The sequence below is a fragment of the Natrix helvetica genome, assembly GCF_964273705.1.
Source record: "Natrix helvetica genome assembly, chromosome: Z".
NCBI lineage: Eukaryota > Metazoa > Chordata > Lepidosauria > Squamata > Natricidae > Natrix > Natrix helvetica.
This window is the reverse complement of record NC_138554.1, coordinates 120077545-120221723: the sequence shown is the minus strand read 5'-3', so window position 1 is coordinate 120221723 and position 144179 is coordinate 120077545. Positions and strand designations below refer to the sequence as shown.

General features: G+C 39.5%; 1 protein-coding gene across 4 annotated transcripts; it reads left to right on the top strand.

The window, feature by feature from the left end:
• The first annotated feature begins 35952 nt into the window (after positions 1 to 35952).
• On the top strand, positions 35953 to 132008 carry MPP7 (MAGUK p55 scaffold protein 7). Of its 4 annotated transcripts, none has more exons than XM_081971491.1 (17): positions 35953 to 36234; positions 62353 to 62478; positions 70178 to 70290; positions 79546 to 79623; positions 83267 to 83347; positions 90847 to 90978; positions 92264 to 92345; positions 98573 to 98658; positions 99367 to 99441; positions 99969 to 100165; positions 101046 to 101110; positions 116309 to 116479; positions 125484 to 125564; positions 126138 to 126231; positions 126896 to 127004; positions 127482 to 127625; positions 128847 to 132008. In XM_081971491.1, the coding sequence occupies exons 2-17, from the start codon at positions 62442 to 62444 to the stop codon at positions 129024 to 129026; spliced, it is 1725 nt and encodes a 574-aa protein (XP_081827617.1). In that variant the 5' UTR covers positions 35953 to 36234; positions 62353 to 62441; the 3' UTR covers positions 129027 to 132008. The 4 variants fall into 4 exon arrangements, with proteins under 4 accessions (XP_081827617.1, XP_081827614.1, XP_081827616.1 ...); XM_081971488.1 differs by having other exon boundaries at positions 70178 to 70296; XM_081971490.1 differs by lacking the exon at positions 35953 to 36234 and adding an exon at positions 46777 to 46797 and having other exon boundaries at positions 70178 to 70296.
• The last annotated feature ends 12171 nt before the right edge of the window (positions 132009 to 144179 follow it).

Here is a 144179-nt window from a genome sequence, read left to right as displayed (position 1 = left end):
CTCAAGACCACACATCCCAAACCCTCTGCACCCCCATTTTTGCAAAGGGGGCGGGGTTTCAGGAAATTTCCAAAAATGCTATATTCAGTGTATAAGACGCACCCAGATTTCCACCTTCTTTTTTGAGGGAAAAAGGTGTGTCTTATACTCTGAAAAATATGGTATTTATGATACGGTCTAGAACAGTGATGGCGAACCTATGGCACGCGTGCCACAGGTGGCACGCGGAGCCATTTGTCAGGGCACGCGAGGTGCTGCCCTGTAAGCTGAGTTTACCTTTTTAAAAGCCATTTTTTGCCCTCCCCAGGCTCCAGAGGCTTTATAGGAGCCTGGGGAGGGCGAAAAGAGCCTCCCCCGCCTCCCCAGAGGCGCTCCGGAGGCTTCAGGGAACGTCCGGAGGCTTCCCTGAAGCCTTCGGAGCGTTTAAAAGGTTTGCTCAGAGGGTGGTTTTAAGCGTTCCGAAGGCTTCAGGGAATATCCGGAGGCTTCCCTGACAGCTTCAGGGACCGTCTGGAGGCTTCCCTAACGCCTTCGGAGCGCTTAAAACTACCCTCCGAGCAACCCGGAGTTGCTCGGAGGGTGGTTTTAAGCATTCCAAAGGCTTCAGGGAAGCCTCCGGACGGTCCCTGAAGCCTCCGGAGCGCCTCCGGGGAGGTGGGGGAGGCTCTTTTCGCCCTCCCCAGGCTCCTATAAAGCCTCTGGACCCTGGGGAGAGCAAAAAAAGCATGTAAAATGGGGGGGTCATGCGTTGTGCGCGCATGCGCACTGGGGGGTTGCGCATTGCATTATGGGTGCAGCACGCCTGCACATGACCCCCCTGCACTCCCCCCCCTTGTGGCACGCGAGCCAAAAAGGTTCCCCATCGCTGGTCTAGAAGTTCTGATGGCTGCCCTTGGTAGTCATATAATTGCATTTTGGAAGGCTGACAAAGGATCCACATTTACAATCATTTTTAGTGACCCACAATAAGGTGAATACAAAAAAAAATTTTTGCTGGAAACCTGCATTTATTTCCAGTTTTTGGCCAAAAAACCCCCCCCAACAATACCCATTAGATTAAACAGGTACACTGAATGCTTGTCATGTCCACTTAACAGATGTGACATTGGTTTAACAACTAGGATTTGTTTAACTACCATTGCAGAAAGATTGTACAATTCGATAGTGCCCTGCTTAATGACTACCATGATTTTCAACCATAATTCCGGATTCAATTATAGTCTTAAATTGAGAATTACCACTAAAAAGAGAAATATAGCTTTCAATGAAGAAGAAAATTTGAAATATATTTTAAATTGAAATATAATGGTTTCTAGTATTCTAATATCAAAGGCTTAATATTATATTTACCGTATTTTTCAGAGTATAAGACGCACCAAGATTTTGAAGAGGCAAATTTAAAAACAAAGTTTTTGCACGCTGCAGACCTTCCCAAAATGGTCTGTTTTTTTGCAAAAACGGGCCCGTTTTTTGTCAAAAAAAGGGCATTGCATAGTCTTTAAGAGGCTTGAAGAGTGCTCCTGGGGCTGGGGGGAGGGCAAAAATGAGCAAAAAACCAGCCCGTTTTTTGTCAAAACAAAAGGGCATGCATAGCCTTTAGGAGGCTTATAGAGTGTTCCTGGGGGCTGGGGGGCAAAACGAGCAAAAATGGCCCATTTTTCACTCATTTTTGCCCTCCCCATCCCCCAGGAGCACTCTATAAGCCTCCTAAAGGCTATGCACAGCCATTTTTGTAAAGAGGCAGGGTTTCAGGAGTCCAGAAATGTTGTGTTCAGTATATAAGATGAACTCAGATTTTCACTCTCTTTTTTGAGGGAAAAAGGTACATCTTATACTCCGAAAAATATGGTACTTTAGTTACAGCAGTTAAGAGTTTTTTATTTGTCAATGCCTATCATTAAATAAAATTCTTATATTGTTCCAGATAAGCTTTTTAAATGTTTTCTGGAGCTAATGAAATTAGTAGTTACTTGTTATTATCCAATTTGGAAGTATAATGATTAAAATTGATAACCAATGGATCTTTTCAATGCATATAGTAACTTAAATTCAAATCTATATATGTTGTAATGTATACATTAGTATGTGATCTATTAATTTCAGTAGACAACATTTAAATATTTAGTTCATTGGTTCACTACAATTTGAAAATTTAAAACACTAACTGCCTGAATCACATTCTTGTTAGTCAAAGGATAGCAAATCATTATATAAAATGAAAACATAATTCACGTGAGTTTTTAAACAATCTCTATAACTAGTCATATCTTCCAAGGCCAGAGTATTTTATCAAATACAATTAAGTAATTATATCTCAACATCCCAGAGAAATTGTTGAATACTGGGGAAATCAGGAAATTCAGGCAGCTCAAATGAGTATAAAGATATATTGCAAGCTTACGTTCTCTACAAAAATCTGACCTAGTCAAGGGAAATTTGTGAAAGTTAAGAATAGAAAGGAATTCAAGGTGGGCTGGATTTAGATCTCTTGTGGGCATGTAGGGACTCACGACAGACGATGCATTTGACTCCTCCTTCAGGCTCAGCCCGGTCATCTCTTACAGAACTAGTTTCAGCCACTTTTTAAAAAGCTTTTTCCAATTCAAAAAGAGATAGAAATATGGTCATCCAACATATTAAAGCTTTTATTTAAACATTCAGAAGGATCTTGGAACCTTCATCCTCCAGCAGAATACAGATAAAGTTCAGTGCTACAATCACACTTCGTACTCCTGAAGTTAAATATATGTTGAAGAGTCTTGCACTGAATTCTGGACCAATTGCAGCTTCTAGATCAGAGGTGGTATTCAGCAGATTCTGACCAGTTCTGGAGAACCGGTAGCGGAAATTTTGAGTAGTTTGGAGAAAAGGTAAATACCACCTCTGACTGCCCCCCCCCCCACACACATCTATTCTCTGCCTCCCGAGTACCAGCTGATCGGGAGGAAATGGGGATTTTGCAGCATCCTTCCCCTGCCATGTCCACTAAGCCAAGCCCAACAAGCCACACCATCCCTACCAAGTTACGTCCACAGAATCAGTTGTAAAAATGTGTGAATCTCACCACTGTTCTAGATAGTCTTAAAGGATAGCCCCACATAGTACATACTGCAATAATCCAAAAAAAAGCATCTGGTTAATATAATGATTGCAAACTGAAAACGATTCATCTGAAAAACAAAAAAAGGAGTTACCTTTTTGCCTGCATCAGCAGAAATATAGTTTCTATAACATTAAAATTCTTTTAGGAGAGATCTATGGAGACCATAGGATTTTGGACTTATCAGGATCATCGACCATAAAGATTCTGAATTACCAGGATCTAAAGTTTGCTGACACTTCTGCATTGGTTTAGACAAAACAAAGCAAGACACAAATCAGGTTGGTAGTCATAGTACAGTATCAAAATATACACTTCAAAGCCTTTGCTTCCAATTGCTGCGGTTAAGAGAGCATAGAAATTAAGCATCCTTCACATGGAAAGGACCTAACAGACTGACACTAGTATTATGCTATGTCTTGAAATAACTATTCCAATCATACTGTCTTTCAGCTACATTTATCCGGTTAATCCACAAAGACATTTCTCCTTGAGGTCTACTAAAAAGGGCCATATAATTCTATTCTTGCCGTTAATACATCTTAAGATGACCACGGAGTCCTCTGACAAAATATAGCTAGAAATCTAGCCTTTTGTCCTTACTTAGTCAACATGGCTGTATAATCTGCCAATTCAGTTTCTCAGTGTGTAGCTATTGGCTTTTGTGATCCTGGACTAATTTATCTTATGATTTGCTTTGCTCTCAGTCATCCTGAGCCCCGACAAACAGAAATAAATTTTGTACAAAGTACTTGCAGTCTTAAATTAATCATCAGTTAATATCATTCACCTTCAACTGCCCAGCAGGTACATGTTTAATTAATTATGACCATGCTTTTCATCACCCGTAGTAATCAATATGAGGCGAAATTCTCCATAAAAGTACAATATCACAGAGGGTTGAACAATAATGGTGATGGAACCTTAAGTTCTATTCTCAGGACTAGTTCTTTCTCATGATTTTCTTATCTGCTTAGACCAGGGGTGTCAAACTCAATTTCAGTGAGGGCCAGATCAGGGTTGTGTTTGATTTTGCAGTGCCCAAATGGGCGTGGTTGGGGTGGGCATGGCCAGCTCAACATCCTGCAGCCCTCTGCCAGTGAAAATGGAGCCTGGGAGAGCTGCGCATGATCCTCCTGGGCTCCATTTTCACTGGCAGAGGGCTGCAGGATGCTGACCCAGCGGAAAACGGAGCCTAGGAGGCAGTGGTGAAATCTAATTTTTTTTACTAGCGGTTCTGTGGAGGTGACTTGTATGTAACTGGGGGAATCAAAAGACAGAAACTCACTTTAACAATGTCCTGACTCCTGCTGGAGCAGGGTTGGACTAGATGACCTCCAGGTCCCTTCTAGCCCTGCATTATTCTCTGAAGCTGCGTCTAGTGCCAGGTTTGTAGTCCTTCCTTCCTCTCCTTTTTCCTTCCCTCCCTCCCGTTCTTTCTTTTTCTTTCTCTCTCTCTGTGTTTCTGTCTGTCTTCCTTTCTCTCTCTCTCTCTCTCTCTCTCTCTCTCTCTCTCTCTCTCTCTCTCTCTCGCTTTCTTTCCTTCTTTCTTTCTCAGCATCCTCAACCCCCATTCATGGCCTAGCAGGCTTCAGAAAAGCCTGGTGGGAGCAAAAACGTAGCCCCCACCCCACGTTTTGGGCTGTGCAACATGTGATCATCGGAACTTTTTTTTTACTTTTTAAAGTATTTTTTACTACCGGTTCTGCAAACCAGTAGCATTTTTTACTACCGGTTCAGACGAACTGGCCCAAACCGGTAGCATTTCACCCTTGCTGGGAGGGCCATACATGGTCCTTGCAAGCTCAGTTTTCACTGGCAGGGGCATTGCTGCTTGTCTTCACTGTTTCCAGGTGGCCGGTCCAGCCAGGTCTAAGCACCCCATGGGTCGGATCCAGCCCACGGGTCTTGAGTTTGATACCCCTGGTTTAGACAAACAGCTTAGCTAGTCATTTTATTTTTACACTATTTCATTTAACAAACAAATTCTCTGCAAGATTTCTCCCCGGGAAAAAGATCTACCATATTTTTCGGAGTATAAGACGCACCTTTTTCCCCTCCAAAAAAAAAAAAAAAGTCTGAAAATCTAGATGCATCTTATACACTGAATACAGCATTTTTTGCCTCCCAAAACCCCGCCCCCTTCACCAAAATGGCCATTCATAGCTTTTAGGAGGCTTTCAGAGAGCTCCAGGGGGCTGGGGAGGGCAGAAATGAGTGGAAAATGGCCTATTTTCTCCCCCCAGCACCCGGCAGCACTCTATAAGCTTCCTAAAGGTTATTCATGCCCCCCCCCTTTTTTTTTTACAAAAAACGGGCCCGTTTTTGCAAAAAAACGGTCCATTTTTTGCTCATTTCTGCCCCACCCCCCAAGAGCACTCTACAAGCTTCCTAAGGGCTATTCATGCCCTCTTTTTTTTTTTTTTTTGAAAAAAATGGGCCTGTTTTTGTGAAAGACGGGCCGTTTTGGGGAGGTTTGCAGAGTGCAAAAACTTTTTTAAAAAATGTTCCTCTTCAAAACCTTGATGCGTCTTATACTCCAGTGCATCTTATACTCCGAAAAATACGGTACTTGGCACCATTTATGGTCATTGCATGGTTGTGGCAGCTAGAGAGACCACAAACTGTCACTTTCAGCGATCTGAAAGTGATCTGATTTCAGTGATAAGGCCACATGGACCAAGAATAACTAATTGCAGATAATGTTAGACTAAAGATCTGAAAGGCTCTATTTCACTCTTTTTAGCAAGGCTGGCTGATTTTATGATCCTTAACTGAGGACAGCAGAAGTTCATTTTAACAGTACATGGTTTCACTACAAGAGCCCAGCATCTCCAGGTGTTTCTCATCAAAGATCATGGAACCAGAAATCCCAGCCCAGCTTGCTGCCTTTGCAAGTCTTAAGGACTTTAGAGACCTCTAAAAATTATTACCAAACTGTAATTTTTAATGTGACAGAAAAGGCAAAAATACACATTACATGGATAGAGAATAGAATCATAAATCATAAATTTGGCAGAGACAGACCATCGAGCTCAACCTGCTATTATGTGCAGGGATCCAAGTTAAATTAAAACTAAGTTAAAGACTTACCCCAGACAGCTGCCTAGCTTCCATCTGAACGTATGCAATTTAAGGAGCCCACATACCATACTTTTCGGTACCTTTTTCCCTCAAAAAAGAGGCTGAAAATCTGGGTGCGTCTTATACACTGAATGCAGCATTTTTTTGCCTCCTGAAACCCCGTCCCTTTTGCCAAAATGGCCGTGCATAGCCTGTAGAAGGCTTCCAGAGAGTTCCTGGGGGCTGCGGAGGGCAGAAATGAGTGAAAAACAGACCATTTTTGCTCAGTTTTGTCCCCCCTCCCCAGCCCCTTGGAGTATTCTATAACCCTCCTAAAGGCTAGGCATGAAATTTTTTTGACAGAAAATGTACCAGTTTTTGCAAAAAATTGGGCATTTTTTGCTCATTTGGGGGGGGGCACCCCCACGAGCATTTTACAAGCCTCCTAATGGCTATTCATGCCTTTAAAAAAAACGGGCCCATTTTCACGAAAAATGGGCTGTTTTGGGGAGGTCTCCAGAGTGCAAAAACTTTTTTTTTTAATTGCCTCTTCAAAACCTTGGTGCCCCTTATACTCCGAAAAATGCGGTACCTAATAATGGTTCCAACCAGTGGTGGGTTCTCGCCGGTATGCCCTGGTATGGGCCTACTGGTGGCTGCTGGGAGAAGCAGCCACCATACTGGAATGGTGTTTTTAAGGGCTCACCTGCCCATCTACATTCCTTTCCTGTATTTAAGCCACCCGGGCCATTTGTGCAGCGTACAGGCCATTTGTGCAGTGTACAGGCGCAGTGTACAGCGCCTGTGTGATCTCCACCAAGCAGCTGGGGTGTCGCAGGGCGGTGGATGTGCATGCATGCGCAGTGCGCATGCCGAGGTGAATGCCCGGGCCCCATGGCAGCATGCCAGTTGTGACGAGATGCGGAACCCACCACTGGTTCCAGCCCTGAAGTGTTCTTACTGCAAGGAAGCTTTTTTCTAATATTCTGTCAGAATCTATCCTTTTAAATAACACAGAAGATAGTTTTCTCTTTCTTCTGTATTTATATTTCTTCAGGAAGTGAAGAATGTTGCCAGGAACGTCCTCTGTATTCTCTTATGTAAGTCAAAATATTGTTCGCTTCCCTAGTTTCTCTTCAGAAGACAATTTGTGATGCTCCCATCAGCCTGCTGGCATTTTCTGGACATGTTCCAATTTGAATCCATCTTCAAGTGCACTGCCCCAAACTGGTCACAATACCTGAGGTAGAGCCTAAAAAATGTGGAATAAAGAGTCAGCATGGTTGTCATCCATAAGGAAGAATGTTAGAACTTGAACCCAGCTCCTTCATAAGTTTACTTTGCTGACAGTAAAGGGCAAAGTGTGCATCATAACATCCCTTCCCCACTTCTCAGTACAAGGACTATCCTCAGAAAGGAACAAATTGGGGTGAGTATCTAAACCAGCGGTCACCAACTGGTGGTCCATGAGAAAATGTTGGTGGTCTGCAGAAAAATTATTTGCATTTTTTATATTGCACTAAATCAGAGATCCTCAAACTACAGCCCCTGGGCCGAATAAATTTGTGTTGCTGCAGAGAATCTTCCCGTTTAGTGTCTTTTTGTGTGGGTCAGAGGGGGAGAGAAATTCCGACTCGGTGTCTACTCCAGCCTCCTGGTGTGAGGCTTTGGGCAAAGGCTGGAGGGCAGCATTGCTGGTGGCGAAGAGCCAGAGGGCCTTATTCCAGTGGGACTGCATTCATGGCCTGGAATTGGCTGACCATCTCAGCCCGCTGAGCCTCCAGGCGCTGGTACGCGGACTTGCACTCCCACAGGTCTTCTCTCTGCTTGGAAAGCCTATGCTCATAGTTCTCAGTGAGGTGCTTCTGCTGAGCCTCCTTCTTGGTCAGATCCAATTTGAACTGAGCCAGCTGTTTTGGCAACTCTTTCTCATGGTGGCTGCTTAGCTCCACAACAGCTTCCTATTGGGGCCCTAAAGAGCCCTGGCAGGGAGGTGAGGAGTGGCTGCCAGGGGAGGAGTGAGTAAAGGACGAGGCACCCCTCGAGGTGAGTGATGTTGAATTGGCCACGCCTACCCACTCACATGACCACTTAGCCACGCCCACCCAGTCATTAGGCAGATCATATTAGTGGTCTGCGGAATTTAAAATTATGAATTTAGTGATCCCTGAGATCCGAAAGGTTGGTGACCCCTGATCTAAACCATTAAAGGGTTACTCCAGAAAAGCAATTTACTGAGAAAATTTTGATTATTTTTTACAAAGGGGAAAGAGAAAAAGCTTTAAGCATAGGTGGTTGTTATATCCTGGAAAGGATAAACAATTCTGGGGTTAAAGAAGCACTCCATGCAGGGCCAGGATTTAGATGAAAAGAGGCCTTAGGCTATTCCACTTATGGGGCCCTTTCACCTCCCATTTTTAAGTTTGTAAATTACATGAGAGATAATAAAATACATCATTACTGTGATATATATCAATATATTAAATGAAACATGTTGTAATTGGTACTAACCTTTATAAAAAATGTGGCACGGATAATAAATAAAAATAAAAGGCCCCTCTTGATCTTGAGGCCCTAGACTGAAGCCTAGTTAGCCTATAGGAAAATCCGGCCCTGACTCCATGTTACTTTAACTAACGGATGGTAGCCTAAGGATGACAGACGTTCATTTAGGAGACGGAGAAAATGAAGACGAGGGATGTTCTGAACCATATTTCAGGAAACAACAAATTTCCTGCCTCTCTTCTTATGGCTGTTTTTTTTTTTAATTATCATCTTTCAGATGTATTTCCCTCCCGCTCACCCCAACAATCCTGCTAATAAGACTGATGGGTGTAGCAGTTCAAGGCACGTGGTGAATACCACGCTGGCAAGGTATAACTATTCTCATCCACTCTTCACCCTCCACCAAAAATACTTGCTTTCATTGAAATCTTGTGAGTTTTTGAAATTAACAATACAAATACAACCAAGAGAGCTAAGGAGAACTACATTCCCACTGATTTCAATAGTATTACTATTGGCATTTACAGAGGTAAATTGACAAAACATTTTTCAATGACTAGTAATTCTCATTTCAGATAATAATTATGCATTCTTGGGAATAATGAATTAGAGTCAGGGGCATACTAAATTTTCTAAAAAGTTGTTTGGGTAATGTGAATTAGGAATAACACACCTACATTTGCCTTCATTCATGAGAAACAACACATCTTAAACTTTGTGAGATATTCTTACAATGAACAGGAAAAATTATCCAGTAAAACTGTCAAAGGATAACTTTACCAACTTCAGCTTCTTTTGCCAGAATCAATCCTAATTAAACTCATTTGCATAATGGATTTTGTCAAAGGGGCTCATGTAAATACAACCAGGTTCCTAATCTTTTAAGTTGTGCTATCTGTTGAACTTTGGGGATGGAATTTAAAACTGGCTTAGGTACCTCAAGTTACACATAGATGTCCAGCATATCTCTCACCACTAGTCTGTAGCAAACATTCTCTGAAATCATGGAATGATAAGCAAGATATGGAGCTCATTTGATTGGTTAAAACATAACAATAAGCTATTATTTTTATTTTCGTTCTTTTGTGAGAATCAATCCAGAATGGCATTTTCAACAAAGTTTTCTTTCAGTCAAATATGACTTATGAGGGCATGTCTAGGTCATTTTCTTGGCAACAATACAGAAAGAGTTGGCTTTGCTGTCGTCATGATTTAACATATCTAGTGAGTCTGAATATAAATACAAGTTGTAAAGGAAAAGATATTAAAGCATTTCGCATTTGTTAAGACAGAAGATCTTTCATCATCAAAAAAGTTATAGGAAAGTTACTCTTAGCCTTGTTATGTCTATTAACACCTTCAGAATAAATCTCCAGCACTTCGCTGAACTCAAGATAACAGTCCTTGCAGGTCCAATATGTCCTGCAAAAAGGAAAGCATGGTAAGTCAATGTTTTTATAACTTCACAATTATAAGATATGTGCATTTCAGCCAGCGGGGAATTCAGGGAGTTGAAATCCACACATCTTAAAGTTCCCAGGTTTGAAAAACATTATGTTAAGTTACTCACCGTAAAACCTAAGGGTTTTGACTTAGGGAGAAAATCAATAGACAGGCTCTAATTCATCCCAAGGTCTAGGGAGAACAAATAGAGTTTGGGTCATTTCCTAAATATTATAGCAGTGAGAACTAGATCTTGGGAGGAATATTGTTATTGGGGGCGGGGGATTAGACACTGCATCGGAATTAAGGTCCTGTAAAGTGACACTTGTTTATTCGTCAGACCTGGAGTGCACCTGCTTTGTCTGAACATACCAGATGGGCAGAGTTTGTGGGGGACAATTAGATTCACATATCAGGCTATGGAAAAATGAATCAACGGTTGGTCATAAATGGAAATTAGCTGTTTCCCCCACCCCCAGCCTTGGAAGCTTCCTGTGCTTTCAGTATTGTGAGTGGGAGCTTACAATGGAGCATTTCATTGCTCTTCTGAGGGTGAACTTCATAAAACAAGCAACGTTCTTTTGAGCCACTACTAAAAGCTCTTCCATTGGGGCAGTCTCTGCTCAACATTTGAAGACGTCACAGCCCTGTCTTTCAATTTGGGTTCCTTGAGACTCTGTTGATTTAATCACAGTGGGAAATGATAAAAATCTAACTTCAGCAACTTTCTCAGAAATGGGAGAGTTGCTACATGTTCATACGTGGCCACAAAGTGCAGTGCTTAACAGCTGCCGGTTGCTGCAAAGCAGCTCCAGCAGCAATTCTTTACATGGCTTTTTATAGTGTTGTTATTTTATAGCCATACAGCTATAGTTGGTGTGATAGGATGCCATAATAGTCACTGCTCTATAAAGAAAAGTTATGGTGGAGGGGGGGAGAAATTGACATAATTCACAGTGGGCTTTATTGAGTACAACTGTATGACTCTATCAAACTCACAATAAATTGTATTCTGTCAGTACTGTCTTAAATTATAACTTGTTCAGTGATGCAAGAACTCATGAAAGCAAGATAAAATAGATAAATCTGAAGTCAGAATGATTCACATTTACCTGTAAACATAGAGAAATAACGTGTCAATATGAAGCTTATTTGTTCCATTCAGACAGGAAATAAATATCAGCTTATCACAATAACATGTGAAAGGATTTGACCCGCTGTTAGGAAACTCATTAACCTTGAGGAAATAAAGCCATGGAGTGAGGGAGGAGGGAATTGGGTGGGTACCCTCTTTGTTCTTGGCAATTCAAGGGGAGCCATTGTCTGTTTAAATAGGAAAGCTGCTTTAGTGTTTGAAGGAACATTGAGGTAAAAAAAATATATGAGTGCAGGGTACTCCGCCTCAATCGTCAGAACGTGTTGAATTCCAAGCTGTTTCCCAAAGAATCCACTCTTCAGATATGTTGCTTTAGATGTGACTGTGAAACAGATACACATTAAATCAAATTGAACTGTTCCCCCTGTCCATTTTGCAACACACAATATGCATAGAAAGCCTGATGTGGCCTTTAAGGCACTGTTTCTCAACTTATGAATGTTTCAGATGGCGGACTCCAACTCCCAGCATTCCCCAGCCACTTGAAGTCTACCCATCTTCAAGAAGTTGAGAAACACTGCCTTAAGCTTATGAAATTATACCCGTGTATCAGTGGTGGGATTCAAAATTTTTTTACTACCAGTTCTGTGGGCGTGGCTTGGTGGGTGTGGTGTGGCTTGGTGGGTGTGCTTGGTGGGCGTGGCAGGGGAAGGTTCTGCAAAATCCCCATTCCCTCCCGATCAGCTGGGACTTGGGAGGCAGAGAATAGATGGGGTGGGGGGCAGTCAGAGGTGGTATTTACCAGTTCTCTGAACTACTAAAAAATTCTGCTATCGGTTCTCCAGAACTGGTCAGAACTTGAATGCCACCTCTGCCATGTATATTAATTATCATTTACTGAATAAAAACAATTGCCAAATTATATGTAAGTCAAACAAACCAGACTATGGTTTGGCATGATATGCAAGTGTTTTTAAATCTTATTTATTTATAATTTACCCTCATAAAGCTGCCCAATCCAGCATGAACTCTGGATGGCATATAAATTAAAAAATTACAATCCCTAAAACGAACAAAAGTAAACACAATGATAAATCTAATTACAACAGGGAAACTTGCCTACTTTAGCCAAAACAAACACCACCTATCAGATAGGTACGCCCTGACCTATCCCAGAGCTTGGGCAAAGGCCAAGTTTTTCAGGACAGTTTGGCAAAGACAAAATGATCTGAATTTCCGAAGATAAACTATTGCAAAAAACAGATGCCTTGACAAAAAAGGTATTCTTCTTAAGTCCAATCAGATGAATTTGGTGACAGAGGGGACCCAATGTGCATCTACTATGTCAGCTCTTACACAATGGGCACAAATGATGGAAGAGAGGCAGTCTTCATATAGCCAGCCCTTTCACTATGATGGGCTTTATATATGAGAACCTTGAAATATATTCAGAAATGCAGTGGTGATAGATGGAGTGTTCAATGTACAAATTGAAGTGTGCCTATAACTGCTTATGCTGTTGCCTTCAGAATCAGTTGTAGCTTTCAAGTAATCTTCAAAATAAGCTCCATGTAGAATCCTATAATTCACAATGAGAGTAATTCAAGGCATGAGTTACTATGATAAGTGATGGTTGGTCCATGAATGGGTTCAACTGGTGCACCAGATGAAACTGGATGAAGGCCTTCCTAGTCATAGATGCCGTTTGCTCTTGGAGCAGGAGCTGTGAACATCCCAAAATGACGTATCAATTCTAAACAGTGGAATGTCATGCAATTCCACTCAAAACCAAAGATGGAATAAAGATGGAACTCCACAAAAACGATACACCCACAGCCAGGACTTGTCGAGACTGAGTTTCAGCTTGTTCTCTCTACTATCACCATCACCAATACAGATGCAACAACCTCAAAGCACTGGGACATGGCCTCCACATTATCACTTGATCACCATGAATTGAGATATGTAGCTGATGATATTTGACTCCACAGAAATGGACATCTTCATTGAGAAGTTTCGTATAGCTGTTAAATGGGGAAAGCAAAATTGTTGAGTCCTGAGGCACCCTTCTGGACCGTACCTCTTGTCACCTATCAACACTGACTAGAACCAGACAGGGGCAAAGAAGGGGAGCCACTACATGCCTTGTCTTCCACCCTGTAAACCAGGGGTGAAATTCAGCAGATTCTGACAGATTTTGGAGAACTGGTAGTGGACATTTTGACTAGTTCGGAGAACAGGCAAGTACCGCCTTGCTGGCTGGCAGAGATGGCACAGAGTGGGGTGGATTTTGCAGTATCCTTCCCCTGCCGTGCCCACAGAACCGATAGTAAAAAAAAATTGAATTTCATCACTGCTGTAAACACTCCAAGCTCAGTACTATTAAAAGCAGCTGAGACATCAAGAATCTGCATCACTGCATCACCCCTGCCTGGCTTTCAAAAGGTTATCAATAAGTGTAATCAAATCCATTTCCATATATACCCTTTTCTGAAACTCAGTTGAAACTGGTCCAAGTCACCCATTTCCTCCTGGGCCCTCTGGAGCTACAGCCCAACCCACAAGCCAAAGAGTAGCCAGAACGTGATCTGACCAGGATAAAGATACCTTAAGATCATGATGCAACTGTCCTGAGATTTAAAAAAAACTAGGTTAAGCATCTCTGTGTGTTGGGTCCTTGATAACTTATGGTCAGATTTGTGGATTAGTGGCCAGGAGTCTGCACCACATTATGGGAAGTTACAACCTACCCCTCTCCTAGAAAAATGAACTATTTTAGGAAATATTAAAAGTACAGAATATTTCCCCTAATAGGGAGGCAGAAACTCAGTCCCGCCACCTTTGTCAATGGGCCATTAAGGCCTGGGACAGTCTATTCTACATAACAAAGATCTATCTCCTTCAGGCAGAGCCATAGTAGGAATTGCCCAAAGCTCTTTCATTTCATCATCACACAGCAAGAGTCAACCAAACCTGGGACAGAGACAACCTACAGTGTTTCCCCTGCATGGCCCCATGGGAGTCTGACAACCAATCAGAACACAAGCTCAAATTCAAAGGCCCAGAGAGGGCATAAGACCCAGGCACTCTCAGCATATCTTCCCTTTTTGCCCAGGATCTCAAACAATATGTTCCTGTCCACTGTTAAACCCATCTTTCCAAACAGTCTCCATGTTTCCAATGTCTTTCTTCCCACTTGAAACTGAACCCAGGAGGATATTTCTTCCAACATGAAGCAAGTTACATTTTCCCAGAACTATCACTCTTGGAGACTCTACCATCAACTTAGCAATGGAGCCAAGCAGCTCAGGCAAGAACGTGGCTGGAAGTGGGTTCCTATTGGTTCCGACCGGTTCAGCCGAGTACGTAGTAACTCGGCCGGACACGCGGCTGAACCGGTTTTATCCTCGGGGCCGCCATCTTGATTTTCTGTTTTGCACATGTGCAGAACAATCTTCATTGAAAAAATGTATTTTTTTTTCGTTTTCTAATTATGCACGGAAGTGCAGAGCTTTTTAGGTGCAAATGAGTGTGTTTGCTCTGTAGAGCAAGAGCGCCAAACCAGTAGTAATGCCTGCAGGAAGCCACCCCTGGGCTGGGCAGCTCCTAAAACCCCACCTTTATAGGGTCTCTGCCAAACTGTCCATTTAACTGCTATAGGGAGATTTTTCTGTGGTCCCATCCTTTTTTCTTTCAGGATGATGAACACAGCACATCTGCCATTATACCAACAGCCTTTTCATTTTACATAAGATGCCAGCTTTGAATACCCTTAAGTGCATTAAACCCCACTCTGAATAAGTTCATCAAACTTTTTTTTGGGGGGGGGGAGGAAATGACACTGCTTGGTGGTTTCAGAAACAGGTGAAAGTTCTGAAAGATCTCACTGTCTGATAAAAGCACCTATAAGTCACAACACTGTTTCTCAGCTGCGTGCTGCTATTGAGAAAAAGGAAAGCAAATGCAGAAGATTTGAACTCATGGCCTTTCTGAAATTAGACCACCACCATCCAGTGGCAAGCCGAAACACAAAAGCAGGAATGGGTTGGCAAACGGCATAGCAAAAACTACGCTGGTAGAGATTTCTGCCAGTTTATTTTTGTTCTTCTAACAAAATAGAAGGACAACACTTTAGAACTGTAGGGAAAGGATGAAATCCAGCAAGAATCCTGGTGAGAGGCAACGATGCATTTTCTTCGGTATTGTCTCAATGTGCTTTATGGAACCAGCCATCATAGTCCATAAGTCTTATTTTCTGATTTAGCATGAGGGGACGTAACCGTTTTTAATTGTTTAGTAAACAGATAAACTAATGGGTTGTAAGCTCGTGGAAGTTTTTTATCTGTTTTAAAATAACTATTGGTTCTAAAATTACTGTATTTTTTGGAGTATAAGACGCACTGGTGTATAAGACGAACCAAGATTTTCAAGAGACACATTTTTTAAAAAAGTTTTCGCACACTGCAAACTTCCAAAAACGGGACCATTTTTCGCAAAAACAGGGCCATTTTTCACAAAAGCTGGGCTATTTTTCATCAAAAGAAGGGCATGCATAGCCTTTAGGAGACGTGCAGAGTGCTCCTGGGGAGCATTCCAGAAGCCTCCTAAAGGCTATGCACATCCATTTTTGCAAAGGGGGCGGGGTTTCAGGAGGCAATTTTTTTTGCTATATTCAGTGTATAAGGCGCACCCAGATTTTCACCCACTTTTTGGGGGGGGAAAGGTGTGTCGTATACTCTGAAAAATACTGCATGTTCTTTTGATTGGACACTCAAGTGAATGCCAGAATTCTTGCTATGGTGTATTGTAAATAAGTTAAAGATCAAGATACATGTTCATAAATTCTGTATTGTACTGCCTAGCATATGATGAGAGATGTACAGTAGTATGGGATGAGATTAGTATATAAATGTTATTATCATATAACATTTTCAAATATATTTTGAAAGATATATACCGATACTCCTCAATTTACAGCCATTTGATTAGTGACCATTTGGGGTTATAACAGCACTGAAAAAAGGGACTGATGACTATTTTTCACATGACTGTTAAAGCATCATGTGATCACGTAATCAAAATTCGGATACTTGGCATGTATTTATGCCAAATCCCAGGGTCATATGATCACCTTTTATAACCTTCTGACAAGCAAAGTCAATGGGGAAGCCAGATTAACAATCACGTTACTAACTTAACAACTGCAGCGATTCACTTAACAATTGTGGCAAGAAAGGTCACAAAACAGGGCAAAACTCTTAACAACTTTACAACAACAGCTTAGCAACAAAAATGTTGGACTCAGTTGTGGCCATAAATCAAGGACTACCTATTCTTTCATTTAAATTCATATGAAGTTAAATGTTAGAGTCAAAGGGTCCGTGTTTATTCAGGCTATCACTCACAGATTTCTATGCAATTATTCTCTACAGGACATGTGTAATAGGAAGGAAGATGAAGGTGGAGTAGAACAGATATGTTGACAGGCTGAGGAAGTGTGGAACATCTGTAGCCATATTAAAATAGTAGTAGTTGTCAGTGAGTGTAGGATATTCTCCAAGCGGGAATAGCAGGTGCTTTTCTTAAAGCATAATTTGAAAAGCATTTTTGGAACTTATTTCAGAATATTGTTCAAGAATCAAACTTGATCAAGAAATATTGTAAAATTGTTCAATATATTAGCCTACATTAGTTACTCCCAAAGTGGACAGAAATCGGGGTTCTAAGAACTGACTTACCAAATGTAAATTCTAAAGGTCTTTAAGTTGAAGGGGAACCCTTTAGATCCTAAAAAAAACAATGACATAGAATGTTGTTATATGACTAATAGTGTCTGTAGGCTTTTACTGATTCTATCAGGATGGCAAAAGCAGCATTCATATATAAAGCTTTTGTATGGATTTTATTTAGCACACGGGTGTAATGCAAATGTATTATGCAAATTGTGGTGTGTTATTTATTTTAGTTGCTTGTTTCAATATGGCTGTTTGGTTAGATCATCATTAAATAAACTATAGCTTTGTGAGATTTATGAACTGGCAATTGGCCAGAAAAATATACCTGTTTCTGGGAAGAGATGCTGTTGATATCTAAGCCTGAAAAAATATTTATTTAAGTATAAGTTTATAATTATTTCCCCATTATTCCAAGAGCCATTACTGAATGAAGGTATTCAATTATCTTTTTTTTTCATTGAAGAAGATCTTAGGCAAGTAGTGAGGCTTTAAATAGCTGTTACCAATCAGAGAACAAAATGGTGTGGTCACTGCTTTTTCCCAGATACTTTAAAGCAGGGGTGTCAAACTCATGTCATTACGGCGGAATCATGTGATGTATCATGACTCCCCCCCCCTTCGCTGAATCAGGAGTGGCCAGCATGTGATGCCTCCTGCCCATGGGCGGTGAATTTGACAGCCCTGCTTTAAAGGAAATAATATGGCTGCCAGTGGCATCTGGCTTTAACCAAGGTGGGAGCCTGTTACTAGCAATAATTAAATAATTGCAGTCTCCACTGAGTTACCATTTTCTGTCTCTCTCCTGCTCTTTACTTCTGATTACAGACCTTTCCCCTCCCTGTTTCAGAATACAGCTGTGCAATCACTGCATCCCTACCCCCCAAAAACCCCTCACCAATGCCAGGTCTTCTCATTTCCTAAATTAGTTCAGGTTTCAGCATCAGTTCCTAGGTAAACCAGTATTTGATACGTCCTGTCTGCCATAACCATCCCCTGGCTGCCATCCCTCTTTCTGGCTCATGTGAGAGAGCGAGTGACATTGTCTCGGTCACCATATGCTGTTTGTGTGCTAACACTGTCTCCTCTATTCTGTTTACTATGCAGTGCCTGTAACCTTAGTATAACATTGAACAGGATCACAGGATAACAGAGAATGAACTTTTCACCTGAAATAGGACTGACTCCCAATATATAAACTTAAATAATTCAGAAAATGAACTACACTGGATGCTCCTATTTCTGAGGCACTGTTGTGTCAGAGGGTTTTTCTTTCCCATCTAAAAGAAACTGCTGCTTGGTTGCCATGTTTTAATGAAAGAAACAGATTGTTTCCTGTGTGATCAACTCTTAGTGTCTCAACCAAAAGAGAAACAATCAGAATTGAACACTTACAATCATATTTTTTTCATACTCCGTAACTGTGAACCAGGAATTATAAAATACAACTGCTCCATTTGGATAACCTGCTCCAAAAAGTTGCAACTTTTTTTAAATCATAATTTTATTAGAACTTTTTTTAAACATTTAAAAAAAATAACAAAGAGAAATAGAAAAATAATTAGCAGAAAAGGAAAGAGGAAAAACAGTAGACAAAGAAAAGAAAAATATTTAAAGAAGTGACTTCAGATCTTCCTTAAAGCAATTACATAGATATTGTATACAGTTATAAACAGGAGATGCGGGATCAGCCATAAAGAACTCAGATGTCTATACAATAATGCTTGAAGTTTGAGAAACAAAAGAGGGTGAACTTGATTGAAGCCAGCATGGCTTGTCCAAACCAGAACATGCCAGACAAACCTTATTGCTTTCTTTGACAAAGTGATTAAATTAGTGGATAAGGGAAATGCTGTGGACATATTTTTCTTAGACTTCAGTAAGGCATTTGAAAAGTAGGCCACAGCCTACTTCTTGGTAATAGAGAACAATGTGGGATAGACATTACAACCACCAGATTGATTCACAATTGTCTGACCAACTACACTTAACAAGTAGTTCTCAATGGAATTACATCTACGTGGAGGGAAACATGCAGTGGGGTACCTCAAAGTTTTGTCTTAGGCCCAGTACTCTTTAACATCTTCATAAACAAATTATACGAGAGGATAAAGAGTGGAACCCAAGTTGGCATCAGGGATCATTGTTCAAATCTCTTGAGATACTAGATATACTGCAGAGAAGAACAGCAAAGGTGATAAGGATCTGGTGGCTAAACCATATGTTGAATGATTGAAGGAACTAGGTGTGTCTACTCTAACGAAGGCAAGGCCTAGGGATACTATGATAGCAGTCTTCCAGTACTTGAGGGGCTATCACAGAGAAGAAGGAATCAACTTATTCTCCAAATACCTGAGGGTAGGATAAGAAGTAACAGGTGAAAGATTATTAAAGAGACATTCAACCTACAACTTCCCGACAGTAAGAATAATTAATCAATGGAACAGCTTCCCTCTAGAAGTTTTGGGTACTCTATCACAGGAGGTTTTCAAGAAGAGACTGGACAACTATTTCCCCAGAATGCCATAGGATCTCCTGCCATTGGCACATGGTTGGACTAGAAGACATCCAAGGTAACTTCTAATCCTATTATTCTATGCTCTGTGTCAGGGGTGGGCTTCAAATATTTCAGCAATGGGTTCTCTGCTTGGTTGCTGGGTGGGTGTGGCTATGGTGGGTGTGGCCTAATCGGCCTCCTGCACCATGTTGAGGGGGTCTGTTTTCACCTTCCCCAGGCTTCGGAGGCTTTCCTCGAGCCTCTGGGAAGGTGAAAATTGCCTCTCCAGGGCTCCGGAGGCCTTCTGGGAGGCCCATTTTCCCCCTCCCCAAGCCTCTGTGCAGGTCCTGCACGTACGTATCTTGCATCCAAAACTGGGCCAGCCAGGGTTGGGATTTGGAGGTTCTCCGAACCGGTCATGACATTAGCTACGGGTTCTCCTGAACCTGGGCGAACCCATAGCAGCCCACACCTGACAGAGATACTTCTACTCGTTGTTGGAAATATGAAAAGAATGAAGGGACATTTTACCATGCATGGTGGACTTATGAAAAAGGGGGAAAAGAATACAAGTAGATATGGTGATGCAGAGAATTTTAAAAATTAACATTCATATGAAACCAGATTTTTTTTCTACTAATATATAGATATATATTGAATATATATTGAACTCGATTGGAGAAGATGTGGCCCACCAACTGCTGTAGGAGCTGGCAGCAGACTCGGATGAGGAGGAAGTTGGGGAGGAACTTGGGCCACTGCTGGAGTCTGGGGAAGGCTCTGATGGATGCTCTGTGTCGGATGCAGAGATAGAGCCAGGGTCGTCTAACATTTCCCAGCCACCGGAGAGGCCTTTGGAGACTAATATGAGTGAGGAGGAAGAACAGCTGGGACCTGTTCCAGATGTACTTATGCGCAGAGCAGTTAGAATATGTGAGTAACGGAGGACAAGAAGTTGACTCTGGAAAGCACACATGGACACTTAATGGCCCCTCTCTGGCTGGAGAATAAATAGAAGGAAAGGGGAATTGTTGTCTTAGGAGACAACAGTTCCTATTTTTGAAGAATTTGCTCATTGTGTTTTGTGCCACAAAGACTGTTTGCCGGAACTTAATTTGTAGCCTTTCAGCTAGGAGTTCAAGGCCTTGCAATTATCACAAGGAACTGATAAGGTCTGTACTGCAGTTAACTCCTTGAAGGCAGTGACGTGCGGTGAGGTTTATGGCTGGTGAGACTGGTGACGTCATCAGCGCGAGCCGTGGTCCCCTTCATGTTGACTCAGGAAGGCGGGGAATGGGACCACATGTGCAGGAGGGAGGCTGAGGCTAGAGGAGCCTCCTGCACACGTGGTCCCATTCCCGGACCACATGTGCAGAAGGCTCCTCAGCGCCTTTTCCCTTTTCCCTTTTTTTTATTTTCATGATGAGAGCGGTGAGGCCTTGAAGGACTCTTGCCTGGACTTTTCGGTGGGTGAATGCAATTAATTCACAAGAGGTCAATAAAGAGGGGGGTTTCGGGACAAGGAATCTGTATCTTGCTTTTGGTAAAACTGGGTCAGAACAGAAGATGCACAGAAGACTGGTTTTATATATGGTATTTGCAATTAAGGAACTACATGCAAAAGAAAGAAAAATATAGAACCACTCACAATGGAGGATTGGATTGCAAATATTATAGAATTAGCAGAAATGACAAAATTGGCCAGTTTGATCAGGGCAAAACAGTAAGACTAGAAACCCTTTATGGACTTTTTGATGAATACAAATACAAATGACTCAATGATTTCTGAATTTGCTGATTGAAAAGAATTAAATATGGGAAGAGATGAACTCTGTGATATAAATGTATGAGAGAGGAATAATAATAAAACACAGAGCGGGGGGGCTGCTGGGGGTTCACAGGGATTCAGGAGAACCTCTACCTAAGATTCTGTACAGTTCGGAGAACCCACAAATTCCACTCCTGGCTAATCCCACCCACCCCTCCCCTTCCAGGAGTCCCCATGTGGACCATTTTGGATGCAGGTAAGTGCAGAGTGCACACGGAGGCTCAGAGAGAGCAAAAAATGGGCCTACCGGAAGTTCAGGAAGGCCAGAAATGGGCCTGTTTCTGGCCTCCAGAGGACCTTTGGAGCCTGGGGAGGTTATTTTTGCTCTCCCAGAGGCTAAGGAGAGCCTCCAGAGGCCAGGGAGGGCAACCCCCCCCCCCCGTGGTACAAGAGGCCAACTAGGCCATGGCTATGCCCACCCAGCAACCGGGCAGAGAACCCCTTGCTAAAATCTTGAAGCCCACCCCTGGCCATATGATTAAGTCAGACATCTCAGTATGAAATGCTAATGTAGAAGCAAGATCATCTGGTAGTTAATAAGGCTGTGGGCTTTTTAGCCAAGAGATGGCTTCACTGGTTGAATCAGAGGTGGGTTGCTCCTGGTTCGACCCGGATCGGGCGAAGCGGTAGTGGCGACGTAGGGAGGCTCCACCCACCCAGCTGCTTCTGCACATGCACAGAAGCATCGCATGCGCAAGCACGAGTGAACAGGTAGCGCCGGGATTTGCAACCCACCTCTGAGTGGAATGAACTATGCTGGGAAAAATAAAAGTTACGTGTAGAACACAGGGAGAGAGCAAACAATTTTGAAATCACTTGGAGGGAGGAGTTAAAAGCAGAATAAATGCAAGACTATAAAGCTACAATAATTATGGAACATGAATGCATTACATAGTTGAAAGACCAACTGAATGTGCCTTTAACCTCAGGATATGAATATACAAAGCCAGGTGTGACACTTTGAAGGCTCCAGGGGGAATATCTAGGCAGAAGCAGGTGTGCAGATGAAAGACTTTGTTTTCCTACTCAAGGGCAGAAAGAGAATCGAGCAGTGAACAGGAAAATGCTCAGAGTTAAATTTAGGATCAAGAGTCTGACTAAGGAATTAACATTATCTACCAAGATTGGAAACCGTGGTTGTTTATGCAGATTTTTTTTTTAAAAAAATGCTGTAACTTTAGAACATTTTATTATTATATTTAGAGCCAGCCTAGTGTAGTAGTTAAGCCATCAGGCTATAAAGTAGGAGACTGTGAGTTCTCATCTCATAGGGTTATTGTTGATAATAGGAGGAAAAAGGATCATTGGATATGTTTGCTTGATTATTTGTACAAAATAATAAAAGCAGGATACACATAACTTTTTTTAAAAAAAAAAACCCTTCCATTTATTCTTTTTTAAATTATGTGTTCCAAAAATTCTTTGTCCCCTGCTTTTTTAATATACTTTTATCAAAAGTTTTTTTTTCTTAAAATAGAAATAGAAATAAAAACAATGGAGAAAGGGTTTCTGGGTATGTAGAATTCTTGCAGCTGTCAACATGTACAGTAACTAAATTCTAATCCCATCCCTGTTTTTGATCTAATAGTACTAGAAAAAAACTTTCTAGTTTGCATTGTAAAACCATTTTTAAACTTTTTTGAATTAAACCATGAATTTGTATCAAACACTTCTTTGCCTTATCACGTGATAGAAAGTAACTTCCTTACCCTTGTCTTTCCAACCAACATTTGAAACACCCTTATACATCTATCATAGTTTATTTGGCGTTAAATACCAGCAGTACATCATTTTGTAGACATTCTCTTTAAGTTTATAATTCAATATGAAGGTCAGTCTTTAATCCACATGTTTTCTCATCCTCTGACATTATAACCAACATTTCTTGCCCAGTGAATCATACAACGTTTAATATATCTGCTTTCTAGGTTTAATAGTTACATTTATAAGCCATAACTATCAGATGTTCAACATTAGCAGAGAATATCATTTCCCATTCATTGGTAGCAGCTACAAAACAACACTTTTCTTATTCGAAGCAAAAAAAAACAACCTGTAGATAAATAAACCAGTGATATATATGACTTTCTAGCTTCACCTTGAACAAAAGATATTATTATTTTACTATAAACTCACCAATTACGGCTCAGTGTCACTTCCTTCTAAAAAGTGGTGATACCCAAAGAGGTATTTTTAGGGGAAAAAACATTTTCTTTGTATTTATTCCAAACTCTATCAATTATTCTTTTACATTTCTGAATTGCAAATAAATGTCTTTTAGATTTTTAAAAGGTGTATGCAATCTAATAGATTTTGTATATCCTTTTGAAATATATTGTCAGCCTTCCTATTTAAGCCAGATCAAGAGAAGGAGACTTACAATGCTTTATTATAAGACATAACATAACAGAAACCTGAAAGTCTGTTTCTCCCTGTCCTCTTTTATGCTATCAAAACTAACGCAATTTTTTTTTGCTCTTGTTTGCTTTCCCATAAACTATGGGATTGCAACATAGCCCTGATGCTCCATTCAAATGACACTTAGTTCAGGGGTGTCAAACTTGCGTCGTTACGGCAGCGTCATGTAACTTATCGCGCCTTTTTTCCCCCTTCACTAAACCGGGCGTGAGGGTGGTCAGCGCATGATGCATCTGGCTTGTGGGCTGTGAGTTTGACATCCCTGCTGTAGTTCTTTCCAAACATCAATAGACATTAAAAGAGAAAACCAAAAGTCTAAAACTCTACTTAGGGAGCACTAATAGTCATAAAATAGAACAATAAAATGAAATAGAAGAAAATAGAACAAGTGACTAGCTTCAAATACTCAGGAGTAGTCATGCTTTCCACTGGATCAAGGAAAGCTAGTGTGAATATCTTCCTGCTACTGGGTAAAATATCTGCCAAAGCCATCCTTAGATTTTTCTGATCCAAGGGAAGATATTATGTTTCAGCCGCACTTAAATTATTTCAGGCTAAGCCACTAGGCCAATTCCTTTATGGGACTTCAGCTGCCCCCCTCCCCATCCCTACTTCATTTTTCACCTCCCTGAAGATGGTATCATACAAATTCATAAAAGTCGTTTTCCAGATATTCGCTGTGTCTCAAACACACATCTACTGTATGACTGGATATTGGGGGCAAGTATAATAAAAGCTGACTCAAGAGTGTGTGTGACTTCTATGAACCTTTGGCTGAAGCTTAACTTCTATCCTCAAAGCTTAGCACCATTAATTCTTCAGGGCAATTTTCAATCCACCTGGATCAAAGCTGTTACATCTCATCTTTTAAATCAAGGGTATCCTCAATACTCTGTTTTTAATATGGAATATGATCAGGTGATACTAAACCTGAAACAAAGAATAAAAGATATAGAGATGTAAGCAAATGTCTGAAAGGCTCCGCCTGTCTCTTCATTAGTACATGAGAGATATATTGTCATTGCTGCCAGTAGCTTACACAACTAGAAACATCCAGCTATTGGAAAGCTTTGTCTCTTGCCCGATCCCATGCTCTCCCTTGCCCATCCATTATTGGATGGTAATTATAAATAGATGCCATTGGCTAAAAGGTTTTGCCAGAGCGGTGGTGGTGCAGTGGTTAGAAGGCAGTACTGCAGGCTACTTGTGCTGATCACCGGCTGCCAGCAGTTCGGCAGTTCGATTCTCACCGGCTCAAGGTGGACTCAGCCTTCCATCCTTCCAAGGTTGGTAAAATGAGGACCCAGATTGTGGGGGCAATATGCTGACTCTGTAAACCACTTAGAGAGAGGGCAGTGAAGGGGTATTTAAAGCTAAGTGCTATTGCTATGATTCTGTTCTTCTTTGTGCTCTTTTTATGAAGGAATCCGAACCAGATTCATACTACCTCTAATTAGTACATATCCTAATGTTTCTGATCACCATGTTTTGGCCTATGTCCAGATGCTATTCGTAGATGAAGTACCTCTCGTTGCAGAACACCTATCCACGATGGGCCAATACCCCACAAGGCATTTGTTGTAATTACAATTTAGTTAAATTTTAGATACCGTGTTACTTTGCTGACACTAATAGTTTTAGATAGTATTACTTTTTTGTAATTTTGTATATGATCATATTTAATATAATTTTACTGCTTATAATTTAATTAATATAGGCTACATCTTGAACCTCATTTATCGATCTTAGGTTATTTTACCAATGTATGTTAACTCTGTCCTAAACTTTATTTTGCTTATCAGCTGTACTGGCGTATGGCTGCATTTCATTCAACTGAATTGAATTGCTCTTGTGTGCTTCAAGCTGTGGATTATAATATGTCAGAGCTTCTTCAAGTCCCCGCTTTAATGGTTCTGTTATACTAAGGTGATCGCTAAATTTCTTAACAAACATCGAGTGTTGATGATGATCAGAGGATCATTCTTGATTTAAAAGACAGAATGTGCTCCTTTTTATGATGAGCATAATCTTTGAGCAATTAATGTTATCATTGCATTGCATGGAGCCAGCCAGTGCTTCATGAAACTACAGTAGTGACTCTGAGGAATATAGATTCACTTATATAATAACTCCTGGAATATATTTATTTATAATTTAAACGGGTAAGACTGTCCCATTTATAGCAATTCTGGATGTGTCTTAACTAGAGCTCCAAAATGCAGAGATACTACAGGTACGTAGCATTCCTGTGATTGCAAACTGCACAACACACAAATAGGTGTGCACTTATTTAATGGAAGTTTTTCTAGGCAAAGCAAGAATACAAGGTAAAAGCCAATTGGAATCAGGCTTATCCAGATATGCTAGTTTATAAAAGCAATTACTGAACACACACCCTGAAAACAAAAACCAGTGAGTCAATAATCTTGTTTTATTAATTTCACTCTGACTGTGATTGGATCCCGATCTACCCTGTGACTTTTTCCAGAATTCCCCCCCCTCCCCATTTTAATAACTTCTTCCTGTACATTTTAGAGGAATCATTGATATTCCATAAATTCTAAGGCAAACACATTACCTTTTGCAAGCCAAAACTCCTTGAAAATTTAATAATTGGTTTACAGCAGGGAGGCTTATAATGAGAAAAATTGCTCACAGTATTGTTCACTAAAAGAGGCACAGTTTTACACTAATTAGTTCTAATGAGAAAAAAGAATATGAAGTACTTTCATTTACAATGTACCAAAAGCATTGTTTTCCTCTACGCAATCTAGAACAGTATTTTTCAACCATGGCAACTTTTTGTGAATTTCAGCAGCAGAATTCCCTAGCTAGTTTGCACTTCAGCGGCATTATCTTGTCCATCTTCAAATAGCTTTGCTAGTATTTCATCGTCTTGCAGCTTAGTTATTAATAACATTTTCAATCTTGACGAGTTTAAGATGTGCAGACTTCAAAAACCACAATTCCCCAGTTAGCCGTATTTTAACTGCACTATCTTGACAGCTTTTAAACAGTTCTGCTAGTATTTCATAGTCCTGCAGTTTAGTTATTTCATTTCCCTTTCCAGAATGTCTGGCCCTAACTCAGTATCATCAATTTTGCATATATATTTTTATTTTAATATACTTATATAAATCTTGAGTAAATTTCCTTTGTATCTTTTGTCTTTTCTTGTACCCATCTTTGCATAAAAGGTTCCCCTGATTTCTGATTTTTTTAAAAAAAATCTCTTGTCATCTTCAATTTTTGTAGGCTATTGACCTACAAAGAAACCTCATTAATTCAGCTGTTTGCAAAATGAAAAGAGACAATTCTCTCAGGTTATGGCTTGACTCACAAACTTAATTAAGACATGATTTAGTTTCTTTGGATTTGATTCAGTTTCTTTCGTGAACTTCTCCCTTTTAGTTGTAAGCCAGCATATAACATTTCACAAACTGTGTGAACACAGCTAGTTGTGATTAATAGACAATCATATTTGAGCAAAATATAGCTTTTCGAAATAGGGAAATATGGGACTAGAAATTAGAATTAATAGTAATACCTGAAGCTGCTTACTTGTTTCACAAAATGATTCTTGGCACACATTTTTTTCACTTTTAAACCTTAAATGCAAAATTATTCCCTGCTACAAGTTCATGCTTCTCAAAAGCAGATTTTCCATCCTTGCAATGTTAATATATGTGCGGTACATCTCCCAGAATTCCCTGGCCAGCATGCCCAGGGTCCATAGCTCTTAGAACCACGGCTGAGAAACAGGGCTCAAAAGGAACAGCTTTTTTTCTATGTACTTGTTGTATTATTTGAGGTGCGCATGTAGTATCATGTCTAATTCATGGATATTATGCTGTAATTTAACATGAAGCAACATAATCACTGAGCGTTGGTCGTTTAAATATTTTGCAAAGCAAATGAGCTTGCCCCATTCATATCTTAGCATAGCAGTCCCTGATTGCTGGTGTAGAAATGAAAGCCTTTTCTAATGTTAAGTGAAAAGCCAGTTTCTAGTTTTTTAAAATTTTTTTTCAATACTTAAAACATAAATTTCACTTTTCATGAGTGAAACGCATGAGGGATTCGTAGTGTGCCAAAAATAAATAAGGAAAAATATCCCTCCTAGATGGTCAGTTCTTGTGATGGGAAATGGGTATCAAATGATATGAGGCTAGATTAGTGGCTACTAATTATTATAATATCAAAAAAAATAACACTACAGGGTGGGAGTAGAAAGAGCAAACGTGGTGATTGTAAGTGAACACATGGAATTCTGCTGTAAAATAAAACATGGATTTTGGTGCACATGAAAAAAGAGCAGAATTTTGTCATTCTGACTTTTTTTTTTTTTAGTTTTGCCCTTGCTGACAGTTCTATGCAGTATCATTCCTAGTTGTTGTTAAATGGGGTGCAAGCAGGGGTGGGCTTCAAAAATTGCAGCAACGGGTTTGCTGCCCCGTTGCTGGTTGGTGGGCGTGGTCTAGTCGGCCTACTGCACCACAGCCAGGGGGAGGGCATTTTTCACCCTCCCCAGACTCTAGAGGCTTTCTTCAAGATTCCAGGAGGGCAAACATTGCTTCTCCCGGGCTCCAGTGGTTCTCCAGAGGCGGGAAACAGGCCCGTTTCAGGAACCCCTAGTAGGCCCATTTTCCTCCCTCCCTGAGCCTCCGCATGGGCCCTGCACTTACCTGGCCTGATGAACAGGCCGCAAGGAGATTCCTGGGAAAGGAGGGGCAGGGTGGGCATGGCCAGCCAGGGGTGACATTTGGGGGTTTGCTGAACTGGGCAGAATCCTAGCTAGAGGATCGCCCGAACCTCAGCAGCCCACCCCTGGAATGATTTTAATTCACCTAAACATAATTATGTTTTTGGCTTTTGCTACAGGGTGAAGCAAAATTTGTGGAGGCAGCCATGTCTCTGAGACCTGGCCTTTCATTCATTGATTGGGATATTGGCCTTCAGGATAAACACTGTACAGGTAGTCCTCGACTTACAACAGTTCATTTTATTGACTGTACAAAGTTAACAACTGCACTGAAAAAAAAGACATAATAGTTTCTCACACTTCTGACCATTGCAGCATCCCCAAGGTCCCATGATCAAAATTTGGGTGATTGGCAACTGACTCAGATTTATGATGGTTGCAATTTCTGGAGTCATGTAATCAACTTTTGCTACCTTCTTACAAGCAAAGCCAGATTCGCTTAACAACTGTGTTACTAGCTTAATAACTGCAATGATTCACTTAACAACTCTGGCAAGAAAGTTTGTAAAATGGGGCAAAATTCATTTAACAAATGTTTCTCCTTTTTTTTTCACTAATTCACTTTTTTCCATAGTTTTTTTTATTAAAATCTTTTAAAAAGAAGGTACAAACTGGCACAAACTAATAGACAGCAGAAAGGAAGAAAAAGTATTAAGTTTCCAATATTCTTCACAGCCGTTATGAGTGAAATATATTTTGACCTTTCTCTCTAAAGCAGTGGGTCTCAACCTTCCTAATGCCGCAACCCTTTAATACAGTTTTTATGTTGTGGTGACCCCCAACCATAACATTATTTTATATTTTCTGTATTTTTCGAAAATATGTGTCTTCTGATGGTCTTAGGTGACCCCTGTGAAAGGGTCGTTTGACCCCCAAAGGGGTCGCGACCCACAGGTTGAGAACCGCTGCTGTAAAGTTCCATCATATTACTCTCCTTTCTATGATCTATCCCATGTAATCATCAAAATCATAAGTTAGAAGACCTGAAGGGACCAGGTTGGGACAGATTGTCATGGAAAAAATATGTAGTCATTAACAATCAACATCCCCTCGATAGGATATAATTTCTAAAGCAGGTGCAAAGTTGATGATCCTTTTGATCTCACAATAATAGTAATAGCTATTAGAAGTATGGAAGTGGAAAACAGGATGCACAACTTAGACACAACCACACATCATGTTGGTAAATGCATGAGTGAGAACAGAATTAGGTCTTGGTGGGAAGAATTTTTAGTTTGTTTCCAGATCTTTGGTGCAAATTGATTATGCTAGTAATCTGCTTTTTTTTAATACATGAAGTGAATTTTGGAATGAAAATGATCAATTGCAGAATAGCAAGTTCTACTCAAAGAAAGGAAACCTGCACATAACTAGGGTCCAAGTGCTTCATATTTCCTTAGCACTGACCTCACATCTGGAGTCTGAACTGCAGCTGTATTGAGTGTCTGGTTAAGCATTTTCTTTTTCAAGGGTTTTGCTTTTGCTTGTGACCTTAGAAAACCTTCTTCTCAGCAACCTTTCAAATGTAAACTGATCCAAGCTGCAAACAGAAAGCCCAAAGAATGCACTTAAATAGCGTGAGTGTCACCTGAGAGTTGACTGTTTAATTATGCAAGAATCTCAGTTATGCTCTGGCAAATCATCAGAGTTGGAAGGTTATGGGGTCTAGAACATTATCTCCATTGAAAAAAGATATTCCAGAGCCAAGTATACACTTGCAAACAAAGGTTCCAGGCTTCATTCTAAAATCAGGATTTTCTTACTGACAAAGAAAAAAAGAAACCCAAATATTTATTTACAGCACTGACTGCAGATTTAGGGTCACACATTCTTAAGCTCTACTGCCTTCAGTAAAATTTAAACATGCAAAGACTGTAAAATGATACTGGAATAAGTTAACCAATCACCTGCTGACAAGCTTAATCTCTCCTCTCCAAAAGGCCTTCCCTCAAGGGCTAGTGTCCTGCAAAATGCACATGATATAAGGTGCTTAGGCATGTGTATATGTATTGGATCACTAAATATAGATGGTTGGTTTGGTTTGACTTAATGTGTTTTGCAAATCTATCCACTGTGATTTGCAAGCCATGGTTTATGGCTTAGTTTGTGGGAGTTTAATCAATAAATCACGCTTAAATAAATCACATTTAACACAATCTGTGAACTTAGGCATAGTTCTATTCTATTCTCCGGTAATATATTATAAACACAGGACGATGTTTGGACTATTTTTCATTAGAATGCCAACATAGCAAAGAGAATAACAATTTTCAGTTTCCATGCTTCTTAGCAGCTTATTGAAGACGGTCCAGAATTTCATTCAGAAACTCATCTGAGTCGTAAGGTAAGATCTGTGTTTTCCCCTAACTTCCTCACTAACACAGGTCAACCACAACTTCCTGATTGCAGGAATGGATGGCATTTTCCTCTTCTCACTCCCAGTCCACTTTTTCCCAGCTTTGCTTCAAAGCTGCCATTTTTCCATTCAGCTGTCTTCAGAGTAGATGGTCTCCAATGCTCAGCTCTGATTGGCTCCAGCACATCCAGTGGGGCTAGTCAACACCTGGGCATCCATTTTGTGCTGGGCTGGTATGTTTCCTACAGTTAAAATAAACTTGCAGGTTTCAAGGATGCACTATTGAGTGAATAACCTGTTCTCAGACTTAGAAGGCCATACGTCATTCACTTATTATTTCCCTGTGCTCATGCTTTCTGTTTCTGCTCAGGTGGGGTGAAGTAGCTTGCTCTCCTACGCCACACTCACAGTACCACAAAGCTTCCCTTTATCTTCTCAAACATTTTTAGATCACAAAAACTTCCTGCTTTGTTTCTGTGAGGTTTTTCCTTGCTAGAAAGTTTTCATGAACTCACAGAAGCACCAAAGAACAACCTGTTCCCTAATGCTTTGATTATTGTATCAGCTAGGATGATATATTAGGAAAAAGGGAGGGAGTCTGTGTTGGTGTCAAAGGAAATAAATGTTGGAAAGGGCGGTGACTGCATCCATGTGTGCAAATAACTGGGAAAGCAAAGTAAACAACAGGGACTAGTCAGAAAAGAACAATCCCTAAAATGGAAAAGATGTGCACTAGTAGAGCAGTCCACGCACAAGCCAGTCAATTAGGTTTGCTTTCCTGAATGAATAAGACAGACCAAAAAGCAGGGGGAAAAGCCAATACTACATAGTATTGTGGTGCTTGGACTCAGCATAACCCCACTGCAATCTGCACTGGAAATTCAAATTTCTGAAGCAGATTTAAGATGCAGCAGGGGAGACCAGCAGCTGAGGCTGCAGTGCAGAATTGTCCTTAAAGCACTGTGTCCTCCTGAATCATCTGTTGGTCCCTTGTCCTTGGGGGCTAGCCAATATTACTTCTGAGCTTGGTGTCTTCTATGTTAAGATTGCCAAACCTGGATTCCCCAAAGTGTATGTGGGTTTCAAATGCTGCTGAATGGTAGCCTTCAAATTAAATGTAGACAAAATAATCTAGTTATCTGTAATTAATGGAACACTTTTTATCACTTTTGTCCTGGTGTTGTTCTCTTTCAGTATGTGATGTGATTCATGACCCAAATGCAATCTTCAGCCTGACAGGGTTTACGCAGCCCTCACCATGCATACATTAAATGCAGAATGCTTGAGCATCAAAGTCCATCAATTCCTAAGATCATTATTTGTATCTCTCCATTGTTCTTCTTAGATAATAAGCCATTAAGTTTGCATGCTCAATTTATTGAGGGCATGTGATAGGCTGATAATATGACATGTAATCACAACATTTAGGAAGTTTGTTATTTATTTATTAAATTTATATGGCTTCTCATTTCATTTGCATAATTAGGCAAGTAACACTTAAAAAAATAAGTTAATAAAAAACCAGCCAAATTTAAAAACCACCAAAATAATATAATATAGCAGCTGAAAAACTCAGTTAGCACAACCAAGATCAAGACATGTTCACATATACTATCATAGCGCCGGGCTTGTCACTACGTTTATTTGGTTTGCCAGCTGTGCCTACATTTTGAGTTATACGGCAGAATGAACTGTCTCTTATCAGCAATGATTTACTGCGCATGTCATTACATCACATACCTTCTTTCCTTTTCTTCCTTTGTCTGTATGCCAAGGCAGACAGAGGCTCTGCCAAGATGTAATCAATTAGCTTAGTAAGTTTGTATTTTTACTTTCTTTACAATTAAAATGTTTTTTCTTAGATTATGCCTTGGGTTTATTTTTCTTTATTTCAAAAGTATACTTCAAGGTTTGCCAAGATCCATACATTATTTTCCAGGGCGGAATTCACACCCTGACAGGGCTTGATGGCAAATCCCAGGTTTTTAATATGTTGTAAAAGGATAGGTCAGGAAACAATCTAATTTCTGGGGGAGTAATGTCATAAAGGGCAGGTCCCAGGGCAGAAAGCTCTCTTCCTAGATCCATGATGGCGAACCTATGGCATGTGTGCCAGAGGTGGCATGCAGTGCCCTTTCTGTGGGCATGCGCCATCACCAGCTGCTCTTCTGGGTTCCATTGCATGCATGTTCACTGACCAGCTGCTCTCTTCCAGGTTCTGGCACTCGCATGCACACTCTAGTTTTGGCACTCAGGGCCGAAAAGGTTATCCATCACTGTCCTAGACCCTGCCAGATAGCACTCTCTTACAGAAGGGACCTAGAGCATGCCTTTCCTGTCAGATCTGACAGGATAGATAGACATTATTGGGGAAAGACAGTCCCATAGGTAGCCAGGTCCCAAGCCATGATGACTTTAAAGGTATCCACCAGCACCATTAATTGTACCTGGAAATATACCGAAGCCTATTCAGCTTCAGCAGTCGCATGTGCTAAGCAATTGATACTCATACCTGCCTGTGCCACCGCGTTTTGTACCGGCCGAAGTCTTCAAATGTAGGGCACATTACAGGAATACAAACAGTGCCATATTGTGGCCTGAATTCACTAATGTGGTATAATGGATATGGTGTTGGGCTAGAATTGAAGTTTCTCAGCCATGAAATCTCACTCTTCTCATAGGGTTATTATGGTGGGGAATGATGCCAAATGCCACCTTGAGTCTTAGTCATAAAAGTAATTCAATACAACATACAGTAATTGAATTACAGGTGTACCCCTTCTCTAAATGCCCTTGATGCTATAATAGTACATGATGTTATTACAGACTGGATTTATCCACATAAAGGATCAATATTTATTATTTCATCTTATTGATTTTGCTTGGAACCACACGTTATTGACTCTCTTATGTATTGTAAGATGGCTTACAAATAGGCTGAAGTGAAATCAATTTCAACATGTACATGTGCTTAAGACCATTAATGGACTCTTTTATTGTAATTCGTTTAAAATATTCTGACATAGTAAATTCAAAGGCATGACATTTAAGATTTCTTATGCACCAGAAGATTTCTACTGCATTGTATGAGTGCATTGTTTTGCCAGCTACTTACTTATCGGAATATTAATAAATAATACACTTGGGTGGGCAAAAGTGTGGCATCTGAGGGGTGGTGGGATTCAATTTTTTTAATACTTGTTCTGTGGACGTGGCTTTGGAGGCATGGCATGGCTTGGTGGGCATGGCAGTGGAAGGATACTGTAAAATCTCCATTCTCACCCTACTCCAGGGGAAGGTTACTGCAAGATCCCCATTCCCTCCCGATCAGCTGGGACTCGGGAGGCAGAGAATAGATGGTATTTACCAGTTCTCCGAACTACTCAATATTTCTGCTACCGGTTCTCCAGAACTGGTCAGAACCTGTGAATGCCACTTCTGATATCAGTAATATATTTCACATTAACTAAGGGTATCAGCAGCTCATTAGCTGTTTCCATCCTCCTTAGTCTCTGTAGTAGTTTTAGCAATGCTTATAACCAGCTGAAGAATCACAATCCAGCTCCTCAGGCAACTCTCTGATCATTTCCCAAATTTCAGTTTGAATTACACAACTTGAAAAAGTTGAATGGAATTTATCCAACCCAAAACCTTTTATTCTCGCAGATTCTCATGTAGCCACGCTGAATGACTAAAGAAAATGCTACACATTCACTTGTTGGAAGAAATGTCCTTCTGGGTTCAGTTCCAAGTGGGGGGGAAAGAGACACTGGAAAGATGGAGGCCTCTCAGAAAGATGGTTTTAATGATGGACAGGACCACATAGTTTGAGGTCCTGGGGAAAAAAGTGATCACATGGTTCAAGATTTTGGGTGCAGAAGAAAAAGTGCAGAGATGCTGAAAGTCCCTGGTTTTATGCCCTCTCTGGCTTTGAACTCGAGCTTGTATTCTGATTGGTTGTCAGACTCCCATGGGGCCATGCAGGGAAAACTTTGTAGGCTGTATTTTGAGTCCAAGTTTGGTTGAGCATTGCTTCTTCCAAGGTGCCATGTGGTGGGATCTGTAGAGGGTTAATCCTACCTTTGTTGTGTAGAAAAGATTGGCCCAGGCCTTTAATGGCCCATTGACAAAGGTGGGGGCGGTTGAGTTTCTGCTTCTCTTTTTAAGGGAAATCTTCTGTCATTTTGACATGTAGTTTTTGTTGTAGTCAATCCAATCCTTTCCCCATGAAAAAAAAAGTTGTTTAATTTGAAAGTTTTCCTTAATCCAGCTGTGTTGCTTCTTGGCTGCCCTCTGGGGAGAATCCAAATTTAGGTAGTGCACATCTGCTCCCTCATTAACTCTAGATCTGTCTAGTTTCAAGAGAATATGTTTCATACTGAATTTATTTTACCAATTGTGAGAGACTATTGGATTTGTGAAGATAGTTCAGCTTCAGGCTTCTCAGGGTTATTTATGAGGTTGATGCCCCACTTTAAAGAGAAATTCAACAAAGTTGAACAAATTTCCTCTTCCTTCTTTTTTGCCACAGCCATTGTTTTCATAGTATTTCATAGTAAAGTTAATTTAATCAATTGGAAGGTCCCGTTTGCCCATTGCACTGAAATTTAGGATGAGAAGCAGTTCAAAAAAATCTTATTAATGTAACGATATACCACAACCTCAACAGCATTCCTGTTATTCTTATTCCTGTTAACTTGTACATGAGTGAAAAATCAAGTAAATAAAAAAAAATAAAAAATAAACATTTAGAACTAGATGCAGGCTATCGATTGTTCTAACTTAACACGTGCGTCTCTTTATGCTATTGCGTCTACAAGTAAGTAAAAGAAGGAAATGTCCCAATTTTTTTTAAAAAAAAACCATTCCACACTCAGATTATTGAGTAACCCAACGTCTCCACAACTCCACGCGCAACTGTCCAACAGGCGCTACCGCGCGTGGTAAAACGCCCTTTCGAGCCGTCAATGAGCCCCAGATTGACATCCGCCTCCTCCAATCAAGCAGATTTCCAGCTGGCGGGGGGCGGGGCGAAGTTCGATTCCCCACTCCCGGCGGGCGAGGGCCAATCAGGGCAGCGGCGACAAAAAAACGGGGGCGAGTAATACGCCGCTCCCGCTCTCCTCGGCTCCAGAGCTCCGCCCCGGTTGAATTGGGAGGACGCAAATGGACCTCGCGCGGTAGGCGATCGCAGCCTTGTCGCTACGTGCGGCGCCCGGGGCAGGTGGAAGGAGGGACTGCGGGGCCGCTGCGCCTTCCCCCCACGCGCTGGGTCGGTGCTCGGCCGGTGGCTGCGGTAAAAGCGCCGGAGGGAGACAGAAGGTTGGGCAGGATTCGCCCTGCCCGGCTGCAGCTTCCAGAAGTGCGGACCATCGGAGGTCTCGAGGGTCGTTCTTGTGCTGAGACAGCGGCTGGCGGTGGACCAGAGCAGCAGGTGAGGTCGGAGCCGACCGAGAAACGACTGTGCCGCACTGGGCTTTACAGGACACGTCGGAGTTCAGTGGTGACCCGGCTACAGCAAAAGGCGGACTGGGGTTCCCACGACCCACCGAGCCTCTCCCAGTCCTGACCCGCATTTTTGGAGAAACCGAAGCGGGCGGCTTAGTTTGACTCGATGTGTGTGCTCTTGCTAACTTCCTGGTTGGTTTGGCGCGCCATGGTGGTGGCTAAGTTAGCCACGGGTAAACGTGTAGCCTGGTGTCAAATGGGTCGTGCGAATGAGGCGTGGGTAGACGGCGAAGGGTTTAAAGGTGTGAGAAAATGTCTGGTTTCTTCAGCTAGTGGCATCGTTACATAAAGGAAGAAGTCTGAAATAAAGGAGGCAGGAATGGGAGTTGTGAGTAGGGTGTCTCTCCTCTTCTTACACCAATTTGCTCTTTGGGGCGATTCTGGCAAGCCTTGAATAAATGATGCAAGATATGTTTTCACCTCTAAAATACACCTTTAGGAACAGGAGATCTAGTAAATAGATCCTGTTTTAAATTAATACCAGTCTGTTCATAGGACATTTTATTCAATGTTAGAAGTATAGAATTGGGCTGAAATTCTTATTATCCAGATTCTTATTATGTTGCTTTCTATAGTGTAATTTTTATACTTTTTAGCATGCTTTTATATTTAAGGATGAAAATACAAGATAATAAAATTTAATAGTCAGCCATAGTATAATACTTCGCCTAATTTCCAACTAGAGTTGGTTTGAAAACATGCTAAAACGAAGGGTGATTTTCTAATTTATGGCTCAGTTATTGTGCAAATCAAGCCATGTGATATTTGTGATTCTTTTGTGTAGCCAAATCCAGGCTGATCAATTTACCATGTATCCCATGTCTTAGTTCATTTATGGCTTAGCATCTCCATACTACCACAGCAGCTAGATTACTGTGACTTGTTCAGGACCACATAATTCTAAGAAATCATGCATTTATGGGAAATAGCTGTTTATTCCTGCAATACCTAAGCAGCCACAAGATACGTGGATTAGTATTATTCTATATGGTTCTTTCCTGGGCAGCCTGTGTGATGTGTTTATATGGATGTACTCCCACAATTATTTATTAAGTTTATAGTGGTTTAACATGATCACATTAGTTTAATTATTGGTTGTACATGGTCCAGAGATACGTTCAGTGAGATGAGTGGCCCTATACGTATGCCAAGTAAAACAAATGAGGGCAAGGGTGGAATTAACAACTTTCATGATGGTGATCACAGTAATGGTATTTTTCCACCTGAAAAATATCTCTAACGCTGATACAGACAGTAATTATATCTTTATTTTGTAAGCATAGCAGTGCTTTGCACTACTAAAACCAAACACATTTTAGGCATAAGGTTATATAACTCCTGACAGACCAGATACATGTTTTCATAGGTGCCTGCATGATGGAAAAGATATTGTTTCCAAGAGCATAGGACATTTTCAGATTTAATATTGATATTGCACCCTGTATTTCTCAAACAACCATGTTTATAATGTTCCGTTACAGGGTCAAATTCTGTTTTCATTGTTTGTATTTAATCTGCAGCATAGAAAGCAGATGAAGCAAAATAGTCACAAATCTGTACGTGGCAAAAGGCTCCTCTCTCACCTAGAGAGGTTCTAAGGGTGCCTGCTATGATGCGTAACCTTAAGAATAAGACTATATCCCTTTTTCCTGCATTATTTTAATGAGAACAGTTTTATGCATATTTAATTAGATAAAGGCAGAGAATGTTTAGTACTTAAGGTACACTTTAGCACTAAAGTTATTAATTTTTCAAATGTCTACTGTCCATAACTGTCCTATTTTAATTTTAGTATTTTGTTTAATACAATGCAGTATCTTTCTTTCAAAAATAAATTAACTTTAGCTTGCTGAATGTAATGTTGTGTTTATAGGTATGAAGCATCCAAATCTACATTTTTATATAGCTGAATATAATTTTAATAATCCATCACATCACTTAGTAGTGAAAGGTTTTTCTTGTTAAATCAATCAGGCAGTACTGGAAAACATACAGCACAGTACAGTAGCTGTATATTTTAAAAGTTAAGAAGAACAGGAGGAAAAACCTGTTTTAAGATCTGACAAAACATTACACATTTTGAATCATAAAACTAAAAATAACAGCAGAGAAACTGCTCTTGTTTCACTTGCATTCGAAAAGGGGCAAGGAAAAGAGTAAGTTTAAGAAAAAAACTCCTCTTAAGACAGACTGGAAATTTATAACGAGAATTTAAAGTAGATTTCATTATTATTAAGTTTATTTAGCAAGGGATACAAATGTTGTCTGAGATTACCTTGTTCTTAATGTATTTAAGGCAGAATTGTGCATCCGAATTCTCAAGAGCCAGATTATTGCTTCAACACATATACATTTTGTGGCTGGATGACATCAATATTGGACTTTCTGAAAGGGAAGCCCTGCTATCTTTTGATTTTCCATTAAGACAGACTTGTTGCTTTGTTTTGCCGTGAGGATCTTTACACTTTTTGGTATTGATTGGATCGTTCAGGTAACAGCTCTGTACACAGGTATTTCTCAAGTTGTTATCCCTTGTTTAGCAACCATTCAAAACGAGGTAGACTTGTGACTGGTTTGTGACATTGTAGCTATTGCGGGGTCCCCATGATCATATATGACCTTGTTCTGGGCGCTCTGGCACCCAGTTATGATTACGAAGATACCGTAAACTACAATCTTGGGATTGCCATTTGCAACCTTTCTTGCCTGCTTCACACAAGGAGATATTTTCCCCTAAGTTGCTCCTGCTGCTTTTTTCTTTCATAACTTGTGACATTTCAAAGAGTTCCACTGTATTGTACAAGACCCTATGCCTGTTTCTGGCCCTCACTGACCTACTTACACTTCTCAACACCCACCAATCATCTTTTTCCTTCATTGGCCTACCTGCACTGCCAGTACCTGCCGGGGGCATCCTACCCTGCTCCTTATTTAGGACTCCAACCTCTTTCCACTTAATGACCTGAACCATCCTGGGGTTACGATAGCAACAGATGGCCTGAATTGCTGTTGCTAAGTAGTGTGGTCATGTGACATCATGCTTTATGACCACATCACTTAACGATGGCAATTACAATCCCAATTTTTGTGCGTTCCATGGGATATATTTGGGCTTCTTCGATTTGGACTTAGATAGGATTACTCGGCAGGTTTAGTACTGCATCTGTTATCTGGCAAGAGTAGAGAATCTATCGATGTGATCTGTGGTGATCTCTGCCCTTCCATGGATTCTGTTCTTGTCTTTTAAAACTCTGCTATATCTAGTTCAGTTTAAACAAGGGGGAGGGTCAGTGACTGACTTGCTCCCTGTTGCATGTGACATATTATTTCTTCGAGGAATTTTTTTGTGTATTGCCTAAAGCCTTATGATTGTGACAGCATGTACGCATTGTAAAATAAGTTGTGACATTAAAAGCAGGCCAGAGAATTGTCTGTCAAAGAAATTGCACATTCACTCTTTTCTTCCCTATGACCTATTATATATTTCCCATTGTGCTTTCCATTCAATGCCGTTGCAGTGTTTTTCCTGCCAAGGAGCTACAAGAAATGTGGGAACAGGCTATGGTGGTAACTTTATTTATGGTGATTGTAACAAGATGGAAAGTCTGATTAGCTACTTCGTGTATTGAAATACAAACAGGTGGTCCTTGCTTAACAACCACACATCCACCGGCCATTGAAACTTAATAATGGCACTGAAGGAGTGATATTTAAGACTGGTCCTTGTACTTAGGATAGTCGTCTGGTTGCCATTCGCGAACTTCTTTGCTGGCTTCCTACAAAAAACATCAATGGGGAAGCTGGCAGGAGTCACAGAGGGTAATCATGCGATTCCAAGAAGGATTCTCTTAACGGCAGCTAGAATGCTAGAATTTCCCTCACTAAAGCGACGTGGTCATGTGAATTCACACTTTACAATTGTGTCACTTAGTTATGAAAATTCTGGTCACAATTACTGCTGTTAAGTGAGGACTAACTGTATGGAGCTCCCGTTACTTGTCCCAGCTTCTGCCAACCTAGCAGTTCGAAAGCATGTAAAAATACAAGTAGAAAAATAGGAACCACCTTTGGTGGGAAGGTAACATCTCTCCATGTGCCTTTGGCATTTAGTCATGACCACTGAAACGTCTTTGGACAGCGCTGGCTCTTCGGCTTTGAAATGGAGATGAGCACTGCCCCCTAGAGTCGGAAACGACTAGCATATATGTGCAAGGGGAACCTTTACCTTTTAACTGCATGGAGAAGTAGTATTTCGTATTTTTAACCCCTTCCTCACAGTTAGTTTGTTTGATCCTAATCCTCTCTCCCTACCTAAGCAATTTGAACTCTGATTGCCTTCCTTTCATTTCAAGGCCCAAGCCATTCTATTTCCCCACGTAACCACTGCCATCCCCACTTCTTTTTTCCTCTGTTGAAATAATCACTGGCATTGAGCATGGGTAACAGGGATGAAGTTATGGAAAATTGCTACAGATGAAATCAAAAATCTGTGATCTTATATATGTATCCCTGGAAATAAAGTCCATGGGGCAAAAATGTAGACCTTTATTCTCCTCAGATACAAAATAGTATTTGTTGTTTACGTTTTGACATAACTCATGTTACAGGGAGGGTGAAAAAGATTGCTACCTTAACTCAGTTTTTTTAAAAATGACACAATAGATGAACTTGTAGATGTATTATTGATAGTCTTTCATTGAACAGGGCAGAAGAACCAGTTTTCTTAGGCACTGGCCTCTGCCAGCCCAATTATCTAAGATCTTTTAATTAGAAATGGGTGCGTGAGATTAAATTTTATTTTTATGCGCAACCAACAGGTGTGTTGCTATTCATCTCTAGGTTTTCCTGAATATTCTTTGTAGGCAGATTTAATTCACATCTTTTTAAAACATAGTTGACATCTCTTATTCATGTGTAATATTGAATAGCTTTGTGTCAGGTCAAATCTAGTGATTCACATTATTACAAAGGTATTGTGTTAGGTATAAAGTAAAATTCTCTATCCAGTTGCATTGTTCATTTTAATAATTAATGGATATTGTCTCTGGCAATTTGTGCACTGTATTTCGACCTTTGTTTGCCACATTTGTTAAGCAAATCATTGCAATTCACCAGAGTCAAGAAGTGAATCTGACCTCCCTCATTGATTTTGTTTGTTGAGAATTGGCTGGGAAGGTAGCAGTGATGATTCCGTGACCCTGGGTTCTGGCAAGTGGCAAAAATCATGTGACTACGGGGATACTGTGAGAACTGGCCGTAAGTAACTTTTTTCAGTGTCATACCTTCAAATGGTCACTAAACAAATGGTGGTAACTCAAAAGACTACCGTGTTTCTTTTAACCCCTGAAATAAGCCCTAGGCCTTATTTTCAGGGAGGTCTTATTGTTTTTGAGGTTCAGGAGGCGGCGAGCGTGGTCACATCATAGTTGCTGCTGTGTTGTGCTGCTACAGCAACGAGGCGCATCGCTGGGCCTGCAGTTCTTTTTGCGGTGGCCATTAGCATGACAGAAGGGGCACGGTGACTAGGGTTGCGGGAGCAGCCATTAGGTAAGCGTGTTTAGGGTGAGTGGGGCATGTACCCCCTCCCTTCCCCCCCCTCCGGCCTCACCTCCTCACCTTGTGTTGTTTGCACGGCAAGCAAACAGAGGAAATGGCGGGGATCGGCTGCGCATGCATTTAAATATTTTTGGAGAGGGCTTATTTTTAGGGAAGGGCTTATTTTAGTATATGTGCTCAAAAGTCTGGTCTTATTATCTGGGGAGATCTTATTTTGGGGGAAACAGGCTATCTGTATCTTTTGTTTTATCCACTATTGCTGTTTCTGGCTGTGAAAAGATAGAGATTTCGTTGTAGAATGGTTTATGGTGATTTTTTCTTACCTTCAGTACTTGAAAAAAACTGTAAAGCTGTGAAGAGGATGCCCAGGTAATTGGTAAGAGTAGAGGCAGTCAGCTATCTATTGTTAAGTGGGATTTTGTTTGGTTAAGTGGTTATTGATGAGCTTTTCATGGACACTGAAAAGAGGATGAGCCGAGAATACAGCACTATTTCACTTATTTATGAACTGAGATAATTTTCAAGGAGAAGACTGCTATTACTTTGTAACTTACATAACTGTGTTTTGATGCACCACCCAAATCACGCAAAGTAACCCTTGATCTATGAATGAATGAAACAGTTTCCAACATACTCTAGAAATTGAATCAATGACTGATTTTAAATAAATGAAAGCAACATTTAAGGAGCAGGAGTATAGGTGCATAAATTCCTCTGGTAAAACAGCAAGATAACATATTGATCTATGGTCAACTTGTCTTCCCTAAAGCTGACTTATTTTTATCGGTAGTTAGAAATGGTAGTATTTCATTTTTATTTTATTAATTATTTGTAACTAATCCAGAAGCTTTTGGAACAAAATGCATGTATATATTATACCGGAATGCTGGGAGACTGATCTAACAATATTTGGAAAGGTCGTAAAAAGTGGAACCGTAATAGAATAATTCCTGTTTTTAGGAATTTGTAATTTGTAATTAATATATGTGAATAAAGAGATTGTAAGGGGAGCCCACCAGTTTCTCTTACTTTTTAATACTTCAGAAGGTATAAAGTTAGTACCAAAAAGTTTCCTTATATTTAATGGTTTAATTTAACAATTCCCAGATAGGAGACGGATAGCCAAGGAAGAATACTATTTCAAGGATGCATGTTGATGGGGAAGAACCTATATCAGTGATGGCAAATCTTCTTGTTGCATGCTGAAAGTATCCCCCTGCACCCATTATGCAATGCACGTGCAATTCCCCCTGCGTGCCCCACCCTGCACATGCGTGCGTGATCCCCCATGTGCGCTCTGCCCTCATGCATGTTTGTGTGACCCGTGCTCCACCCGTACATGCACATGTGATCCTGCACTCCCCACACATGCATGTGCAGTCCCGTGCATGCATATCGCACATGCAGGTACAATCCCCCCACATGTGCACATGACCCTCCCACGTGCACCCCGCCCCTGCGCATGCATGACAGAGACCTGAAAACCAGCTGGCCGGTGGGAGGCACACCCACATGGATGATGGTGCTGAGCTGAGGTGACAGATCGCATGCCCGCAGAGAGGACTCTGCGTGCCACCTGTGGCATATGTGCTATAGCAGCGATGGCGAACCTTTTTGGGCTCCCGTGCCAAAAGCGGGGGGGAGCAAGGGGGTCGTACACAGGCGTGCCATACCCATAATGCTATGTGCGCGACCCCCCCGTTGCGCATGCGCTCAAACACGCCCTGCGCATGCGCGTGACACCTCCCTTTTGGCACACGATAGGCCCGTTTTTTACCCTCCCCAGGCTCGAGAACCTTTCAAGGAACTTGAGGAGGGTGAAAACAGCCTCCCCCACCCTCCCGAGGCTCTTTGCTGTCTCTCGGACTGCACTGGTGGAGAAGCATTTGCAATCGGTGTCTGCCCCGCCCACCTCCCCCATGGCAGCTTCTACTTCTTCTGGCTGCTCCAGCATCCCAGCCAGAAGCAGCACTGTGACAACCACTGGGGGTGAGGGGGCGGCGGTGGCAAGCATGGGCAAGGGTTTCCCTCCCTCCCCACATGAGCGGGCTGCTTGCATGGCTCTAGCCCGCGACTCTAATGAAGATCTGCAGTCCGGAGCGCTGCTACTTCCAGCCGGGATATATTCTGCCAGACCCTTGGCAGCGTCTTTATGCGGGTAGCTCGCTTCCCTGCCAGCAGCTCATCCAGTGTCCCGGCTGGAAGCAGCAGCGCAACAGTTGCTGTTACCAGGGGCGAAGGGGTGGCGGTGGAGAGAACGGGCGACCACCGCCCCTTCATCCTCTCCCCAACAGCGGCTGTTGCGCTTCTGCTTCCAGCCGGGATGCTAGCGGAGGAGCTGCTGGCGGAGAGGTGAGCGACCCGCATAAAGACACCACTGAGGGTCTGGCAGAATATATACCGGCTGGAAGAAGCAGCGCAACAGCAAAGGAGTAGCGATGGCAAGAACGGACGGTCCCAGGCGTCCCTCCCTCCCCTACCCCCCACCTGAGCAGACTTCTTCAGAGCTCCAGCCTGCAGCTCTGATTAGGATCCGCGGTCTGGAGCGCTGCCGCTTCCAGCCGGGATATATTCTGCCAGACCCTCGGCGGCGTCTTTATGCGGGTAGCTCGCCTCCCCACCAGCAGCTCCTCCGCCAGCATCCCGGCTGGAAGCGGAAGCGCAACAGCCGCTGTTGGGGAAGAGACAAAGGGGCGGCTGTCGCCCATTCTCGCCACCGCCACCCATTCGCCTCTTGTAACGGCGACTGTTGCGCTGCTGCTTCCAGCCGGTGGCTGCCCGGTTGCTTCTATGCAAGAAGCCCACTCACGCGGGGGCGGGAGGGAAGCCCTGACCACAGCTCTACTAAGAAGCGATGGCCAGGAACCCCTCTCTGTGTCTTTTGGCACACACGGCCATTGCTCTTCCTGTTGCTGGTTTTTGGTGTGCATGCATGCCAGGAACCAGATCACCAAATGGCCGACACGCATGTGGACCCTGGAAACAAAAAGATCATTTTCCTAGCGTGCGCATGCGCACTGGGCGGCTCCACTTCTGCTTTCTGGCACGCCAATGCGTGTCAAGACCAGCTGGCTGCTGCGCCCGAACCCGGAAGAGGAACTGGTGATGGCTCCACGTGCCAGGAGAAATGGCTCTGCGTGCCACTTCTGGCACGCGTGCCATAGGTTCGCCATCACGGTGCTATAGGTTCGCCATCATTGACCTATATTGTATAGTTTGGCTTGCTGTAAATCTCCTCCATAACTTGAACAGAAACTCAATTTCTGGCTAAACCATCCTATTAGTGGAACAGCTTGCAATTACTATATTTTTGAAAAAAAATAACTGACTTGATATACCATTTTTCGTCACTCTTGTACTTCAACTGCTATTGCATTTGTTATGCTGATTAACCCATTAAAATATAAAAACAAAACATATTAATTTTATATTGCCAAAACCAGAGGTTAACTTTAGATAACAGTCATCATTTTAAAGAAGAGTTAAGATTTAGTCTCACGTTCTTAAAGTCCTTCAGGTAGGGTTTTTAGAAAATCTTCTTGTTATAGATCTTATTCCTGAATGGTGGTATTAGCTGTTTAAAGCCTTAACCAGTTACCCATATTTAAGAGTACATAACAGTTTTTGCTCTCTCTTCTGTCTCCTTTGGAATGCATAGCATCTTTGGGCAACAGTTTTTGAACCAAGGTACCTCAAATGGGAAAACCTGCAAAATGGATCCAAAATCTGATATCCATGGCCGCTGTGGGATTGAAATTAATCAAATTTGTGGAAACTTCAGTGCTTCTATGTTGCTATGCGGTGGTTCAATAGACAGTCCTGCCCTAGCCTTCTGGAGGCCAGATTGATTGGCTCCTCCTTTGGCTAGTGGAGATCATTAGACTGGCCCTAGTTTAGCCCTCCAGAAGCCCAGTAGATTGGCCCACTATCAACTGCTATAGGCTCTGTCAGTTATGGTCAAGCTGGTAGGAATCAGAAGTTGCTGCTATTCGCACTGCTTTTTTTGCCCTTGGCCATTCAGCTTTACTGTTTAGTTAAGGAAATATCTCTGAAACAATAACCCAATGAGCCACAGGTTGTCCATAAAAAAATAAGAGCTGACAAGAATTGGTTTGATAAAAAAACAAATAAATAAACCCGCATAACCCAAGAGGATATGACTCACAGTCACCAAAAATCTGGGTAAAGAACCAGGGGTAGTATTGACTTACCTTCCCTACTGGTTCAGAAATGTGAGCGCATACATACTCGCTTCACTCATGCGTCATGTCCGTGCATGTGCTCTGCCTTCCGCACATGCGCTTTGCCTTAAAAAGGGGCCTAAATGGGATGCTGTAGAGCCAGGTGAGTGGGCGGGGCCATACACAGTTTCCGCTACCTGTTTGGGCAAAGCAGTCAGAACTGGCAGAATACCACCACTGTAAAGAACTATCTTCCGGGCCCTTGGAAGTACCTGCAGCATAAGGCCATCTGGATTTTGGGTGGACCTCATTCTAGACAGTAGATGCTGCTATAGAGAAGGCTTGTTTAATTGAACTCTGGAATCCACAAATCCTGTTAGATGGAGTTGGTCAGGCAAATATTGTGGGAGATAGACAAATCCTTAAGTAAGCATTATCTATGCCATGCCGGGCTTCATAGGTAATAATCAGCACTTTGAATCATTTTTGGGAGCAAACTAGTAACCAGCGCAGCTAAGCATTGCAGTTTGTGAAGCAGAGAAGATGTTACATGGGCACAGCAGTGCTGCACTATTGTATCCTGGACCATTTGAAGTTTCCCAGTGGTCTTCAAGGGCAGTTCCTTATATAATTTGTTTCTGAAGTCAACTTGTGAAGTGACCATCTGTTCCCATTGGCGACTGGTGGCCTACTACCATGCAATCACCATTTGCAATCTTCTCTGCTAATTTATCCAGTGAATGGGGAAACAAGTAGGTAAGGCTGCAAGTGGAGGGCAAGTTGCATTTGAATTCTTGTCAAGGTATTGAGGATTTAATAGCTGCCAGCTGATGAAAGGTTGTAAGCTGTAATCAGCAAAGCTGATGCAATGAGGCTGATTCATTGCAGTTATGGTATAACCCTTTTAAGACTCTGATGGTGGGGGTCCACACAAGTCATTTACTGTTTTAAGAGGAGTCTATATATAGGTGGTCATTATAGAGGAGTCTCTCTCTCAGCGTGTATTCAGTTCTTTCCTTATGTCTGTAGTGAAAGGTAAGGGATTTTATCTCCTGCATGTATTTGCCTGTATATATTTGTAGATAAACCACTGTTAATTGTCTTAAGCCTCTTTGTGCTATGTTTTTGCTCCTGGGTTTATGACAAGTTTGCTCCCCAAATGCATTGAGGGATTTCTCTTCCCTTCTGTGAAGGGAGGGGAAATCCTTCTAGCAAATATACTAGTGAAGGCTAGCATTCTGAGCCTTTCAGAGTGCTGGCATCTATTAACATTTTCCCCTCTGGAGTGGAGGAGAAAAGGCTAGTGAAGCCAGCATTCTTAGCCTTCCAGAATGATGACATTTGTTAGTGTTTTCACTGGATTTGAAATGAGGTCCTCCAACGCAGAAGGATATCCGGAAATCCCTCAGCACACTGGAGGAACAAACCTCAAATTCAGTGAAAAATAACTAGAGAACATCATTGTTCTTACAATCGTTCTCCTTGATGGATAATCCCCAGACCCTTGCTTAATAATCTGTGTGGTCATTTACAATTACAACTGGGAGAATTGGGGTTACAGTCGTTGAGCAAAGTGATCACATTTTATCTTGTTTGACTACTGCTTCACTCAGTAATCAAGATTCTGAACCCAGTTGTGGTCCTTAGCAAAGGACTACCTGTAATTTAATATCCCCACAAAAGTTGAGCTGAAAGATCAAGCTCTACCCCCCAACCAATATTGATTGGAATCAGACTCTGAGAAAGGAAGGGGACCACCATTGAATGATGGAGCCAGCCCCTAACCCCACAGAGCTTGTTCAGAAGCATACCATACCGGTGTATCAAAAGCTGCTAAGAGATCAAGGAGTACAAGGATGGATGTATCACCTACCCTGCCTTAGGTCATATACAAGTGTGGCGAAAGATATCACAAGAATACACCCTGGCATGAAATTTGTCTGAAAAGGCTTTAGATCAGTGATGGCTAACATGTTTTGGATTGGGTGGCAAAAGTGTGTGTGTGTGTGTGTGTGTGTGTGTGTGTGAGAGAGAGAGAGAGAGAGAGAGAGAGAGAGAGAGAGAGAATGCATGCGTGTGCCCATACACATAATTCATTCCCCCTGTGCTCCCAGCGCATTCACACATAACCCCTCTGCTGCCCCCCCGTGCATGTGCACACGCCCCCCCCTGCCCTCCTGAAGTCTGGGGAGGGTAAAAACAGCCTCCCCCAGCCTCCTGCAAGTCTTCTGGAAGCCAGAAACAGCTGTTTCCAAACTTCCAGTAGACCTGGTAGTCCATTTTTCATCGTTTCCAGGCTTTGGAGGCTTTCCTGAAGACTGGGGAGGGTGCAAACGGTCTCCCACGGCCCTTTGGAGGCCCTTCGAAGCCCAAAAAGCAGCTCGTCGGCGTGCACATATGCTCTTCAGCTGACCTAGGGCAACGGCTCGCGTGTCCTCAGAGTTGGCTCCATGTGCCACAGGTTCACCCTCACAGCTCTAGATAATTGGTTTTCTCCATGATTCTTATCAAGTGCACATCAATCACCTATCAACAATCTGCCACAGAAAGGAAAGGTTGGACATAATCTGGTTATAGTTATTGAAACTATTGGGTCTAAGGATGGCCTCTTGAGTAGGGATACATCACCATGATGTTCAAGGTAGGAGACACCACTCTCTCTATTAAGATTGTACTGAACTGTGGGTCACTTCTGAGGTCATTTTTATGGGAGGGATTTGGATCCTGTAGACAAATGGATGAACTACCAAAACACTGTCTACAGGTAGTCCACAGTTCATTTAGTGACTGTTCAAAGTTACAATGGTGCTGAAAAAAGTGGCTTATCATTTTTCACATGACCGCTATACATGATTGAAATTCAGGTGCTTGGCATCTGATTCATATTTATGATGATTGTAATGTCTTGAGGTCATGTGATCCCCTTTGGCGAACTTCTGACAAGCAAAGTCAATGGGGAAGCCAGATTCACTTAAACATGTGACTAACTAGACACCTGCACTGATTTGCTTAGCCATCATGGCAAGAAAGGTCATAAAATGAAGCAGAATTGATTTAACAAATTATTCCCTTTGCAACAGAACTTTTGGGCTCAGTTATGGTTGTAACTCAGTTATGTAAGACTACCTGTAAAGTTTCATTAAGAGAATTTTGCAAGTGTGAAAATACATCCCCCTACTTTCCCTTTTACAGCACAGCCCAAGAATCTATGAAGGGTCCCTTCTGAACTATTTGTTCTGCTTGCATTCTTGGTGCAAGTTAAGTTGCATTTTAGCTGATCCTTCTCTTGGCTGTGTTTCTTTGACCTCTCTTCTCAAGATCATTCCCACATACCATTATAGCAATCCAGAAACCTCAGTCTGTGTTCTACAGTCATAGTTCAAGTTGGAATGGGTGTGAATGATTTCATCTGGCTAATCCTTACACTGGTCCTGGGATTAGATCATCCTGAGCAGAGCTTCAGATGTAATAAAAGTATGAAGAAATATTGACATGTTGCTTTCATTAGTATTCCTCAGATGGTGAAGGTGTCTGTCCTGTCTGTTCAGGGCTGTATAGGAAATGCCATCTGTCCTGGTATTTCATCTCCCAGTAAACCAGGGAGTACCTCAAGATGGGTGCACACGTACAATTTGCGAAGTCCTTGTCCTTGATTCCAAGCCATGCCTAGAAACTTGGCCAAGTCACCTACTAGAGCCTCAGAAAAAATTCCAAGCTCTTCTTTGGAAGTTGGGGGCAGGCTAATCAAACAGGCCTGCTTTCCCTGTAGGGAGGGGCAACACCGGTGAATCAAAAGGCAATCAGAAAATGATCTGCCCATAACAACGGATTGTCCTCAATATTCTCCACTGCTAGAAGACTTCTCAACTGCCCTCAGACTAAAACCATATCCAAGGTGCAGCCACTGGTATGCATTGGGCCATCGGCTACTTGAAAGAAGGCCATGGTTGCCATGGATGCCACAATCTCTTTGGCTGCCCTGGACTCAACAATACCAGACAGACTGAAATCCTGAAGCACCAATCTCCTTGGGGACTCTATTGCCAACCCATACTAGGGGCTCAGTAAAATTGAAGGGAAGTTAAACATGGAATGAATACGTATCACAATTATTGATAGTGAACATTTCATAGATCATTTGAATGAATGAATGACCCTATGACATAGATAGAAAGACAGAATTCTCTGTATCTTACGCTGTAGGACCGTGATGGCGAACCTATGGTATGCGTGCTGGAAGTGGCACACAGAGCCATCTCTCTGGGCATGCGAATCATTGCCCATTCTCATCCGGATTCCGGCATGCCAGCCAGCTGGTTTTCACATGCATGGGAGCGCAGGAAACCAGAAGAGCAGCGGTGCACGTGCCAGGAAGATTATCTTCCAGTTTCTCGCACACGCATGCGTACTGGGCAGCTGCACTTTTGGTTTCCAGCAGGTGCTCCCATTTCGGCACTCGGTACCGAAAAGGTTCTCCAACACTGCTGTAGGAGATTTTCAAGCCTTTTGATTTAATTGCAATGTATGGCTGCCCACTCATTGTCAGTGACTCTGGACAGCTTACAAAAAGAAAAACCCACTACAAACAATAAACAATAATCCCCCCCCCCAATCACCTGCTGGTGAATATAGACCCCCTCCCTTTTTGTTGTTGCCATAATTGTGTAATTGTTTTATTGTTTGATAATCTGTAAAAGAATTTCTGAATTGAATTGCAAATGTACAGTATTCTAGTATTGAAGTAAAAAATAAAACTAGAATTCAACTGCAGTACAATCGTAATGTTAGTCATTATTTATAAAAACAACAGTACTGCAGTCAGAGTTGTTAGCTTCTGCAGCAACCATTATGTGCATGTGTGTATGCATTGGACCAAAACTTATTTATATAACTTATAATGTACATTATAAATAGGATGTAATCATATATTTGTAATAAGGTAATAAATTTAATATATCAAAAAATAGGGTTGAGAAATATTTCTTCAGTACATTGGGAAATGCACTTAGGAAATTGTGCAATTTATGAACTATGGGCTCCCTCTCCTGGTAAAAATTAATATTCTTTCTGTAACCTTGTTTGTAACATGGAAAGAACTTTGGATTTGAATTAAGGGCTACATTAATTATGTTGACCTTGTTTCCCTAGTAATTCTAAATTTCTAGCAGTGAGTAGCTTTATAATTTCTATGTGTAACAATTCATTAATAGCTGTAGACATGTGAGCGAAACCTTAAGACGAACTATTTTGAAGATTCTTGAAAATTGAGTTGACTTTTTGAAATAATGCTTTTTAGCATTTGGATTTTGAAAATGCATGTTGGAATACCCTTGATCTTATTTTTAGCACAGGCTGACAACAGTCCTACACACGACAAACTTGCATTTGTTGAAGGGAGGCACCTCTCCAAATTGCATTTGGTTATTAATTTGAATTTCCTTCCATAAACAAGCATCAGTGCTGTCTAAAGCAGGTTAAAAATATTAATAGGAGTTTGTAGGGCAGGATGAGGTGGTTGGGCTACTAACCACTCTATTATACGATTTCCAGGGCTCGGGGTTTTCGTTCCTCCAGTCCTCTTTAACATATGCATGAGAGACCCCAATCCGACCACTCTGCTAATACAGAGTTAAGTACCACTCAGATGACACCTACCTAGATATTTGCAGCTTGGGTAAAATGATATAATGGTGGCTTCACTTGGAATAGGGTAAACTGTTCTCATGGCCTCCCCACTCTATAGAACCAGAGGTCGCTAGTAAAATGTGCCTGGCAATAATTAAATTCAATGAGAAGGGATACAGGAGTGGACATTATCTGTGGAGCTCCCCTCTTTAGGACTGTTCAGTACTGCATATTAGATAAACACTTTCACTATCTTTTTTTAAGTATTTAAAATTGAAGTTGTATTCCTTTTTGTAAATATGATATGGTATACGCATTCATGTTAGAGGAACACCATCTGTCCAGAATTTAGAAAAGTGGTAGAAAAGGAGAAAAATAGATGGAGTGGGTAATTTAAGTTAATAATTTTAAGTTAATTGCATGAACATGTAAGAAACCCATTTGAATAAACAATCAGCAGGAGAACCAATCAGCTGCTCAGAATTTAAATATCGGTCCGAACGAACAACCAATCAAACGAACAACTGACCACACTGGCACACAAGACGTACATAAGCTAAAGAGGAATAGGGCAAGAAAATCCTGCTGATAATGTTATCTAATCTGGTAATGAAATGTTCAGAAACTAAATTGAAACAAACTTGGAGAGCTAAAAAGCATTCTCCATAGTGAGAGGAGGATTATCCAGGATGGATTGACCTTGTCCTCTCATTGATTGGGCTGAGTCAGATAAACTCTTTGGGCCACGCCCTGGTCACCAAGTACCACCCAGTTATCGACTCAGCCCCTCAACGGGTGGCTGTGATCATCCCAAGGCCCTGGAAATTTTTTTAAAAAAGGATTGAACTCATTGTTAACTGGATTGCATTCGCTGCCTCCCTGCCTCAGTGAGTAACTGGCTTTTGGCTGATTCCCTAGCTAGGAAGAGAGAGAGAGCATGTGCAGCAAGCCCTTCAGGGCAACGCGCAGCCCAGGTCATAAAGAGAGACCTAGGGCACTAATCGAGATTGTGTGCAAGGGGATGCTCCCCTGGAAGCCCCGGGAAGGCAGTGACGTCGGAGAGGCTCAGCCGGCACCGGAGCGCTCCCCCCCACCCAGCATTTTTAAACGCAGCAGAGCGCCCATGCCTGCCTGCGAGTGCCGGAGAGAGATAGCAGCCCGCAGTAGCTCGCAAAGCTCAGAAGAGAGTGGAGAAAGTGAGAGAGAGCTCTCCAACGGCTGCAGAGCCGCGCGGCAGCCCCAAAGCATAAGCCGCTTCCACATGTTCCCAAGGAGAGGAAGTTTTTGAATTTGGAGCCAGTGGCCATTTTGGAACCATGTGATCCAAGATGGCGGCGCCCAGCAGCACAGAGGATAGCGGCAAGACTCTAGACTCCAGCCCAGCAGCCAGCAGCCCCACCGGAGGAGCAGAGGAGCAGCTAAACAGGTCAGAGACTGCTACAGAGGTTGCCAAGGGAAGAGGAGGAGGCAAGGCAAAGGCAAATCGAAAGCACGTCTCCTCCAAGGGGGCCAAAGAGGCAGGCTGCAGCTCCAAGCCACCAAAGCCTGGCTCCAAATACGAAAGGCGGAGACACCGAGCCTTGGAGCGCATTTGCCACAAGGCCAGCAGTAAGAGGGCTACCCCTGGCCAGGAACCTGGGGAAGGATTTCCAGGGATTCTTTCTCCTGGCAGGACTGCAGATGGGGAACCCCCCCACAGGTGAGGATTCCCTTTGATACTTCGGGCCTCGGGGGGCTGAACAAGGGTGGCAATCACCCCCATGCCCCACAGCAGCGGGACCCTCACCACAGCACATCCTGTCCACACCTGCTGGCACAGGGGCAGGAATACCACCCACATCAGGAATGCCCAAATTCCAGGATATGATGATGTGGGCCTTCCAGCGGTGCATGGCAGCAACCTTTCAGCAGCCACAGATGCAGACCCAGGCAGCCCCCGTGCCTAGAGTCTCGGAAGGGCTAGAGACTCAGGAGGAAGATTTTCCAGAATCACCTGCCTCCTCCCAGGGGGACAGCGATTCGGATTCCAAAGAGGGCAAAATCAGAGAGGATAGATTCTCTGAGGACGAAGGCATGCCTCCTCCCAAACCTAACTTCTCCGGATTGTTCCAGCCCTCTTTGTACAAATCCCTTCTGTTCAAGGCCAAGACATCTGCCAAGCTTGGCAACAGGCCAACAGAAGCCCCGGTACAACCCCAGGGGTTTTACAGCGAAAAACATTTTTGAGGAGCAGGCCATCAAGGCAGACATGGTGCCCACACCCAAGTCTTTCCTAGACATGATCAAGCGGCAATGGGCCTCTCCCATGGCAGGCCCCATGCCCACTTCCACGGACAAGAACTTTTTCAACGTGGACAGGGACATAGTTTCGCAACCCACCATCGACGTGCCTGTCACGGCCCTGCATATGCCTACTAACATGCCAGGGGAACCAGAGGATGCCCTGAATGCGGAAGACAAAAAAGCTGACCTCACCTTACAGAGGACGCATCAAGCAGCGGTCTGGGCAGTGAGAGCAGCCACCACCGCCTCCTTCTTCAACCAGTCTTCTCTGCTGTGGCTGCAAGACCATTTTGGATGGCAGGACCCACCAACAAGCTGGTGGCCGCCACCCAATTCTCCTCAGATGCTACCTTAGCTGTAGCCAAGTTTGCCTCTAGGCCGATCGCCTCATCTGTGGCATCTCGCAGGCTGCTTTGGCTGAAGCAGTGGCAAACAGAAGTACGCCACAAATGATGCCTGGCATCGGCCTTCTTCACGGGAGAATCCCTCTTTGGAGCGGCCCTGGACCCATTCCTGGTAGAGAACAAGGACAAGCGGAAGGTGCTCCCCACCGTTCACAAGAAGTCCAACTTCAGGGCGGCGTCATACCCTAGATGCCCAACTCCTGGGGGCAGGATTTCGGGTCCTCCTTCCGGGGTCAGGATTCCTTCAGGGGGTCGGAGTTTGGGTACTCGGGCCCCAGGCAGTACCAGGGTGGTTTCATCCAGGCAGAGATACCCAGATAGACAGCAGAGGTGCAGGCAGCAGAAGAGGCCCTTTCAAGAGGGTGGAGGCGGTGGCGGCGGGTGCTCCTTCCGCAAGAACTAGAACTAGACCTAGCTCACCTCCCATTGGGGGGCACTTGGTGTACTTCGCTGACCCTGGATCTTAACCTCCTCCGACAAGTGGGTCCAGAACACCATTCGGTATGGTCTCTCACTCGAGTTCTTCTCCAACCATCCGAGTTCCTTTCGGAGCTGCCCTGTCTCAAGCAACCCGACCCGGTATTACTCTATTCTCTTTTTAATTCCTAAGGCCTTGGGCGGCTGGAGAGCGATCCTTGACTTGAAGCGCCTGAACCGTTTCATCCGCCATCGGAGGTTTAAGATGCATTCACTGCATTCCATCCTGGAAGGGATTAGGCTGGGAAATTTTCTCACCTCCATAGATCTCACAGAGGCCTACCTGCATAAACCCATAGCCCTGGAACACCGTAAACATCTCAGGTTCTGCTACCTAGGGCACCACTTCCAGTAATGAGTCCTGCCTTTCGGGTTGTAATCCGCCCCTCGAGTTTTCATGAAGGTAATGGCGGCATTGGCAGCTCACCTGAGGCAGGTTCCTGTGCGAATTCAATGTTATTTAGATGACCTGCTGTTGCAGTCGTTCTCCTTCAAGGGTGCGCTACGGGATCTAGGCACTACTATGGCAGTCCTGAGAGACCACGGGTTTTCGGTAAACCTGGCCAAAAGCCACCTTCACCCCTCCACTAGTCTGGTCCACCTAGGAGCCCTGATAGATACAGAGGCAGGCACAGTTTCTCTGTTATCAGAAAGACAGCTATCTTTTAGTCAGCTAGCCGCTCAGGTAGCCAGGGGGCATAGGGTATCCTTAGCTACACTGTCTAAGCTGCTTGGCACCATGGTGTCTGCCATTGGCATTGTCCCTTGGGCTCAATTCCACATCAGAGGCCTCCAATGGTTACTTTTGCCTTTCCAGCGAAGGCGCATGAGCTGCTCCCAGACCAAGGTTCTGCTGCCCACAGAAGTATCCCGCTCTCTGACTTGGTCGATGTCCCCGGCAATCTCCAAGGGTGAGATCTTCAGAACACCAGACAGGGTGACGGTAATAACAGACGCAAGCCTGTTCGAATGGGGCACCCATCTGCGGGCTCAGATGGCGCAAGGACAATGGAACCAGGCAGAACTGACTCACAACATAAACTGGTTGGAGCTCAGGGCGGTCCACCGGGCCCTCCTTCAATTTTGTCACCTTGTCAGGGGCAGCCACATCTTAGTCCTCATAGACAACATCTCCACCAAGGCTCATATAAACAGACAGGGGGGACCAGATCGAAGGACCTCTTGATCGAGGCCAAACGACTGGGGCAGTGGGCCGAAAGGAATCTTCTGTCATTGACTGTGGAACATATAGCGGGTGTGGACAACATCAGAGCCGATTGGCTCAGCCGGACTGAAGTGGACAATTCAGAGTGGAGGCTGCAGCCGGCGATATTTGAGGAAGTGGCAAGGCACTTCAGATGCCCGGAGGTCAACCTGTTCGCCACCCCTCTCAATGCCCAGCTCCCGAGGATTTATTCCAAGTATCAGACACAGGGGCGGAGGGGGTGGATGCTCTCCGATGCCCATGGCCTCGGGGGGCCCTCTATGCCTATCCACCATTGCCCCTGATTCCTAAGGTCATACAGAAAATCCTGTGGGAGGGGGCGGAGGTGGTGGTGATTGCCCTACACTGGCCCCAGAGGCCTTGGTTTGCCGATCTCCAATCTCTCTCGGTGGACAGGCCCTGGAGGATCCCCCAGGAGAGGATCTCCCTCAGCCAGGGATCGTTGGAGCACCCGGACCCTCAGTGGCTTCAGTTGACCACTTGGCGCTTGAGCGGAGCATCCTGAGGGAAGGCCACTTCTCCCCCAGGGTGATACAGACTATTCCACAGACCGCATTTACGGTGCTACATGGCATGCATTTTCAACATGGTGCAGCTCCAGGGGCCACGATCGGGTTCGAGCCACGATCCCTCAGGTTCTGGACTTCCTTCAGGTGGGCCTGGACAGAGGGTTAGCTCCCAACACGATTAGGAGACAGATCTCTGCCATCTCATCGGTACTTCTGTGCGGTAGGTCTCAGATCTTGACTCACCACCCCATGGTCAGGCGATTCCTCAAGAGGATATCCAATCTTAAGCCACCTACGGTACACAGGTACCCCTCCTGGGACTTGCATAAGGTGTTGGACGCTCTGACAAGCCCTCCTTTCGAACCCTTTCGAACTGTGTCTCTTAAGTTTTTGACTCTTAAAGTGGCCTTTCTGGTGCCCATCACCTCAGCCAGGCGGATATCCAAACTAAAGGCTCTGTCGGCCAGGGAGGATCTCTGCGTGTTCCACCAGGACAGGGTGGTACTAAGGTTGGACCCCTCCTTCATCCCTAAGGTGTGCTCCTGCTTCCATCGCTCACAGGAATTGATATTGCCCAATTTCTGCCCGGACCCCTTTCACCCGTTAGAGAGAAAGTGGCACAACCTAGACGTAAGGAGGGCTCTGAGGATTTACCTCAGAAGAATCCGGTTGAACAGGAAGTCTGAAGCCCTGTTTGTCTCTTTCCAGCCAGGATCCCTGGGGAACAAGGTGACATCCACCACCATAGGCAGGTGGTTACGAACCTGTATTGTTACCGCCTATCAAGCACAGGATCTGCAAATACCAAGCTCTATTACAACGCATTCCACACAAAGCGCTGCTACCTCAACTGCCTGGGCCACCCAGGCTTCATTGACTGAGATCTGTAGGGCAGCTACGTGGTCTTCCCCCTCACCATTCGTGAGGAACTACAAACTAGACTCTTTGCCTCTGCAGAGGCTTCATTCAGGCATAGGATGTTGCAGGCTGTGCACAGGGCGGAGGTGACGCCTCACCAGGCATAAGGTTTGTGCAAGCTCTTAACATGGGTAACTCTCCCTAGGAACGTGTAAGCTTCAATACGTCCCATCCTGGATACTCCTCCCCTCACTATGGAGAAAGGGCGTTGGTACTTACCTGATACGCCTCTTCTCATAGTGGGGGAGGAGTATCCAGCCCTTCCCTGATAGGGTTATGTAACATGAGCGTTATGTTTGATGGTTGAGCCGTTCTGTTGAAGAAATAAAGGTTGAAACTAAGATAAAGTCTGGAGTGGATGACACAGCGAGTCGGATAAGGTTCTTCGCCGATAACTGGGTGGTACCTGGTGACCATGGCGTGGCCCAAAGAGCTTATCTGACTCAGCCCAATCAATGAGAGGACAAGGTCAACCCATCCTGGATACTCCTCCCCCACTATGAGAAGAGGCGTATCAGGTAAGTACCAACGCCCTTTTTCTATTATTTCAAAAGTAATTTAAGTTTTTGCTATTGATAGAAGTAGCTGTAATGTTCCTTTGTTTGATGAAAAAGAAAGTTTAAAAAGTTCATTTTAATCTGGTGGTGATAGTGGTGGTAAGGGAAACATTTAAATGCTCTCAGCTGTAATGTTTTCACTGAGGTAAAATTTGTGCTATTTTTTTACTTCATCCATTTATATATTCATCCAACTTACAAGGTAGTCAGTGGTGGGTTTCAAAAATTTTTAGAACCTCTTCTCTAGGTGTGGCCTGCTTTGTGGGAGTGGCTTGCCGGCCATGTGACCGGGTGGGAGTGGCTTGCCAGCCATGTGACCGGGTGGGAGAGGCTTGGCAGTCCTGTGACTGGGTGGGCATGGCTAACTTGTAAAATGTGGTGAAACTCACTTAACAACACTCTTGCTTAGCAACCAAAATATTGGCTCAGAAACTCTGCCATTTGAAGCACACAAGTCTTAAAGCTGTCAAGTTACAAGACCCTTGCACCCCTAACCCTTTTAAAAAAAAAACCCAGGGGTGTTCAAACTTGACAGCTTTAAGACTTTAAGGTTTAGATAGGACTCTTAGAGGAGGGCGGGGCAATTGGTGAGCCAGCCAATCAGTGAGTGGCGAGCGGGGCAAGCATGGTGCAGACGGGCAGGGGGAGGGAGCTGGAACCGGTTCTAAACGGCACGGTAGATTTGTGGAACCTCTTCTATAAAAAAGGTTAGAACTAGCAGGAACCCAACCCTGAAGATAGTAGATATATGCTTAATTATGGAATAAAGCCATGGTATACTCTGTGACATTTTATTGAAGCAAAGTTGAACTTTGAAGAAGCAGGAAGAATAATAATGCCTTTTTAACATTAGTGTTGGACAATATACCTGAGAATACTATGGACAGACACGAAAATAAACCAATGAATCAAACAAGTCAACCCAGAAATCTCACTCAAATTATCCTGCTAAGGACACATGCGAAGACCTGGCTATCAGGAGAAGGCTTGATACTTGGAAACATGGAAGGCAAGAGGAGAAAAAAGTGGACGGACAATAGCAAGGAATTCACCATTGGAAGACCTGAAAGACCAAGTTAAGAATAGATTGTCTTTCAGAAAATCTATATATCATTAGAAGTTAGAATAACTTAATGATAACATAATCCAAAAATTAAAAATGGAATATCCTGAATAAAGTTGACTGAGGAAAGAAATAATGGCACTTTTCAAGTCTTCTAGAAGGCAGCAACCTATTATCCCAGAGGGAATGACGGAGTAATGATCCAAATTCAAGGAAGCAGATTACAGGTTGAATATTAGAGAAAAAAATATTAGAGAAAAAAAACCAGAGAAAGTCCTTGACCTATGAGCTCACAACTGAGCCCAAAATTTTCATTGCTAAATGAGACAGTTGATAAGTGAGTTTAGCGCCTTTTTATGATCTTTCTTGCCACAGTTGTTTAGTGGATCAATGCAGTTGTTAAGTTAGCAACACGGTTATAAAGTGAATCTGGCTTCCCCATTGATTTTATTCATTGGAAGGTCACAAAAGGTGATCACATGAACCTGGCACCTTCATAAGTATGAGCCACTTGCCAAGGATTAAATTTGATCATGTGACCATGGATGTAAGTGAAAAACAGTCACAAGTCACTTTTTTCAGTGCCGTTGTAACTGAATAGGGGCTCGGTGGCTAAGATTCCTAGCACTGCGTAACAGAGTGAGCTCCCGTTACTTGCCCCAGCTTCTGCCAACCTAGCAGTTCGAAAGCATGTAAAAATGCAAGTAGAAAAATAGAGACCATCTTTGGTGGGAAGGTAACAGCGTCTGTGTGCATTTGGCGTTTAGTCATGCCGGCCACATGACCCCTGAGGCGTCTTTGGACGTCTGGCTCTTCGACTTTGAAACAGATGAGCATCACCCCCTAGAGTCAGAAACGACTAGCACAAATGTGCGAGGGGAACCTTTACCCTGTAACTAAATATTCACACACAAAAAATAGTAAGTCAAAGACTCCTGTATGCAGCATTTAGAGCTGATCAACTGTTGTATCATATATTAAATGTGGCAATCAACTGTTTCTTTGGATATATTCAGATAGTATCCGAATCATCTGAATGCTTTGATTTGGATTCTTTCATTGAGCAGCAGGTAGCAGATATTGAGCAGCAGGTAGCAGCAAAAAGCACTTTCCAACTATGGCTTTATAAGAAGATGTTGCACAAGCCCACTTAACCACTAGATGGCATAGGTACTACAGGAGCCTGAGAGGTTACTAAGGGCCTGGTGGAAATTCAACATTCTGTTGAACTACACATTTTTCACTGTTTCCACATGGTAGCTGCCAGAAGAATCTGATACAGTGTGATATAGAAACAAGATATAACTGGAATAATGAGATTTCTTTCTGGGGTTTTTTTAAGCCCTTTAAATGTCTGGTTTTAACAGTCCTATTGGGCACTGTAAATGCTTCAGGTGCAGTTGATATTCCTTTTACATTCCTGGCTTTTGGCTGTGTTTTTATGGAAAAACATATTGAACTTCAGTTGAAGAATATTTGATAATCCCTCTTAGAACATACTATAACAGCTGGTATTTCTGTGTTGTAGCAAATCCATTCTGTGGAGTAGTTAACAAAACCATAAGTATTCTGCTACAAAATAAAGTATTTTAAACCAGTTCTGCCAAAGGAAATTTCAGTTAAAAATGTAACTTGTTATGTGTTTTTTTTTTGGGGGGGGGGATATTTATTTAATTTTAAGCTTTTTACTGGTAATGATTTCAGAAGGTCATTTACTGTACTGCATATACACTGCTAAATACCAGACAACTTTTTAAAATAATAGATTCTGAAAGCAACTATTACAGATTTTAACCAGAATAAAAATAGTAAATAGTATCTATTCTTCATACTAGTTGTTTTCTAAATTCATACGACTTTCATTTTTAAATAAATTTTATTAACTTTGGGGAGTACGCAACGACAGCTAACAAGCTAATAAACAATCCAGTGAGAAATAATGAAAAGTTGATTGATTTCAATTAGCATTCTGATTCCTTAATAACTCTATATCTTTGGATCCAAGTTTAAAATTTTATTTTTTTGGCTTTGCTATGTGCATGTTACATTTATACCAGGAAAAGTGAATTGATGCTTTGCAACGCTTGTACGCTCTGTCCTTGGCCTGATTTCAGGTAACTTTTAAAAACTTAATCTGTAGAGATATTTATACAAGGTTGCATAAATTGAGTTGTGCGTAACAGCTATAACTCAGTGCAGAATTATGCACACACAAGCAAATATGCATAACAGCCATAATTCAGTGCAGAATTAAGTACACATAAGAAAACATACTTAATAATCCATAACACGGGGCATCTGCCCCTTGAATGTTCTGTATTGCTATTTTTTTAAAAAACTCAAGTTGAAAACGTTTTAACTTCTGTCGTATAAACGGTTGCAAGGTTGCATATGAAATAAGTCCTAACTATTTTAGAAGCTGTTAGAAAAGAGTATTCAGATGCTGTAACTAATTATTTAGGAAAACCCAAAATTACATATTTGCACTTGTTTGGAAAGAGTATACAAGTAAGGTGCATCATTCACAATGCATTAATGCTAATAATTTAAGTAATACAATATGAATGTGGCTAAAATCTCCCAGCTGAGAACATATAATGCTAGAGTTAGCCTGGGGATATATATATTCTTAGTTTTTGTTGACATGCCAAAAAAAGTTCATACTTTTGGCTTCATTCTTAACTCTGTGATTAGTCTACTTAGAAGATTTCAATCAGTATAAACTATATTTTGGAAATACATTAATATTTTAGTCTGATGGTAGTAGTTGTAGTAATTACTTCTGACTTGGCCCATAAATATGTTTCTTGCTGCTTTCCAATGTCCATGCTATATATAATCTACATAACTGAGAATGGAACAAAGTGATTGAACCTTTTTTTTTTCTAAGAGCCCTTTTACAAAGTGGAAAAACTAATTACAGTACCTGAATTCTAGGGACTTCTTCTTAAATGACTTCCCAAAAATCAAGCTGATTTTGAAAATGTACAGATCATAATAGGTGGTTGTTTATGGTGATATTGGAATATCATCTTGTTAAATCAAGATTTCTTTGCATGTCCCTAAACACACCGCATCCATATATACACATGATTAAATGAAACATTGTTAAGAATAATGTATACTCTATTTTAGGGTCCTATAATGACATCTTGTAATGGTTTAAAGAAATGTATTTAAAATTGCTACCCTTTAGTCACTTGCAGTTTTTAGTAATATTATTTTTCCATATTTGTATTTATTCAGGGCACTTTGAAATTGCCTAAGCGTTACTGAGGAAGGTGTCTGCCAACAATTGAAGCGAAGTTACTGCCTTCTACCCGAAATTCTTAACGATGCCAGCTTTATCAACTGGGTCTAGTGGAGATGCAGGTAAGGTTGTTGGTGTTCTGTACATAATTAGCTTTTATTAATTAGTTTAGTAATGTATAACTTACTAGTTATTAATTCCTGTGTAGCTAGCTACCTGTATATCCAAAATCTCGTGGTAAACATAAATATGGGTAAGGATAAACATCCATACCTAGATACATTCAAATGTATATCCCCTATAGAAATAACATCCCATACGTGGATCTCTTTCACTTCATTGCTTTATATATAAGAAACCAATCCTTGTAAATGAAACAAGCTTAGTGTGACTTTTTTCTACCAGTGAGATCAACCAATTTAAAATTAACTAAAAATTTAAGGAAAATTGGCTGGTTATAACATTATATAAACCTACGTCATGCTGTATTTGAACTTGACTAAATCAAGTAAATTGTTTTTAAACCCTGTATTTTTAGAGAGTGTAAAAAAAAAAAAAGATCTCGCCCAACATTTTTGAGTGGTTTCATGAACATGTTCATTAAGCATGCATGGTGTATTTGAATTTTGAACTATTTGGAGCTCAAACCTTTTTCAGAATAGTGAAATCAATGCTCAGAGCAGCTGTTTTTACATTCAAATTGGGGCATTTCAAATTTGAAGGACTCTGAATTCAAAATTTGTTGGCTTCCTTATTGTAAGTTTCCTTATTGTTCTGCTAGGAACAATATAGAGATGGGTTGTTATCACCTTCTTCCTTAACGGATGCTTGTTTTGTAATTAAAGCAACTTAATAGTAGAGCTCAACATTTTAAAAACACTTATGAATTTTAGAAAAGAAATTATAGCCTCTAAACCAGTGTTTCTCAAACTTGGCGACTTTAAGTCCTGTGGACTTCAACTCCCAGAATTCCCCAGCCAGCTATGCTGGCTGGGGGATTCTGGGAGTTGAAGTCCACAGGACTTAAAGTCGCCAAGTTTGAGAAACACTGCTCTAAACAAAAGCAGTATGGGGTCAGTTGACACCAGAATCTTCTGACTTCTTTCCAAATGTTTCATATTTAGATTGTACAGCATTCTGAAAAATAGGAATCTTAAAACTTTGTGAAATAAATAATATTACTTGAATTTTAGTTAATCTATGTGAAAATAGCAAATTTACAAGTTAATAGGTTTTGTCCTTTTCATTAAAAATGTGCTGGGCTTAGTGATATGTTCTTTGAGTTCGTTACCACAAGTTACAATAACATTGAAGTTATTGTAGCCTGGTGTGGTTCAACAATCTGATAAGGTAATTAACAAATAAAAGGAGATAATCACTTGTCATTGTATTGATTTAGAATCTCCTAGACATGATTGTAATACATAAAAGGGATGGAACAAAATGACCATATTTTTTTATCGTTTAGGTCTGTTTTATAGCTTCCCCAGACTTGTACTAATAATGAAGCTATGAAGGATATGACAAAAATGATGATATTAAATTTCTCTAGACTAATAGTAAAATTTTCCATTCTGATGTCAAGAATGTTGAGCATCTGGACTCTTGAGTAGTTTACCACGTGAACACTTTTCCCAATTTTTTTTGGCCATTTATTCTTTTCCTAAGAACTTTCAAACTTAGGTAGAAAATTGTAGTAACAGAAACTAGTTTCTAAAATTGGAAAATGTATCTTGTGTTGATCATTTTCCAGTATTTGTGAAAACTATTTTATTATACATCTCAAAATATGCAAAGGTGTCCATGTATTCAGTGAAAATATCATTCAAGAAATCAGTTGTTTAAATGTAATGTAGGTAATGTTTACCATTCCATGTGGTACTATTGTTTTGCTCTCTGAGCCCTCATCCTGTCCCCAACAAGTTCCTGTATTAAACTGTTTCCAAAAGCTACATGTTTTGTTGAGGCAAACTTCTTCAGGCTTATAAAAGCAGTATTATAGTGAATATTGAGTACAGATTACAGACGTTTTCAATAGCAGAAGAACTATGTAAGTTCTTTTGCTGTTATAGTTCTATCAGCGGACTGGATTTTGTGGCTAAAATTGCTGAATCAGTTCAAAGATCCTATAATTCACTTTTTAAATAAACAGTAATACTAGATGCTTATGTTTATTTCATGATTAAATATATATATATATATAAAGATGCAGGCTGTTACCATTCCATTCTAAGTGTAATAGACAAAGCATTTTCCTTGTCCCCTCAAATTTCCTTTAGCCTTACTAACCTCTAATACAGAAGTTAGGTTTGAGATATCCTAAATGTTAAGTACTCCAAATATGAATCATTCAGCATGAATTCAAATGGGAAACATAAATTATTGTTAATAACCAATCAAATATTTGTTTGGTTCCAGATGTAATTAATAAAAAAGCAGTTTTTCTGTAACAAATAAAATTAGAAAATACTTCTAACTAAATACAGTACTATCAAACTTCAAAAGTTCCATTGCTGGAACTCCTTAAGAAAGCTGTCAAACTGTGTCTCAATTGTATAATTATAAGCAACAATGAAATGTGGTTTTGTTAAATAGTTTATATATTGAAGACTTGATAAAATATATAATCAAGAGTAGGCTTAATATTACTTAAAGCAGGATTCAAATAATTCAAAATAATATCCATCATACATATTGGGTGCTAATCCAAAAAATCATTTTGTTTATTTTTAGTTCAACTTAATAAAAGGTAATATATCTATATAAAAGCAGCTGCCTCACTAAGAATGTATAGACTGGATAAGATCTGATTTATAGCCTGATGACTGAGGGTATTTCATGTAGTTGATTGTTTAGATTTCTAAAAACAAAAATGGACATTTAAAAATTTAAATATGCTTTCCAGCTTTGGGTAGCTACATTTTGGTGTAATACATAAACCAGCTCCTGAACCATAAATGAATTAAAAATTGAGGAAAATCCTAAGAGTACTGTGAATAGGAGTCTCATTTTTCTAAGTCAACCAAATGGTGAGAAATGTGTTAAAGGACTTGGGATTAACAGTTCAATAGCAGGGAGAATGTCATGCCCCCATCAGAGCCTGAATCTGTAGAGGAAGACGAGCCAGAGCCAGAGCAGATGGAGATCAAAGGGCGGCTTCATTGGCTTCGGAGGAATGTGAGGAGGTGCAGGCCAAAGCAGTCCAGGGCCCCTCAGGATGGGGATAGCTTGTTAGCAGAGAGAAACGGGGCAGCAGTGGACATGAGGAGCGACAGAGTTTAGGCAATGAGCAAGGACTGCCCCCTCCTGATCCCCAAGCACAGAGAGTGGAGAGAAATCAGGAACAACATAGGCCAACCCAATGACTCGGGAGGAGAGCGCCCTGCCCCTCTTCACAAGGCACATCTGGGGACTGAGATTTAAGGAGACACTGTGGGGAGGGGCATTTGTCAGGAACAAATGCTGAATTGGTACGGTTTGGTGTGCCGGTACAGACATTTGGAGTTTGCAGGACTGCTTTCTTCCTCCTGATTTCATGGACTCAGTACTTTGTTCCCACCTTGTGGGTTCATTGTTTGTTGGTTCGTGGACTCATTTCCCTGTTCCTTTGTTTTGCTGGACTGGGTGCAGTCAGAGTTGCCATGTGTTCGCGCACACGTGCTTTGCTCTGGGACTTGTCAAGAACATGGGAGCGTTTGAGGGTGAAATTTGGAGCATTAAAGGGGAGTTTGAACTCTCAGCTGGCTGTGTGGCTTTCATAAGTTGTCACCACAGAGAGTAATTATAAAGATTGAACAGAATGATGTAGAATTTGATATGATGGAAAAAGCTGGAGAAAGAAAAAATGAGTTTGAAAAATGGCCCAGATCTTATCGGGGCTGTGGATTAAAAAATATTACCCCTGTGGGAGAGGCAGTTAAATGGCAGCTCAAAATGTGCTCACCTCCACTCTAAGATAAATTCCCTGCTACGTGAGCAAGAGCTGAACTTATAATGCCACTTCATGCTTCCTGTTGCACACAGATTCATATACTCTTAGAGGCTATCAGAGCAATATATGCATATATGCTACTTCATTACACAGCAGTAATTACAGATACTTTCTACCACCATTGCTGATAGAAAGATTGAAAGAAATTCCAGAAGCCAGTTCTTACATGTCTTCCCTACACGAATAACCCTATTCCTTGATTTTCACAGGACCTTCCTTCCCTGTAGCTGCTACGATGCATACATTGAAGTGTAGCATATCTAGTTGGTCCACCAGCCATGTATCCCCAATTTTACTTATTAAAAAGGTGTGTGTGTGCGTGTGTGTACGTACGTTACATACATACATACATACATACATACATACATACATACATACATACATACTGTATTTTCCGGAGTATAGACGCACCAAGATTTTGAAGAGGCAAATTTTTTAAAAAAGTCTTTGCACTCTGTACTTCCCCAAAACGGTCTATTTTTTTTTTTTTTTCAAAAAAAGGGGCATGAATCGCCTTTAGGAGAAGGTTCAGAAATGATCTTCCAGGCTGTGCAGAAGTCTGCATAAGAAATCTGCATAATAAAGAGGAAGGATTCAAGGACCATGGACATACCTGGTCTACAAAAGAAAAGGCTTTGGGGATGTGATAGTAGTCAACAATTACGTAAAAAGTAGTTATATGAAGCATAAGAGCATATATGTATTAAAACAGAGAGCGGGCAAGAACAAATGGATATAAAAGAAAGGAAGCTTCCAGGTGGTAAAAGCTGTTGAACAGTGGAACCGTCTGTCCACAACAACAGTAGACTCCCCTGCAGGAGGTCTTCAAATGGGGGTTGAATGGCAGTCATTCATGGCTTAGTCGACTTGTCCATTGAACATAGGGTGAACTAGATGACCTATGATAATTCTTCCAACTCTAATATTCTGTGATTCTTTGAATAATCATAATTACTTGCTTAATCCATTTTGATAGTTCAGGGCAGAAATCTTCAAACTGGAGTGAACATTTGAAACCAGATTTAATAATACAAAATATGCCATACGTTTGTCTTCTTTGTAACAACCCATTCTCAAACATTTTGGTGGGTTTTTATTACCAATGTTCTGAAAAAGATTCTGTGATGTTACTAACATGATCTGTTCACCAGGAAAAGAACAATACTAGAGAGGAAGTCTACACCAAAAACTTAAATTACTTTAACAGGTTCTACTACTCCTTAGAGAACTTTAAAACTCTAAACCTATAAACGACACCAGGAATTTCTAACTTTACCAAACTAGAAATTCACAACAGTTAAATTAATTTCAAGCAAATACAAATTTACAGAACACAGCAGTGTTTCCCTTTTTCCTTTCCTGTGGAGAGCCTCTTATTTCCTCACTGAAGACATCAGTAATGATGGGCAAGTTTACTACATTATATGTGCAGTGCTAACCGCAGGACATTGGATGTGCTCTAAAACGTACTGTTTATTCATTCTACCTCTGAACAATGGCAGTATGTTTGCAAAGCTTTGAAAAAGAATCTGTTTTCTGATCCTAACAGCATGCCATATGCCCTCTTGATACTTACCTTTTCTAATCTTTTATTGTTTTCTTTCAAAGGACTGAGAAGGATTTGATCTTGAACAAATGACTGTCATGACAAATATGGCCTGATACAAGCAACAGTTAACAAAATAGTTTCTGCCATCCCATCTCGCAGGATGCTTATTATTATTTCTGATTTTCTTTCTTTCTTTCATGCTTTTAATGGGTAGTGTAATTAGGCTGCAGCTACCATTCATTTTTATTTTCTAACATTTGGGTCCCTGCTTCTGAAGTTTTGGTACTTGCTGATTATAAGCTTCCCTTTTTAAAAATAGAATGACCTTTTTAAAAATAAAATGTCAAGTAGGTAAGGAAGGAAGGTCATAAGTAAGTTGGCGCCACTTTAGATTTAATACCTATCTGAAAATCCTTTTAAGCTGATGAGGTAGGAAGAATTCTTTGTCTGCAGGGATTATTTACTGTTGTAAAAAAGCAATCCAATACTATATTTCCTTTTGCTGAGTTCTTGCTGTGTTAGAAACTGTTGCAGGAAGTGCAAGCCGCAGCAGATACTTCAGACAAATGTGATTCCTTCTCACTTTGAAATATTTAAGTAGCATCCATGTGCAAGATATAGGTTTAGCCATCTAGTGCTTCCCAGTACTTTTCAATTGCCATGCTGAGTAAGCCTTACAAAAACTATAATATGAAACAGATGGAAGGCACCTCGTTGCCTATCGCTCTTACATAAACTTTGCACTTAGTGCTTTGCTTCTGTAAGTGACTTGGCTGACCTGAAGTCTGAACCTATAATCTTTTAGTGCTAACGCTGTTGGAAGAGGTTCATGGTATAGATTCAGTGTTTTTTATATTTAGGAAAAGCTACAGTGATGTGGGCATTCTATTTTTATGCTTAAAAGTTACTATAAAGAAGATTAGCTTAAAAAAAAATCAAAGTTTGAAATATGAGCATTGCCTCACAAAAGACCATAGAAAATTATGTCTGGAAGGATTTTTCCCTAGCATTTTTTAATTAAATAACAACAGGAAGACAGGAAAACAGCACATTGCTTCCAAAAAATTCTGCATTTAATTTTAGAACCATCATCCAGTGCCTCAGAAAATTGTGCGATGGTGTTGACTCAAGAGTTTAAACTATAGTCTTCAAAGAGAAATGATCCCATTTATAGATCATTCACTATAACGTAATAGGCAGTATAATTTAATAAAATCAATGTAATGTAATACAATATAATTTAATAGGCAATCATTTTGGAAAAGTATTTCTTTGGTGATTACTTTGGAAAGCTATTACTATCGTGGATAGTGCTTAGTCTGATCATAAAAACTCATACTTGTTTAATAGACAAAATATTTTAGTATATTCAGGATTGCCACAATGAAAGAAAAATAATTGTTGATCATCTATATTGGATTAACCAAAAAGGAATCAATGCATGCCATCTTTGATTATGACAGGGAAGTATTATATCTTTTAGCCATAAAAATCCCCCACTGGGTAAACATGCTATAAATAGGCCAAATCTTGGCGGGAAGGTTCTGCAAATCACATTATGTTTTTTGGACAGCTTTTTGAAGGATAATATTATGCTACCTGGTATTGAACCTATATGCTACTGCATGTCTCAAGAAACTGTCATGGGACGTGACCTAAACAAACTGGGGCAGCCACTGTTTTAATCTCTGTGAAGGAGTTTGGAGAAATGCTCTGCAGGTGCACTCTTTTTAACAATAGCAACAATAAAAAATTAAACATACAAGGGTTTTTTCCAGAAGCTTATTTATCCACGCATCTGTTATACCCAAGATGATTTTAAAAAGCAATGTATCAGAAGTATTTAACAGAAACCGCAAACTCTTTTTAAGGAACCACCCAATCCATTTTCTATACTTACAAGGATGTTTTTTCTGTTCGTGAGTCATTTCACTCCAACATCAAGGGAACTGGAATAACGATTAAGCTAAGGAATGCATGTGTTTCTGGGTTTTGTCCCTTTCCAAAAAGTTATGAATTATTGATTCAGTGTTAAATAAATATATTACCCATAAATACTTTAGCCACTCTTAATAAAGTGAAAGAATACCACACCACTACTGCAGCTTCTTTTTTAATCCTAATCTCACACCCACACACACTAACATTTTCTTCATTGCTTTATTAGATATATCCATATTTTCTATTGTCCCAGTATAAAATGGTATAAAGCAGAAACTTAACAGTGTGCTAAATGAAATTAATTTTCATTTTCACTTTATGTTCTATTTACTCTTTATAGGTCTGTATGAGCTGCTGGCTTCATTGCCAGCCCAGCTGCAGCCACATGTGGACAACCAAGAAGACATGACCTTCCTCTGGGATATGTTTGGTGAAAAAAGCCTTCATTCTCTGGTAAAGGTAAACCACACTAAATGCTTATTCTTTCTGAGAAACATGTATGGAAAAACGTTTTGAGCAACCTCTAATACACCAAGAATCAGTTACTCTGTGGAAACAAAACAGCCTTGTTTCGCTTCTGTGCTTCTGTGAGGGATGGAAGTTGTTTAAGGCTTCTACCAAAAATATTGCAATGATTTCATTTAATAGTGATGTTTTGGCAGAATGCATTAATGTAACAAACATATGATGTTTGCCCTTGTTTAGAACGAGGCAGCATGAATTAGTAGCAGGAAATCTGAAACTCCTTCCTGGTCAACATTCATGGCCTAGAGTTTAGCTTACATAAACAAATGTTCACAGCAGAAATTAGATGGCATATATTTTTGAGGTAAAGTATGGCAACTATTCAGTAGCCACATTAATTTAAAATAATTTCCTTTAACAAAATCAACTGAAATTATCGTTGGTTCTTTAATTGGCTTGTATCCATCAAAGATTGTGTTTTGTATATAAATATAGTAAACTTGTATGACTAAAATAAGCTTAGTGAAGCAATTGAAGTAATTAATGGATATGTAACATCAAAATTGGTAGCTGTTCATGTATATTGTAATTTATAATTTACAAAATTATTTGCAGTTTTGATTTCATAATTATCAGGAAGCTTTTAGTTTAGAAATTAGACTTTTAAAGAAGTGTGTAAAACAATTCTGCTACTTGGACTTTATACTAAATTTGGGGTCCCTATCTTTTTGCAGAAATCTGCATTTATATAGCAGAAAACAGAGGGAGAAAATATTCATGTAGACTGTGATAATTCTTTATATGGTCATTTATATATTTATAAATTATTTGTATGTTGCTTAGTCGTGGAATCTAATGAATTTACAGTTGTAAAAATACAGTAACAAATAACATCTCACAAAGCTGCTAGTTGGTTTAACTGAAATTTTTATGATGGTGTTCATGGCTTCCTGAATATTGACTTAGGGTGAGGGATGTCAAATAGTTCTACCGCAAGGAGATTACTGCTAAGAACACCATCCTCTAGGTCTCCTAATTTTTCAGATGCGAGGATCCCATAGAGCTCTCTGCTGGCTAGCATGTATTGGCTGGCAATGATCCTGGAAGTAACAAGGCAATATTTATGACTGCATTTCTGCCAGAAGACAATTAAAAAAAATGAATCAGTAAATTTAGGATGTTCTGAGTTGATAAATCTTTTCTTAGTTTGCAATAAAGGAGTGCTTTGGGATATATTACTGCATCAGAAAGATGCCTAAGCATCTTTAACTCCATTTGGCCAGATGGTTTACTCGTTATATGGTAACTGCAATCATTAAAACACTTAAAATGTCTCTTAAAGGTTAACGTACTCAGTAGAAGGCTAATCTGGAAGAACCACTTCTTATTTTTTTTAAAAAGGGAAAAAATTTAATTGTTGGAGATTTATTCAGAATAGAATATTTCAGATGATACAGTCATGTAATGTAATGGCTCTTTCAGACAAGTTATTTCACCCCAATTTTGTTCTGGCAGATTCACTGATATTAAGATACTTTTATTTAAATTATATATCAATGATTTAGAAAGAGCCAATGTGGTGCAGTAGTTAAAGTGTTTGACTGAGAGTGTGGGGAAACCCAGGCTCAAATCCATAGTCAATGATGGAAGTTTTCTGGTTAATTTTAGACTTGGTAACTTTTTCTTGGTTCATCATAACCTTGGAGGGTTGCTTTGTGGGAAAAAAGAGGAAAAGTTATCTCCATGTACATCATTTTTTGCTTCAAGGTATAAGTCCAGATGCAAATCTAATAAAAGGAAAGATAACAAAGGTGGCTCTTGCAGTTTTTAGGGTTGTAAAGTATTAGACATCTTGCCCAATCAACACAGAAGAATATTTATAGCTCAGAGTTGAAATGAGGGACCCTTGGTGCTTTCTGAGCTTGCAGATGTTTCAATACCCGAACTAGGTAGCATCATTAGTTGCTGGTAAGGAGTGGGCCCTCTGACAAGTTAGCCACCAAGAAACTGCTAAAGAAGCCAACGGTAAACAGCCCAACCAAAGAGTCTCTAAGACCACGCCCGCCAATAGCGACAGGGCAAGACTCTATAATGTAGAGTGAGAGCAAACCCCACTCCTTGCCATCGATGGTGATGTTACCTTGTTTGAGTAATGAAAGAGCTGCAAGAAAACAAGCAAGCTCAGAGAATATCAATGTGCCCTCATCTTTCCCAATTGTTTATATAAAGTCCAAAAGACCTTATCTCCCCTTTTGTATTTATTGATGAAATTTCTATGGGGAATGTTTCAGACACTTGAAGAGCATTTTTTTAATATATTTGCAGTGTCCCATTTTTTCCAGAGTTAAGTGAACTAATTTAAATATTACTAATTTACTTTTATAACATGATATGAAATATAGAATAAAAATTTGTTTAATATATACAGTATTTAATTTATGGGACTTTTTTTGTAAAGCTAAATTTAAAAATTGCTGTGTTGTACAAATTTGTTTTATCTAATGAATAAGATGAATAAAAAAAAAAAACTTCATCCAAAATACAGACAATGTCTGACACGGAAGAATGTTTTTTTATTTGTTTCTTTGTTCTATTTTTCCTTAAAGAACAAACGGCATGATTTGCGCTGTTAACATCAGGCCCTGCCTTGAACCAATTCCTGATACTGTAAGATGCTCCTGTTCCCTAATACTAATACCCAATTCCCCTTCTCTACATGCCATAGCTTTCTGAGGTGAGGCAGTTAACAAAAAATAGAGATAATATTCTATTCGTGGAACATTAACCCACGTCTCATATTATGGGCTTTTGTCCTAGTTACTGTTTACGTAGTTATTTAATTTGTAATCTTTGAAAAAAATAATAAAAGACATGGCCTTAGTTCACCAAGAACTATTGTTATTCAAGAAGAAGATAATTCTCTGCCAAACAAACATATTACGTAAGGGTCCACTGTGGCCATTTAAATTATTCAGAAGTCTCATAGGAAAGTAGCTCCTGTGTTGTTTCATAGCAAGTGGAATTTCAGGGGTGTTGTCTGTGATCAGAGAGGTAGAAAACATCTTGATCATCATTGAATTTGTCTGGTACACTTTAAAATAGCCTAAATTATTGATAAATTGTCTAATGACAATTTTTTTTCTCAATTTAAACAGGTACCCAGGATTATTTATTTTCACAGTTTGTATGGTAATCTAGTACAGTTCTTTTATAAAGTCCATCTGCAGGATGTGTTTAGAATTTTTCCTCCCACTTCCTGAAGTTGTTCCTCTGAATCCCAAAGATTTTTTTTGTTACTGCCCTAGCTAATATGCTGTGATAGATCTTTCCCACATGAATGTCTCTTAATTGCAATGTAGAGGCCCCTAAGGCTCAAAGTAGACATTAATTTAAATAGTACCCTTTTCTATTTAGCATGCTTGTTCCAAAATATAAAAACAATCATTCCTCAGAGAATGTCATGGTAAGTTCAGTATTCCAGTATTCAGTGCCAATTGACAGTCATAAATATCTTCTTTAGAACTGTTGAAAACACAAGGAGTATATTTGTGGCAGAACACGTTTTGAGCACTCATATTTTCTTCTTAACATGTTTATCAAGTAAATTTCAATTCCTGTATTTTGATTTATTTAATGCTATTATTTTGTGTAAAGGTGATTTTTATCTCATTCTGTTCTGCTATCATATTTTATTATTTACATGTAGAATGCACTACATTATCTTTAGCTCTCAGTCTTTCCATCTGAGGAAGAGTTGTAAAGCAAATATTTGTCAGGCTTTTGTTCTCTTAGTTTGTAGTTAGCATTCTTGTTAAGAAATGTCTGAACTGAAATATTAAAATATCTTTACGATTTTGCTTAATATATTTGCTGTGCAGATGACATGATGCCCTAAAATTATCTTCAAACTTTCATTTTGTTTGCCAATTGTGACATGGGGTGTTTATTTTTATTAGGCATATAATCCCCATTCATCCTAACAAGAACCTAAGGAATTGTAAACTATAATATCTGTGTTGCATTTCTAACGGTTCTAGGGTTCTTCTGAAAGGCATTGTAACATTTGTAATGTGAGTTGCATATCTCTCTTTTTTAAAAAAATAATCTGTTTTTTAAGGTCTGCTAAACTTTGCCTTGCATTGTCTATTATGAAAATATCTATACATTAATTGTCAAGGCCAAAAATATCACAACCTAGGAAAAATAGTTCTAGGTGCCCATCATGTTAACAGTATATGAATTATTTGTTACTTGTGAAGGTTAGTAACAATGATGTCATTTCTTTTTTAACTTCACAATTTTTGCTGTAACACTGATGATACTAGATCACATTAGATCTTCTTTTTGAGTTGCTAACAAAATTATGTTCTAAAATGAATAATCTCTGGCTCTGAATTCTATGCAACCGTTAGCAATTAAACTGAATTTTGAAGGTGATGTGAGTCATCATAAAACAGTTTTTAACTTTCAGAGACTTTATAGATTTAGATCTCTCTTGATAATGTTCCAGTGTTTTTCAACTTTGTTTAAAGTTTTTAGATTTAAACCAGTATATCACTTGATTATATCTTTTAACATGTTCTATTCTGCACCTGCAACCATTCATAATCCAATTTCTCCAAGGAATCAGATAAGGCCAGGATGGTGAACCTATGGCACAGATGGCACACAGAGCCCTTTCTGCAGGCACACGAGCCATTGCCCCAGCCCAGCAGTACTGGGTATATGCGTGTGCCTCCCACTGGCCAGCTGATTTTCAAATCTGCACATGCATGGGGGGTGGAGCGCATGTGTGTGTGTGTGTGTGGTAACCCCCATAGCCCGTTTTTGCTGCAGGGAGGCCTAGGTCCAAAATGGGGTGCAAGGGGATGGTGCAGCACCCCCCCCCCCCGGCCTAATTTCCTCCCAGGAAGCTGCAGGGAGGCCTAGTAGGCCCAAATCAGGGCAGGAGATCATGTGCACGTGCATGGGGGGGAGAGAGCGCACATTGCATTATGGGTGCTTATGGCACGCAATGACAAAAAGATTAGTCATCACTGAGATAAGGCATTCATAGTTTGATAATCTTAATCCCAATGATATTTCCCATTTGTAATTTCATTGTTTGTTACATTTGCTTCCTAAAGTACTTGAAGTATCACAATGTGAAGATGTCTAATTTGTTCTATCTGCTTTTTAAATTATTATTATTGTCCAGATTTTCTTAATTTTAGTCATTGCAATGTGAGCAAATAATATTCTGCATTTAATTTTAGTCCAGTGACTCCTGTTAGGTACATTTTGGAATTTTAAAAAAAGAAAGAAATCTGGCGTAATTCAATTTCTCATTGTTCATATCATGATTTTTATTGTTGTGGAAACTTCAGTTTTCTTGACATTTAAATGCAATCCAGCCTTTTTACTTTCTTCCTTGACTTCTAGGATAAATTATTTTATACATTCTTCATTTTCTGCCCGTAGAAGGGTGCTCTTTGCATATCTTAAAATATCAATTTTTTTGCTACCAAATGTGATCACAATCTATGATTCTTTTACATTAAATTTACCTCAAAATTGTCCTAAAGTTGCTTTTCAAAAGGCAATTGGACTTTGTTTTTTTCGTTGAAGAAATGTTGCTTCTCATCCAAGAAACTTCTTCAATTCTGACTGGATGATAGAGAAATCAAAGATTTATATTCCTTGTAATCTTCATCTGGTCATTAGTACTCTGAAGGTCGGTCCTTCGCTTTCTGAGAGTTTATCTGCATCTTCAGGGTCCCCTGAATCAGAATGCAAATGGGTGTGGAACCTTCTTGGAAGAACTTGGAGAATTACATCCTAAGAATCATTTTCTAAATACCTCTGGAGATTTTCTCCGTTCTAGCCATATAAATAATGAATTTCTGAAAATTTTTCACAACTTGCCCTCTACTTCTACCATGGGGAACATTGGAGAAGGTTGGAGCAGCAATCCAACACACCTTTATACAACCAGCTATTGAACACAATGCAAAATATGAAGAGGGATAAGAAATTTCATTTTTGTATGAAATACAAGTGATAATTTTTCCTGCAAGATCTGTACAGCCCGTGGACATGAAATTGTTGTTGTTGTTGTTGTTGTTGTTGTTGTTCCTCTTTGTTTTTAGCAAAGAGAGAGAGGAACAGGTGCCTCAAAATTGCTTCTGTGTATTAATTAAATAGAGGTAGGTACCAATGCAGCTTTGTTACACACCTTTTCCAGGTTTGAGGCAGTTTGCATTCATTATGATAATGGGTTGCATATGCAGTAATTAGTAAACAAGCCTATAAATATGTATTTTGAAAGATGTATTTTAACATATTTAAAGAAAGAGAGCATGGCATTCCTATATAGCTGTTCAAGGACTTCAGGTTTTAGTATGTGGTCTGAATTTATAAAACAGGATTGTTGCTAGAGGCTCATGTTTCCATGTCAAAAAAGACAAGATGAGAGTTTCTCTTCCAACTTTTGACATAGTTCAAGTTATTTAAAAAAAACCTTGAGATTAAAGTACTCAACAAAAACTCATCCAATTTTGAGAATAGTTTTTTCAGCAGCTGAGCAGGGAGCTTGGCTGTAAAAGCATAGAGAAATTTATCTTGGAGGAAGGGTAATTTGTTTGGCTTTAATCTTAATTTCCTCTATCCACCATGGGGACCTCTTCCTATAAGCAGAGTCATCAAAACACTTTCTTCTTATTGACCAAAAAAGTTCATTTGAATGAAGTCTCTGAAATCTCAAATAATAGCTGCTTTATTTTGTTATATGAGGAACAAAGAAGTCAGTTTCTTTTAGAAAGAACAACATTTGGTTTTTAATCAGACTGTCCAAGGGGCGAGGGGTTTATAATAGTATTTAGATTATACACTTGCAAAAATAAAATAGTTTGAATAACTTAACTATTAATTCAGAGGATGTCTAGATTTTTCAGTTATATTTAAAGACTGAAAATTGAAAGGGAATGCAAAATAAGATTGCAGGTCAGATGAAGCAAATACATTGAATTAGAAGGGAATTCCAACATTAATTTTAATGAATTGAACAGAGTACCATTTTGCATATAAAACTATAGTCCTAATATTAATGTTTTATAGTTTAAAACAAAATATATGATATAATAATTTTTACAATTATAACCTTATAAATACAGCTAATCAAAATTTTCAAAAGAGCTTTATATTCTGAATTCCTGATATAGTTAAATCAGGATTAACACAGTGGTTAAAATCAATGAGAACTTTAACTACTGTTAAGCTTGGGTTTTTTTTTTAGTAACAATTTCTTAAGGGTTCCCCAATCTTCATGGACTTGTTGACACATTTGCAATTTTATAATTCGTTCTGTGAATTATACACAGAAAATGAGTTATTGTATAATATGTTGCTATTTTATAGTAACTCCTAAACCACCATTTTCTATGGAGTTTATAAAAGCAGGCATGGAGCGTATGATCAGTTTCTTTTTTAGAATAAAGGAAGCGCTTTTTGAAATAACTTGCAAATTTGGTTTTTGGGTATGGAAATATAATAAATAATAAATTCACAAATTTTATTGCCTTAATATAAATGTCCCAGGATAAATCAAAATCCATCTTTTTCAGATGGCTTCAAAATTGGTGTGGGCAAATCATGCAGAATTAATCATATCTGTGATAGGTAAATAGAAATTATATTTAATAGCAGTATGTTTTGGGAAGTGGGGAAAAACATGAAGGTGCGTTCTTGCAGGTTTTCCAAACATGTTATTAAGTCCATTTTTGGCAGAGAAAATGTTAAATTATATTGACTTGGTGCAGTCCAACAGAAAAGTTATTTAAATAAGCAATTTGCTTATTGAAATGTTAGCAATCTATCACTTTCTTCTCTTGGTTATTTTTTTAAAAATGTTGCAAAAATATTCTAGCATGGAAGAAACATTTTATGCAAAATGCAGTGCTTGCAAATCATTGTGACAGAATGTCTAGATTTTATAATCAGACTGTAAACAGTCATTACTTGATTGTTTTGAAATATGAGGAAATACTAATGTTAGTTTGTTTAAATGCAGGAATATCTTGTATGTTTAAATGACTTGATATTTTATATGTTTTAAAAGACTTGAAGAAATGACCTGTTTACATCTTCTTACAAATGTATTTTATTCCATAGCTTGTCAAAAAATGTGTAATTGTATGTACATGGGATAAAAACAGATGGTTGTGACATGGCTATTAAAATCTAAGAAACATGATATCTAAGTATATTTTGCTGAATAAATATTAGGAAAACAGCGTAGCTCATTGCTTGTTTATATTGGTAACTTCAGAAGTATTGGTGGTAAAGTATAGCATGTTATGTGTTTTTGTTTTCAGAAGAATTATAATATTTAAATCATAAGTAAGGTGTAAGAAAATATATGAGGACAGATAAAGAACTATGAAGTAAAAAACAAGGGAAAGAAAAGTGAATGTAGGTTGACCGTATATTGGTGTATAATGGTTATCCCCCCCCCCCCCCGACTTCATAATTTAATCACTTCACCAAAAGGTGATGATGAATTATATCTACATGTTCATTACTAAATGCTTCCGTAAAATGGGTAGGTTTTTTTTTTGTGCAGTTGTTTAATTAGTCAGTGTACCGTGTTTCCCTGAAAATAAGATCCTGTCTTATTATTTTTTTGCCACTAAAAAGGCACAAAGTCTTATTTTGGGTGGGGGATGTTGTCCACTGACTCATCTCACTTGCCTGTGTTGCCCCCAACCTCCTTTTCGCTGTCAGAGGCCTTCAGGAACTTCTTCAGCTTCGGATAGTTGCAGCCAGGCCTCACGCACCTTGGCCCATTTCTTCTGCAGCCAGCAAGTCTTTCCTGAAGGCCTTTAGGAATGCCTCTCTAGCTGATAACAGAGTTCTGGATCGATCCATAGCGATGTTATCCGCTACAGAGTCCTTCAGGAAAGCCTTGCCAGCGGCAGCAAAAGAAATGGGCTGAGGTGTGCGAGGTCTGGCTGCAACTATCCAAATGTAAGTAGTAGGCAGCTCCACTCCCCCAACCCCACCCTAGCTTAATTTTTATCCATGCATCCTGGAGCGGGCAGGGTCTTAATTAGTGCTTATTTTGGGGGTATAGTTTATATTGGGCGCACATGTAAAAATCAAGCTAGGACTTATTTTCTGAGTAGGTCATAATTTCGGGGAAACATGGTATATCTCCAAAATATATTTCTACTGCTAATTAAACTTTTTTATTCCATTATTTCCTAGATTCATGAGAAATTGCATCACTACGAAAAACAGAGCCCTGTGCCCATGTTACATGGTGCATCAGCTTTGGCAGATGATGTAAGTGTGTACAAAACGTCTATTGACATCACAGATTTTAAAACTGAAAGCAGTGGATAGAATAAACATATGAAGTAGATCATCAGAGAGGAATAGAGAACACTTTCCAAAGAACTGTGATCATAAGATTTATCATCTTGTTTTGAATTGTATTAAGTTTTTAATTCTAGAAACATATTGTTTAGAATGGTTCTCATCCTGTCTTGATAACTAAGATAAATTGTAGGCAGCTACATTTTATCATCTATCTTGAAAGAAAATTTGTTATCATTTAATGTGCTAAGTGAAGAATGTTGTTTTCAAAAAATACATATAGATGAAGTAGCTAATAAGCTGAGACAATAAGAGAAATTACTAATAATAATTAAAGAAATGAGATGTCTTTACTAATTGCTTTCATAATTAAAAATGAAATTATGACAAATGGCATTTAATTTATTGCTACTATAACTATATAATTGATCAAAAATTACAATTAAGAAGATTAAAACTATACAAAGTAAAAAAAAAGAATTAGAACACAAAATGGTGCCGAAAAAAAATAGAAAAATACAAACATAGTAAAAAAAAAGAAAAGAAATATATAAATATTTCCCCTTCATCAATTTTAGTAATTTTATCTCCTTTTCTTAAAGTGCAACAAATGATCTCTTTTTTCCATATCCCATCCTTATCTTAAAATCTCATTCTTCAGTCCATATCAGCTAAAGTCCATTAAGGCTTAGCAAAGATAACAACATATCAATTTTAACCTTCACCATATAAACCAACTTTATATTCCTTCCTTTTGCTTTCAACAATCTTGATCTTTGATCCTCCCAAATAATGTCCTAGAAATTGATTTCTTTTCAATTTTTGGTCCCTTCTCACAAAATTTTTAAAAGCTTTACGTGTCTGTGAGTCCAATATAATAATCCAATATAAGAATGTTATCCAGGTCACTCTCTTGGTTTGTTATTAGTATATCCATTGTAACTACTAAAACATCAATGATTTTGTTTGTATATCCTTGTAGCATCTTTTCCCATATCATTCTTATAGCCTGTTATTTTTAAATCCACTTTCAGATCAATTTCAGTCTTATCCAGTAAAAATTGTTCCTCTTCAATAATGTATTTTAAACAGAATATAATTATAATGGCAGACACCCATAAAATTAACTTCTTGGTCCATTGTTGAAAAATATCTTTCAATATGCCTATTGTAAAATATTTTGCTTTATGCTGAATTAGCAACTCAAATTTAACTGTTCTTCTATTTTAATTATAATCTTTATTTCCTTCTGGTTCTCTGTTGTGTCCAATCTTCAAAGCTCCATTCTATAATTTTAAAAAAATCAAAATAAAAGCTTTTTTCATTAGAAAGATTCTGATAATTCAAAAATCTTTTTTTCAAATCCATCTGGACCCTTAGTCCATTTATAATTTTCCAAAATCAAAGATCTAATCACTCTTTTGCTGTTGATCCAAAATATTTTTTTTTAGTTCTTGTATTTAACTTCTTTCACGAAGGATTGAAAGAAACCCACTTAGTATTGTAAACTTTATCAATCCTACGGTTCCTAACAGTTGCAAATCAGTTGACAATAAATTTTTGAAAATTATCTGAAAATTAAGTATCGGTAGTCCTTGACTAAACAGGATTGGCTGTTTAATGACTGTTTCAACCTAACAATGACTCAGAAAGAGTACTTTACAGTCCATAAAGCATTTCCAGCTATTATAAAATACCAGGCCTCTCCCCAGCTCACATGATTGTGATCTATGTGCTTGGCAACCTGTTCATGCAACCAGTTGCCAAGTGCCTTATTAACAGAATAACAGAGTTAGAAGGGACCTTATAGCAGTGTTGAAATTTATTTATTTATTTATTACTGGTTCTGTGGGTGTGGCTTGGTGGGTATGGCAGGGGAAGAATACTCCCCCTCCCCTCCCAACTCTAGGGGAAAGATATTGCAAAATCTCCATTCCCACTCCACTCTGGGACCAGCCAGAGGTGGTATTTGCCGGTTCTCTGAACTACTCACAATTTCCGCTATCGGTTCTCCAGAACCTGCTGAATTTCACCCCTGCCTATAGGTCATCTAGTCCACCCCCCCCCCCACCCAACTGTCAAGCAGGAGACCCTGCACCATTTCTGACGAATGGCAGTCCAATCTCTTCTTGAAAGGCTCAAGTGATGAAGCCCCCCACAACTTCCGAAGGGAAGCTGTTCTCTTGGTTGATTGTTCTCACTGTCAGAAAAGTTATCCTTATTTGAATCTCTTCTTGGTCAGTTTCCATCCATTATTCCTTGTCTGGCCTTTAGGTGCTTTGGAAAATAGTTTGATCCTCTCCTCTCTACGGCAGCCCCTCAAATGTGTCTCCACTTCAACTTCCAGAACTGGCTGGGGTATTCTGGGAGTTGAAGTCCGCCAGGCTTAAAGTTGCCAGGGTTGGAGACCCCTGGTCTGGGGCACTTGTGGGCGACCTCCTTATCTGGAGAGGAATTATAAAGAGCCAGTCTACTTTCTAATTCTTCATTCCAATCTGTTTATTAACTCTACTTTTAGCAGGGTTGTCTTCAGTTTACTATTTCTTCCCTAGTGTTACCTAGAATTTTTATTAATAAAAATCTACCCTATATTTTCTGATTGTGTGCATAGTTGTATAAATTATGACAAAACACGGGGTGCTGGGAGAAAAATTAAACTGATTTAAAGGAAAAATACATATAATGATGCATACCTAATGATAATTTTTGATACAGTGCTGTATTTTTATTGTAGTCCAATACTTTCATGTATTTTTATTTAAACATGTCTAAATAGATGGGGGTGGGGAAGGTGTTAAAAAGTTTTGTAAAATAATCATAGTTGTTGGACTGGATGATTCCCGAATACTAGCTCCTATGATCATGAATTTGCAAATATTAGTTCTTTTATATAGCATTTGCATTGTTATGTAACAAGAGTTCAGTCATTACTCTATGAAGTTAGAGCTTCTTGCTGTATTATCTAGAACACTGCTTTGGATTATACTCTGACATAGTTGAGTTCATTTTCAAAGACCGTTCAGTCTTTAGAATGCCTGAATATCTGGTGATTTGACTCTTAGCTACATTTCGGTGATTCACTTGTCATACACAAAACAATACATTTGCTTCTTGTATGCAAACATAATAAAATCTGGAGTAGTAACACAACAGAAACACCATGATTCTGCATTCCAGCTCTAAACAGAAAAACTACTGTAGGTTTTTTGGAAGCAGTGTATATTTTATCTCTTCACTCACAAGCTAGCTTTTACAGACAGCTATAAGTTTGATCCAGCCATTTTTACAAGGAGTGCTTTGTTTGCATGCAAAGGACCATTCACTTAAATGAGTGTTCTGGGATTTGCTCTTATTGCTATAAATCAGAATGTGATCTGGGTGCTGGTGCCAGAAATGGTCAACTTAAGTCAAATTCAGTTGAAAGACTTGCCCAGAATATAGTGCAAAGGACAAAAAATGAAGAGCAGTGATTGATTATCTGTTTTCCTTCATGCTAAAGCTACTTGAAAGTAATAAATTTGAACAAAACTGATGTTGGGTTGTCATCAACACATTGAATAAAACAATGCATTGGCTAATGTTCTTTGGGTCGTTTTAATTTCCTTCACAGCTGGCTGAAGAGCTGCAGAATAAACCACTAAACAACGAGATCAGAGAACTCTTGCAGCTGCTATCCAAGCCCAATCTCAAGGTAAGAGTGTGTGGTTTGTACCTGTTAACCTGCAGAATTGCTCACTTCTCAGTTTTGAAAGTATGGTGACATTTCTATGAACATTCTTATGTCCATATGTATGTGCAGAATTGCTAGAATAAAATGTTGAAGGCGTTAGAGAAAAAGATCTATAATACAGCACATTGTTTGATTGTAGTTTAATGATATATTTTATATCTTATACCATGCAGACTAAGAAGCAATAAAGTATTAAAACATAAATATAAATATTTATAGCTAAAAATTCATTTCATTGCTACCATCCAAAATCCTTATGCGAAAGACTGTTTTTACTGCTATTAAGCCAAATCTTGCTACGTTCTTAGAGTAATACCAACTTTTGACAGGATCTCAGAAGTTATTTAGTTCAAGCGGTTGTTCAATGTAGGATCTGCTAAAACAGTTTGGACAAATGTCCCACCATTTCTGCAGATCTTACTATGGTGCAAAACATAGCCAAATAATTTACCAATACCAAAACAACTGGAGAGAATTCAGTCAGTTTAGTCAATCCTGTAAGTCATTCAACTGCAGCAAGGAACCTGAAAATCAAGCTAACATAAGTATGTATATATGTAAATCAGTGGTGGGTTTCAAATTTTCTTACTGGTTCTGTGGGTGTGGCTTGTTTTGTAGGTGTGGCTTGGCAGTTATGTGATGGGTGGGAGGGGCTTGGTGGTCATGTAACCGGGTGGGAGTGGCCAATTTAGCTGTCCATTTTGCCATTTTGCATTCCATTAAACAATACACAGCAGCCCCCTTTTCTACTCTTCAATACTGCATGAAGTTCTCTAGCTTTTTTTTACTAGGGAGGAGAGGTTGGCAATGCCTGGGGATTTCTGGGAGTTTCTCCTCTGTGTTAGAGGCATCAAAATAACCAAGATGATATAAGGTCTCCTGCTGGAGCAGGGGGTTGAACTAGATGACCTCTGAGATCCCTTTCAGCCCTGGATTGCTGTGCTGCTTCAAAGCATCATCTGAAGCTGCGTCTAGTGCCAGGTTTGTGGTCCTTCCTTCCTCTCCTTTTTCTCTCCCTCCCTCCATATCTTATTTACTTAACCTCCTGTCCTTCTCTCTTTCTTTCTTTCTTTCTTTCTTTCTTTCTTTCTTTCTTTCTTTCTTTCTTTCTTTCTTCCTCTCTTTCTCCCTTCCCTTCCCTCTTTCTCCTTTCTTTTCTTCCCTTTCTTTTTCCCTTCCCTCTTTCTATCTTTCTTTCTCCATTCCCTCCCTTTCTTTCTCCCCTCCCTCCCTCCCTTTCTTTCTTTCTTTCTTTCTTTTTCCCTCCCTTTTTCCTTCCTCCCTTTCTCCCTTCCTGTAAAGAACCCCAGAAGGTCTTTGTTAGGAGGAAGAAAAGCCAGATGTTTTGAAACTGAGAACATGCCCATTGATCATCTGGCATTCTTAGAGCTCCACTATTGATTAGCCTGAGCAAGGATAGCTAGCAGCACTTTCAATAAGCTCTCAAGTTAAGCTCAGTGCACTTTTGGATCCGCAAACGGTGAAGGTTTCTTTCTTTATTTCTCCCTTGAAGGCCCCCCCCTTCAGCCTATTTTTGCTGCAGGGAGGCTTGCTAGGCACCCCCACACCCCATTTTGGGCCTAGCAGGCCTCCCTGAAGCCCTCTGGGAGCAAAAATAGGACTCGTGGGGACTTATGGAATGGGGAAGGTAAGGTTGTGAGCTCAGTGTGGATGGTCGGGGGGACGACAACAAACTCCCGAGAGGGGGGGCTAGCGCAAGAGGAGGCAGGAGGAGGCAGCTCAGTTGGACAGGCACCACATGGGAACTGGGAAGGCAACTTAGGCAGGCAAGCCGCCCGGGAGATGATGAGTGACTGGATGGGGTGGTGGAGCGAGTGATGGGGGATCAGTTCGGGGGCATGGCCAGCCTGCTATCCCTACCGGTTTGGCAACCCAGGCCCAATTTCCACTACCGGTTCGCCCGAACCCATGCGAACCGGTAGGAACCAACCTCTGATGTAAATGAGTTACACACATAAATGCTCTCAGTGAATCTGCATTTCTTCCTTCATCTTGGTTTGTAAATGTGAAAATTACCATTGCAGTTATTGCAGTTCACATTCAAATACTGGGTTCTTACATTGCATAAGCCATAATGTCATTTGTTTTGGCATAACAGTTTGTGTAGTAAAAGTAATAAAAAGTAAACAGTACATGAACCTTGCCAATTGTAATATATTATATTGGTTTTCATTTGAACAGGAGCTAAGTTCAGTTTGTAATAAACTTAATTTTCTCTGCATTCAACTATGCTATGACTCTCACAGGTATACAGATTTATCTGGGCTTACTGTAGAAACTAGGGAGGGTGGGGGTCCAACTAGTAGGAGACCTCTAGGAATTACCAGTATTGTTGGCTGAACTTGGAAATGACAAAGTTATATTTCCATATTTAATATTGCTGCCAAGAAAATGATCTGAATATGTCCATCATGTGGTCCTGAATCAAGTTCATTTCGAAAAAGAATTCACCTTTCCAACTTTTTCAAATTTATCTGGTAAGTTCTTCCATGCTAAACCCCATCATGTGGTGGTTATTGTGCCTGGTTTAGAGTGACCTAGTTTGGGGGATTCTTAGCTAATTGGCTTTTGCAGTTTCTGCTGAAGTAGAAGTTTCTGCTTCCAAAATATGTGGATTAAAATAAAAGTTGTGAAAAACGGTAGAAACCGTATGCTTCCTAAATGCAATTTGGTGATGTACATAGGCCAAAAGCATAGCGTTCAGATGAATCTTTTGAGGCATTACAATGATAATGGGATTGGTATGTATCCAAAGGAAAATTGGCATATGTGTGACTAACATAGAAGACGCATCATGCTTTCCTGCATCAGTGTTAATAGCAACTGAAGCATTGCTGCCTCGTGCGATTAGCAGTACACTGAATTAATTTTATGTTTTAGGAAAGAGAAAGAGTTCTATATGTCAGGCTGAAATGTTCCAATTTGGTTCCACTTGGTGTATGTTTTTGGGGAGTATTTCAAGAAAAGCAGAGACTTCTTATATCACAATTGTTAGATAGTTGGCAGTCAGATTGCTCTAAATAAATTTGAAAATCAGTGCAAATATACTAAGCAACAAATCTTAAATTTTGAGAATGACAAAAAGCTAAAAAAAATGAATCAAGCAATCTTGAAGTTGCTCAGTAAAGAAAACCAGTTGAATTCTTTAAAGTGATATAAAGTAAGAAAAAGAAAAGTGGAGTTATTTTTAGGGAGCAATGGAAGGATTTTCTTTTTACTTTTATGCTATCTTGTTCTTTTCCTTGCTTCAGCAATGTAATTTGATATCCATACAAGTTTGTTATCTTCCTGGTTATAGTTGCTTACCCATTTCCAGTAACTGGTTTAATGAAATAAATTTAAACATAATATGGGTATATGCTTAACTGCTATCATGCTAAAACATATTATAAATCTTTATGTTTAAAAGTTTCTAAATTAATACTGTACAGGTAATCCTCAATTGCGCCCAAAATTTTTGTTGCTAAGTAGGAAACTCGTTAAGTAATTTTGCCCCACTTTTTGACTTTTCTTGCCACATTTGTTAACTGAATCCCTGCAGTTGTTAAATTAGTAACAGGGTTATTAAGTTAACCTTAACAGAATAATAGAGTTGGATGGGATCTTGCAGTTCATCTAGTACAAACCCCCACCCAAGCAGGAGACCCTACACCATTCTGACAGATGGCAGTTCAGTCTGTTCTTGCTTGTCATAAGGTCGCAAAAGGGGATCACGTGACCAGGGACACTCTCGACCGTCATAAATGTGAGTCAGTTGTCAAGCATCTGTATGTAAATCACATGACCATGGGGATGTTGCAATGGTCATAAGTGTGAAAAATGGTCATAAGTCCCTTTTTTCAGTGCTGTTGTAACTTCAAACAGCCGCTAAGTGAACTGTTGTAAGTCAAGGGCTATCTGTAGTCACCTGTAGTCATGTTTGTATGTCCATATGTACTAAGACCAAAAAAAATGCTCTTCCTTTCTTTCTTTCTATCTAGCCATCTGTCATACTACAATACAAAGTTTATTTTGTTTTATTCCCAGCAATTATTCTTCCTGTTATCCTGTAATGTTCTTTTGTTTTACTCTCTACCCAATTCTATTTTATTTACTATTCTATAGTCTGTCCAATTACTACAGTGCTGTGTTCTAAATAAAAAAAATACTCTTAACATAGTTTTCTACAATATTTAATTATTTAAATTATCCAAATCGGTTTTTCCTTTGGTCTAATTCTCCTAATCCTTTCCGCCCACACTGTCCCATAGTTGTGTGACTTCAATACAGGTAGTCCTCAACTTACGACCACAATGGAGCCCAAAATCTATATTGTCAAGTGAGACATTTGCTAAGTGAATTATGCCCTATTTTACAATCATTCTTACCTCAGTTGTTAAGTGAATCACTTCAGTTGCTGGTTGTTCGGTGAATCTGGTTTCCCCATTGACTTTGCTGGTCAGAAGGTCGTAAAAGGTGATCACAAGACCTTGGGACACAGTAACGGTCATAAATATGAACCAGTTGCCAAGCATCTAAATTTTGATCCCATGATCTTGGGGATGCTGCAAAGGTTGTAACTGTAAAAAAAACAGTCATGAGTCACTTTTTCCAGTGCCGTTGTAACTTTGAATGGTTACTAGATGAACTGTTGTAAGTTGAGAACTGCCTATAGTCTGGATATTGAATGAAAACTGGTTCCTGAAATCAGTTATAACATCACCGATCTGATAGTGGCCATAACCCATTTGCCTGTTAGTCAGGAGTGTTGTCTGTTAGGGGCAGGGCCAACTATCCAAATTTCCTGTTACTGTCTCTCACACACACAAAACTGTGTTTTCTGATTCCGGCTGCCTTTTTGCTATTTATTTCTGTTGCCTTTTACTTCCCTGGCCTTCAGCTCTCTTTCCTTCTGTTTTGTGGACTTATTGTCAACTTCAAACTGAACTTGGCAGAAGCCATTTTGTTGTTTCTCAGTTGCCACACACTGAGGGGGCTGGGGGTCGCGAAGCAGGCTGGAATGCATTGTTAGATACAACACAGAACTGTCTCGTGGGAACCAAGGTCATCTCCACAGGTGTTGGATGAAGATGGAGAGCAGTGCCTAAGGAGCCCACCAATTAACCTAATCGGACAGTGTGACGTGTGATACCTGGGGAGGGGTTCATTTACTATTTTAACTATACTGAAACTGCGGGGAATATTTAGAGCAGAGGTGGTATTCAGCAGGTTCTGACCATTTCTGGAGAACTGGTAGAGGAAATTTTGAGTAGTTCGGAGAACCTGCAAATACCACCTCTGACTGGCCCCACCCGCATCTATTCTCTGCCTCCCAAGTCCCAGCTGATCAGGAGCGAATGGGGATTTTGCAGTAATCTTCCCCTGGAGTGGGGTAGGAATGAGGATTTTACAATATCCTTTCCCTGCCACGCCCATCAAACCATGCTACACCCACCAAGCCACACCCACAGAACCGGTAGTAAAAAAAAATTGAATCCCACCACTGATTTAGAGTTGGTTTTACATGTAATCGTTCCAGTATAATGTGCCAGTAAGTTTTTTGAGAAAGATCTCAGTCTCAGAATTCTGATTTGATTGGGGTTCGTTAGGGGGAACCTTGACACGTGTCTTTTCTATGGGTGTTCTTCGCATAGTTCTTGTTCATTTGCTGAACAATGGTTTCAACCGCTGCTCTTCCTTCTCACCGCATCCCTCCTGGAATCTTGCTGACCTCTTGCAATTGGGGACCAAAGAAAGGGAGTGGGGAGGGAGGGAGCACAGTGGCTTGCCATTGGCCCACTTTTCTCTTTTTTATACTATGTACCCATTAGGTAGCTTATAAAGGGCATCTGTTTCAAATTTGCTTCTGCTTTTCAGAATTTGTTTTCAGTTTTTCTCCTCTACCATTTGAAAGCTTTTTTTAGAACTTATAAAAATTGATTAACTAGATATTGCTACAGCAGTATCATCTTTCACACTTACTCTACTGTTGGAGAATTTTAAAGACTCCCTAATTTAATTGTTTTTATTCGAAAGACTTACTGATGACCTTGTGTAGGCTCAGAAATCAGCAGGATGAGGCATAGTTAGAACTTGGAAGGAAGACTTTCAGGGATTAACAGGACTGTAAGACAGACTGGAAAACTGAAAAAAATGTGGCAGCCACCTTTGTATCATGTTTATGAATCATCAGGAGATTTTTCTGTTTTAAGCAAATGGATCTGATTAAATAATTTTAAAAATCCTTCTGAAAGTATGGGTTGAATTAGCAAGGGAGGAAAAAGAGGTGCCATAGAAAAGAAAATGAGTACTGTAACCAGATGGGCATGAAGTAGCTGCTTCTTTGAGTGGATATTTAAAAATATGTAGACAGTCCAGTGTCTCCTGATATTAACAATCTCAAAGAAGAGGAAACGAGTTTAAAGAATGAAAAAAGTGTTTAACTTTGAATGTACTATATTTTATTAGTAAGAGCTGCAGACTAATTCCCTGATGCAGAAGAGTAGATGTTCAGTGTTTAGAACTTTCAATGCAGGAAATTAATCTTTTTTTTAACATGTAAAAATAAAAGTTACCATAGTAAGAAAAAAAATCATTGTAATATTATTCAAAATAGCACTATTTCAGCAGCAGTCATTGTTTTAAAAGGATACACATGTCACATCGTATGGATGGATATTTTTGAGCTGCTAGTATGTCTCTTGTTTGCAAAAGAAAGAGGATGGTTAGAAAGACTATGTATTCATATCTTGGTTAGTTAATTGTAATATTTTTGGAATGATGATGGTGATTGCATTTTTCATGAGTTCTGAATCAGTTTAAGAATAGATTTTTAACATATTTTCTTATACATTGAAATGAAAATTGGTACCATTGCCTTTGTGCAAAGAATATTGTACATCAATTATGCATGGTATGGAATTTTCAATGTTCTATTTTGATCAGTTATACACATCCAATATCAATATTTATATTAGATTATATATGAATCATACTAGCTTTAACATTCTAAGTGTGATGCATGGTTATAGTAATGGAATACACCTAAAAATTCTTCTGTTCATATGAATAATAGCTTTTAGATGGTGAATCTGGAAAAATAATAATCCTGTGAAGACAAGATCTCTAAAATACGCATAACCATTAAACATTTTCTTTCTTTTCATGAACAAAAAGAGTCCAGTTTTCTGCTTCTCTTCACTGATTTCTTAGAAGTTTGTGTTTGTATTGCAGTTTTGTTAAATTGAACAAATACATCCTTTCAACAATACAGAATGCAGCTCCTTTGATTTTATTCTGGAACAAAGTACTGTTCCTAAGCTTTGAGGGACACATGGTGCCAAATCACTCCTGATGAGATGCAAACTGTATTTAGGTCTGCAACTGAAATGGTAAATTACCAATGCAGATATTGATATGCTTTTTAGTTGACAGTTGTTTTTAACCCAATTTTTTTGCAGGCTTTGCTCTCTGTGCACGATATTGTTGCTGAGAAAAGCTATGATCCTGTATTGCCTCCCATGCCTGACGATATTGATAATGAAGAAGATTCTGTGAAAATCATCAGGCTCGTAAAAAATAGAGAACCTCTGGTACGTTTTAGCACTTAAATAATAATCAGCAGCAGCAATAGCAGCAGCATTTGGCTAATATTCTAAAAATGAGTTGATGGCATTACATAGTTTTGTACTAACCAACAGCTGGACTCCATCCAAACTTATATTATTTTCATTCCTTGCCATACAATTCAGTTTGAACAGTTAGTCACATTTAAGCCGTGCTGATTCTATGCAGCTAGCTAAAGAAAAAAAGAATGGAATCAGGATTCAGAATCTGATTGTATTCTGCATTTTTAGTTTTAACTAGCCAATAAACCGGCGTTGCCCAAGTATTTATTTATAGGGGGAAAATGTCCGGACCAAACGTAATTTCTAATGTTGGATTTTACCCTTTCCCAGAGGGATCCCCCTTGTGGAGTACTGTGAAGCCATTATCATGGCAACCCCACTGCCCTGTATAGTAGAAGCCATTTTATAGTAGTACAGTAGAAGCCATTTTAAGGCACAACAGGCTGTATCTTGACAGAACACACAACCTGAGGGGTTTATGGGTCTCTTACTCCCACAATATTTTTCTCCAGAGCGAAATCATCTTGTGTACTAAGTTTGGTTGAGATTGCTCGAGGCATTCCAGAGTTATGCTGGAACACACACACACACACAGACACACATTTTTTTATATATATAAAAAAGAGTCAAGAAGACCAAAGAGGCCATACTGTATGTGTTATGTTGTTTTTATATTTGTATGATCTTCTTCATGAGTTGACTTTATGTTCTGTTGTTTCTTCTGCTTCCTTCATCATCTATATTTTGAATCATTTGATGAGTTTTCAATTCTGGCCTTGATTGCATTAGTTCAGATGGCTTCATCTTGAAGAGCCAAAATAAAGCCTTCAGTTTATTTTTAAATTCCAGTTATCAATCATTGCCAGATTTTATCTTTTATGTACCTCCCCCCCGCCCCCCGGCCATGATTGAACAGTTAATTCAAATACATTTTATAATCAATCCACAAAAGCTAAATTGGTTCTTTAGCTTTTGAAGTTCTCAAAAATCAAAATATCAATCAGAAGTTGATTGTTTGTGCATCAGCATTTCCTTCTATTTCTGTTCTGTTAGAAAATTATCATTTTCTTCTAAATAATCTTAGATGTTGTTCACTATAATGCCAAATTAAAGATAAAAATCAAATGGGAAAACTAATAATAAGAGCAACAATAATTTTAAAAAATTCAAGTTACCAAAAACAACATCTAGAAAAATTTTATGTGGTTCAGCTTTAATTTTATATTAATTCTTAGATTTATTTTTAAAGGGAGCTACTATTAAAAGGGATGAAAACACAGGAGCTGTTGTTGTGGCTCGGATAATGCGTGGGGGAGCGGCAGATCGAAGTGGTAAGAATTTTTAAACTACGTTTACAGGTATTGAATGCAGAATTTAATTTCCAAAGTTTTAAATGTTAAATCAAGCAAAATCTATTAATTGCTGTCATGGAATTTAATTCATCTTTTATCAGGTATAGATTATTGGAGCAGATGTACAACCATGATATTGTGTATATATTATGCATGCAGTATTTTTAAAAAAGAATTAGGATGTTGTCATTTTTTCATATTATGGCAGTTTGTAAAATCAGTTTCTATATTTGTATCAAGGTTATTATTATTATAGCTTTATTTATTAGCCTATATAGGCCATACCAAACACATCACCAATAAAATCATATGCAAAAAAATTAGAATAAGAGTAGGGTAAAATACAGTAATTATAGGATAAGATACAATACAATTTAATACATAAATATGTTAAATAGAATAAAATACATAAAATTATATTTCTGTGTCACCCCTACAATCCACCCCAATCAGTCCCATGTATGCAGATCTCAACCGAACCATTTTGTTTAAGTACTGTGCTGTATTACATGTTATTTTCAGGTTCTGGCTGCACAAAAAAGTAGGTTGTTCAAGGTATTCTTGCCACTTTACAATAATATATCACATTCTTTAGCTGATGGCGCAGGAAGGTCCAGGAATGGGTTGTTCAATCCTTATTTACCCAAGAGACTGAGTCAGAATTTAAGCCACACCTCCAGCTTCCCCTGCTGATATCCAGTTCCGACTCAGTCTTGCCCGAAAAGAGATATAATTTTTTTTGCTGTGAGTGAAAATTGGTTTCATCCTTAGAATAGTTTGATTTACAGAAATGTTTTCTTTATTTCTTTCGATTATCTTAATGTCACTATTGGATGGAAGATATTTGAACTTGGCTCACAAGTTCTTTTCCACCTGCTTGTGTTAGGGTAGCGAATTGTATGGGCTGGATCCTGCTGGAGGTTCCCAGGTTCCCTGCAGGCAAGCAACAGGCTATGCCGGCCATCGGAGTCCATTGCGGCTCCGTTCGGCTTGATTTTGATTACTGGCTCATGAGTGGGCCAGGGAAGTTGCCCTGCGTTGCCGCTGGATCTCAGGGGCTGCAGCGGGCGGACATCGAGGCTGCTGGTGCGAGGAGCGTGTGTGTGGCATGCCAGCGTTCCCGCGTAGCTGCAGACATCCGGAATGACAGGAAGGTGCGATCGGCGCTGGCTAAGACTTGCAGAGGGCTACGTGGCTGACTGGATGCTCTTGGGACTGTTTGCTCACCGGCACCATTTGTTTTCCTGCAAGCTGCTTCCTCGTGAGTATGGTGCCCTGGGGCGGCCATTTTTGGGAGAGCTTCTTGGGCAGTGGCCATCTTGGGAAGGTCCTCGTGGCAGAGGCCATTTTGTTAGTGACCATGAGGCGACAGCCATTTTGTTTGAACCTCCCGTGGGTCACATGGTCGGCGGTCATTTTGTTTCCCCTTTTCTCTGCCGCAAGGCTCATTGACTACTGGCCCTGGTGAGGACAGTCACAGATTACTGTGCTGGTTACTGAACTGGTCAGTGTGAGGCCTTGGGCGAAGAGTTGCTACAAGACCATGGCTGATTCCAGCGGTGAAAGTAGCTCTGGGGCGACTTCTGCAGCTCCTTTATGGATGTCATTCAGAAGCAGTGGGCCAAGCCAGGTACCTTCCCCACCCCGGGTGGGAATGACAGACGATTCTATAATATGGAACCTGATTTCTCCCAGGCATCACAGGTTCCGGAGGTGGACGCTCCTGCGGCCACCCTGGCATCCCCAACTCCCATGGTGGCGAGTGATGTGGCCGACAATCTGAAGGCAGAAGATAAGAGGACTGAACTGGTGTTGCGTAAGACCTTCCTGGCGGCAACGTGGGCGATCAAGGCCGCTTCTTCTGCATCCTTCTTCAATCATGCCACGCTGATGTGGCTTGAACAAATGCAGAAGCGTGTCCCGGCGCACTATGTGAGGCTGCTTCAAGACATCAGCAAGGTCAAACTCAGTTTTTGGCAGATGCGACCTTGAACGCCGCGCTAAGTTTGCCTCCAGGGCTCTTTCTTCCTCTGTTTCAGCTAGGCGGATGGTGTGGCTCTGAAACTGGCAGGCCGAGGTCAAAGCGAAGTGGAAGCTGGCAGCAGGTCCATATGCGGGGGGAAAGCTATTTGGCGAGGTTCTCGACTCAATCCTCATTGAGGATAAGAACAAACGTAAGGTTTTGCCTGCCACGACTAAGAAGCAGGAACACAAGTACATACCGTATAGACGCAGGGCACCCTATAGGGGTACTGACACATACTATCATTATCAGCCTAGAAATGTTCAGCCACGTCAGGACAGGGGACAGGATAGGTCTTCTTATAGGGATAGGTCACAATTCCAACCCCAGGGTAGGCGGCCCTTTCGGGGGGGGCAGACGCCCCTTCCGCCAGAATAAATGAGCGGGTTTGGACGGCTCCCATTGGTGGTCAGTTGGCATTTGCCGACCGATGGGAGAGTATTACTTCGGATCTCTGGGTCCTTAACATGGTGAAGTTTGGCCTGCGACTGGAATTCCTATCCGTCCGTCCGAATTCCTTTCGTACGTTTACGTCCTCCAAGTGCGCACTTAAGAGACAGCTCATGCGCCAGGCGATTGACCCCCTGTTGGAGATCCAGGCGGTAATGGTGGTTCCTCAGGAGGACCAGGGCTGGGGGTTTGATTCCAACCTCTTTGTAGTTCCAAAGTCCTCTGGGGGTTGGAGGGCGATCCTTGACCTTAAATGGTTGAACAGCTACTTAGTTTACAAACTGTTCAAGATGGCATCCCTTCGGTCCATTCTGGAAGGTATCAGGGAAGGTGACTACCTCATGTCCATTAATTTGACAGAGGTTTACCTTCATGTATCTATCCTTCCTGAGCACAGGAAGTTCGTTAGGTTTTCCTACGCTGGTGACCACTACCAGTATAGGGCTCTTCCCTTCGGCCTTGCCTCGGCACCCAGGACTTTCAGAATGGTTCTAATCAGACTTCATTGTTATCTAGATGATATCTTCCTCCAGGCAGAGTCGCCGGAGAGGTCCTGTCAAGATCTAGGCCTAACAGTGGAGACCCTGCAGAGGTATGGGTTCTCAGTAAACTTCCAGAAGAGCCACATGCGACCATCTACCAGACTGTTGCATTTGGGAGAGATCATAGATTCCTCCTCAGGCATGGTGTTCCTGTCCCAGGAGCGCAGGGCTAGCCTGGTGAAACTGGTCAACCAAGTGCAGAGAGAACGGCATGTGCCCATAGTTATCTTATCTCAGTTGTTGAGGAAGATGATTTCATGCATATATCTTGTTCTCTGGGCGAGGCTCCATGCTAGAATTCTCCAGTGGTTCTTGCTCCCGTACCAAAGGAGCAACGCAGCGCCTCGTCCTTCCAGGTTAGAGTACCCCCCCACACATGAGGCTCTCCCTGAGGTGGTGGGTTTCCCCAGTGCTAGCCAGAGGGTGTGTGCTCAGGGAGCTGGAGAGACTTACCCTGACCACAGACGCGAGCCTTTATGGCTGGGGGGCATTGTTGGGGACACAGCTGGCCCAAGGTCGATGGTCCCCTCGGGACCTTACACATAACATAAACTGGCTGGAGCTGTGTGTGGCTCATCTGGCCCTTCGACACTTTCAGGCCCTCGTAGAGCAAAGACATGTCCTACTCCTGATGGACAACGTGGCCACAAAGGCGCATGTAAACAGGGGGGGGGACTCACTCCAGAGACTTCTGGGTGGAATCTCAGCACCTGGGCCATTGGGTGGAGAGGCACCTGTTGTCCATCAAGGCAGAGCACATATCCGGAGACACCAACCACCAGGCGGACTGGCTCAGCAGGGCCACAGTGGACCAGACGGAGTGGCAGCTGGAACCAGAACTGTTCGAGGAGATTTGCAGTAGATTCGGACGGCCAGTGGTGGACCTCTTCAGGTCTCCGGAAAATGCCCAGCTCCCCAATTTTTTCACACAGTTCCCAACTCGGGGAGCGGAGGGGAGCAGTGCCCTATGCAGCAGGTGGCTCCCGGGTCTGCTTTATGCGTTTCTCCCTCTCCCACTGATTCCAGGAGTGTTGGGGAAGATAGTGAAGGAAGGGGTGGAGGTAATCATGGTCGCCCCCAAATGGCCGTGCAGGCCTTGGTTTGCGGACCTCCTAGGTCTGTCCATTGCCAAACCCTGGAGAATCCCGCAGGAGAAGATTCCCTATGCCAGGGGGTCCTGGTCATTCCGGAGCTGCAATGACTCCAGTTCCCTGCCTGGTATTTGAGGGGGAGATTTTAAGAGAGGCAAGGTTCTCCTCGCGGGTGATACAAACCATCATGGCGTCCGGCCACGACCAGGATTTATAACGCCACATGGTCCACTTTTTGTACTTGGTGCCGTAAAGCACGTGTGGATCCCAAATGTCCCTCGCTCCCGGATATCCTGGAATTCCTTCAGGATGGGCTCGATAGGGGATTAGCCCATAAGACACTTCGGAGACAAATCTCGGCCCTGTCGACTGTCCTGGTCTTGGACAGTCGGGAGAGCCTGGGCCGTCATCCGGTGGTGAAGACGTTTCTACGGGGGGCGGCCAGCCTTCGGCCCCCGATAGTTCACAGGTTCCCATCTTGGGATTTGTCCAGGGTCCTCCTGGACCTAGTGGATCCTCCTTTTGAACCGCTGAGGACCGTGTCCTTGCAATTCCTCACATTAAAGGTGGCTTTCCTAGTCACCATCACACCGGCTAGGAGGATTTCAGAGTTAGGTGCCCTCTCTGTCAGGGAGGACCTTTATATTTTCCAGCTTAACACAGTGGTACTGAGGCTTGATCCCGCCTTTATCCCCAAGATAAACTCCTACTTTCATAGGACCCAGGACTTAATTCTTCCGGACTTCTGTCCTAATCCCTCTCATAGAAAGGAGAGGTCCTGGCATAAGCTGGACGTGCGGAGAGCCCTCCGTATTTACATAAAGGGAACGCCGCCCTCCAGAAAAACGGAGGTGTTGTTTGTCTCTTTCCAGCCTTCTGCCATGGGGTCACGGGTGGCGTCCTCTACTATTGGACGCTGGTCGCAGCTTGTATTGCCAGAGCCTATGAGGCGAGGGGCAAACCGTTACCACAGGGTATAACGGCTCATTCGACTAGGAGTGCGGCCATGACGGCCGCATGGAACACTCAGGCTCCAATTGGAGACGTTTGTAGAGCTGTGACGTGGGCTTCACCTTCACCTTTTATTAAGCACTATAGATTGGATACGTTCGCATCTGCGGAGGCATCATTTGGGCGTAGGGTGCTGCAGAGAGTACACGCGCCCTCGGGTGACACAAACCAGTGAGTTCCCGCCCTAGGGACTGCCGCTTTGGTATGTCCCATTCCTGGACCCTCCTGCGCCATCAGCTGGAGAAGGAACATTGGTCCTACCTGAACATTCTTCTCAGCTTGGTGCAGGACAGTAGGGGTCCCACCCTAGTTGTTGTTTTGGTTAGGTCTGGGTCCCCAGGGGCTACTAATGCTGTGGGCAGGGCCTGTTCTTTCGTTTCTCTAATTGGAGCTGCGCCTCGTCGGAATTGGATATCAGCAGGGAAGCTGGAGGCATGGCTTAAATTCTGACTCAGTCTCTTGGGCAAATAAGGATTGAACAACCCATTCCTGGATCGTCCTGCGCCATGCTGAGAAGAACGTTCAGGTAGGACAAACGTTCCTTTCATGTAGATTGTAGATCTAATATATTAATAATTAGAAATTCTACTTGATAATGAACAAAAAGGTTTTTATAAACTTGCCAAAAGAATACAGTACACAGAGTGTTGGAGAATGTTTATTGAAAAAGAATTTCACTATCTTTGGTTCTATCTATTGTCATTCCATTCCATTAATCAGTGAAGTTTCCTCTTCTGAAGATAGAGCTAGATATTCTGGAGGTTTCTCAGTTTTCAACACTGCCAAAAGCAATCACTTTCATAATTGCCTCCCAGCCCTTAAGAAAACTAGTTCAGGAAATTTTAGGAGCTGCCTGGTGATGAAGTGGTTAGGGAAGTTCATCAGTTTAATGTTGGATATTTCCTTGTTGATATAGACACACATGAGCACATATGCACACACATATATAAATCATCAGTACACAACTAGGCTTGTGAAGAAATAAAGCTAAAGTTTAGTTGGAAAGAGCGTGACTTGAAAAAATGTTCAGGTTGCAGTGGTTCATTTAATATAAGAATTATTTGACTGGTACATAACTGTGTTTCGTAGGTCTCATTCATGTAGGTGACGAGCTAAAGGAAGTCAATGGAATTTCAGTGGAGGATAAAAAACCAGAAGAAATTATACAAATTCTAGTAGGTTGAAAACAGAATATTTAATTGAAAAACACAGAAGACTAATTTTTCAATATTGATGTTTTTGATGCTATTGTCTGAAGTTCCTAGTAGATGTTTATAAAGAAAAGAGCATAAAGAGAAAGAGCATAAAGCAGTCTCCATAAAAAAAGTGAAGCAACTTAAGTTACTTTTTGGTAAAAGAACAGTACAAAGCTAATGCATATATACTCCTTTTACTTGCATAAAATATAAAATAGATATATTCAGACCAATGCAAAAAAAGTACTAAACTAAAAGAAGTCTCCTCCCAATATTGTTCCTTAGGCTTAGTTTTGCTCTCTAAGGTATAAAAACATTGGCTCATATCATATGTGAAAAATCTGTTATCGGGTTTTGGAGAAGTTGTATACTCTCAAGTAATAATTCCTTCTATTCAATGCAGATTTAACATTCAAGACAATAATTTATTGAGTAAATCTTTATAGTATATTTATAGTATATATTTGATAAACATCTATTATCTTCTAAATTATAAACAAATTACATTATATTATATAATTCCGTCTGATAGAAAATAGAGTATTTAATGCATGTACAAAAGATCAACATTGTTTACCATTACAGAATAGGAATTGTACTGGAATCAGATGCAGATTCAATTTATTATATCATCTTTTGTCTTGTTTTTAAGTACATAATTTAGTAATTTATATTTACATATTTTAGTCTCTGTCACAAGGAGCCATTACATTTAAGATTATACCCAGTATCAAAGAAGAAAACTCATCAAAAGAAGGCAAGGTAAATACTTGTTGGATTCAACTAAAATTCTTCATGTGATGGCTGTATAAAATTTATTACTTATTCACTCAAGTTTAAATGCCAGCTCAATTTATGTATGTATGTATGTATGTATGTATGTATGTATGTATGTATGTATGTATGTATGTATGTATGTATTTATTTATTTATTTATTTTGTCACTCATGTACAAAAAAACAGGAATAATAATAAGCATGAATAACAACACAAGAAATGGGTACAAATAAATGGGGACATTAGGCACGATGGTGCACTTATGCCCTATTGAATGGGGTGACATTCAACAGTATGTTTAAGGTAAGGTAAACAGTAGACAGTTTAAGGTTAAAGCTATGGGGGTTTGAGGATCCAGCACTCATTCTGCATATGTAAATGTTTTTTTATCATGATAGGTAAATTGATTTTATGCCAACAAGCAACAGTAACAATAATAGAATTCCTTAGATTTTAAATAATTCAGTGTAATTTTAAACAATTTAAATAACTGAGTGTATTCTTTTCTGCAGATCTTTATGAAAGCTCTTTTTGACTATAATCCCAATGAAGATAAAGCAATACCCTGCAAAGAAGCTGGACTTCCTTTCCGAAAAGGTGATATTCTTCAAATCATGACCCAAGATGATGCAACCTGGTGGCAAGCCAAGCTGGAAAGTGATGTCAATCCCAGAGCAGGATTAGTTCCTTCAAAACACTTCCAGGAAAGGTATGTTATTACTGATCCGATTCCCCACCCTCATTCCCCAACATTTAAGAATGTGATCAGTATAACCATTAGAGCTGCAGCACAATGCCTGAACTCCGTATGCTGGCTAGGGAATTCCATGAGTTCTTAAAGTAACCAAGTTTGAAAAATAATGGTTTAAATTGGATGTTATTGTTCAGCTGCTTATATTGATAATGACAAAACCTGACAGAACATTGATAATCTTGATTGTGAGAATAAAACATATGGAAAAGAGAACACCAGTATCTACACAACTACTTGTAGAATGTACTGATGTGTTGAGACAATGTTACCACTTCCTTAAAAAGAAGAAGATTCCAGAATTTATTTTAGGAGAGTTGAAATAAACTGCACTGTTTATTATGTCTTTTAAAATTCTGGGTGATTTAAAAAAAAACAAAAAAACCAAACCAGATAGTCCTTGATTTACAACCATTTCTTTAGTGACAATTCAAAGTTAAAATGGCCCTGAAGAAAGTGACATGACTGCTTTGCAACCATTGCAGCATTACCATGGTCATGTGATCAAAATTCACTGATAATTTCAGTGTCTTTGCAGGGGTCATGTGATCAACTTTTGCGGCCTACTGACAAGCAAAATCAGTGGGGAAACTAGATTAATTTAGCAACTGTATTACTAACTGAACAACTGCAGTGATTCACTTAACAACTGTAGGAAGAAAGGTCATAAAACGAGGCAAAACTCTCTTAACCATGGTCTTGCTTAGCAATATAAATTTTCTGCTCAATTGTCATCATAACTTGAGAACTACCTGTACATATTTATTAATACCAAAAGAGCATTAAAAATAAAAGAGCTTAAGTTTTGTTTTCTTCCCCTCCTCAAATTACTTGATAGGAGACTTGCTTTAAGAAGATCAGATGTACAGTTTCGGCCCTTGAAGATTTCAAATAAGAAATCATGTAAGTCTGTTGCTGCACAACTTACTTTCTGCATTTACAAATTACTTAGGTCCATGCATTAAGGAATGATGCTATTCATTCTTTAGGCCCAAACCTCTCTATTAGTATAAGGAAAAATTGCTGGTTTTGCTTCTGTTACCAGACCTTAAAGTATATGCTTTTACTATGGTAAAGAAAGTAAAATAGATGTAGGAAATAGATTGTTTCCTTAATCATTTAAACAGTTATATTAATGTACCACGTTTTTATAAATTTCAGGTTACTTTTAGTTCTAAAAACAAACATTCTGTAATTTGCAAATTGCACTATTAAAAAAACTCGTTATGATAAAAAAACATTTGTTACACCTAGAATCATATCATATTTGTGTATTAATTTTCTACTTCACTGACATGTGCTATTGAGAACATTGTAAATAAATGACGTTTTGTGGCCATATTTCCACTATCCTCCTTTTCCATGCTGGAATTGATAGAAATACTTCATCAAGCCTATTAGTATTCCGTTTTCCTAAAGCTTTTGTTCTATATTGTGAAAACAATGTTTGAAATAATCTTTGGTTTATTATTATTCTCATTCTCATTATCTACCTCAGCTCCATGCTTCATCAATTTTCATTTTGTCAGCATCCGAGTTTGATGATAGGATATAAGAAAATAAGAGGTTTAAAACACGGGTGATTTGATGAAGCTAAGCAAGCCATGCTTAAGAAAAGATTCCATAAAAGAATAAACATTTTGAGTTCAAGAGATATTTATTATTTTCCTCACGCTATCAGAATTAGAAATAAGTAAATAAAAACTTAAATTAATTTTTGTCTTATTATCGCTAGCACTGATGATATTATCTAGTTTAGATAATGAAATGTCTACAAGAAAACAATGAAGCTCAGAGAGCACCAAGGACCCCTATATATATATTGCACAGGAAAGAACAATAATGATACCAGCCTACCAAACGCTCAAGCCTTTAGCATTTGTCCAACTGTTTCTAATGTTTGATTGAAATTCTGGATTTGAAGAAATAAGTTGTGTTGATTTTCAGATGAGGTCTGAAGAATAACTAATCACAAATTTCTGGAAGGTAGAGTCAACAAAAAAAGGTTCATAAACTTGTCAGGCATCGTGGAACCAGTTGTAGATGACTAACTCTTTGTTTCATGTAATAGCACCTAGTGCTTAGATTCATGTATGTAAATATGTGTTGTCTCAATTGCATGTTACCCGTTTGATGGTTTCTCCTGAGGACTTGGATCTATAGTTCTTACAGTCATTCAGCATAATGACCCTTTCTTTGTGTTTTGGTTATTTTAGAATTCATGTGCCCTTTAAAGAAATAAAAACAATTCATTGTTCGGCCAGATCTTGCTTCATGAGCAGATGTTAAATTCAAGGGGCGGTATTCAAACAAGAATTAAAATTACATATTTTATTAAATCTGAAAGAGTAAAACCAAATTTATATGCTGGCATAACTGATAGCAATACGTCTATTAAATTTTAGAATCTGGTAATTCATTTTTCTTAGTAAAATACTGTCAATTTGAAATACTGTCTTCTCAATTTGCAAAATATCCCTATTATCTCAAAAATGGTATTTTCCTCCTATAATTGAATTTAGAGGGTTTTTTTTCATGTTTACAACTATAGCAAAATAATTTTGGCCTGATTTTTCCACCTCTAATTTGATTAGCACCATGCTTCTATCATAAGTGTACTCTCTTTAAAAATACAGTATTCACCCTTTGATATTTTTTTGCACAAATTGTTTTGTGACATAATTGTAAAGTTTATGTTTGAAAATGTTTTCTTTATTGTTGTCACTAAATTAAATCATGTCTCTAACGACTTTTAAACTTTGTCTAACATCCTACAGTCTGAAATATATATTTTTAACGCTTTGTGTACATGTGTTCTAGATTGATTTATGACCCCTGTGGATTGATACTCAGTAATAAAATATATTATAAACCAGAAGACACTGACTTTTCCTAAAGTTTATTGGGAAAAGGTTATACATCACCCATGTCTTCCAAATGGTACATGTGAAGAAAATTCTTAGTAATTCAGAAAACCAATTGGACAGGAAACGTTGTTTGTTCTACATACAGAATTATCTGTCTGATCCCTCAGAAGACATTTGTATTTTAAAATAAATTGTGTCAATGTCTTTTTAAATAATGCATGGGACATTTGTTTAATCACTTCCTTTTATTCATTATTTCCCACCCCCACCCTCTTTTTTGGATATTAATTTTTCTTCTAATTCTGTAGTAATTCTTACTCATTCAGGTCATGGTAGTCCCAAGGTGCTTTTTCCAAAACAAGGACTTTCTTGTTTTTTTTATTTGTTTGTTTGTTTGTTTGAAAACATTTCACCTCACCAAGAAGCTTCTTGAGTTCTAAATTAAGCTAAAGTTGAACTGAAAAAGCTTCTTGGATGAGAAATGAAACATAGTCAAAGAAAAGAAGAAGAAAGTCCAGTTGTGTTTTGGAAAAAAACACCTTGGGACTTCTTTTCACTCATTCTAACAAAATGAGCTTCAGTATAGCAGTAGATACTCTATTGCTAAATATTGGTTGACAATTCATTGACAGCTCTAAATATGGAAACAATAAACATCTTACAGAAAAACAGGTACCGAGTTAGTGATATAACTGTATGGCTCAAGTCCCTATTAGGAACTCTTTGTACATCTCTGGCCTTGAAAATTTGAACATGTTATTTCAATTCCAGATCATAAGGAGGGCAGTTAGGTAATGAATTGATCGTAGAATTATGTGATTGAAGGTGCCATAATATCGGTATAATACTCTTGGTAGTTCAACATCATAGTTAAACTAAACAAATGACTATTTCCGCCAAAAAAATTAGCTACCTTCACTTTGTCTCAGCTGAATGCTTTGTTAACGAGAGAAAACAGATTCTGGCACATTTAGCAGAGGCTAAACATTTGTCTAGTACTGGCTGTCCCACAACAGATGTTGCATCAATTAACAAGAGCAAACTTTGGGAACCTACTTCCCAATGAAAACTACTTAGAATTATGTTCTTAATGCATTCTCAATGCTACTCAACTATATGTTTTCTTACGTAGTTTTATTATTATTTGCTGAAAATATTATTTGAAATAAATTGTGTCTGCTTATTTGTTTTTTGGCTCTTCTAAGCTGAGGAGACAGTTGAGTGTGGTAGGTGTCTTTCTTCCGAGTTTTAATTTTTTCATTCTTTTACTATGTTCTCAGTCTGTATAATCTTCTTGCCTCCTGTTTATCCCCTCTTTTGCTTTTCAGAGAAAATTGAAGGTACACGTGTAAGTTTCGCTGCTTGGTGGTAGAGATGGTCTGAAAGCTAGATTAATTAGCTCTACTTTAGAAGCAATTAGTAAAATAAATGTGGCTTGTAACCACACATTTAGTGATACAGACTAGCAATTTAGCTATTGCGATACAGTTCCAAATCTGAGTTGTCGTGTGCTGTGAAGGCTGTTGGCCATGTGCGCAAGGTAACATGCATGCATGAGGATAACTGTGGGGTAAGGCATGGGGTATTACTCAAGGATGTGCCTTTTCTATTTATTATTCCCTCCACATTTCCCACCTAACAGTGCTCTGGAAAGAAAAAAAATCCTCCTGCAGAAATATGTTTTGGTATATGGATTGAATTTGCAAGCTTTGGCTAAATTTGTGGTAATTTAATTGAATGTTACTGAAATAAAACCATAAGATAATAAGCAGGGTGCGTTTATTCAAAACATTACAGCTGGCCTAAAGATAGAGTCAGTGCTGTTGCATGATTCTAAAGAATTCATTTTTTAAAAAAGTATTTTTCCATTGCAGATTTCAGCGACATAATTTTAGAACCTATTTTCTCAATTTACAGGGGTGTATTTTTTCCTTCTTCTTAACCTGCTGTGCTGCTGTCATTTGCAGAATACATAACAATTGCAGGCCATTAATTCACCAAATCAACCGTTTATTATAACTAACCCTGCTTTGTCAAGAGAGCTCTGGCATATTATGACAAGCGTGAAAATATTTTGGATTGAGCAAATGGGCTGTATGTTCATGAGAAACCCTTTCTGTCTGATCCATTGAGCCAAACATAAAACCTCTTTGATATTCTTTGTAAATAATTTCATCTTTGCTTCAGCTACTGTAATTTTTATCTTCCACTAAAGCTAAATAGAACACCTTTAATTTCTATTACGAAAAGGCAATAAAGACATGGAATATGCATGTTGTTGTGTTGCAGAATCTCTTATTCAACTATAGAAAAATACGCTGATTTATTTTTAAACAATGGTTTATTGAAGGCTTTTCATGCTAAGCTTTATACGGTTGTCATTTTGAAATAACTCTTCTTTTGCATTTATGGCTGGGCATCTAACTATTCTGCTTTATTTCTTGGCTTTTGTTCTGTATGCTTTTACACTTCATCCAGAGGAAGTTGAATGTGCTGGTCACAACAGTGGAGCCCTTATAGGTGAGCCGTTGCTTACATAAGACTCTTTTCTTTCTCAGCTTTTTCTTGGATGGGCTACAAATTTGCAGGTAACAAATTGGCATCACTGCATGTTGTAAAACTGTTAGAATAAAAAAAAATGGCTCACTGGATTGGACACAAAGGATCAATCTATTAAAAGTAATCTATTAGGGAATTGATTTTTTTTTTAGTTTAATTTGTGAAGAAAGTGACTTAATATTTTTAGAATTATTTATTACATCATTTCAATTACATTTGAAGTTAGCATTGGTCTGACTCCTCCTTGCCCTCCTGTTTCAGGAAATACTATCATTGGCAATTCCTTCAGCTTTGTGATCAATACCTTCTTTGTTTTTACACATGTATTAGGAAGAAGTTAAGCTTGGAGACAGTAGAAGAATAATTTAATTAAAAGCATGAAAGGTCTCTTAAAGACAAAAGTTTTTAAAAGTAATTGACCTTTGGCAGACCACGATGTCACCAGGGATCCGCTAAGGCATGAAGAAATGTTATGATTTAAATCTTGAGTTAGGTCTTGATCGTCCATCGCCATGATCAGTGGCCACAAAATGTATTTAAAGGGCATCTGTGATGAAGAAAAGGTTGAGAACTACTGATGTAATCTATTTTATGAAGTAACATCTTCAGTGAGTTGACATAACATTGCTTCTAGCCCTTTACTATGTTTTATATGCTGGGCAGAGTCAAACCTATCATACCATTGATGAGTGAATTATATATAAATGCCTAAGGAAGTGGAAATGTACATCCAAAGTATACTTTATTTTCTCCAAATCATGTATTAAAATCTCAAGCAGATTCTACAAGATACCACAGCTTTATGACTGTCTCTGTATTTTGTCATGATGCAAGATGCAGTCAAACATCTGATGATAATATGTTATGTGAGTCTCTTATTTGCGAGATGGCAGAAAGTCCAGGATTCTCCCACCGTTTTTCTTCTTGAAATGAGCTTTCTAGACAGGTTAAAAAAATAAACTTAAGAAAATGCTGTCCTTTTTTGCTGACTTCTGCACCTCGCCTCATTTTTAATTGCTGTATATTTAATTATGTGGTAATCCTGTTTTAAGCAAAATGCAGGATCCCATTTGATCAGATGTGACAAAAGCAGATTGTGATTAAAAGTTAATCAGGTTTTTAGTAAAAAAAATAAACCAACAACCTATAACCATGGGTGTCCCTTGTTTGGGCTTGCCTGGGCTGCATTGCATGAAAGAGGAATTGTCTTGGGCAACATATAAAATATATAATATAGTTAATGTATATAAACATCACTAAAAATCACAAAGTAATATTAAAAGTTTACAATCTTGTGGAGCCGCAGAATTAGCTGTCCAGGGCTGCATGCACCCATGGACTGCAAATTGTACATTCCTGCTTTATCCATCAATAGTAGAGATTCATTGATGGGTTTCCATGGTAATTGGTTGAAGATTTAGAGGCCTATGCAGTTGTTCAGCTGTTTATCACTATAAATCAAACACTTTCAGAAATAATGCATTTGAATAACTGTGTTGATATTTGTTTGCATCCTATCTTAATCATCCAATAGAAATATTGTACATATTGACTAGTCCCTCTCTTAATCCATGTACCAATTCATTATATTTAGCCATATTTCATTGACTACAACACTATTGGCTCAACAATAGTGTTAAATAATATTGACTGACTGACTTTGCAAATAAAGTGTGGGGGGGGAGAGGAATAGTTTGTTTCCATCCTCTTTAGAATATTTAAAAGCTTGAAGAGTGTCTTAGGGCAAGATGACCATCTAGAATAGTGTTTGGCCACTGCAAAATAGGAGGGAAATGGGTGCTTCCTTTGTGTACCTGGTGTTAAGTTTCTGTTGGATAGTAATCCCATATATGAAAGAGACATTATTCCACTTGCGGGGGGGGGATTACTTTAAAATGAATATTTTCATAAGATAGGTAGGCAGGTTTATTTCCATGTGAACTTATTCATGTAATAGGTATATGCCCCTGTCATATAGCCATGGTCATATTTAGGTATTAGAGATTGTTTCTTCTCCCATGTAATAGATATTTTCTTACAAGCTAAGATACCGGTACTTACAATGTTAATTCATAGGTTTCTTATTATTAGACTTTCTTAATATTCAAAGCAAAATGATTTTTCGCTTGTATTACTTAATACTGTGTGTTTGTGTGTGTATGTGTTTGTGTGTGTGTGTGTGTGTGTGTGTTTGTGCATAAAGGTGTAATTCAGTTTTCTATTATGAATATTTGCATACATGTTAAATGTTGTGCATTTTTGATGCATTATTATCTCAATGAGGGTAATATTTTTATAAGTAAAAATTTTAAAGATTAAAACCTGTGCCCTATAGTTTATTAGTAGGTAGATGATCAGTTAAAGCAATCTTTAAACCAAATATAAATCAACAATAAAATACATTATTACACATACCCTGTAATGAGGAACACAGTTTTGTTTTATCATAATAAAACTTACATTCCTAGCATGAAATCTTAGATTATAGTTTTTAAATTAGAGTGATTTTTGTTTATTCTCAAATTTGAAAGCAAGTTTATTTGTATATTTATTTCTGTATGGGATTCAAATGTTTAGATTTAGCAGCTGTCCCATAATAAACCTTGCATTTTAGTAAGAGCTGAGCACGTTTAGTATATTGCTTTGCTGTGTTTGGGTACATTGTTTGTCATAGAAGGCCAAAACGTCAAGCATGCAAACTGCTATTTGTGGTATATTATTTTGGGTTTCTATGCTCTTGGGTGCCTATGAGCATTTATGCACACTTCAAAGCATTTTTGAGATCTAAACTGCAAACCTAAATGGCATCCTTTCTGAAAACTGGAAAATGTTTAGTCTTGCTCCTGTTCTTAGCGTCTGAATTATTCATAAAACTTTTTTTAAAAAACCTCATTGGGTGTATTGGCTGTGAAATGTTAGTTGAAAAGCAGACATAAACATTCTGTAAAACCTGTTGGGCTCTAGGCTGCTGGAGAAATGGGGGCCAAGGATGAGGTTTCTGTGTATAGGAGCTGACTTTTCAGGGTCTCTCATTGACTTTATGTGGGACAAAGCCCTTTAGGGAAGAGTTTGCTTTTCCTCAGCTATGCACTTTAGAACTGGCAGTGAGCCTAAACTTGCAGGAATAGCTATACTTTCTGGAAAGTTGAGGCCAAATGAAAAAAGAGAGGAGAATTTTCATGCTGGGACAGTGACTTATTGGATCAAATTGTAGCCATTTTCTTTTTTTCTCTAAGCATAATTGCTTTGCTGTTGAAATTTGGATGGAGTTGGCAAGAGTACCCCTTCCCCCTCCCCCGCCCCCAACAATGCCTCAGGAATTACAGTATATCATGAAGTAGCATCATAACTAAGGCACTGTGGAGAAATGCTACTTACGTTACTTACCATTTTGGTGGTTTGGAATTTATTTCCTCTGTTGAATTGATTGATCATGTGCTATCAAGACAGAGTCTACTCTTAGAAACCGCATAGATATTTTTTCTACAACAATCTGTTCCCAACCTGGCCCTTCAGGTTTTCTGGTGATGGTTCTACCCATCTTGCTGCTTGTCATCACTCTTCTCTTTCTTTTTTCAATTTTATAGATTTGGTGTGTCCAGTGTTTAAGAATTCAAAATTCAAGTGAGAACTCTGGATTGACTTGTTTTGTATTCGATTTGGTGGATTGTCTGTCTGTTTGTTTCTTTAATCTATCCATGATATTTTTAGTTTTAAAGCATTCGTGGTCTTTCTCTCCTGCTTATTTATAATTTAACTTTGCTCTCATAGTGTCACAGGAAAAACATTGCTTATACATCTGTGATCTTGTAGGTGTTGTCCACCCTCTCCAATTATATTGATTTGAGTTTGGTTTCATGTTTCTGAAATGTCTAACCTGCCCGATCTAAATATAGGAAGCACTATTTTCATTTCACTTTTAAAACAAAAAAAGATATTTTTCCTTCTTTCTTAGACTAGCACTACAATATATAAAATGGTTTTGACTTTCTACTATGTGCTGTCCCCAATTGAAGTTCTTTCATTCTTTTATTTCTGTATTTTCTATTTAAGTGAATGATAGACTGATAATTCATTTCTGGGTATAAAACAAACTATAACTCTTAGAAAACAGTTGAGTAGAGGGAATATTTGGCCATGTTCACTCATCCTTAATGGTCTTAGCTTCTCTGAAAAATGGTGTTCACTCTATCTATATAGAATAATATATTGGTTCCTCCCACACACATATATCTTTCCTATGTTAATAATAAACCTTTTTTTGGCTTTAGGATCTTCACCAGATCTTGTTTATAAGTTTCCATCAGCTTAAGCTTTCACCAATAAATACTTTGCCCCTTAAACTTCTACAGCATTGATTTGACAACAATAGATTATGCAGTTATTTTTATTGATTAAATATAAAGCATGCCTACAACTATAAAAGCACGTAAATGTCTAAAAATTCTCTGATTTCAGTGAACACAAATACAGCAAATAAATAAATGCACAAATGAATACTAACATTTAGTAAGGGCCCAACTATATCTGTGGCTGCTACTTTTTTCCTGATGCTGTTATTTATTAAACTGCATATGTTTTCCCATGACTGATCAAATAGGAATTTATTTTATTCAGAATCCTCCAAAGTGAGGCCTACATTCAGATGGTCTTCATGTAATTGGGACTGCAGTTTCTGCCATTGCACAAGATAGCAGGAAAGTGTTGAGTCACATGACCACACTGCTTAACATGAACATTCCAGGATTTCTGGATTCTGGAATCATTATCGAATCATTCTGGATCTTTAAGTGGAACCTCATATGAGTGCCGTTTGCTACCTCCTGCCAGCTTCTCCATCAATTTTGCTTAAAGGAAACTGGCAAAGAAAATTGTAAATGGCAAGTATGTGATCATGAGAATGCTGCAACTAACATAAATAAGAGGACCCATCATGAATACCACTCACTTAGTGCTATTGTAAGTTGAAATGGTCACTGAATAAGTGTCATTTAACAAGAGCCATCTCTATTTCTAAAACCCATAATATTTGCATTCTCACTAATAATAATAATAATAATAAATTTGAATTTATTAGCCGCTCCCTTTCCAGATAGGACTCGGGGCGGCGTACAATAGAACATATAAAACATAAAACATATATACAAACACATAAACATACATATATACAAGGACATACATGCACGGAGGAGGTAACAAGTTACATCACATTAGACAGTTAAAAATCACCGTTAAAATACCCCAATTATAATAACACAATTTAAAATTTAAAATTTAAAAAATTTAAAAGGACTGTCAGGAGGAATAAGAAAAAAAAATTACGGTTGAGCCAGGCCAGATAATTGAAAGAGGTGGGTCTTCAGCTGTACACGGAAGGAGCGGAGATAGGAAATAATCCTGATGTCACGGGGGAGGTCATTCCACAGGGCTGGGTCCATCACAGAGAAGGCTCTGCTCCTGGGTGTCGCCCGCCCGACACTGTTTAGTGGACGGCACCCGGAGAAGTCCCTCTCTGTGTGAGCGGATTGGTCGTAGGGATGCATGGGGCAGGATGCGATCCTGCATGTAACTAGGTCCTGTGCCATGAAGCGCTTTAAAGATCATAATCAAAACCTTGAAACGCACTCGGTAGACTACAGGAAGCCAGTGCAGCTCGCGCAGGAGAGGTGTTACAGGGGAGTATCTAGTCCTCCCCATAATCACTCGCGCGGCCGCATTCTGGACCAACTGCAGTCTCTGAGTGCATCTCAAGGGAATCCCCATGTAGAGAGCATTGCAGTAGTCCAGGCGAGACGTCACTAGCGCATGGGTGACTGTGCGTAGGGCATCCCGGTCCAATAAGGGGCGCAATTGGCGCATCAGGCGAACCTGATGGAACGCCCCCCTTGCCACGGCTGTTACATGGTCATCCATGGACAGCCGGGCATCCAGGAGGACGCCCAAATTGCGCACCTGTTCCATGGGGGCCAGTTGCACGCCCCCAATGGCCAGAGATGGAAGCAACTGGTTGAACCGGGAGGCCGGAAGCCACAGCCACTCCGTCTTGGAAGGGTTGAGTTTTAGTCGGTTGCCATCCATCCAGACCCGTACCTGTTCCATGGGGCACCTGTTCCATGGGGGCCTCCAAACACCGGGACATCATTTCAACGGCCTCATTGGGGTGGTTCGGGGTGGAAATGTATAGCTGAGTATCATCAGCATACAGATGATATCCCACCCCAAAACCACGGATGATCTCGCCCAGCAGTTTCATGTATGTGTTGAACAGGAGAGGCGAGAGCACCGACCCCTGTGGCACCCCACATGTGAGGGGGCTCCGGGTCGATCTCTGCTCCCCTGCCAACACACGTTGCGTCCGGCCAGAGAGGTAGGAGCCAAACCACCGTAAAACGGTGCCCCTGACTCCCAGCCCCTCAAGCCGGTGCAACAGGATACCATGGTCGATGGTATCGAACACCGCCGAGAGATCTAATAGGACCAGGATAGAGGAACAACCCCTATCTCTGGCCCTCCAGAGATCATCCACCAATGCGACCAAGGCCGTCTCCGTGCTGTGCCCGGGTCGGAAGCCGGACTGGCGCGGGTCTAGATAATCATTCTCCTCCAGGTGACGTGGGAACTGTTGTGCCACCACACTCTCTACAACCTTGGCTAAAAAAGGAAGGTTGGAGACTGGACGATAATTGACTAGATCCGTTGGGTCCAGGGAAGCCTTCTTGAGCAGGGGCCTCACAACCGCCTCTTTCAAGGTGGCCGGCAGAGACCCCTCACCCAACGAAGCGTTCACTAGGCCCAGGAGCCAGTCGCGCGTAACCTCCCAGGATGCCAGTACAAGCCAGGAGGGACATGGGTCCAATAAACATGTGGTAGGTCGCAGACGTCCACGTAACCTGTCCAAATCCTCGATGGCAACCGAGTCAAACTCCTCCCAAAGCGGTCCCTCAAGACTCGCCACGGGCGTCTCAACTGGACCACTGAAAGGGGCCCATCCCATCCGGATTTGAGCGACTTTGTCCTGCAGATATTTCCCAAACTCCTCTGCTCTGCCCTGTAAAGGAGCTTCCCGCGGTCTCTCAAACAAGAGGGAGCGGGTCACCCGAAACAGGGCGGCAGGGCGGTTATCTGCGGACGCAATAAGAGCGGCGCAATGTTGACGTTTGGCCGCTCTTAGTGCCACAAGGTACGTCCTCAAATAGGCTCGTGCATGTGCTCGGTCAAATTCGGAACGGGAGGATCTCCAACGACTCTCTAGGCGTCTCTTGTGGCGTTTCATCACCCTTAGCTCCTCGGTAAACCAAGGGGCCAGGGTGGTTCGTCGCCGCAGGAGAGGCCGCAAAGGCGCCACCCGGTCTAAGGCCCCGGTAGTCGCACTATTCCATGCATCTACCAGGTCCTCCACTCGGGGGCGGGTCAGGTCCACAGGAGGTGGCCCAAGCTCCGTCTGGAACCTATCTGGTTCCATCAGGCGCTTGGGGCGGAACCATCTAATACCTTCCGGTTCCGCCTCCCCGCAGCGGGGGGTAGCACCAGGGAAGTCAAGCCGGAGAAGTGAGTGATCTGACCATGACAGGGGAATAATAGTTGGATCCCCTATTCCCAGATCACTCGTCCACTGGCCAGAGACAAAGACAGGGTCCAGCGTGTGGCCTCCCTCGTGAGTGGGGCCCTGAATTAATTGGGTCAGGTCCATGGCTGTCATGGAAGCCATGAACTCCCGAACCCCCTCAGACGCTTCTCCCATCGACGGCAGGTTAAAATCCCCCATCACTAAAAGTTTGGGGGTCTCAACCGCCACCGATGAGATCAGCTCGAGGAGTTCAGGCAGGGCCGCTGATGTATAGCGAGGAGCCAGGTATACTATCAGCAGGCCCAACTGCCTCCCAGGGCCCCATCTCACGACAAGGGACTCACACCCGGATGTCTGCGGCACAGTGAACTCTCTCGGCTCCAAGTCTTCCCGGATAATCACTGCTACCCCACCGCCCCTTCCCTGGGCCCGAGGCTGGTGAAATACCAGAATTGTTCTGATCGAGGCTTCCCAAGAGCATGAAGCAAACTCCTTGTCCCAACAAAAAACCCTTTTATTAATTTACTGTGAATTCTGCTTATTCACATCCAGCAAAGATTTTCAAGGGAGGATTTACAATCACAGATCTTATCTGGCTTGGAAAGCTGCCAGGCCAATATCTGCGAAACTTGGCAAGGAGTCTTGGAGAGTCACGAACCAGTTAAGAGAACTAATTGTCTCCTGCAAACTCCACTCCCCTTTTGCTCCTCTTTTATTTCTTCTGGGAGAGGGCATTCATCATCCACCTGTGGCCTTACCCCCAAGTTGATCCCTGTTCTTTAGCTGTTCCCTTTGATTGGCAACTCTGTGCATGCATACACTGGGAATATGCTCCAGCTGTTCATCTGCTTCACTGATGTCTGACTCTGAAGGCAGCTGATAACTGGCATACAGCTCTGGTCTCCTCTCTGCCTCTGACACAGAGCCCTCATCAGAGCCTTCCCCAGACTCCAGGACTGGCCCATTTTCTTCCCCAACCTCCTCACTCTCCTAATCTGCTGCTGGCCAGTGAGGGGCCACTGCAAGGATTAAATCATTCATATTCTTTGTAAACCCCATGTATCACCTTGAAAATTTGTGCCTGTGCAAATCTGTTCTACAATAGCTGGTTCTGTGACATCCTTCAGCTAGGAAGGAAATGCAAGAGCTTCATTCACTATTGCCTAAATTCAACCCAACTGCCAAAACCTCTTTAGCTTTTTCCACAACACTGAAAAGTATTTGCAGTTTGCCTACTCCTGATCTTTCCTCTCCTCTCATTTCCTCTTTATTCTGGATTTCTTAAGTAATTCAGTGTTTTGTCCTTTCCCAAGTTTCTTTTGGAACTCCCTTAGTTGTGCTGCATCTTGCTTTTGACTATTTTTCAAAAATGCTACAATTTGTCCTCTTCATTGATGGTCACTATACATTCCTATTTCAGCTTCACTACATTGGAATGCATGCCAAAATTTCATGCATTTGTGTTTCATTGGGAAGGCAGCCTATGAAACAGTCAATTAGGAAAGAATTTCAAATTCTTAATTATTTATTCTAAACTTTACTCAAAGCCCCATTGCCCCAATATCTCATGAAGCTCATAATATTGAAACCATCAAAATTAAAGTGATTTCTAGCAACCCACTCAGCATTGTTATTACTAGTCTTCCAGAGAAGCACCATTCAAAATACATTTGGTACTTAGTGCTACAATACTATGGCTGTTCAATCTTCACAAAATTTCATCTCACCTAGGATTTTCTTGGGTTCATTATGCTTCTGATAACAATGTGTTGACAGTATATGAACCATCTTCTGATATAGTCTGCTCAACAATATCTATGCCACAAGCTTCTTTATCAGATATGATTACCATCATATGAAATAACAGTGAATCCCAGTTGGGGAGTAGATGGTGTGTATATTTTGCAGATTTCCTACTTTTAAAGTAATATACAGGTAGACTTTGCTTAATTTCTTGTCTCTTTAGCAACCTTTCAAAGTTAGAGCAGCACTGAAAAAGTAATTTTTATGACTAATCCTCACACTTTGTAACTGTTAGTGTCTCCATGATCATGTGATCAAGAGTTGGTCACTTCACAACCAATGGTTGTTTATGACATTCATAGCATCCTATGGTCATGTTAATCTCCAGTTGCACACCAGTAAAAATTTGGACCATTCACTCTCAGCTCATCTCACCAAATTGTTATTGTAGGGGAAAAAGGAGATGGAAAGAGTATTAGGTGTGTTCAACATCTTGAATTGAATATGAAAAATAATGGGGTAAAAATACAAAAAAAATATTTTGAACATTATTTACATTGACTATTCTAATTTTTCCCCTCCTTTTAATTTCAAAGCTGCATTACATGATAATTTCCTTAATTATTCTTTATGTCACGGTTAGTGAATACATTATAATTTTGTTGTTAAAACTTGCTTATCTTAACTGAAAAGATTATTTCTAATGAAAGTAGGCTATGACATTATTAATCCCTATCTATAAATATACAGCATGTCACTTGAAGAAGGATGGATAACAACTATATGAATTTTGCTGAGTCTAATAGGCATATATAGATGATCAACCCATGTTAAAGTATTCTATGAAGTCTATGGTTACTTATTTCAGTTCTGAGTATCTTTCAGTTAGGGTGGGGTGGTGTTTTTTTAGAAAATAGTGCTGATTTGTGGGCCAAAGTATGTTCTTGGTTTGAGTGTCTGACAAATATGCCTCATATGTGAAACTGAACAAATTTTTAAAAATATCTCTAATTTTTATCTAAAATACATATTTATAGAATAAGAATCTCAAGAAAAAATAACTGAGTAATCCAAATGAACTACAGTATCTTCAAAGTATTTTCTTCTTAGTCATCAGATTTTTTTAAAAAAACATTAATTTCAGTGTCTAATGTATGACTATGCATGAGCAAAATAATATATAATATTTGGAGAAATAGAAGCATTTTGTATTATAGCCTGTATATACTTATATGTAGCAATAATGGTGAAAATGTTGATAACATAAATAGTACATATTTTGCTTAAAGGAACATTTGTTTTAGGTGGTTTGCTTTATTGGCTAGTAACATTTATATTCACTTTTTTAAAAAAATGTAACTACAGCTGGTTTTAGGAGAAGTTTTCGCCTAAGCAGAAAGGATAAAAAAACAAACAAGACAATGTATGAGTGCAAGAAGAGTGATCAATACGACACTGCAGATGTCCCTACCTATGAAGAAGTAGCAAAATATAGGAGGCAACCTAATGAAAAATACAGACTTATTGTCTTAGTTGGTAAGTGTTAAGAGGTTAAGTCAAATAATGGAACTTGGACTGTATTGTTTTTAGTTTTATTATAATTGTTTTTCATTGCCATGCTTGTTTTTTGTTTTTAAATTTGAAAAATTTCAAATCTTGAGCAAAAACTGTTGTATATGGATATCAGAAATATTGTAAATTTCAACCTTCATCTATCTGTTATAATTACCTGCTTTTGAAAAAATTGAATAATTTAATTATAATTAAAGAATGCAGTAAATTAACAAGTCAAGATAACTACTACTTCCGTTGTTAGGGCTTTAAGAGACATCTGAATATTAGAATTTCCACAGAAAGGGTGTTTCATAGTTCATCTTCACCCTTCCTAGAGCAGACCTATTCATATCCGTTCACCCCTTCACCAGTCCAGTGCACCCATTTTCTCTGAACACAATAGTACATGACATCATCATTCAGCCCTTCAGTTCATCAGTAATACACCCCTTGCCCAGGTTTTGAAGTTCCACTTGAACTGCTTTTTTCCATCATAAGCCTTACTATAAGCCCTTCCAGGCAAATGGTCTACAGCACTTCTTTCTATCCAGCTCCAATTAGTTACAGCACCTGGCTTACGCTCTCCTCTCATAAGCTCCTATGCAGCCATTTTATCCTGAGCTGTTACTCTGCATGTTCTTCACTGGTCATCCATCACCTATCCTCCTTATTATTTTCATTATCATCTTGTGGTTAATGCAATGATAGCAAGTTAAAATGAACCTTCTATGTTTTTCCACTTCTTCTTACATCTCCTATTTCACAGTGGTCAAATTTCTTTCAATTTCTGACTCTGCTGGGTAAATAATTTCCCCCTTCTACCCAAATCTGTTGAAGTTGCAGCATTATCATTTTGGAATAAAACTACAAAGCTTCATTAAACTTGCTTCCATAATGCTGAAACACCAGTTCTTCCTTCCTAGACATTTATCTAGCCTCACAGTAGAACATAGAAGCAAAGAACACCCTCCTTGCCTGGAATATTGTTGTATGTATATCAGCAATGATATATTAATGACTTATATTTGTTTTATTGTAATCTGGCTAGAGTCATGTAAAAATGAGATAGCCAAGATATAAAATAGATGGATCAATGGAGGAAGGGATAGCGTTGAAGAAGAAAATGTGTGAAGGGGTATGAAGAGTCTATGGATGCAAACCTTTGGGAAAGCAAAGAAAAAAGCATGTCATCTAGTGAACTAGAAATATTTCCTAAAAAGAAAAGGCAGACACATTCAAACATGGGCCTGTCACTGCACTTACCGTATTTTTCGGAGTATAAGACGCACCCTTTTTCCTCAAAAAAGAGGCTGAAAATCTGAGTGCGTCTTATACATCGAATACAGCATTTTTTGCCTTCCGAAGCCCCGCCCCCTTCTCCAAAATGGCCATGCATACCCTTATGGAGGCTTTCAGAGAGCTCCTGGGGGCTGGGGAGGGCAGAAATAAGCAAAAAATGGAACGTTTTTTTGCCCCCAGCCCCCAGCAGTACTCTATAAGCCCTCAAAAAACTATTCATGCCTTTTTTTTTGTTTGAAAAAAACGGGTCCGTTTTCACAAAAAACGGCCCGTTTTTGGGAGGTTTGCAGAGTGCAAAACCCTTTTTTTTTCCTTTCGGAAAGCTCTTTAACTGATTGATGAGAATTATATTGATCAAGTGCTGTGCCAGCAGAAACCAAGTCGGTGCTGCAGATTGTCAGCGACTTCCTTCTCCAGCACATGGATAAATACACCTGGAAACATCTACTTACCTACCTACTCTCACTCTCTCTCCCTACCTACCTACTGTATTTCTCTCTCCCCCCTCCACTTTATCCACCTACGTACCTACCTACTCACTCTCTCTCCCCCCTACCTATCTACTGTATTTCTCTCTCTCTCTCCCTCTCTATTTCTCTCTCTATCCCTTTACCTACCAACCTACCTACTCTCTCTCTCCCTACCTATCAACTGTATTTCTCTCTTTCTATTTCTCTCTCTCTATCCCTCTACTTACCTACCTACACTCTCTCTCTCTCCCTACCTACTTACTGTATTTATCGATCATCTCTATTTCTCTCTCTCTATCCTTTTATCTATCTATCTACTTACCTAACTACTCTCTCTCCTTACCTACCTACTGTATTTCTCTCCCTTTCTTTCCCTCTCTATCCCTCTATCTACCTACCTACTTTTTTAAAAAAATTGCCTCTTCAAAACCTTGGTGCGTCTTATACTCTGGAAAATACGGTAACCTTTTCTCTAGGTGAGAAAGGCAAAAAGACATTGCGTGATTGCTCAGAGCGGTCAGTGGTGCCCATAGTCTGATCACCAACCCATTGCAATCCAGACTGGAATTTCAAGATGGTTTCAGGAACATCTAGTGACTTAAGTTGCAATATGGAATTGCTTCTACTATCTTAATTTGTTACTGTTCACTAAATGGGCCAATCGGCCATGTTATATAGGATTCCAATCCATCCCCCCAAAAAACTAAAATAAAAGTGGCATAGAATAGCTTTTGTAGTAGCTTTTTTTTAACTTTCATCAGTCCTATTGCGCCGGTTGGAGGGGATAGGAGTCGGAGGTACCGTTTTGCGGTGGTTTGGCTCCTACCTCTCCGACCGAAGGCAATGTGTGTTGACAGGGGGACAGAGGTCGACCCCGAGGCCACTCACTTGTGGAGTGCCACAGGGGTCGGTCCTCTCGCCTCTCCTGTTCAACACATATGTGAAGCCGCTGGGTGAGATCATCCGTGGTTTTGGGGTTGAGTATCACCTCTACGCTGATGATACTCAGCTGTATATTTCAACTCCAAACCACCCCAACGAGGCTGTCGAAGTGATGTCCCGGTGTTTGGAGGCCGTCGGGGTCTGGATGGGGGACAACAGACTTAAACTCAACCCCTCCAAGACTGAGTGGCTGTGGCTACCGGCACCTCGGTTCAGCCAGCTGATCCCATCGCTGGCCATAGGGGGCGAACAATTGCCCCCTGTGGAACGGGCGCGCAATTTGGGCGTCCTCCTTGATGCCCGGCTGTCAATGGATGACCATGTGGCAGCTGTGGCAAGGGGGGCGTTCCACCAGGTTCGCCTGGTGCACCAATTGCGCCCCCTACTGGACCGGGATGCCCTACGCACGGTCACTCATGCGCTGGTGACGTCCCGCCTGGATTACTGCAATGCTCTCTACATGGGGCTGCCCTTGGGACGCGCCCGGAGACTGCAGTTAGTTCAGAACGCAGCCGCGCGGGCTGTGATGGGGAGTACGAGGTACTCCCACGTAACACCTCTCCTGCGCGAGCTGTACTGGCTGCCTGTGGTTTTCCGGGTGCGTTTCAAGGTGCTGATTACCATCTTTAAAGCGCTCCATGGCACGGGACCTAGTTATTTGCGGGATCGCATCCTCCCACATACATCCCTGCGGCCAATACGCTCACACAGGGAGGGACTTCTCCTGGTGCCGTCCACTAGGCAATGCCAGCGGGCGACACCGAGGAGTAGGGCCTTCTCTGTGATGGGCCGAACCCTCTGGAATGACCTCCCCCCCGACATTAGAACCACTTCTGACCTCCGCTCCTTCCGGCAAAAACTGAAGACCCACCTGTTCCGACTAGCAGGCCTGGCATAATTCAACTGTCCCTCCTGGCAAATGTATTATATCTGGTTATTTTAGGGGTTTTTTAATTTACTGTATTTGTTTTTAGGGGTTCGAATTTATTTTATATCTGCTTTGTACAGTTCTTTTAACTACATTTTAACCTCCTCCATGTCAATTGTCAACTGTACATATTTAATTTAATTTTATTGTATCCTGTTATATTTTGTATGAACTGTACACCGCCCCGAGTCCCTTGCGGGAGAGGGGGCGGTCTAGAAGCATTAAATATTATTATTATTATTACTCTTTCCTTAGAGCTTCAGGATGTCATGTTCATATCATTTCTGTGACTCAAGAGTAAAATGCTAGGATTTTATTATGTGCCACTAATAATGCTCTCTATTCTTGCATACATTCTGAAGCTCAGGAATGGTACTTTTTAATAAACAACACACCAAATTCTTGTACTATGTTATATAAATATATGAATCTGAAGTTCCTCTAGATCAGGGTTGTCAAACAGGTGGCCCACAGACCAGATGTGTCATTTATTATTTATTTATTTCTTGGATTTCTAAACCGCCCCCTCTCCCAAAAAGGGACTCATGCGTAGGCCACATCCACCCCAACTCTGCAAAGGTAAAAAAAATCACGGTATGTCACGTGACACGATCAAGTTTGACACCCATGGTCTAAATACCCAGTCAATCTTTACTGTATTTTGAGATTACCCAAATTGCTCTGTCGCAAGTAGTGGGGACTGTTAGTTGCCTGTATAGGTAGAGGCTGTGTCCTATTGTGCTTGCTATTGCTATATTCTCCTCATAATTAAAACCATTAGCTAAATGGTTCAAAATCAACCATTGGAATTGACTGAGCTGTGTGTTCCACAACATAGATTCTTGAATTTAATCAGAATGTGATGCATAGTTTAGAAGCCCTTAGTGTTTTCACACCAATAACAGCATAGTTGTCTAAGACATTTTCTTAATTTAATTCAAAATCCAACATTTTCAACTCTTCTAGTATTTGTTGTGTTTCATTTTTGCTGGCCAGTGCTTCATTGATGGGATTTTTCCATTTTAAAAATTGCAAACCAGAAGAACATGACCTTCTATCAGGGAGTATTACAAACTCCAGTTCTGCTGTTTTTATAAAGCTTATTTCCAAGGGGACACTTAAAATCAGTTTTAAAAACAGTTTTCCCATTTTCTAATGCACAAATTCAGGCACCTACTACTGTGAGCAAGAAATTGTGGGTTCTACACAGTAAGTAATAATATGGCTGAGTTGCTTTTACACCTATATCAACAGAACCCCGTGAAAAGGGTGATAAGTAGACTTTTTATAACAAATCACATATGCTTAACTCTAAGAAATATCTAGAAATTTTATTTTATTTTGGAAATAATAAATCAAGTGAAGAAAGTGTGCTTTTACAGTAACAAAAGCAGTTTGCAAATTTATTGCAATCCTCAGTCATTTTGATGTTTTTTTTTTCCTCTTGGTATTAGAAACGGCATAAGTCTGGCCAAAATCATAAAAGTGTCAGATAAAATGTGGAAAAACTGGCAATATTAATTGAAGCATAGTACAAATTATCAGATTTTTTAAAAACTTTATGTGAGCTAGTAGTAGCATCCAATATGGCGTGTGAAATAAGTTTAATATTATTGTCAAGGAACAGAAAGTCAGATAATTTCTTTTTCATATAGTTGGTTGAGGCAAAATTGGATTTAAATTTTTATTGGAATCTGTTTAACATTACCTAGTTGTTTTTAATCAAATTTAGTATCCTCACCGAGCATAACCTTCTTATAACATGATTTCAACTTTATTTAGTCCTATTTTTTTAGTAAGAAGTAGGGACGCAGTGGCTAAGATGCTGAGCTTGTCGATCAGAAAGGTTGGCAGTTCGAATCCCTAGTGCCGCGTAACGGTGTGAGCTCCCATTACTTGTCCCAGCTTCTGCCAACCTAGCAGTTCGAAAGCACATAAAAATGCAAGTAGAAAAATAGGAACCATCTTTAGTGGGAAGGTAACAGCATTCCGTGCACCTTCGGCATTTAGTCATGCCTGCCACATGACCACACAGACATCTTCAGACAGCACATATATGCGAGGGGAACCTTTACCTTTTTATTTAATAAGAACATTGTCATTTTTAAAATAAACCTGAGTAGCCTTACTAATTTCACTGTTGGTCTGCAGAAGCCACGTGCTTCCTTTTTTGTCCACATTCTGTTCGGAATTACAACAGCATTAAAAAAAGTAACTTACAATCATTTTTCACATAACCATCGCAATATCCCCATGGTCACGTTCATATTAATGATGCTACAGAGTCGTGTATCCCCATTTTGTGACCTTCTGACAAGCAAAGTCAGATCCCTGGAACAACTATGTTACTAATTTAACAACTGCGGTGGTTCATTTAACAAATGTGTAAAACTCACTTAATAACTATTATCTTGCTTGGCAGCAGAAATTTTGGGTTCAATTGTGGCTGTAAGTTGAGGATTATTTATATACTATTTTGTCTCACTAGTGCAGCCTTCTGGTTTTTTGGATAGCATAATCTCCTCCCTTATTCTTCATTACTGAGGATAGTAATAGCAGTGGAGAAAGGCCCTCCATGTCGTCTTCTCTGTTTTTATTTCCTTTTAGAGGTGTATTTCAATCTATTGAGGTGGAGTGGGATGAAAAAGGTACATTCTTCTTTCTGTTTTATCATTCTTCCAATACATAATTCAGCTTTTAAAGTAGTGATGTGTAGAACGTAGATGGTTTTGAATTTGAAATGCCCTGTTGCTGCATATGAAATAGACTGTTTCAGAAGTATTTTTGGCTTGAAACTCTGAAAACATAGGGATGTTTGAGAGCTTTAAAATAGTTGAAACAGCCTCTTTTGTATTTAAAATATTTGTGTCATGCCCAGAATAGTGCAAAGTTGAAACATCACAAATACTTTTATTCCATTCCATGCCAGGCTGTTTGCTTTTTGCTTGCTTGCTTGCTTAGTTGCTTTGGCTGGTGACCCTGACATAGGCTTCAGTTATATGTGGCTGGTGATTTTATTATATCAGGAAGATAACTTTCTGATATATGGAGTAGTACGGGTATAGAACCTTTTGCTGCAGCCAACTCACTATGGCCATCTCACCGTGGCCAACTTGCCACGGGACAACTCACCCCAGCCAATTTGTCACAGGACAAACTCAATGTGACAAAAGCTATCTACCACAATATGTTGTCCAGTTCCACAAAAATGAAAGTAATATCAAAGAAACAGTGGCAGGTAAAATTTATTGCATTGAGTTATCCTGTGTAGAATTGTCCCACAGTGAATTGGCCACAGCCAGTTGTCCCTTGGCAAGTTGGCTGCAGCAAGATGGCTGTGGCAAGTTGGCCGCGATGCGTTGTCCCATTCTGGAGTAATACTGCCACTAATGAAATAGAATTGCCTCAGCTATTATCATTAGGTCATTTCTCATGATGTTCCAAATAAAACTTCCTGCCTGTTAGCTGAGTCACACACACACACACACACACACACACATTCCAATTGTTTAGTTGTTTGCAGGTTTAGGGTTGAGGCGTTTTTTTATAGCTTGTGCTCATCCCAATAAATCAATTTTAGAAGTAAAATGCCAGATCCTTAAGCAAAAAGCAAGTGGCGCTGAAAGGCATTATCTCCTGAGCAGAGGGATCTTTTCCATAGATACAACAATCTTTCTGCTTATATAATAAAAAGTTGGGATCCAGGCTAAATGTTTATTGAATTCTATTTGAGATATTTTCCCAACTCACAAATAAAATCACTTGTTATCTGCCTGAGTGATTTCTGACAATCAGCAAAACACTTAACGCAATTGTCAAATATGCACTGATTGTCTTAAAACTTTCTCAACAAAACTGGATATGTGGAAATCAAAATATATGCATTTTTGTGGAGAACCTCAGCAGCACATGTGTAGATTTTTTTTCTTATCTGAATATATTTATATTTCATTCTTTAAATATAGCAGTAACTACTGAATGATCTGAAAAATAGATAATCAATTCCATTTAGTTATTTGCTACAGATAGAAAAGCAATAAAACGTGGCACCATTTCACAGAAACATATACAATAAACCCATAGCAATTTGACTTTTGGGGAAGAAAATTTAAAATTTCTTAAAAAGTTAAGATAAATTTAAGAAATGTATGTTTGTCTTTATTTATACATTTTATATACTATTCTGAAAGGATAATTGATCTCATCAGTTTTTTAAAATTTTCTTACTGTTAAGGGGTGTGCATTTCCTGATATTAGCAAAGTGCCCTATAACAAACCACAAGTAAAGTAAAAAATCATTGTCATTAATTATTGGCTGGTTAGTTTAATTGTATGAGGTATGTTCTGCTTGTTGTTTTAGCCTAATCTTTGGTTGTCAAGGAGGAGGGCAGCATCTCCCTAGAATCCAGGTACAAATGTAGGGCAGGTGACAATAGAGAACAAAGTGTGAGTTGCCCCTTTTCCTATATACCTGTGGCTGGCTGGGGAATTCTGGGAGTTGAAGTCTACCCATCTTCCAAGTTACCACGGTTGAGAAACACTGCTTTATACCAGTGGAACTTTGTTCCAAATAAAGAAGGGGAACATATAGCGGGAGCTAAAGAAAAGTTGGAGAGAGGGAAAACCATGAAATACTAATCGTACCTTATATGTCAGTGTGCTTGAGAGCACCTTGAATAAGTTATCGGAATCCATAGGGCTCTTTAGCTAGCTGTAGCTGAAATCTATAATCATCATTAGACTTTTATAATGCATTTTAACTTATCAGTATTCCTCAATAACATGTTTCATGTGTTGCTCTTGCCTAAATTATAATTAACTCTTGCATAATTTGGAGTCTTGTTTGAAAGTATATTTCTTTCTGAACATTTTCATCTAAGCCCAAAATGCATTCCTGGATAGCACACAGCTTTTATTGAGGAAAATTAAAGATTTCTGAAACAGCTTCAGATGTAATCACACATTGCTATTTTAAGTCAAAGTATGGTACATATTAAATATACTGAGAAAAAAGGAAGGATATAACATCATGAATTTTGAGATTAGTACCAGCTTAATCTTCATATTCCATCAGCATTCTTTTTTAACATTAGCCAATTGACCATTCAAGGTTATGTATCTTTGGCAGAATAAATGACAGGCTATTGATTTCAGAGATAGTGAAAAGCCAAAATTTGGGAAACCCATAGACTTTGGAAATCCTATCCACCCAGTGAATACTGAAGACACTGGAGTTCTTCCAATAAAAAACTTTTAAGTAACATTTTGGATTTCTAAACAGAGCTACTGTACTACGTTATAATATTAATAATCAGAACAATTAACTGGAACACATTTAAACTTGCAGGTCCTGTTGGTGTAGGACTGAATGAACTGAAACGGAAATTGTTAATCAGTGACACTCACCATTATGGTGTAACAGTTCCACGTAAGTGAAAAAGTCTGCTTTATAAATTCCTAATGTATGATTCAGCTTCCTTTTAATTAGCATAAATATAATCTGCTTGGAGTGGAATAGGGTAAGGATATCTGAATTAAGTTTCTTTTAAAGAGTCTTCCACTTCATGAGGAACATAAATAAATTGGCTCTATTTCTCTAATATTGCATAGTGGAAACAACAAAGGGCAGATAAATCAAACATAGTCCTTGTCATGTGTCTTCTTGGTTTGTCAGTCTTCTACCAACTATGGAAATCACTAGAAAGGAGATTTGACATCAGAGTACAGCAGACTGAATAGTCAAATGTAATGGGATTATTGCTTTGAAATAAAAGGTGCATGACAGCAAGGAGAAGATATGTACCAACCAAAACCTATTCCAGATTAATATTTGAGAAGAGAGGATAGATTTCTTGTATTTAAATTTTCACACGTGTTTCTGAGAATTGAATTTCATCTACTTGAATTTCAACTGTTTGTTGGTAATTAAAACCAGTAGAATAGAACTGTTTGTTTTCATTTATTTTCAAAGTGGTTTTTAATGCTCTTTCAATAAAACCAGACACAACAAGACCTCGAAGAAGCCAAGAAAGTGATGGTGTTGAATACACTTTTATTTCCAAGCACTTGTTCGAGACAGATATACAGAATAACAAGTATGTGAGAGGCATGAAATTCATGTCTTATTTTCTGTGTGTGTGCCATTTTGCATTACTAATGTGAGAATGTTCCTTCATCTCAGTGTTCTGCCAAATGCCAGAGCTAACTTGATGATAATTCTTGGATGCCAAAACCATAGTTTAATTTCAATTTCTAGCACAAACCATATGTATTGCACCTCAGTGGCAACTTGTTTACTGAGCAAAATACAGATTACATGCCATCATTTGAAATTAGGTTTTGTCCAAAGATGAACACAAGATGAATATATCAGAAGTTTCAGTCTCTGTATTTAAAGGGTATTTTGAAAATAGAAAAGAATTAATCATACTTGTTTTGTAGCCAACATATATATACTGTGAAGATTTATACTAATTGTTCTAGCATTGTTCAAGGCTTGGAAGCTGGAGAAATCAAGTTTTGAAACTTTATTTTTTTTTAAGTTTTTAAAATTAAAATTTGAATTTAAGATATTTTGTAATCATTATGATTTTTCATTCAAGTTTTAAACATTTGGATTTTTTTAAAAAAAATGTTACTTGGCACTTGATTCCTTATGTCATCTTTGTCAATAGATAGTGTTATCAGATTTCCTTTTTTTAAAAGGCATGTGAAAATAAGATTTGTAACAGAAATGTAAAATATTACTTTTTATTTCAGATTTATTGAATATGGGGAATATAAAAATAATTTCTATGGTACCAGCATTGACTCAGTTAGAGCTGTTCTGGCAAAAAATAAAGTTTGTTTGTTAGATGTACAGCCTCATGTAAGTAAACAATAAGTATTTAATTTTCCTGCCATTCAGCTGATATGTTCTGCATTCTCTATTAACAATTCAAGGAGGAAATTACTAGTGAAAGAGAACTATTAACTTCCTAGCAACTGTACTAAAACTGTTAGCAAAATGAAAGTGTGGAACTGAATATTCAAATACACTCTGTTTAACCTAAAATCTTGTTCAGAATTTACAACATTCCTTATTCACTTTATTCACATTTCCAGTAAGGAAGATATTCAAGATACAGGGCCAAAGATGACTAGCATTTCAGCAAATTCTGCAAAGAGTCATTTGAACAAGACGTTGTATGTTATGCTGAACAATTAAAATGCTACATAATTTATATAACAGTATCTGTTATCAGAGAGGAATATGCCACATAGAAACTAGAGAGGACTTGTCTTGTTTCAGAGTAAATAATTTTTTAAAATAAACATGTTCACCTTAATATTTTCATCCCTCCAGACAGTGAAGCATCTAAGGACTTTGGAATTCAAACCATTTGTGATATTTATAAAACCTCCATCAATTGAGCGTTTAAGAGAGACACGAAAAAATGCCAAAATAATTTCAAGCAAGGATGAAAAAGGTGCTGCCAAGCCTTTTCAAGTGAGTAAATTTTGCTTTCCTAGAAATATGAAAATAAATCTTAATTTTTGTACCTTTAAGATTTGGTTATTTAAAAATACAGAACTTGGACAAGTTTGGTCCACTTCAGCCATGATTGCCCAATACAAATTTACTTGTAAAACTGATTCCCCACCTCCCACAAATTAAGTATGTCCTTTTTTAAAGATTTCTTTCTTAATTTTATATGGTTTTCCAAAAACACTGACATAAACATATTGAATGAGTTGTAAAAGGAGACCTAGGAATCTAAAAAGAAGGATTCTTAGGATTCTTTTCAAAATTCCAAAAATAAATATAGTGTCTTACTGAATTCCTTTTTTTTTTTACAGCAGACCTAATTTTAGGTAATATGCATCTGAAGGCATCATTCATATAAACAATTTAAATGCATTTCTCTAGTTCTATTTCTAACACAGACATTTTATAATTATCTATCAGTGTCTTATATGTATGAGAATGGGGATTGTTTGGAAGTTGAGCAGAAGAAAGTTTCAAAATAATCTGAATTTAAGATAACATTTTGTGATAATTATTATAATTAATAATTATTGAAATTATTGAAATTAATCATTTATTAATTATACTTTTAATGAACTATTACATGTTAAATTTCCATCTTAAAATCAAATAGCAGTACTGAAAGATACAATGAGAAGGCCCATTGATTTGCCATTTCTGGCTAGAGAAATCTAAATACTGGGCTATTGACAGCAGGAGCAGTATATGGGACATTGCCTTATACAGGTATTCCTCTACTTACAACAGTTCATTTAGTGGATGTTCAAAGTTACAATGGCACTGAAAAAAGTGACGACCGTTCACACTCAACAACCATTGCAGAAGCATCATAGTCACTTCGCATCTGATTCTTACTTATGACCATTGCAGAATCCCTTTTGTGACCTTCTGGCAAGCAAAGTTAATGGGGAAGCTTGATTCACCTAAATACTGTGTAATTAATTTAACAATCACAGTGATTCACTTAACAACTGTGGCAAGAAAAGTTGTAAAATGGGGTGAAACTCACTTGACAAATGTCTCACTAAGCAACAGAAATTTTGGGCTCAATTGTGGTCATAAATCGAGAACTACCTGTGTAGAGATTTATATTCCAAGATATAAATTATAATTTCCTGTAAATCTAATAGTATTGTAAATTGATTTGCTTTTATATTTGACTAATTGCTTCTCTTTATTTAGGAAGAAGATTTTCAAGAAATGATTAAATCTGCCCAGATCATGGAAAGTCAATACACCCATCTTTTTGACAAAGTTGTAGTGAATGATGATCTTACCACAGCATACAATGAATTGAAAACAATTTTTGACAAACTGGAGAGAGAAACATTTTGGGTCCCAGTCAGTTGGGTGCATTCCTAATGCTGCACAAACGTCTTCATGGTAGTTAGTTGGGTCTAAGAGGACATATTGTTGCTGGGGTCTTTTTCTAGTTATGACATGTTAGATGACCATTGCAGGAGACGGTTGATTTTATTTTTAATTTGTTGATAATACAGTTTTCTAGGCAGCAGAACAAAGTAAATCCTTATTTTTATTTAATTGTTTTTTTAATTGTTTTCTTGTGTTTTTTAAAAAGCTCAACTACTATAATACCATCTTTCATAAATAATTTGCACTCTCCATGACATTTCCTTTAAGCTAAGATTTAATAGAAGATCTTAACATTCAAGATCTCTGTTAGTACTATATCTGATTTTGGTTAGCACTTGAGAATATATTATAATTGGAGCATTTATTTTTTAAGAATATAAGTGTCTGTTTAGTACTGATCTATAATGCAAAATGCAAATTGCTCCTTTATATTCATCCTGACATTTGGTAAATTTAAGTTACTTTGGAGGAAAAATTAACTATTGAACTTTCTTTTCAATAAGAAATATGTCATATTTTACATCTTAAGTATTTGCATATTGTCTTGTTGGATTTAAGACAATGGGATTTTCATTTAAATCAAACTTGAAATTGTTTGAATAATTCTTATATAAGAATAAAATAATGTGGTGGAGGAGCCTTTGTAATTGAGTTGGTTATATACATATATTTATATAAATACTTTATTAATTTATATATATATCTTTCTAAAACTGCCTTTGAGAAGAACTAAGCAACTCTGTTTCAGTGTGAAAAACCTGTAAATCATTCCCATTTTACACATGTCATGGGTAATTAATACTTAAATCTGTATTCTGCCCAATGAAGAAAGAAACTTTAAAATTTTCTGTTGACACCAAAGGAGTTACTGGAGGAGGAGAAATATATGTTATGTGTCAGTGAATCTGTCTTACCAAAAGCATGTGATAATTATGCATCATAACCTTAGCATGCAAAGAGGAAGCTCACTTATTTTATGCTAACATATAAAGTGTTATCGTCTTATATAAAGACAAAGGAATTTAGGACTGTGTATTTGTATGTATGTATGTATACATACATACATACATCATACATACATACATACATACATCAAACATACATATATATTTATGACAAAGATCTAAATAGATTTTTAAAATATTTCTTGATGCAATTTATTAAACAAATCCATGGGTCTTTGTGGTTTCAACACTGACTTGACAGTTCAACATTCCATGTAAATATTTTTGTTTAGGTAGAGAAAACTCACCAGGCCTTTGCCAAAGTAGTATAAATAGGTGGTTGCATTTATGTTTTCAAATTATATTGCGCACAGGAAGTGCCAACAATTAAGTGTAGTCTTGGAAATACAAGGTAGTTTGACACATCTGTAATTTGGCACTGAACATATGCAATGTACTCTTCAGTGTCTCAGGCTTTCTCGCACTTTGTGAATTAAATATGATTTTCAATACCATTTCATTTGCATGAAAATACTGATGAGGATTAAAGGTGGTACTTAACTTAAGACTAAAATTTGGACCAGAATTTTGGTCCCTTAGCGATGCAGTTTTTAAGAAAGGCGTCACATAACTGGATATGATTATATCGCCATTGTTACCTCAATTGTTAAGCAAATCATGTGGTTATTAAGTGAATCATGCAGTCATTAGGCAAATCTGGCTTCTCCAATCGATATTGCTTAATTGGAAGGTCCCAAAATACAATCATGTGACCAGAAGAAACTGCAGCTGTTGTAAATGCAAGCCAGTGGCCAAGGGGCCAAATTTCAATCACATAACTATGGCAGTTGTGACAGTTGCAACTTTGAAGACAAAGCAAACTGAATGACTTTTGGTCAATCGCTCTCACACACACCAACTCACCTCACAGAGTGCTTTTTGGGAAAATAGAAAGAGGAAGGAGTAGTGCATACATTTGCTGCCTTCAATTATTTAAAATAACAAAGGTGGAATATAAATAAAATAAATAAATTGTAAATCACTTTTTCCAAGGCTGTTGTAATTTCAGGCTGTCATTAAATGAACATTTGTAAGTGGAGGACTACTTATCTTATTGCAGCTAAAATGTTCCATTTTAATTTTCTTGATTACATCATTATGGTTCTCCTAACTGTTATGTCCTAAGTGTCTTTGATTAGCAGTGGATACAACAATATCCAGAGTGCTGAAATGCCTGGTATCTGCCAATGTCTACATTTTGAATATAAGATAATCCAAAGTGGTTCTTTCGAAATAGATTTTTCTTTTTGGATATAACATGAAAGGCTATTCTTAAAATGTTTTTTTGCTGAGAGTAAGTATTTGGCCTATTACTATAAAATATTGTCATAGCCCAGGGAATGAACCTCTAGACACATAATTCTAGACACATAAACTATATCAACAATTGTGTTCATACTAGTGATAGTGAAAATTATTAATCTGTACAAAGAGATTCCTTTGTTCTCTATTTTGTAGGGGAAATTAACAACTTGGTAGCTTGGATGGAATGGCCCAAGTTTGTTGGTGGCTTTGATGCTTATTTTAATGAGAAAGTATTGCCTTAGTCCAAGAGCACATGTGTCTATGGAGCTTCTCGTAAGGCAGAGTTGGGGGCGGGGAGAGAATTTAAGCACTGAAATCCTCTATGCATGCACATCTGGACAGTGGTGCTTTGGATCATATACTTATAGCATCCAGAGGTTTGAATAAATGACAGAGACAATAAAGTCAGTTTTGCTAACTATGAAATTGACTATTTTACAAGACTCAGCAAATTGTATTGCATGGTTCTTGATCATTGTTTTTTTATATACTAAATACAAATACCTGTATTGTATTTTTGCTGTTTTGTCATTGTAAAACAAGTTTTATACTGCTGGATTCAGAGCAATACTTGAAGTTGTCATCGATTTCACTTAAACTGATAATGTGCCTGACATACAACTCTTTCACTAGAAAACAATAAATTATTGATACAAGTTTACTCAAGAAAATTTTGTTTCTTAAAACACAAAATCTTATTTTCCTGGTTTTTAAATTGTTCCACTTAATAAAACTATAAAAATAAAATCAAATTTCTATTAACTACTCCCCTAATAAAATAATTATAAAAGATTAAAGAATAAATACCTAAATTTCATCCACAGTTTTCTGGGAAGGAAAAGAAATGTATTAATTGACACCCACACGAGTCAATGCTACTCATTATAAACTTCAATCTGTGATTTTATAATTAAAAGTTGAGACTAATTTTCTAAATAAGGTATTACATTTCTATAATTCATATTTGAATATGGGTCCAAAATTAAGAATCCAGTTAGGAACAATCTGGGCCGAATTCCCACTATCAATTAGTGCTTTTTCCTGCAATTCCTAGGAATGCTAATTGGTTTTGGTTGTGTTTTGTAAACAAGGGGTCACCTGCAAAGGCTTCTTGCTTTGTTGGAGTATAGCCCTACAATAAAATATGCCTTTACATCAGCCAGGTATAATGGCTTTCTACCTATTTTCTTTGAATAGATACAGTAATGCCCCCTCTTTGAGATTACCTTTATTGTTAACCAGCTTGGAAATTCAGGTCACACATACACTATATTGCCAAAAGTATTTGCTCACAACTGAGTCTGATTATGTGGATGGGTGAGCGAATACTTTTGGCAATGTACAGTATATATTACTCCAGTTCCCATTTAAGGTGCATGTCCTTTGTGGCAGGTTGTCACTTAATGGCAGATTGATTTAACAATGTCCTTTGTTAATCAACCATTGCAAGAGATCAGATGAGAATTATTGTGTTCTGCTGCTAGATGTGTGGCCAAATTCTGTCCCATTTATGGTATGGTTGTTAATGGATTCTTGGTGGTGTTTTGAAATTTGAATTTTTTATACACCAATATTTTTAGAAATCACTTAATTTTGGGCACTTTTTTAATTTTTGTACATTTGCTTTAACTCTCCTACACACACACACACACACACACACACACACACACAAAGGTTTTCCTGTTGTGTCCGACTCAGGGGCATGGTGGTGCTCATCTCCGGTTTTTGGCCAAGGGAGCCAGTGTTATCTGAAGACAATTTCTGTGATCATGTGACCAACATGGCTATTTGCCAAAGGACACGGAAGGCTGTTACCTTCCAACCAAAGTGGTACCCATTAACCTATTTGCATGCTTCATATTTTTGGTTCTTGACTTCAAATCAAGTTGAGTTAGCCTGGTACAGATACATATTATTCACAAGTAAAATGTTTAACAAAGCTTGGGAAACATTCATATTTCCAAAGACACTGCATTTTTTAATGTTATTAAAACTGATGGAATTTGACAGAACCCAGGCAAAATATTTCTACTCCAAACTCAAAATGAATTTGGGCAGCCTTTATTGCAAATGTTTTATCTTTTTTTCTTTTAATAGGGCCCTTGTATTATATATTGCATTGGCCAAATACAATGAAATATAAACCTTTGAGGAATTGCATTAGAAATAGGCAAAATATCAATGTGCTTAATTCTGCTTAGAGCTCATCTAAAGGAATCATACAATTTTAAGTTGTTGTTTTGTACCACTGAAGTGGAACAGTAAAAAAGCGGGTGCTGAATTAAATGTGCAGTCATGTGAAAGGAGTGTAGGAATGGAAGGATGGAAGTTTTAAGACTTAGAAATGCATTTAATTATATTTTCCCAGTGATATGTGGGATAGAAGTAGTTTGTTCCAGTGGTTAAGGTATCAGGCTGGAAAGTGGAAGACCATGATTGTAGTCTTGCCTTAGCCATGGGAGCCAGTTGGATAACCTTGGACCATTCTCTTTCCTTGCAGGTTGGTGGTTGTAGGGAAATTAAGAGGAAAAAGGTGTGTTCGGATATGTTCACAGCTTTGGGTTATTTGTAAAAATAATACAAGCGGAATACCAAAACAAATAAATGTCCTGAACTATCTTGCAACTTTGATAGGAGATCATGCTGTCATGTGAAAAAGAAAGTGCACCCTCTTTGAATTTTTTGGTTTTACATATCAGGGCATAATAAAAATCATCCGGTCTGTAGCAGTTATTAAAAGCAGGTAAATACTATCTCAGATGAACAACAACGCATGACATATTGCACTATATTATCGTGTGTTTTACAAAAAAGAAAGCCAAAATGGAGAGGACATTTTTTCCCATACCATTGTTGCATCTTGTTATTCTAAATCCACTTTCAAATCAGTTCCACTCCTATCTAGCAAAACTCTTATCTCTCCCCTAACATCTTAAAAGTGATCTATCTTTAATGGCAGACACTTTTAAATTAATTTCTGATCCACTGCTCCTTAAATATGTCCAATGTTAAAATATTTGGTTCCATTCTGTCTTAGTCAAATTTAAGTGTTCTTGTGCTTTAATTATAATATTTAGTCCTTTAGGTTCCCTCTAGTGTCCAGTGTTCAAATTCCCTTGCTATTGTGCTTTCCTCCAAGAATTCAGAACATTTTTCCCATGGAAAGAATTCCCATGATCAATTTCAAAATCAAAGTCTTATTTCAAATTCATTTGGACCTCTAGTCCATTTATAATTTTCCAAAATTAATGCTGATCATCCTTTTGCTTCTCTATTTTCTTTTTTACCATTTCGGGTGTTGAGTGAACTGTCTGATCACCCTTTTGTTGCTTATTTTTAAAAAATTGTTTAGTTTAACTTATCTTTTTTTTTTGTTAAGGATTAAAAGGAAGTTCATCTTATAAATCCTGTTAATTAAGATGTTCTTTATAGTTGAAAAGCAATTAATAAGCTATTTCCAAAAGTGATTAAAAATTAGGCTTAGCAGCACGCTGTGTCCTCAAGGCTATGTTATACTGAGCTTGATTTCCAGCCATTCAACTCACAAATTGGCAACAGAAACTTCAGCTCCTACAGTTTACTCACAAGGAGCAGCTGTCTGGAATGAAAGTGGGGATCTCACAATCTCATTTATCCAGAGAGATTTGGTTGGCCAGAAAATGCCAATTGGCCATCAATCTCACCTTAACACCATATCCACTCCCTCAGAGGCATCTAATTTACCATGACTCCTCACCAAATGTCCAAAGTACAATCATCTTTTAATTCAATGAACTAACATTGCTCTTTCTGAATTGCTTATACTTTACCATTTTTTCTTCATTTCACAGCCCACCCCACCCCACCCCACCATTTCTTGCTTCTCAGAAACCATTCCAACCTGACTGATGGTTGATCTTTCTTTTTGCCATTTTCTGCCTTTCTTCCCACCTTCATAGGAATCATCATGATGGTCTTAAAATCTGCAAGAGCTAGTAGGCAATAAGCTCCTTCCTTAGCAAAGAGATGCAACTCACTTTGTGCCAAAGCATCCACAGCTCCTGAAGTAGCATTTCAGTTTTAAAAGGGGAGGAGAAACATTACCTGTAGCCTCCTGTGACTTCATGCAATTTCTTCTTTAAAGAAAACTCAACACATCTGCTAATGTCCAAAGTGATTAAAACAGCAATGCATCCTATTCTGGTTAGAATCTCTAAACAGTAACCATATTTAATTATTGTCCCAAATATTGTTTCTAATTTAGCAGTCATTCTGTATTTATTCACCCATATGCATGCATACATCCACACACCCTTTACAAATCTAATAAAACACATTGCCAGTTGACAGTATGTCCAAAACAGCCTAGCAGACACATGCTATCTAAATATACTGAGCAAAGCTGACAGAAGTTTGGCCCAAGGAATGCTCCAAGCTTTATTCCTGTAATTGTTTAAAAATAAGTGTCTTTGTCAGACATGGGCCTGATGTCACCTGAAAGAACATTTTGAGCTTGCAAAACTGACACTGAAATCCTCTGCAGTTGGAAAAAATTCTCTGGCTAGATCAACATTGCTGTAAATCTCAAAAGCTGTTTTGTGGAATGCAAGCAAGATGTAGTCAGAAAGGAAAAGTACACCTTATCCAGAGTGAGAACACAAATGTCCTAGTTTATTTGGAAAAGAAAAGAGGAAAGTATTAAAGTAGCTGCTTCAACTGTACTTGGTTTGCTTTCTCTTCTTCGCTCACATAGAAGCTTATACTGCATTATTTCTCAAGAGGTAAGCCTGGAGTTCTTATGTGAGTCTGCCTACTTTACAAAAATGTCTCATTTTTAGCTTGGCCATTCCCACTTTTGGCACGTCACACTTTTCACTGCCAACTTGCAGAATCCAGAAAATTGTTCATCTCTTACTTAACAAAACATGTCCTTCTGATCTTCACTAACTCTTGCCTTGTCTTTTTCATACCAAAACTAGATCAACCAAGTATGTTTTCATACTCTTGGCAAACAATAAACAAAGTAGCTCCTTCATGATCATGTCTTGATATACAATCCTATACTGCCATTGAGCATTAATTCAGAACCCCAGTTTATCGTGCCCAAGGTGCTACACTAGAAATGGGGAGCCTGAGCTTGGAAACTCGCTAGTGACTTTGAACCTTGTTTCTCCCACTCAGCCCAATCACAAGGCACCAATTGTGAGAAAAATAGGAGAAAGCACTGTACATCATCGAGTTGTTCAAAATACAGGACATAAATATAATAAATTGGTGCTGACACTTTCAAAGTCCAGAAAGCATATATCTGGACTGAGAAACAGTTGAGGTGGAAGATGAGTCTGGTAAAATCCCATGCTAGGCCCAGGATTAAATGTAACTCTAACATCTCCTTCAGAGGAGATATTCAGCCAGTTCGGATTGGTTTGGGTGAACCTGTAATGGCGACCTGCGGGTGGATGGGCCTACCTTTATGCCATCCTACTTAGCTACATTTTCTAAGCGGTGCGCATGTGTGCAAGCCATGTGCGCAGCAAAGCGCATGAATGGAGGGCATGAAATGGAGTTTGACACCCCTGATGTAAGGCATTGTAAAAATATATGTTTTAAATCAGTGTTAATTTTATTACAGCTCCAATATAATGCTTTTATGGTCCTTTTTTCTACATAAACATTAAGAGTCCAATAAATTATAAATATTTATGGTTCTATAAGTCATGGTTTTAGGTTCATTGACATTCTTGTTATAGAGATTAAAATACTCTCCCATTGTCTAGGTAAGATAAAAGGAAATTCTGATTCTCTATTGCATTCACTTCTTAACACCTCCAGATAAAATTGATTTATTGATAACAAATATCTATAAAAACGAATAGTAGGTTTTTTAGTTTTAATAATTTAACAAATTGTTCTAGTACATCAGGTGCTAGAAAATGCTGCTGTTCCAAACGACATTACTAACTAATGTTGTAATGGTAAATATTGCTATTTGTCTCCTAATACATATCATGTTAAGAATTCATCTTCATCTATTGATTGTGCAAATTATTATCCCTACTTCCCTCCAATTTTTCCATGTCACAAACGATTTCCCAATTTTTAAAGCTGGGTTTCCTTGTGCAGTCAATTAGTATGGGGAAACAGCAGGGGTGAAATCAACTTACCTTCGCTACCGGTTCGCAAATGTGAGCGCATGTGTATGTGCAGAGCATCAAAAGGATGTGATGTTGTCTGCGTGTGGGCGGAGCCTGCTACCAAGCGCACCTGCAATGGTAAGTAGAACAGTGAGGGTGGGGAATCCGTTGTGCCACGCAATTTAGATTAGCTAGAAAGCAGGAAATTCTAGCTAATATAAATTATGCATCACAGCTGATAGTTGGAAATACTGGTTCTCCCGAACCAGTAGTATTTTTTTTACTACCAGTTCGGGAGAATTGGTCCGAATAGTAGCATTTCATCCCTGGGAAAGAGGTTGAATCTTTATTAGACATCCCATTGTTTTCTAAGTGATGTGATTGTTTCCAGAGATACTAGAGTTGTGGTACGTTTAAATCTTAATACTGTCCATTCAACCAAAGGTGCTATATGTATATATGTATATTCCAAGGTTGCTCAAATCAGAAAATTAAGACCAACTGTTGGGTTCCAGCTCGGTAATCAAGGTTTTTAATCTTTTTGCTTATTAACTTTGGCACAAAACATTGTTACTTTTGGCACCCAAATTACTGCATTGTAAAAGAAGTCTAAAATTTCTGGATTAAAATAGTAGCCTGACATTAGAGGAAAAAGTCGTTTTAAACAAAACATATTCCTTTTACTTTCTTCACTATGTGAGGAAGGAGAGGCACGTGTTTGTTTTCAGCAGTCTTCAGCTTAATTCCCTAAGACACTTATGAAAATCCCTTAAAACCAATGTTGATATGAACCTGCACTATATTATAACCTCACACATTTTGAATGCAAGTAAAAACAGAATGAGTTTCTTGTACAAATGTATGCAAAGTAAAATAAAATATACATGCATGTTGAGAGAGTTCTGTAAGAAAGGATGTTATATCCAGTTGTGCATGCTTCAGAAATGATTTAGAGAAAGGACTTGCATGACTAGAGCACATTTCTGCTATTAATTAAAGCACCTATATCTTATTTCGGACTTCTGCATGAGCCTGAAAGAAGAGGCACAGCTTTATTAGGAGTTGTATTAATTTTCCCAAGTTAATTCCTTAAAGTAGTAGCATTTCCCCTCAAGACTTATGGAGATAGGATAGATTGGGCTGCTTTAACTAAAAATAGAAAGATGCTGTTTGTCTATCAAAGCATTTTGAAGCAATCCTAATATTGATTACGAGTAGTCTTATTGTTACCACTGTAATGAGCCTACCCATCATAATCATAACTGATCTACTCATTTTGCAAACTTTTTACAACAGAAGTTGTCTGAATCACCCTGGAGGTTGGGTGAATCTGCAGCCATTAAGCAAAAATCACAGCCGTTACATAATCTGATGTCATTAAGTGTACCAAGTTAAGCTACAGCCACGGTTTTACCAAAAGAGTGGAAGTAAATACTGGTTTTCAACAAAACTTGTAATACGTGATTATGGTAGCAGAAAAGACTCAAACTTTATCCATGCGATGTATTTGTTTTTTGATTAATGTATCATCTTCAAGTTGAGCTTGGCTTCTGATAATTTAATGAGAACATCTATTTAGCTTTCTTGACAATATTAAAAATGTAGTTGCCATTATCTTTTTTTTCCTATCCAAACTGTTATAAAGTGATGACCTTGAAAAGTTTAGCTTTTGAAGAGCAGTCAAAATCAGCTGAGTTGCCAGTGAACTGCATTACAGCTATGCTATGCTACTGGATGTGACCACAGAATGGTGAAGTTTCTGGTCATCTATGGACAGTCAGCTGCACCATCACAAATGCTATAAATTAGTAACCAGATTTTTTTAAAACTAGCTTGATGTAAGAAATACATGAAAATTAATTGTAACCTCTAAAATACAGTAGTACTCAAGTTATGACTACAATGAGAACAGTAAATCTCATTGCTAAATAAAATGTGATGTCACAACTTCCTACTGGCCTCCAGAAATCAAACTCAGTTGGGAGGCTTGGTGTGTGTTGGGAGGGGCAGGTAAGTAGAATGAAATTTGGGTTGGCTGCTACTGGGTGAGGGTGAGCAGGGGAATGGCAGGGGAAGTGCAGTGTGGTTGGGCTTGAGGCAGCTGCTAACAAGTGGCCAAGGGTGCACAAGAGCCAGGGAAGAGACACACCTGGCTGAAAAGGCACAGGGCAAGTATGGCAGGGCTTGGTTGGGAGAGTGAGTGGTTGGCAAGGCATGTATAAGCACAGAAATCCTTGGGGAGGGTGTGCAGGTGTGTTGCAAACAGAGGGATTTGGGGGAGATGTTTATGGGGGGAAGCCTACCTGTGTTCTGACCTAGGCTTCCTTAAAAAGCATGTAGCAAAGTCTTAGTCCCAGCAAAACCTCTTTTATTTACACAACTGAATTCCTTTCATTCACAGTCAGCAAGGCTTTGCAAAGAGTCTTTCAGAGGAATATTTATCAACACGAACCTTATCTCGCTCGGAGACCTGCCAGATAACAAATTTCCAAATGCAGAACACGGCAACACTTGGACAGAGTCTCTTACAGTCACAAACACAACTTTCCACTCTTGAAATGACCAAAGGAATTGTTTCCTGCAAAAGCCCATTCCCTGTTCGCTCCTTTTTGTTTCCTATGGGAAGGGCCAATCACTTCCAAGATGTGGCTTTACTCCCAAGTCAACCTTGCTTTCTTAATTGTTCTTGTCTTCTTGCAGCTCTGTGCCTGTGCACGCTGGAAACAGGCTCCAGCTGTTCCTCTGCTTCACTGCTGTCTAGCTCCCTCTCTGCCTCTGACACAGAGCCCTCGTCCAAGCTTTCCTCAGTCCCCAGGACTGGCACATGTTCCTCCCCAACCTCATTGTCCGACTCTGCTGCCAGCTCCATTGGCTGCTGGTGGGCCACAACAACCTGGGCAATTGATAACATTCCCCACTAATTTTCCTATTGACTTCTGTGGGAGACTAGCAGGGAAGTTTCCAAATAATGACCACATGAAGTTAGGGTGGTACAATCATTATAAGTGTGAGCCAGTTCCCAAGCATCATATGACCATGGGGTTGCTGGGACAGCTTGAATTCTGAGGGTCATTCATAACCACCTTTCATTCAGCACCACTGCATCTTTGAAGAGTTGTCTCTTAACTGTCTGTTAACCAAGGATTTTATCATGGAAAGGAAAAACCCGCACATTATCAGGAAAAAAGCCTCATGAAAATAGAAAATTCTGGCTCTATGGGTGTAACAGCCTTCTTAATTTTGTATCATTGCCAATCAAATGTGAACCTCATTTATTCCCACAGATGTTACAGGTGGCATCAGGATAGTAACAGTTTGCCCATCTCTACTTTATAACTACTAACGACCAGTTCATAGATGTATTCACATTATTTGATTTTCCTCCTCCTGTTGAGTGAGTTTTATGGAATTCCTTGAAACATCCCTCAGTATCTAGCAATTAAGAGTTCAAATTCAGTGAATTCTTTCCAAATTCATAGTTTTATTATTTCATGTGTGACAACTAAGATAAAAAATGAACAAACCATGGTTAGCTTGATCATTTAAGCATGTCATAAAAGCAATCTCATTTCTGTGTCCTAACATAACTTATATTTTTAATACAATTAGGAACAAATGTTTATTTGCTCCACATCGAATAAAGTATTTGTATGTTTTCCATTTTCTGTAAAGTACGTTCTCCTTTCCATACCGATGAAAGTTTAATTTGATGTTCTTCATATAAAAAGGATAATTTTACCATCTGGCAAAAACACATTAAACCAGTTTTACTATTAAACCTCCAATACCATCACTTCAAGCAATTCAGAGTTTTCTGGACCTGGTTATGTGACTTCTGGGAACATCAGAAATAAACACTGAATGAATTCATACCCACATCTTCACTGCAATGCTGAGCACCCAGTGAAACAAGTCTAAGAGCAAATTACTGGGGCTCTGTACACTCTTAATTTAAAAAAAACCATTAGATCTGGTTATTTCAACAATAAAACAAGTAGCTGCCAACCCTGGAAGGCGTTGGCTCCTTCAGCATGGTAGCATGGCTCCAGTTAAAAAACTTGATTTATATGAGTTTTACCAGAAAAGGAAATTGGGGGGAGTAAATACACCCATATGGACAATTGGAATATCCATGGCTGAAACTTTGAAAAAAAATAACAGAAAGTTGGCTGAATGAGGAGTATCAGAATGTACACTATGCAGGGAGACACGTATTGTAACACTAAGTTCTGCTTTGGTTAAACAATAAAAGAAACCCTTTTGATAAAAGGGTAACTTTTGTTCTGTAATTTGGCTAACTACTTGAAATAGATGTAAAGCAATGTGCAGTCTCATTTTTAATTTCCTTCTCTTAACAGGAGCGTGTTAGTATGGGGGCAGGGAGAATATGTATCCCTTTACTTTAAAATAATATTTCTTTCTGTTTTGCTTGACTGCTGACATAATATGATCAGGATGGTGATGGAAACCAGATACAACTGCAATAGATTTTTCCCCTCTCAGTAGCTGAACTTACATTTAACCAAGCTGCATTCAGTCCAATTTATTTCAGAACCTGTTTTCTTAGAGAAACTAAAGGTTGATTTTGTCATCACTGGCTGTGGTTGCACAACTACATTTTCTGTTCCAGGTCAAGCGGTATTCAAAACATGCTCTTAAACCTCATAATATTTCTATTTATTACAAGTGGCTGAGATATTTAGATTTAAAAGTCATTGGAGCTGGGACTTTTTCCTTTCCCTCTTTTTTATTAAGTAAAATTTCTTTCCTATTTTCCTTACACGAGATCTTCCCCCACTTGCCATTTTCTCAAGGAATACTTTGAACCATCTTTATCATATCACAGTGAAATGATATAATGTATCACTTCATTATCATTATTGTTATGTTGGCGCAACAATCATTTACGTATTTGTTTGATAAATTTATATAGCAGCATAATGGGCATTTTTTTAAACCGTCAAAAATAATATAACAAAATAACCAAAACGTAAGAACACAAATCATTAAAAATATTAATCTGTGAGATAGTGCACACATTTTTCCTAGTAATACAGCTCTTTTATAGGTGTCACATCCCTGTTCCCAAATCCCCAGGCAGATGGCTAAGCCACTATTCAGCAAGATTGGGACCAATTTGACATCAACAGAGAATGTTATTGTTGTATTAAATTTATATGCCACCAGTCTCATTGTTGAAGCAACTCTGAGTGGCCATACAATTATATTCTACAGAGCGAATGCCGCAGTAGACAGGCTTTCATCCTGGATCCCCACAAATGACATTTCTTTGTGGATGTCTTTTCTTTCAGATCTGATTTTTCCAATTGCTGAGTAGAAGGCGCTAAAAATTACAAGCAAGGAGAACAAGCCATGCATCCTTGCAATGGCATGTGGAAATGACCTTGAGGGACAAGGGGAGGAGATGCTCCCTAGGAAACCATCAGACAAAAAAGATAGGACTTAATGGCCAGAGGAAAAAACTTAGGAAGGACCACCCTGGTTGATTGGGTAGTTAAAAGGGATGGCAATAAATTTGTAATTTCAACTTTTGAAATTTTCAACATCAACTTTTGTTGATGTAGCCTTACAATAAAGGAGAATTAGCTCATATACGGTGACCAAGCAGTGAACATTGCTTGCCTCCCATTTGGAAAGCTGAGAGTTTAATCTTAAACCATGGCAGATGTTTATCTCTTAGGAAGCAAAGAGAAACAAATTTATTTATTTATCTATCAAATTTTAAAACCGCCCATCTCCCTCACAGAGACGTACTTAAGAACAGTGTTAAAGCAGAAGCGCATGACCACTTCAAATTATATTCAGAACAGATAGGCAATAAAATATTACAGTCTTCATATTCCTTATTGTGATGAAGTTTAAAGAGAAAAATACTTCATTACTTTACTATTAATATGTAATATATGGCTTTTGATAGCTATTGTCCAATCTCTAGCTTTGCTTTTCTAGGGAAGATTGTATAATTCTGCAGTTGATGAGACTGTCTAGGCCCATTTCAATCAGGTTTCATCCTGAAAACTAAAACAGCTTTGGTCATGTTTTTAGCTGACCTGTAGTAAAATCAGGATGGAAATGGTGTGTCTATTCTTGTGATATTTTCAATACTGTCTACCACAGTATCCTTCTAAACTGGCTCCATGGAATTGGGGAGACAGGTTTACAGTGGTTGTCTTCTTTTCTCCAGGGCTGTTCCAAGCAGTGAATTGGATTTGATTAATGACCACAGGTTTTACTTAATGACTGAGTTGATTCACTTTACAACTAACATAAAAAGTAGTAACATCAAGTCAGGCCAGATTATCTGTTTAACAACTGCAATGACATGATGCAAAATCCATCTCAACTGTGGTCGTTAAATGAGGATTACGTATAAACCAAATTGTGAATGCCCAGTTTAGTTAACTGATCTATTTAGCAAAAATCTCTCTGAACTCCTATCAGTTATACATTGTACATTTTAACTTCTCCAAAAAAAACACAATGCATTATGAAGAGGCACAAACCATAATGCTGAAAAGAGATTCATAGATTGTTTTTACTAAGATGACATGCTGATTTTAATACAATCATTACAGGGCATGTTTCTATAAGTCAAGGACAGAAATGAGTCTTCTTCAGCCGTGATTTCCTCATTCGATCTTGTTTGTCACTCTCCTTAATAAAACAGATGCTGAAGTGATTGTCTACTAAGTCAATAG

What these genes read in the sequence shown, in the direction of transcription:
- MPP7 (XM_081971488.1), top strand. Translation starts at nt 62,442, where the DNA reads ATGCCAGCTTTATCAACTGGGTCTAGTGGAGATGCAG. An exon ending in AAGAAATTATACAAATTCTA is followed by an intron (nt 98,659 to 99,366) that starts GTAGGTTGAAAA and finishes TACATATTTTAG; the next exon opens with TCTCTGTCACAAGGAGCCAT. An exon ending in ACAGATATACAGAATAACAA is followed by an intron (nt 126,232 to 126,895) that starts GTATGTGAGAGG and finishes TTTTTATTTCAG; the next exon opens with ATTTATTGAATATGGGGAAT.